This window comes from Pseudorca crassidens, chromosome 1 (assembly GCF_039906515.1).
Source record: "Pseudorca crassidens isolate mPseCra1 chromosome 1, mPseCra1.hap1, whole genome shotgun sequence".
Lineage (NCBI taxonomy): Eukaryota > Metazoa > Chordata > Mammalia > Artiodactyla > Delphinidae > Pseudorca > Pseudorca crassidens.
Genome location: NC_090296.1, coordinates 21,765,946 through 21,910,124, shown reverse-complemented (window position 1 = coordinate 21,910,124; position 144,179 = coordinate 21,765,946).

The following is a 144,179-nucleotide window of genomic DNA, read 5'->3' as shown; positions in this document are numbered from 1 at the left end:
AGGGTAATATTTATTGGTATATAAAGGATTAATGCACATTGACTCCAGCTGCATTGAACTAAATACCTTGGTATTATAGGCAGGGATTGTTGTCTAACTCTGCTTCTTAAAGTGTGGTCCATGAACCACCAGCTTCTGCATCACTTGGGTACTTGTTAGAGATACAGAATCTCAGGTACCATCTGAGGTCTGCTGCATTAGAATCTGTATTTGAAATAGCTCCTCAAGTGATTCGTATGTATCTTAATGTTTGAGAAACACTGGACTAGATGCTCTTGAATTTACCTTTAACCAGTACTACTGTGGTTCGTGCAAAGAGGAGGACTGACTGTATGTCTCCCTTATATACCACACATCTCTTGGGAATAGCATCCCTGTCTTAGACAGCTATGTAGCACCCACAGCATTTAATACTCTGACTTTCCCTAGTTGTTGCATATTAATTCATTCTTGATGAATAAATGAATAAACAAATGACTGTGTTCCTTATGGAAATGTAATGATTATAAAAGTTTTAACATTAAAGAAATCAACAATGGACTTAAGCCTTTTTAAACACTTAATTAAAACCTCAAGATACAGTACCATTCCATTCCATCTCTTCCCCATTTTCAGGTTTTTCAAGGTAGGATAAGTAATTTTATTTAGTATGCAAAGCTAAACATTAAATATAAGTAGCCTGTAATTTGTATCAGTCTCATCACTCAGTCTTTTGACTAGTTTCCACAACTATAAGTAAATAGTTTGTTTCCTGGCCAATTCCTCTTCCCCATATTTACTGTGGAAGGGATCCCTTAACAAAGTAGACCCAGAACTGACAGAGTTCCCACTTGAACACATACTGATACTGCATCTAGAATAGAATTGGGACTTTCAGTGAAGACACAGCAAAAATATTTTTTAAAAACATGAAAAATGCAGGACCCTGGCATCTGGGAAGTTCTCCTGCATGAACATTACTGAAATGTGTGCCCTGAGAGCATTCAGAAGGTACATTGCCGAGAGAGAGCACAAGCACGACTGCAACAGGAGTGGGGTCTTTGCATGGGTTTCCCTGAACCTGGAATGGGTGACTGGCTGCAGTCTTGTTCAGCTATAGCAGGCAGCCTCCGGATAAATACCACTCTATGCTTGAGGTTTGACACTCCTACAGCTTGGGGTTGGCAGCTGGGAACGGGGTTAGAGAAGACAAGAAATAAAATGAAAATGTTTAAGAGGGAAGGACTAGAATGACTAAAGCTGGTCTGATTTTTCTTTTTAACTTTACTTCATCGCCACAGAGTCAAGATTGTTGAAACTGATATGCTATTTTATGTACAATAGATATAAATTCCTATTTGGTGTTAATGAGTGCTATTTTTAATAAGCCTGAAAAGCAAAATTCACAAAAGTGAAAGATTATATATATACACACACACACACACACATATATATATATACACACACACACACATATATATATATATATATATATACACATATACATGTATATATATGTTTTTGTTTTGTTTTGTTTTTGCAGTATGCGGGCCTCTCACTGTTGTGGCCTCTCCTGTTGCGGAGCACAGGCTCCGAACGCGCAGGCCCAGCGTCCATGGCTCACGGGCACAGCCGCTCCGCGGCATGTGGGATCTTCCCGGACCGGGGCACGAACCCGTGTCCCCTGCATCGGCAGGCGGACTCTCAATCACTGCGCCACCAGGGAAGCCCAATATATATATGTTTTTTATTTTTAAACTGCTCATGATTGTGAGTGACTTGAGGGATGAGGTTGGGTGCACTTTATGCTTGGAAAACACATTCCCCAGGCTCAATGCTTTCTTCCCCATTTCATCCTACTTTTGTTTCTGTGCTCAGAAAGCATATAGGGGGAAGTTAGGAAATAACCTTTTACTAAATCACATGAAGAAAATCATTCTGATTCGTCTCTTTGACTTCCCCTTTCCCTTTGTTTTAAAGATCATCAATAAGAAGATTATGCCATCGCATATTCCAGAAGTTGGGCTCAATAATTCCTTGAATTTATCTGACCTCTAAGCCTGCCTCATTAATTCTCTAAACGATGTCCTGGTTGGCAGGAGTTGGTTAAGAGTGTGGACTTAGCGAGCTGACAGCCTAGGTTCATGTCTCACCTCTGCACTTGCTCACTGTGAACCTTAGAAAAGTGATAAAATTTCTCTATGCCTTGGTTTCCTCATTAATAAAATAGGAGTATTAGTAGCACCTTTGTCCTTGGGTTATTAAAGAAGATTAAAGGAAAGTGCTTAGCATAATGACTGGCACGTAGCAAAGAAATATTAGCCATTGTTGTGATATTCATGTCACCTACCATTCAGAGATACACAGAACTAAGGATATCAGAGCATGGAGGCCCTTAGAACTCATCTATCAGCTGTTGTTTGGGGGCACCCTTAAGTAACTGCACAATTTTATATACATAAAGGATGCTGAAAATAAGGGTAAAGAACTAGATCCCAGTGAAAGAAGACTGAAGGCATCTCACTTAAGTCTTATCTCGTTCCCTATCTATGATGGGAGACTCAAGGTGATCCAGTGATAATTTTTCTTTATTTTCTTTTTCTCTTTGTTCTTTCTTGTTAGCTCCAATCATCCAGATTCAGTGCTGACCACACTGACAACATTTCTTCTCTGGCTATATTTATCTGGAGCTCAGAATAAACCAGCCCTGAGACATTGTTTTCCAGAGTGATCGTATTTGAGCTTTAGTGGAAGAAACAAAGCCATGTTCTCATGTTGTTAGCTACACAATAGGTGATAATATTGATTGTTTACTAAGCTGCTCTAGCTTACATATTTTGGAAATTTTTACCTGTAAGCTTTGGATAACTAGGAGGGTGATATTTGTCCCATGTACTGACTATCAAAGACTACAGGATTTAGTAGACATAGAGGAAGTTAGAGTTACATAGGTATAAATCGTCCATGGAAATAACCCTACATGTATTTCTCAGCTATTAGAATTTAATAAAATTACTCTGGGTTAACTGATAAATCTCTTGGTAAGCATCACAGAAAAGGGTGAATTTTCAGCATCTGATTTAAATATTTTGCAAGCATTGTGGGCATACTATGTGTCAGGAGATCTATAATGTAGCTCTTTTTTTCTATCTTAAAAAAAATCATCACAAGTACCTTAAGAGGTAAAATTCTTATTCCTCAGATTAAAAAGCCCTTAAGATCAGAGTTATTCAGTGAACAAGTGATAACCACTGGGATTGGAACTTAGATGGATATGGGAACTTGGCTTTGGTTAACTGAGGGCAGCTTTTTCTAATAAATGATAAAATCATATTTGTCAGTGTTGCTAATAAGTTTTATACCTTGTCGTTTGCTTGGACAAAAAGGTTGTAATCGGGGGCTCAGACATTAGTTTTTGGCTCAGGAAAATTGCCCTGCAGCAACATCAAGTGACATTATGTGAGTTTCTAAAAGAGTTTTGTTGCTAATAACAGAAATAATTTCCTAGAATTAATTTAACAAATATCTAATGAGTTCCTACTATGTGCCATACATTGTTCTAAGCAAAGGAGATACAGTAATAAAATTTATGAGTCCCTGCCTTTAAAATGTTTTTCATGTATTTTTTTTCACCCATCAAATGCTTTTGCTTATAGACTATTTAAAAAACATTTTGACTAGTTACAGCTTCTTGATACTTTTAGTGCCTGTTATAAGGAAATTTTTATTAGGCAACTTTAAATCTCTCTTGTTTACTGCTTACTAATTATTGAATCAGGAACTACCAGACAGTAAAAGCTTTAGGCATTACAGCAAGAATAAACAGAATTTTATCTTGTTAGAAGACATAGATCTTTTGTCCTTCTTTTTTTTAAAAAAATATATGCCACTGTAAAATGAACAGCTCTAATCTTATCTGTGGAGTTTTCTAGAGGCTGCTTATTTTTGTAGTTAAAATTTGTTTCAGCAGTCACTTTGCTAACTTTTCTTCCTGTCACTGGTCTCTATTTTAATCTTCAGAAGATTTTTATTTGTATGAGCTAAAATACTTACTGATCTCATTAGAAGGGTCTTAACATGCTCTCATGCTCAGAGCAGAGACACCCAGGTTTTAGTCTCAGAGTCATTATTTACTAGTCAGATAACATTGGACAAGCCACTTAAATTTCCTGGGGTCAGGTTTCTCATATTTTTAGATTTTTCTTTGAAAATTAAGAGAAAAAAAATAATGAGGATTCTTTTCAGACCCTCACACCTGGCATATTAATACTAATTCAATTATTTTTATTTAGACTTTATTTGGAAGTATGAATTTTGTCCTCCAAACTAGATTATTAGGTCTTTGATGTCATAAATATTGTCACATACTTTTTAAAATCCCCTACTGCATTTCTTATGCTAGCAAAATGTTTGGCAGTATTTGGACTGGCTTAGGACAGGAGTGAGTAGAGATAATGTAAGGAATGAAATCACTCTCTTTAGCTATTTGTGCCTATGTATATACATAAGGCATTTTTCTATCTAAGAGAGGATGGAGGAGTTTTGGGTGGGAGCAGGGTGGGAGGAGTAAAATGGGAAATGGCTCTCACTTGTTACCTTGCGTGGTTTCCAGCTTATGGGGAGTGAAGTGGGTGGAGGCTGGCTGGTGAATAAATGGAATTGTGTTGGGGTCCAAATGTAAAAACAAGGCATAATTAGGAGAGAAGCTGTTCTTACATTTCTAGGGAGCTCAACAGTACTCAGAGATACTAATGATTGAAAGCTTTGGAACATACTGAGGTCACACTCAATGATGGACATTGACCCTCTTGCAACAGGTGGTAGGAGTGGTGAAGACTGTGGCCAGCTCCTAGCAGCAATGCACAAGTGTGAGGATATGGGGTGTCTGTTTGACAATCGGGGGTTCCTCATGGTGGCTGCATCTGATAGAATTGTTTGAGGTCACAATTATATGGCTTTTTAGGACTCCAAGCCATAATATGAAAAAGTCTAATTTTTGGCATTTGGGTATTGAGGAATTATGCTTTCCCCAAAAAGTCACAAAAACAAGTATGAAACTGAACTTCTGCTCAGGGAACATGAAGTAGACATACTTTTCCCTATCCCTCACATTAAGTAAAACTAAAATCTTAGGACAAACATCAAAAAATCTTAGAGGTGGAAAGAAAAAGGCTAGGGACCTCAGGACCCAAGGAACATCATCATGGTAAGGATTCCTTGGGTTTTGACGTGGAACTAAAGAAGCCAGCAACCTAGAAGTGCTAACAAGTGCAGACTTCCCTCTGCGCCCCATCATCCCACCTCTTATCCCTCACCACCACCACCACTTTCTTCCGCCTCCCTCACTGATAATATTCCACTCTCTCTAGCTACCGGGCCATGAAAGTGAAGCCTAGAAAGGTAGACAACCTGTGGATTCTATTCCTGCCAAATATCACAGAGAAATTTGTGTCCCCACTGTCACCCCCCTATCCAGCTACAAAGGCCAAGTTGTAACAGAGAAGAACAAACCTGACTCCATACTGAAGCTCTAACCTTTGGGTGCTCTTGCTTAGTCATGCTGGCTCTGCACCTTGTTTTCATCAGTCAGTTAAAGAATGTTGCCTATAGCCTGAAATATACATAATAGCTCATTCTCAGGGCTCTGCCTCCCAGGCTTGACTCTTAAAGCTATAACACTTTTCATTCACATAGAGATAAAAAGTTCCAGAACAGAAAATAACATTTGTCTTGTTGGGGCTTTATAGGAACATTGTGAACAGAACTACCTGGACAGCTGTAAGAACAAAGGATTATCACATCCTCTCTTGGGTTTGGCTGGCACTAAGAAGTCTGAAACAACTAGCCACACCCCTTCCTTTTTAGTATAAAAGAAGTCTGAATTCTAACCTGGATAAGATGGGTCTTTGATGCACTAGTCTGGCATCTTCTTGGTTTGCTGGCTTTCTGAATAAAAGTTGCTAGTCCTTGCCCCAAAACGTTGTCTCTCGATTTATTGGCTTGTTGTGCAGCAAGCAGTACAAGCCTGGACTCAGTAACAAAGTGGGTATCCTAGACTTCAAAAACTCTCCAAGCTTAAATGAGGAGTGCCCCACACCCACCACTGGGGTAGTGTCAGAGAAGACCAAGTAGAGATCTGGGACTTTCATCACCACTCAACAATCATGAGGCCACCCCTCCCCAATATGGTGTTAGTGGAGAACATATGGGGAGCAGTAAGGTGGTCCTCCAACTCCTCCTAGCCAGTGAGGTACCCGTGAAGGTCTATTGCGAGCCAGAACCCCCACCTCCATTCATCAAGAGTGGTGTCAAAAGAAGCCAGGTAGACCAGAAGAAGGTTCAAGTAAGATCCAGTGGTTTCTGCAGAGCTGGAACTCCCGGCTCGGGGTCTCTTCCCTCTGCCATCACAGAACTGCCCCGGAGCCTGAGGGGAGGGCGGCCTCACTGAGGCTGCCGGCTCTGGAGTGGCCCCGGCAGCTGAAGCTGCGACAGTTGTGGGGACAGCGGCGCGGGTCGCTTCTGGATTCTATTCCAAAGGATCATCTGAGACCACCCTGGAAGATGGCGGAAGAGTAAGAAACAGGGATCACCTTCCTCCCCACAGATACACCAGAAATACATCTACACATGGAACAATTCCTACAGAACACCGACTGAATGCTGGCAGAAGACCTCAGACCTCCCAAAAGGCAAGAAACTCCCCACATACCTGGGTAAGGCAAAAGAGAAAAGAATAAACAGACAAAAGAATAAGACCTCCCAAAAGGCAAGAAACTCCCCACATACCTGGGTAAGGCAAAAGAAAAAAGAATAAACAGACAAAAGAATAGGGGCGGGACCTGCACCAGTGGGAGGGAGCTGTGGAGGAAAGGTTTCCACACACTAGGAAGCCCCTTCGCGGGCGGAGACTGCGGGTGGCGGAGGCGGGAAGCTTCAGAGCCGCGGAGGAGAGCACAGCAACAGGGGTGTGGAGGGCAAAGCAGGGAGATTCCCTCACAGAGGATCAGGGCCGACTGGCACTCACCAGCCTGAGAGGGGCGGGCGGGGCTGGAGCTGAGGCTCGGGCTTCGGTCGGAGCGCAGGGAGAGGACTGTCAGCGTGAACACAACCTGAAGGGGTTAGTGCACCATGGCTAGCCGGGAGGGAGTCTGGGGAAAAGTCTGGACCTTCCTGGTGCTCGAGGAGAGGGGATTAATAGCGCTGCTTAAAGGAGCTCCAGAGAAGGGCGCGAGCTGCAGCTAAAAGTGCGGACCCCGGAGACGGGCATGAGACGCTAAGGCTGCTGCTGCCACCACCAAGAAGCCTGTGTGCGAGCACAGGTCACTAGCCACATCCCCCTTCCGGGGAGCCTGTTCAGCCCGCCACTGCCAGGGTCCCGGGATCCAGGGACAACTTCCCCAGGAGAACGCACGACATGCCTCAGGCTTGTGCAACGTCACGCTGGCCTCTGCCACTGCAGGCTCGCCCCGCACTCCGTACCCCTCCCTCCCCCAGGCCTGATGAGCCAGAGCCCCCGAATCAGCGGCTCCTTTAACCCGGTCCTGTCTGAGCTAAGAACAGACTCCCTCCGGCAACCTACATGCAGAGGCGGCGCCAAATCCAAAGCTGAGCCCCGGGAGCTGTGAGAAAAAAGAAGAGAAAGGGAATTCTCTCCCAGCAGCCTCAGAAGCAGTGGATTAAATCTCCACAATCAACTTGATGTACCCTGCATCTGTGGGATACCTGAATAGACAACGAATCATCCAACTTGAGGAGGGTAGACTTTGAGAGGAAGATTTATTATTTTTTCCCCTTTTCCTCTTTTTCTGAGTGTGTATGTGTATGCTTCTGTGTGAGATTTTGTCTGTATAGCTTTGCTTCCACCATTTGTCCTAGGGTTCTATCCGTCTGTTCTGTTTTTTCTTTTACTTAAAAAAATTTTTTCTTAATAATTATTTTTTATTTTAATAACTTTATTTTTTAACCTTACTTTATTTTATTTTCCTTTATCCTCTTTCTTTCTTTCTACTTTTTCTCGCTTTTATTCTGAGCTGTGTGGATGAAAGGCTCTTTGTGCTGCAGCCAGGAGTCAGTACTTTGCCTCTGAGGTGGGAGAGCCAACTTCAGGACACTGGTCCACAAGAGACTTCCCAGCTCCACGTAATATCAAAGGGCAAAGATCTCACAGAGAACTCCATCTCAACACCAACACCCAGACTCACTCAATGACCAGCAAGCTACACTGCTGGATACCCTATGCCAAACAACTAGCAAGACAGGAAAACAACCCCACCCATTAGCAGAGAGGCTGCTGAAAATCATAATAAGTCCACAGACAGCCGAAAACACACCACCAGCCGTGTACCTGCCCACCAGAAAGACAAGATCCAGTCTTATCCACCAGAACACAGGCACTAGTCCCCTCCACCAGGAAGCCTACACAACCCACTGAACCAATTTTAGCCACTGGGGACAGACACCAAAAACAACGGGAACTACGAACCTGCAGCTTGCAAAAGGGATACCCCAAACACAGTAAGATAAGCATAATGAGAAGACAGAAAATCACACAGCAGATGAAGGAGCAAGATAAAAACCCACCAGACCTAAAAAATGAAGAGGAAATAGGCAGTCTCCCTCAAAAAGAATTCAGAATAATGATAGTAAAGATGATCCAAAATCTTGGAAATAGAATAGAGAAAATGCAAGAAACATTTAACAAGGACTTAGAAGAACTAAAGACGAAACAAGCAACGAAGAACAACACAATAAATGAAATTAAAAGTACTCTAGAAGGTATCAATAGCAGAATAACTGAGGCAGAAGAACAGATAAGTGACCTGGGAGATAAAATAGTGGAAATAACTACTAATAACTAATCAAGTCCAGGAAGCACAGAGAGTCCCATACAGGATAAATCCAAGGAGAAACACGCCAAGACATATGTTAATCAAACTGTCAAAAATTAAATACAGGAAAACAAAAGCAGCAAGGGGAAAACAACAAATAAAACACACAAGGGAATCCCCATAAAGTTAACAGCTGATCTTTCAGCAGAAACTGCAAGCCAGACAGGAGTGGCAGGACATATTTAAAGTGATGAAAGAGAAAAACCTACAACCAAGATTACTCTACCTAGCAAGGATCTCATTCAGATTTGATGGAGAAATTAAAACCTTCACAGACAAGCAAAAGCTGAGAGAGTTCAGAACCACCAAACCAGTTTTACAACAAATGCTAAAGGAACTTCTCTAGGCAAGAAACACAAGAAAAGGACAAGACCTACAATAACAAACGCAAAACAATTAAGAAAATGGTAATAGGAACATACATATCGATAATTACCTTAAATGTGAATGGATTAAATGCTTCCACCAAAAGACACAGACTGGCTGAATGGATACAATAAGAAGACCCATATATATGCTGTCTACAAGGGACCCAGTTCAGACCTAGAGACACATACAGACTGAAAGTGAGGGGATGGAAAAAGATATTCCATGCAAATGGAAACCAAAAGAAGCTGGAGTAGCAATTCTCATATCAGACAAAATAGACTTTAAAATAAAGACTATTAGAGTAGACAAAGAAGGACACTACATAATGATCAAGGGATTGATCCACGAAGAAGATAGAACAATTGTAAATATTTATGCACCCAACATAAGAGCGCACCTCAATACATAAGGCAAATACTAACAGCCATAAAGGGGGAAATCGACAGTAACACATTCATAGTAGGGGACTTTAACACCCCACTTTCACCAATGGACAGATCATCCAAAATGAAAATAAATAAGGAAACACAAGCTTTAGATGATACATTAAACAAGATGGACTTAATTGATATTTATAGAACATTCCATCCAAAAACAACAGAATACACATTTTTCTGAAGTGCTCATGGAACATTCTCCAGGATAGATCGTATCTTGGGTCACAAATGAAGTCTTGGTAAATTTAAGAAAATTGAAATTGTATCAAGTATCTTTTCCAACCACAATGCCATGAGACTAGATGTCAATTACAGGAAAAGATCTGTAAAAAATACAAACACATGGAGGCTAAACAATACACTACTTAATAACGAAGTGATCACTGAAGAAATCAGAGAGGACATCAAAAAATACCTAGAAACAAATGACAATGGAGACAAGACGACCCAGAACCTATGGGATGCAGCAAAAGCAGTTCTAAGAGGGAAGTTTATAGCAATACAATCCTACCTTAAGAAACAGGAAACATCTTGATTAAACAACCTAACCTTGCACCTAAAGCAATTAGAGAAAGAAGAACAAAAATACTCCAAAGTTAGCAGAAGGAAAGAAATAAATATCAGATCAGAAAGAAATGAAAAAGAAATGAAGGAAATGATAGCAAAGATCAATAAAACTAAAAGGTGGTTCTTTGAGAAGATAAACAAAATTGATTAACCATTAGCCAGACTCATCAAGAAAAAAAGGGAGAAGACTCAAATCAATAGAATTAGAAATGAAAAAGGAGAACTAACAACTGACACTGCAGAAATACAAAAGATCATGAGAGATTACTACAAGCAACTCTATGCCAATAAAATGGACAACCTGGAAGAAATGGACAAATTCTTAGAAATGCACAACCTGCCAAGACTGAATCAGGAAGAAATAGAAAATATGAACAGACCAATCACAAGCACTGAAATTGAAACTGTGATTAAAAATCTTCCAACAAAGAAAAGCCCAGGACCAGATGGCTTCACAGGCGAATTGTATCAAACATTTAGAGAAGAGCTAACACCTATCCTTCTCAAAGTCTTCCAAAATATAGCAGAGGGAGGAACACCCCAAACTCATTCTACGAGGCCACCATCACCCTGATACCAAAACCAGACAAGGATGTCACAAATAAAGAAAACTATAGGCCAGTATCACTGATGAACATAGATGCAAAAATCCTCAACAAAATACTAGCAAACAGAATGCAACAGCACATTAAAAGGATCATACACCATTATAAAGTGGGGTTTATTCCAGGAATGCAAGGATTCTTGAGTATGCGCAAATCAATCAATGTGATACACCATATTAACAAATTGAAGGAGAAAAACTATATGGTCATCTTAATAGATGCAGAGAAAGCTTTTGACAAAATTCAACACCCATTTATGATAAAAACTCTCTCGAAAGTAGGGATAGAGGGAACTTTCCTCAACAAAATAAAGGCCGTATATGACAAACCCACAGCAAACATCATCCTCAATGGTGAAAAACTGAAACCATTTCTACTAAGATCAGGAACAAGACAAGGTTGTCCACTCTCACCACTCTTATTCAACATAGTTATGGAAGTTTTAGCCACAGCAATTAGAGAAGAAAAGGAAATAAAAGGAATCCAAATCGGAAAAGAAGAAGTAAAGCTGTCACTGTTTACAGATGATATGATACTATACATAGAGAATCCTAAAGATGCTACCAGAAAACTACTAGAGCTAATCAATGAATTTGGTAAAGTAGCAGGATACAAAATTAATGCACAGAAATCTCTGGCATTCCTATACACCAATGATGAGAAATCTGAAAGTGAAATGAAGAAAACACTCCCATTTACCATTGGAACAAAAAGAATAAAATATCTAGGAATAAACCTACCTAAGAAGACAAAAGACCTGTATGCAGAAAATTATAAGACACTGATGAAAGAAATTAAAGGTGAAACAAATAGATGGAGAGATATACCATGTTCTTGGATTGGAAGAAGCAACATTGTGAAAATGACTCTACTACCCAAAGCAATCTACAAATTCAATGCAATCCCTCTGAAACTACCACTGGCATTTTTCACAGAACTAGAACAAAAAATTTCACAATTTGTATGGAAACACAAATGACCCTGAATAGCCAAAGCAATCTTGAGAATGAAAAACGGAGCTGGAGGAATCAGGCTCCCTGACTTCTGACTATACTACAAAGCTACAATAATCAAGACAGTATGGTACTGGCACAAAAAACAGAAATATAGATCAATGGAACAGGATAGAAAGCCCAGAGATAAACCCACACACATATGGTCACCTTATCTTTGATAAAGGAGGCAGGAATGTACAGTGGAGAAAGCACAGCCTCTTCAATAAGTGGTGCTGTGAAAACTGGACAGGTACATGTAAAAGTATGAGATTAGAACACTCTCTAACACCATACACAAAAATAATCTCCAAATGGATTAGAGACCTCAATGTAAGGCCTCTAAGGCCAAATTCTTAGAGGAAAACATAGGCAGAACACTCTATGACATAAATCAGAGCAAGATCCTTTTTGACCCTCCTCCTAGAGAAATGGAGATAAAAACAAAAATAAACAAATGGGACCTAATGGAACTTAAAAGCTTTTGCACAGCAAAGGAAACCATAAACAAGACCAAAAGAGAACCCTCAGAATGGGAGAAAATACTTGCAAATGAAGCAACTGACAAAGGATTAATCTCCAAAATTTACAAGCAGCTCATGCAGCTCAATAATAAAAAAACAAACAACCCAATCCAAAAATGGGCAGAAGACCTAAATAGACATTTCTCCACAGAAGATATACAGATGCCAACAAACACATGAAAGAATGCTCAACATCATTAATCATTAGAGAAATGCAAATCAAAACTACAATGAGATATCATCTCACACCAGTCAGAATGGCCATCATCAAAAAATCTAGAAACAGTAAATGTTGGAGAGGATGTGGAGAAAAGGGAACACTCTTGCACTGCTGGTGGGAATGTGAATTGGTACAGCCACTATGGAGAACAGTATGGAAGTTCCTTAAAAAACTACAAATAGAACTACCGTATGACCCAGCGGTCCCACTACTGGGCATATACCCTGAGAAAACCATAAATGAAAAAGAGTCATGTACCAAAATGTTCATTGCAGCTCTATTTACAATAGCCAGGAGATGGAAACAACCTGAAAATCCATCAACAGATGAATGGATAAAGAAGATGTGGCACATATATACAATGGAATATTACTCAGCCATAAAAAGAAACGAAATTGAGCTATTTGTAATGAGGTGGATGGACCTAGAGTCTGTCATACAGAGTGAAGTAAGTCAGAAAGAGAAAGACAAATATCGTATGCTAACACATATATATGGAATCTAAGAAAAAAAGAAAAATGTCATGAAGAACCTAGGGGTAAGATGGGAATAAAGAACCAGACCTACTATAGAATGGACTTGAGGATATGGGGAGGGGGAAAGTGTAACCTGTGACAAAGCGAAAGAGTGGCATGGACATATATACACTACCAAATGTAAAACAGATAGCTTGTGGGAAGCAGCTGCATAGCACAGGGAGATCAGCTCGGTGCCTTGTGACCACCTAGAGGGGTGGGATAGGGAGGGTGGGAGGGAGGGAGATGCAAGAGGGTAGAGATATGGGAATATATGTATATGTATAACTGATTCACTTTGTTATAAAGCAGAAACTAACACACCATTGTAAAGCAATTACACTCCAATAAAGATGTAAAAAAAAAAAAAAGATTCAGTGTCATGGCATAACTCCCAAATGTCCAAGTGTTTATTGAAATTCACTCATTATAGCAAGATCAAGGAAGATCTCAAACTGAATGATAAAAGACAATCAATAGATTCCAACACTGAGATATCAGAGGTGTTAGAATTATCTGACAAAGAATTTAAAGCAGTCATAAAAATGCTTCAAGGAGCCATTCTGAACATGCTTGAAACAAATAAATAAAATGTCTCAGCAAAGAAATAGAAGATTTAAAGAAGAGCCAAATGGAAATTTTGGAATTAAAAAATACAATAACCATAATTAAAAACTTACTGGATAGACTCAACAGTGGAAGGGAAGGGAGAGAGAAAAGAGTCATTGAATTAAAAGAACAATAGAAATGACCCAATATGCAAAAACAGAAAATAGACTAAAAAAGAAAAAGTTAAATGGAGCCTTAGGAACCTGTGATTCTATAACAAAATATTTAACATTTATGTCATTGGAGTCTCATAAAGGGAGAAGAAAGAGGGCAGGGCTGAAAAACTGCTCAAAGAAATAATGGCTGAAAACTTCCCCACTTTGGAAAAGTATACATTCAAGAGAGCTAAGTGACAGAAAAAAACACAAATCCAGAGTCCGATTAGAATATAGGCAAAAGTCATGAACAGGCATTTCACCAGAGATGATATATGATGCCAAATAAGCACAAGGAAAGATGTTCGATGTTATTAGCTATTAAGGAGGTACAATTTAAGACCACAACGAGCTATTACTATACATCTATGGAATAGTGGTAGTAATAACACCAAAAGCTGATGATAAGGTTGTGGAGAAACTGGATTTACTCATACATTGCTGATGAGAATATAAAATGGTACAGCTACTTTAGAAAACATTTTAGTAGTTTCTTAAAAAACTAAACATGCAACTAACATACAACCCAGAAATTGCACTCTTGGGCATTTATCCTAGAGAAATGAAGACTTTTATTTACATCAAAACCTGTACATGAATGTCTATAGCAGCATAATAACCAAAAACTGGAAATAGCTCAGGTATCCTATAAGGAGTGAATGATTAAGCAAACTATAGTATATCTTTACCATGGCTTGCTATTCAGCAATGAAAAGGAACTGATACATTACTGATACATGAAAGAACTTCTACTGATACATGAAAACTGATACATGAAACTGACACATGAAAGAACTTCACTACTGATACATGAAAGAACTTCAGTGAATCTCTGTAGGAATTATGCCAAATGAAGAAAAAGACAATCCTTAAATGTTATGTACTATATAATTCCACTTACATGATGTTATTGAAATGACAAAATTATAGATATGCAGAAGAAATTGTTGGTTTCCAGGAGTTAAGGAGGGAATGGGGCAGAAGGAGGTGGGTGTGGCTATGAAAGTGCAATAGGAGAAGTCCTGTGATGATGGAAATATTCTATATCTTAGCTATCAATCTCAATATCCTAGTTGTGATACTGTACTATAGTTTTGCAAGATGTTACGATTAAGGGGAAACAATAAGGGGAAAGCATACCTTTACATGGGATCCCTATGTATTATTTCTTGCAAATGCATGTGAATCTACAATGATCTCAAAATGAAAAGTTTCAATAAAAAAAAGCAAAACAAAACAAGTGTGGCTTAATGTTATAGACCCAAAGTGGAAGTCTAGAACATTTAACTACAGGGCTGAGTCAGGACATCTGGATTCTATGGTCAGATACGTTTCCCTCTCACTGAATGACTCTGTACAAATAATTTCATTTATTCATTTGCTTAATAAGTATTTTCAGCGTTCCTTCTATGAGGCAGGTTCTGGATTACTTACTGGAAATCATTCACTTCTCTGGCCTCAATTTTTTTTACTTTTAAAGGGAGTGTTGGACTCTAAATTCTCTTCTAAATTTATGAGTCAAAAATTCAAAGGTGGGCTTCCCTGGTGGCGCAGTGGTTGAGAGTCCGCCTGCCGATGCAGGGGATACGGGTTCATGCCCCGGTCCGGGAAGATCCCACATGCCGCGGAGCGGCTGGGCCCATGAGCCATGGACGCTGAGCCTGCGCGTCCAGAGCCTGTTGCTCCGCAACGGGAGAGGCCACAACAGTGAGAGGCCCGCATACCGCAAAAAAATAAAATAAAATAAAATAAAATTCAAAGGTCTTCAAGATGATCTAGTAGCTAAGAATCATTATTAAGCATTGATGGTAATTTATATTAATATTTGAATTACAACTTGCTTTATAAAATTTAGAGATTAATTTAGCGATTGACTCCATACCTCTTCATTTACCCAATGCCTAGCAAAATAGCTTTTCATGTAATAGATGTTCACTTAAGTTTTTATTGATGCCTCATTTGATGACTTTATCACTGGGTCAGTAATTTAGGAAAGAGGCTTCATGAAACAATTACCATTCTCAAATGCACACAAAACTTAAATGCCATATTTTAAAGTCTCTTTTTATGCTATAGCCCACCAGCTGTTTTAATGAAATCAGGTAATGTTTAAATGTTGCATATTAAAAGTTTATGCAATTCAGCTCAAATTCGTTTTAAAATTAGTCATTTTTAATTAATCTTATCATAGCTATGCAACTATACAGCAAATACAAGAATCCCTATTATAGAAGATAGGACCCTAGAGAGACCATTAAGCTGCAGTGATAGCTTATTGGTCTGAAAATTGAATATGTGATACCTAAAGAGACCTGGAAATGCTTAGAGAGCTGTCAGTCCCCTAGCTGATTTTTCTCTGATTTTCAAAGTCAAATGTTTTCATAGTTCTAGGTATATTTGTAAAATATAGGCTGTTGTAATTTTTGAAAATGATATAATGGATGTCTTTCATGGCTCTTAGATTCCTGGTGAAATCGTAGAACTAGTATCTTTTTAGGAGGCAAAGAAAGACAAGTTGGTTTAGTTTGGTCTTGGCTTTATTTGCCCTTTTCTTCCAACTCTAAATTTGTCCTGAGTAGTTAAAAACAGATGCCACGTGGTCTCTGAATTAAGATGCTAGGCTATACTCAAAGTAGTCCCTAGTGCTCATACAGTGTCAACAGACTCATTCTAGGTAATGTTATAATGCTTATTTACTTGTTTTTAGAGTTCATTGAAGGTCAGAGGCAGAAAAACACAAGAAGAAATTGTTCTGACAATAGAATGGTCAGAAAGCTTTTTAGCAGTTTGGGGAAAATCATCACAAGAGAGTTGAGTGTATTACTTCAGTCTCACTTAAGTTTTACTTGTTGGTAGACCTTAGGCCTGATATTTTAAGCAGTTTCCTCTAAGTCTGCTCCGTCAATAGCCCCTTGTGTGAAACGGCAGAACCTCAGCCATCCTCCTTCTTTGCTTTCCTCTAGGATGCCTTGGAGGTGGCGCTGGGTGGGAGGGAGGAGTTAGCCACATTTGAAATCAACCGCGTGGACCTCTTGGCTTCTCTGCTCCAAGTGCTTCTCTTGACACTCTGCTTTTAGCCAGTACTTGCTGTTGCTCTATTGACCGTCACTGATGCTGCCTACTCTCACCTTCTGAGATACTAATTACAGTTAGACAATTGGTCTCCCTATCCATGGGCTGCTGACCATGCTGTAGCCCACAGTATTTTATAGTCATGCAATTCTGTAAGTCAAGGGATGTGACCAAATCCACTGTAGTGAGAATTCCCAGGGCTGAGGAAAAGAAGCTACAAAATTTGATTCCGGGGGGCAGGCCTCACTTCAGATATCATAGTCCCCAAACTTTTCCAAACAAAATATTGATTAGCCTCATGAAAATAGGAGAACCGTAAAGTAAACAGATACTGTTGAAGTGTGTCATCTAATTGCATTTGCTACTGTGTATGAGTCACAGGTCTGACCTAGACAGGGCCATTAGACATATTGAGGAAAAAAAAAAAATCTCAAATACTGTAAAAAGCCAGAGACCCTTTAGTGAAGAGGGAAATGGTCCTTTCCATCTCAAATTTTCTTGGAGGTATCGCAATGTTACCACATAATACTGTTAATACTGCAATATAGGTATTACAGTAAAAAATCAATAAATACTTAAATTTTGTTTATCACTCTTTTTTACAGTCACAAAAGGAGATAATATTTTCTAGGATAAATTCCAATTAAAATACATTGTTCCTAAAAGTGTAAGCTTCACATCTCTGGAAATTTGCATGGAAATTTCCCATTCTCTGATGCTGATGCATAGAAATGAGATGCCATTGAAAACCATGCTGTTGAAATAAAGGATATCTAAGTACTTTAAATTACAGTAATTTTAATAATATTTATTGAGAGCCTACTAAGTGTCAGGCTCAGTACTAGGTCTCTAACAGACATTATTCCAAATATAACAATTCAGTAGCATGATGAGTTAACTGAGGTTCAGAAGGGTAGAGTGAGTGACCAAAGTTATCATTGAACAGACAAAATTTGAACCCAGTTTTGTCTGGCCCCCAAACCTTATCTTTGTTCCCCTCACAACACTGTAATACTAGGTTCCTCTTGACTAGCCTACTTGCTAAAGTCTGGGACTTATGAGAGATGATTAGAATGATTATGAGGCTCTCTCTCATCATTTTCTGGGAGAAAGGAACATGTGTGGTGAACAGGTAGAGACCTATTTGCTCATTAAAGGTCTGGAGATGGACAGCTAGACTTCTATGGAATTTCTTGTTCTGCCCCAGAGCAAAATAGTTTTCTGTTGGTAACAAAATTTGTCTTCAAAAAAGTGTCATTGTGTTAACACTATTGCCAGCCACGTACAAGCTAGACCATGGACAAATCAAAGAGCCTCAAGTGTTTGGCCGTTATTGTCCGCCTGTCTTTGTCTGAAGGGAACTGAAGGAGGCAGAAAAGATCTGACAGTCAACCCCACCTCCCTTAACATTGTACATAAAAGAACACAGAGTAGGGTTCAACACACTGAGTGTGCCCAGAGCAGAGTGGTTTGGAAGATGGAAAGTCCTAAAACTCTACCAGGCATTAAGGACCTGGAAATCTCTTGTTGAGGAACAGAGAAAGGATAGAGACATCCCTTGAATCATCTTCCGATAATGAAAAACTGCCGTTTTGAAAGGCTTAGACTTTCTTTCTGTGCTCTAAGAGGACAAAACTAGAGTGGAAATTATAAGAAGGAACATTTCTTCTCTCCGTAAGAATGAATTTCCTAACAACTTAGCTATATAAAATTTGCATGGGCTGACTCATAGGTAGTCAGCTCCTTACCACTGAAGGTGTTTGTGCTTTTATGTGGGACTGTTATTACTTGGGCTTCAGTGACTTCAAAGTAGATTTTAATTTTTTTGTAAGTGTAACTCTTGACACCCCCGCCACCCCACATAAAATATGTCCTGGAAGGAATTCCAGTATATAAATCAGGTCAACAACGTACTTCTCAGGTTGGACTGGGGCTAAAGCACCAGTGAGGAATCCCAGGGTTCCATGGAACACTGCTTGAAAATCATTAAATATTAAGCTTTGGTTGAGGACTAGGTATCTCTGAGACATTTTCCTGTCTGAGAATATATGAATAAATGGAAACTTCACCTATAGTGATAGTGAGTCACCCTCCTGAATTTGAAGAAGACAACCTTAAATATTCAGTCTCTTTCTCTCACCTTTCCCTATTTCTTAATGGAGCTGAAGGAGACCAATGAGAAGATAATCAATCATGAAGATTTTATTTAATTCCACCCTTCTTGCCATTTTCCATCCTCTCACCCCCTTCTTTTTTTTTTTTTTTTTTAACATCTTTATTGGAGTGTAATTGCTTTACAATGCTGTGCTGGTTTCTGCTGTATAACAAAGCGAATCAGCTATACATATACATATATCCCCATATCTCCTCCCTCTTGCGTCTCCCTCCCACCCTCCCTATCCCACCCCTCTAGGTGGTCACAAAGCACTGAGCTGATCTCCCTGTGCTATGCGGCTGTTTCCCACTAGCTATCTATTTTACATTTGGTAGTGTATATGTGTCGATGACACTCTCTCACTTCGTCCCAGCTTACCCTTCCCCCTCCCCGTGTCCTCAAGTCCATTCTCTACGTCTGTGTCTTTATTCCTGTCCTGCCCCTAGGTTCTTCAGTACCATTTTTTTTTTTTAGATTCCATATATATTTGTTAGCATACGGTATTTGTTTTTCTCTTTCTGACTTACTTCACTCTGTATGACAGACTCACTACAAATAATTCAATTTCATTTCTTTTTATGGCTGAGTAATATTCCATTGTATATATGTGCCACATCTTCTTTATCCATTCATCTGTTGATGGACACTTAGGTTGCTTCCATGTCCTGGCTATTGTAAATAGTGCTGTGATGAACATTGTGGTACATGACTCTTTTTGAATTATCTCTCACCCCCTTCTTACTAGGAGAAGAAACAAGGGGAATAAATAGATGAGAAGAAAATAGGGAGCTTTTTGGCCATTAGTGCACTAGAGCCTGGCTTCCATACTTCTTCAGAACTTTATTCCATGCTACAAATTTTATCTTGAAAAAGTTCTGTTTTGCATTACCTTTACTATGGAATTTTGAAAAGTTTCCCATTACCTTTTCTTTTTTTTTTTTTTTGCGGTACGCAGGCCTCTCACTGTTGTGGCCTCTCCTGTTGTGGAGCACAGGCTCCGGACACACAGGCTCAGCGGCCATGACTCACAGGCCTAGCCGCTCCGCGGCATGTGGGATCTTCCCGGACCAGGACATGAACCTGTGTCCCCTGCATCGGCAGGCGGACACTCAACCACTGCGCCACCAGGCAAGCCCCCATTACCTTTTAAAATTGAGGCTGAGTAAGGACTTTTTGTTCAGGGTGGAGGAAACCACGTCTTTTAAAATTTATTTCACCTAAATGACAGTTGTACAACTACTGCATTTCATTAAATCAGCCTCTCAAAGGACTTTATTTACTTCCAGGTGTCATCTCTAAATTATATATCTTCAAGGATTCTCATCAGCTGCCTTCCCTAAAGCTCCATGATGCCCCTTAAGTTGAACTATAATAAAAAAAAAATGACAGATTGGAATTGGAATTTTATTTTCAGCTTGGGTTAACTCAAGAGTTCTTCTGAGAACATGAGAGAGTAGGTGAAATTGAAATCTCAGTACCTGCCAGAACTTAAGTTGCTTTGTCAAGTAATGTTTAATTCTCCACAGTGTGATTGGCTTCCTGCTTTTCCCCAAAGTAAAACCGGTCTACAAGTTAAGTTTTTAAAATCCTGTGTTATTAATTCATATTTTTATGAATACTTAAAGCATTTCTGGATATATAAAACCACACTATGATATTTTACTAGAAGAAACCTTACTCTATGTCTTGGCAAATAACATTTTCCAAGTAGAATTCCAAGTAGGAAATAATACAAACCTGATCTACATTTATTGATTAACAAGTATTTATTTATATTAATTGAGTGTGTTGAAACTAGGCATTGGGACATATCTCCTACCTAATGGAGATTAATAAATGATTGTTTTATTAAAACTGGGATTTTATGCATATATACATACATACATGCATATATATGTCAACCAAAAAAGGAATTGATTCATTCATTAACCAGATAGAAGCTGGATAAACACGATTTCTAGGTCCTTCATTCTAGGAAATACTTTTTCTCCTCCCTACATATCAGGAGTGTTGACTTGTATTTATTTACACACTTAGGATGATCCAGTAGATTATCATCCAGTGGAGATTGTTCCTATAACCTGGGCATAATGTCATAATAGTTATTTGCATGTAATTATTTGTATGCATTATCTAATTTAACTCTCAGAATAATTGTAGTAAATCCTATCATTTGTCCCCATTTTAAGGATGAGTAAACAGAGGATCAGTGGTCATAGTCTTGCCCCAAATTGAAAACCAACAGTGTCAGAGTTAGCTCTGCTTGGTTCCAAAGCCCAAATTATTTTCACTGTGCTACACTGTTGATGCTGCCATTCTCATGCCTTTGTGATCAGACAGGACCTCATAACTGAGCAGTTGTAAATGTTATTCAAATTGTGGCTATGCTACTAGAGGGCAAAATTCAAGAGGGACTATAAAATCGCTCTGTTGAGTAAGAAATCAACCCATGTTCAGAGTATTTCAGAGGGCAATCCTATGTTGCTTAGTAGCCTGTAGAATAATCTGCTTTGAATGTTTTCTGGTGGTGGTAAAAAAAAAAAAAAGGCAGAAACTACTCCATTCCTAGAGTGTTAATGGAAGAATTTGCTTGACATGTTTTGCTAGAGTTTGTTCAATTCCAAGGGAGCTCCCAGAATCTAGGAAGTAACATTCTGTTCTAGCTAACAGACAGCAGTGCTTCCAGATTGCTTGTAGAAGGCTCCTGATTACCTCCAAGCCACACAACTACTTTCGAGGACTAATGTTTAATCTTTTGGAAAGAACATCACAGAGTGGAGTTGTCAGCACCTGCTAGTAAAATTCTACACTTCAAAACATTGGAAAATATCTCCATATTGACATAACAAGGATTTTGTCTCTGAATCCTATATAATTATCAACTTAACTTAGTACAGTTAGTGCAAATTATTCCTTATGGATGGGACTTAATTCATGAATTATTGGTTTGTAATGAGCCTTCTTTGAATGATGAGAGACTGATGTTGTTTTGTGTTAAGTTGCATGTTTGCCAGTCAATATAGCAAATTGTGCAAATCATTCACTATGGCCCCATGCAACTTTCAAGTAGACAAGGAATAGAAGAAAGGAAACTTAGGACTGGAGTAGAAAAATATTTTGAGCAATAGCGTTTTCCAGGTTCTGATTTTGAAAGTTGCCTTTCTGCAAGGACTGAAGCTTTGAAGCCAATTAAAACTATATATAACTCAACCAAATTTTCCCCCTCACCCCTCCTTCAAATTAAAGGGAATTTGCATCTTAACTATAATTAAAATTCCATCTGAAAAACAAAAAAAAAAAACTGGGCTTCCCTGGTGGCGCAGTGGTTGAGAGTCCGCCTGCCGATGCAGGGGACACAGGTTCGTGTCTCTGTTCATGGTGCCACTTACATAAATTCCTCTCCTCCTTAAGTCCTGACACACTACTTTCTCTAAAAGGCCTTCCTTAATAGTCAAAATTAATATGCCCTTCTTTGGATTCTTCCTTCAGTTAAGTGTACCATATGTCACTGTCCCATATTGGAGTAAGTTACATTATATGGTGGTTTTCCTCACCGATTGTAAACTCTTTGAAGGTCAGTCATTTGTCTCATCCAACTGGAGGCTCCCCACAGATTTCTATTGGTTTTAAATGAGACAAAGACAAGGGCAAAATGTGGAATAATTGAATAGAAAGAGAGACCTGACATTTTTTGCTTGGGTGTGAATGGAAGAATCTTGTAGAAGAGAATCCACGTAGTGTCGCTTTCCTCTACTTCCAACATCCTTGAAAATAAAATCCCTTCTCTATTTGCTTTCTGAAAATAAATGTTGGGGGGCTACCCTGGTGGCGCAGTGGTTGGGAGTCTGCCTGCCGGTGCGGGGGACGCGGGTTCGTGCCCCGGTCCAGGAGAGTCCCACATGCCGCGGAGTGGCTGGGCCCGTGGGCCATGGCCGCTGGGCCTGCACGTCCGGAGCCTGTGCTCCGTGTCGGGAGAGGCCACGGCGGTGAGACGCCCGCATACCGCAAAAAAAAAAAAAAATGTTGGGAAGCTTTATCTTTGTGAATGAAATTTAATTAGGTCCTAGTAATTTCTTGGAAGAGGCAAGCATTTACTAGGTCTCCTGATACTGCCTAGTATTTGGGTCCCTCGTGCAGTCATACTCAGGGCCCCAGTGAGAACACCATTGTGCTTCTAGATAATTGGATCCATGTTCAAAGTTCGACATACTTGCCCAGAGAGGACAGGCTTAAAGTGAGAGGCAAAGTTTAAAATAGTAAAAGTGGAAGGAGTAAATTAGGAGGACATTTTTTTTAAGTTGTTAATTGAATCATTAAAAATGCCATTTTGAAACAGGGCAGGTAGCATGTATTAATTGAAAACATTAATAAAGCAATGTTACAGCACCTCTTTTAGCGGTGAGTGTTGAGAGCTGTTAACAGAATTTCACAAGTGGGAGAGTCACCCACAGTGCATTCAGTGATCATTTTAATGCTTGCTATGTGCCCGGCACTGTCTTGAGCTTGAAGAAACCTTATGCTAAAAAAGGTTGAGATCTGTTTTAGGAGACAGACAATAAAAAATCGAGGGGTGTGTATAGAGCTCCAAAAGCACAGGAGAGGGAGCAAATAACTCTCCCTAAAGAAGTCTGAAAAGGCTTTCTCTAGGAGGTGGTATCTAAGTTTTGTTTTGAAGCATAAATTTGTCTGGCAAAAAATGTGGAGCAGAGCATTTCATGCAGAAGGTACAGCCTATGCACAGATACGGAGTTGCCAAAGGGCGTGTGAGCATTCGGTAACATTGAATGATCCAGTGCAGTTAGATGCAGGGTAGGTGGTGGTATTTATGGGGAAGTGAAACTGGGCCTGTAAGGTAGGGAGTGGCGGGTAAAGGGTCTTTTATGCTGTGACAAGAAGTCTGAACATTATTACAAGAGTAATCTAACTATATGTCATCATACATTATAAGGAATTTTCATTATTTTAGTCCTCTGGGACTAAATTCACAAGCACGAAAACAACAGTCTAAATCAAAAGGAATTGTCAATGCTTAAGGCTAGAGTCACCCTCAAACAAATAACTAGCAGAATTGTTGAGGATGAAATCATTCAAGTCCTGTCCCTGAGCAGGTTTGGCATTCTCTTCCACTTTCCCCTGTGAGTACAAATTGTGAACTTTCAGGGAAATTACTTCTGCAGTTAAAATGAGAGAATCAATTAGTGCTAAAATATTTAAACCTGAATAATTGCTTATCACTAGTCATTGTGGACTTTGGGAACTTTTACAGAGCTAAACTAAGGACTCTGAAAGTTCATGAAGATTCCCTGAAGATTTTCCCATGTTTAAGCCTTTTGGGTCTTTACAACTGCAAGTCTTAAGTGGGAGAAGAACAGTGACTGCCTTTAGTGGCTGACTAGAATAACCAAATATATCTCAGATGTAATAAAAAAAAAAAGCTGTGTGAAGCTCTTGATTTCTCCTTTTACTATGGAAACGGGCCACATCTCTTACCACAATGAATTGATATGCTGGGAATGAGCAGCTCAGTTAGCAACTACAGCCTCCAGTGGGAGATCAGTAACTTCTCAAAAAATCTTTGTTCAGTGTCTTTTTTTCTTCCAGCCCTTTGGCTAAACAGACAAATATTACAATCATTTTTCCCCTCCCTCTTTGTCGTTCTTCATGGGTCTTTATGTGTGTGTGTGATCTTTTGATTATAACATGGACTATTTATCTCATGATTCTAGTAGAACAGGAGGATTTGGGGCAGGGTTAGAAGTTGTCTCTCCTGATTTTTCTATTTCAGTTTCACTTAAGGAATCATAGATGTAGGTGCAGATTTGAAAAACAGAATTAAGAGTTTGAAACACAGATTTTGCCAGCCCTTTCCCTTTGGACCTCCTTTCTGTCCCAGAGGAGGTGAGAAAGTATAGATTTTGAGACTTTTTAGCTCAGTCCCTTACCCAATTTGTGCAGAGATGAAATTAGGTTAAAAAAACAACTATGATGATAACAATTCTATATTTTTGAATATGATACTTAATAAATTTTTAAAAAATCCCACCAAGTGCAAAATTGATCAGAGAAGATGCATTCATAATTTGCAGGGAGTATACAAGGAAAGTAACTAATTTCCAAATATTCTCTTTTTTTCACCTTGGTAAGGGCTGGATATAAGTAAGGGGGGATTTAAGCTTTTTCTTTGTAAAAGTCTATTCTTTTGAAGAAGCTGCAAGAACACTTTTTCATTCTCCATATGCTGAGCTGTGGAAGAGGCAAATGCTTAGCCCTGGGGGTGGGCTCTTCAGTTTTCCATAACCTGTGGGAGGGAGTGTACTATTTGTGTTACTTTGTTTCCTGAAGTTCCTGGTTAATAGGGCCTTAGTTGTACTTAAATAGCATTATTCGATCAGTAAATATTAATTTTGGGTGATTACATCTTTTAGTGCATTCATAAAATGTCTAAAAATGATTATCACAGGATTCACTTTACTGCCAAGATTAAATTTACAACCAATGTCCTGATCAATTCAATTCAGCAAATGTTTATTGAGTACCGCTTCTTTACTAGTGCTGGGTTTTAGACCAGTGAATTAAAAAAAGGCATCACCTGCAGGGAGGTCACATTCAAGGAAGAATTTTCCAAAAGAGCCAAACCAAATGCTGCTAACTATATAGATATTTGGGGGAATGGAGATCCTAGAAGGCATTTTTGGTTTTATTTTGAGGCTGGTAATTAATGTTTTCTGGGGCCAAATCTAACTATCAGGTGGCATGTGCTAAGTGACAGCTACAAGCTAATATTAATATTAGGTTAATATTAGGTTTAAAAGAAAACCGTGGCTTGCAGAGGGTAGAGTAATTCCAAATTCACTTGATGAGGTCAGCACTACCCTAATACTAAAACCAGACGAAGACATTAGAAGAATAGAAAACTATATTGACAGAAAGATCATTGTTTGCCAGGGAACTAGGGTTGGAGGAGGGGATTGACCGCTAAATGGCTTGAGGAATGTTTGGGGGCTTATGGAAATGCTCTATACTTTGAATGTAATGGTAGATTCATGGGTGTACATATCTGTCAAAACTCATCAAATTGTATAATTTAAATGTGTGCTGTTTATTATATGTAAATTATACCTCAATAAGGCTGGTTAAAACAAAACAAAAACACATCTGGCAAAAAAAAGAAAGAAAACTATGGCTTCCAAATATAGAAATTGGTGTTAGCCGTGTGTGATAAAACTTTTCCTCTAACTTCCTAAGTTTAGTGACTGGAGCATGCCAATTAAACTGATTAACAACAGGTAAACAGGAGAAAAAATTTATTTGTATGCATATAGGAGCTTGCAAAAGAAGTAGCTCTTTAAATGGTTCAAGTTAGAGGCTTAGTAGGGGAAACTTAGTAGGGGAAAGGGAAGGGCGAGAAAAGGCTTTTAAGGGAAGAATAGATTCCTTTAGGAAAGTGAAATGGGTTCTTAGAAGAACAATTAAGCGCTAAGAAGGTTTATGATGATGTTTGTGCAGATATGAGTGGTCTTTCTGCCTTCTTCAGGGTTATGAAACTCCCCAGAGTGTGGGATTTATGGTAGGTTCTCCTTCCTCTTAGGAGTAGAGCCACCCTAAAAAGATAATTTATGGCAGCCCCATTTCTCAGAAGTTGCTGCTTTTAGTCAGATAAGGGAAGTTCCGGGAAGACTTCTTTCTGCATCTGTTGAATCTCAAATGTCTTCAGCTTAAAATAATCTTTATATTAACTATGGGGTTCCAACTCAGTCTCCATAATAGGAAGAAAAGGTTTTCTTTTGTTGTTGTTACTGTTGTTTGTTTGTTGGCAATTGAGGCTGGGATTCCTCTCAGGCAGAGGCCTGGTTTTATTTTGGGATACAAAGTAATGGGAGTGTTTGATATTGAAAATTCGTCCCTCCAAGCATAATCTAGACTTGCTATGAGTTGGGTAAATGGCTCTTCACCAGAGTTAATGATAATTATGAGTGTTTAGAATGAGCAGTGGCCCCAGGAGGAGTACGAGGAGCTCAACAGGGAGGAGCTGGGGGCCCAACAGTGGGGCAGAAATGAGACGCAAGTGGAGGAAGAGGTGACCGGGAAAACCATTCTGTGAGTGAGGATAGCCGAGGGACCTTGACAACAGTGTTGTCTGGTATTAATGTTGATTATTTAGATTTAAATTGTTGGCCAGGCTATACTTGTGAAAAAGTGACATAAATTTCCCAGCTCAACTTCCCAACTAGCATAAGCCTTCAGGATTATCTTCTACACGTAACATTAACTTGGTACACTACACAACATGTACGTTCTGAGACACTGAGAGACCGAGAAGTTTAATTTTCATTAACACATTCTGAATTTGCCACTATGAAAATTTAATAAGAAGACTTTTTATTTCAGCATACATGTAAATTGTGACATTTCGAAAATAAATTTTGGTTTTATTGATCTATAATATTAGGAGGTTATGGGCAGCCTAATCTTTTCAATGCTCATGTCCTTTAAATGACTTATCAGTGATATGATAGAGAATGACAGGATTGGGGTGGTGACCTACCAGGTCACGAGGACAGAGTAGGAATACATTCAGGAGGTAAGATGAAAGACAGAGATTGTTAACTCAACAGGTGCAGGAATGTGGACCCTGAGATACTAAAGAGAAAAGTAGGTCCTCTAAGACTCCCAAGGACTAGTGCTGGGACTAGTGCTGGAAATGTAAGCCAAATTTTAACTTCCATCCTAAAGGACAAGGAAATTCAGCAAGCTAAAAGATATGGGAAAGTCCAAGGCTGACAGCCAGGTTACGTATGACACTAACGTGTAGTGCATAGTCATGAGACTTTCCTCAGGCAGACCTGGAAGAGAAGAGTGATGTTTGCAAGTAAGATTCTGAAAACAGCCTGTGAGATCTTTATTAATTACCTCTCTTTGGCAGTGTGTTTAAGAAGATAGCTCTGGCTGCTAGGTAGAAGATGGATTATATGAGGTTAGAGTGGAATCAGGGACCCATTAGGAGGCTATTGCAAGTTCTGTGTTGGAAACTGTGACAGATTAGAAGTTCATAGAAAGTCTTCTTTGCACAGCATACTTGAAAATACTGGATATTAAAAAAAATAAGGCTCATTGTCTTTAATGTATGGCTGACCTTGAGGAAAAATAATTGAATTCTTCCCAAGTCAGAAAGTAAATATGAATCTACAGGTTAAGCAGGCTCTGGAGTAGTAGTTGGCCCTGGTATTCTGTGTTGTCTGCCATTTTGACAGCCAGTGGTTTGGATTTTAATCAAGCCAAAGCATGGTAGGGGGTAATATTTGCAAATTGTGCACAAAGCTGGGAGTCTCAAGGAATAATGCCTTCATTGAGTGAACCAGGGAAAACCTACTCCCCCGCCCCCCGCAGAGAAGGGGTGACGGGACACTTATCTATATTGACTTTGGCTGTGGGTACAGCTGAAAATAAAAAAGTCTCCCTCACCCTGAGAATTGCTGATCATAGCCTACACTTGTGCAGGTTTAGTCTCTGAATTCCTAACAGCTTGGATGCCTTGAAACTCTGAAATCTAAAAGTTAGTGTTAGACTCCCAAGGTTCTGGAAAATGCATATACAAACTCTCCCAGGAAGAATGTATTTTAAAATCGAACCTCAAAAATTTCACAATATTGTTATGAGCCCCAAATCCTAAAGATAGGAGAAAAGCTTGTATGAATCAACAGAAATAACAAACTACAGAGTCATATTGCATAAACTACAGATACTAGAAATGATTAAATACAGATTATACAATAAGTATATTTAATTTTTAAAGAAATAGGACAATAGGAAGAAACGATGAACATTGATCTGGTAGGTTTGAAAAAGAACCAGCAAATTATACAGTCGTCCCTAGATATCCACAGGAGATTGGTTCCAGGGCCCCCTGCTGATCCCAAAATCCATGGATACTCATCTCATATATTAAAATGGTGTAGTATTTGCATACAACTTGCACACATCCTTCTGTATGATTTAAATAGTGTCTAGATTACTTATAATAGCTAATACAATGTAAATACTATATAAATAGTTGCTGGCATGCAGAAAATTTCAGTTTTGCTTTTTGGAGCTTTCTGGAATTTATTTTTTTGAGTATTTTCAATCCATCGTTGGTTGACCTGTGGATGCAAAACCTTTGGATACAGGGGGCCTATTTTAAATCAAAGAAGGTAATAATTGACATTAAAATCAAAAGATGATATAAATGGTAGATTAGACATAACTGAAGGGGAAGATTAATGAACTGAAAGATGGAGCCAAAGAAATTGCATAGAGAGTAGCAAAGAGTTGGAAAATATAAAGGAGACTTTAAGAAACATGAAGGAGAATGAGAAGACCCAACATGAATCCAATCAGTGTTCCAGGAGATCATAGAGAAAATAGGATGAAGCATAAATTGAAAATTTCATTGGGATTTGGTTGAAGATACGGTTGTAATTTTCCAAAAATGATGAATGGCTCCAATCTTCTGATTATGGAATGCCAGTGAGTCCCAAGCATAATAAAGGAAAAGAAATCCATATGTAGACATATAGGGAAACTGGAGAACCCCAAAGGCAAAACAAGGTTGTTGTAGAAGTCCAGGTGAGGTGGACTGTGGAGGTAACAGTGGAAGTGCAGACATGTGGGCAGATTCAGGCAATGTTCAAGCATTTAAATTGGTGTAATTTGCTAGTGGGATAGGTTTGGGGCACGAGGGGAAGTGGGAATCAGACGACTGCTGCAACTGGGCTGGTGATTGGTGGTGTGTTAACTAAGAAAGATAAGATGGGTTTTTTTTGCCCCTTTTAGGGACTTGGCCCCTGCCCTGGATATAGAGAAGGGAGAAAAAGCAGCTTGCCTTTCACGTTGGTGTTCCTCAGGCCTAACTGGCCCACTTCTGTCCACAGAGCTCTCATTCCAGTCAGTCGATGTGAAAGGCAGTGAATAAGGCAGCAAAGCACAGCCTCTAGACAGTAGTATGGGGAGCTGTGGGGTTTATAGCTGGGAAAGTTGTTTGTTTTTTTTCAGGAAGCTTAGTCAATGTGACCTGAAGAGAGCCTGAAGCCAATGCCTTGAGTGAAAAGGTGACGTTTCTACCCAGGCTCTTTTCTGAGACAGAAGGCAATTTTTGTCAGATTCCCACCTGGCTTTTTCTGTCACTTTATCCTTAGGCACGATCTTAATCTTGCATTGTTCAAGCCACTCAGTCACTGTCACTTCTCTTTGTTTCAGCGAGGTATTTTTTTCAGGGCTTTCTGGTTTTCCTCAAAATCTTTTCATAGGGCAAAGTTCTGTTATGAGCGTGGCTAAAGGAAGTAAATGCTAGCTCCTGAGGACACGGCTTGTCTTGGGCTTTCTAAGTTGGAAATACAGCTCTCTGGACATTTGGATTGTTCCTTATATTGCAGCTTGAATTAATAAAAGAGCAAATCATTTTGCAAAAACCTATAAGTAATTTTTTTCTGATTTCTAGTGACCGTGCCTTCCCAGCTTCTTCCTTATCCCTAAGTAAATCCTTGGTCCCCTTCAAAGGGTCTGGAGGTTGCTTTCTATAACCGCTCCAGGCCCACCTCCTGTTTTACGTCTGAGATTGCTTTGATCATCTCCAAATTCAGCCCGTTGACTTTGAACCTGAATTTTTAAAAATAAACTTTTAAATTTTAGAATAGTGTTAGATTCACAGAAAAGTTGCAAAAAGAGCTTAGGGAGTCTCCACCTTCCCCCATTCAGTTTCCCCTATTTTTTACATCTTAAGTTACTGTAGTTTACTTGCTGTAACTGAGAAATGAACATTGATACATTACTATGAAGTGAACTCCACATGTTACTTTGGATTTCACCAGTTTTCCAGTAATGCCCTTTATCCATTAAGGATACCATTTAGTCATCTTGTCTCCATGGGCTCCTCTTGGCTCTGACAGTTTCTTAGCTTTCCTTGTTTTTGATGACCATGACAGTTTAGAGGAGCATTGGTCAGGTATTACCTAATGTGTTCCTCAACTTGAAATTTTGTTTTTCTCATCATTAGTCTGGGGTTATAGGTCTTTGGAAGGAAGATTACAGAGGTAAAGGACCATTTTTTGTCACATCATATCAAGTGCATATACTACCAACATGACTTATCACTGTGGATGTTGACCTTGATCACCTGAGCTGGTTGTTTGGTTTAACCACTGTAAAGTTACTTTTCATTCTCTGTTCTTTAGAAGTAAGTGATTCGGTTCACCTACACTCAAAGAAGGGGGGAAGAGATTAAGCTGCACATCTTGGAGGGGAAAGTATCATATAGGATCAAAATATGCCACCCCAAATACAGCACTTTGGTATATGAGTTATTTTGAGCTAAAGGCATTTGAGATTCAACAGGTGCAGAAAGAAGCCTTCCCAGAGCTTCCCTTATATCTGACTAAGAGAAGAAACTTCTGAGAAATGAGAATGGCCATAAATTCTCTCTTCTGGGGAAATTTTACGGCCAAGAGAAAGACAGGAAGCTGGTGTCAACATGGACCTGCAAAAGCAGCCCTCATCTCCCACTGGATTCCCGCACGTATTTACGTTACCATGGTTTGCCACTCTTGGAAGCCTAAACTCCTTTGTCTTGTCACTTCTCTACAAATGTATTGTCCTTTGCCAAGATGCTACATAAGTCCCAATTCTAACTACTTCTTTGAGTTACTCATTACTGAGTTTCTTTCATGTATACGCTTTCTCCATGTGTTAATAAACTTCTTGTTTTTCTTTTGTTAACTTGTCTTTTTTCAGTCTAGTTTGCAGAGTTCCAGTCCAAAAACTTAGGAGGGTAGAGGCAAAAATGCTTTTCTTCCCTTATAGTTTCTACATAAATTATTTGGAAGTCTTCTGTAAGAAAGATTTGTCTCTTCTCCTACATTTATTTATTCAGTTCTTTATATAACTGGACCTGGTTTTCATCCCCCTGCCTAGACTCCCTTGTTAGGCTGGACATTTTGTTCAGCCTACATCCCAGTTCCTCAGCCTGCTTTCCTTTGGGTACTGACTCTGTTTTCAATTCTGTATTTTCTTCAGACCTTACCTTGCCTGTTTTGGGGGTGGAGAGAGATGGATAAAAAAGAAAGGGAAGTGCCACACTGTGGGGTGAAAAGGTGTAGAGGGAAGGAAGTATGGCTGGATCTAAGATGAGGTGACTGAAAATGCAGCGATGCAGGAAATTAGAGCAAGAGGTGACTGTGAGAATATATATTTCCAGAGAACTTGCAGAAAATGTGGAGAGAGCACCAGAATTTCCACACTTTAAGGTAAAAGGGGACTCTGGGAGGATTCTGTGAGCATCCAGGTGGCAGACATCCACCAGGTGGTTACATTTAAGGATAAGAAAATAGAATTATTGAGGCCTTAGAGATCAACTCATCAAGTTCCTAAAGATGAAGAATCTGTGAATCCGAGAGTTTTTGTGGATTGCCTAAGGTCAAAGTTGTTCCCAGCACAGCTAGAATTAGAAGTGAGGCTTCCAGATTCCCCATCTAATTCTTATTCCAGGATGCTGCAGCTGTTTCTGTGCAAGCTGATGCTGATACTAATAGAGTGAGGTTTTCCATCCCCTTGGGAGGTTTGAGGCTATATTGAGAAATAGCCTCAATGGGATAGAAACAACTGAGAGAGGCTACGTTCCCTTTTTAGTGATTTAAATGTTAATACCTTGGCACCTCTCCAGGCAAGTGAGAGATTAGAAGGCAGCTGAGAAGCTGTGCCTATTCTGGGAAACCCCAGTCCCTGTGGTTGGTTAAGTGACTCTTTACAGTCGTTGAAGACAGGATTAGAGGTTTATAAGATATTCCTAATGGAACCCAACCATTCTTTCATCTTGTGTCAATGGCAATATTTCTTCCCTTCTCTCTAGACCAGTAGAGGCATCCTGTAAACTACTGTACTAGACATGCTTCTATTAAAAATCTGGACCTTTCTTTGGCAACAGTTATGCTCTAGCACAGATGCAGTTTAGACAGGTGCTTGGTAAACTTTCGTCTGTGCCAGAGCTTCCTACTCCATTTTCTTCTGTGCCAGAGCTTCCTACTCCATTTTCTCAGACATCTTAGCTGCTATTGTTTCAACACCCAGCTTCTTAAAGCCACAACTTGTAATGGAAAACAAAACTAAGCAGTTAAAGATTGGTGATTTAGTTTACTTTCCAACAAACATCTGGGAATTTGGAACATCTGGATTATTTGGTTTGAAACTTTCAGTTTTCATCTGGTTTGGCGTTACGTATACTAATTGTGCTTTATTTACTTGGGAGCATTTGCCAAGCCCTGTGTCCAGTGTCAGGCTGTGGCTGAAAGGAAGCTGCCAGTAAACCAAATGTGGCAATGACCTTGGGTTTAGCAGCTCATAGACGTTTGTAAAAGAACATTTGGAAAGCATTGAAAAATAAAAAGACGATGAAAATTGCCCATTTTTCTATTTTTAAGTCACTGTTCATTTTAGTAATATTTTCTTGTCATCTTTTCTCTATATGTGGTCTTATTAAAATATGGTTCTTAAAATAAGAAATTATAAATTTCTTATCCATATTTTGTTTCCTTATTAACAAATCAGCACTTTTATGTTAATAAAATACTATTTTAGAAAATATTCATTTATTTATGTATTTGGCTGTGCCAGGTGTTAGTTGCGGCAGGGGATCTAATTCCTTGACCAGGGATCGAACTCGGGCTCCCTGCACTAGGAGCACAGAGTCTTAGCCACTGGACCACCAGGAAAGTCCATAAAATACTATTTTAATTACTGTATCATATGGCTACACTGTAATCTACTTAATTGATTTTCTACCATTGGTTATTATATAGATGGTTTCTAATATTTGGCTGTATAAATAGCTTTTCTGCCTTAAAATTTTTCTGGATTTGGAATTTTTTATTCGTGACTGACTACCCAGAATCGAAATTGGTTGTCCCTTTTTTTTTTTTTAACCGTACGCGGGCCTCTCACAGTTGTGGCCTCTCCCGTCGTGGAGCACAGGCTCCGGATGCGCAGGCTCAGCGGCCATGGCTCACGGGCCCAGCCGCTCTGCGGCATGTGGGATCTTCCCGGACCGGGGCACGAACCTGTGTCCCCTGCATCGGCAGGCGGACTCTCAACCACTGCGCCACCAGGGAAGCCCCTGGCTGTCACTTTTTGAAAGGTTTCAGTTGGCCAGATCTTAAAGACTCATCTCTTCCAAATTTTTCCCATGAGGCCAAAATGAATACCTGAATTATGATAGTGATTCTCAAACTATTTCTTATTAGAAAAATTTAAAATACCTATGTACTTCATCTTTTAAGCTACTTTTGTCTGCCCAAAAGTAAGATTATTATGTAATAAGTGATTTCCACTTATTTGTCATCAAAGTATATTCTTCATCTCCTGTCTTCTCTCAAATTACCAGGATGGGCCAGACAACTCAAAGTCAGAGTTTGGGTCCATCAGCTTGAACTGCATGTTTTCTTGGTGCTGTTAGATTGGAAAGAGATCCAGACAGGGTGCTAAGTGGGGAAGGGGAGTTGGAGCTAAATTCCTTAGGGAGAAGCAAAGTTTAAGGTAGGGAAATTAGGTACATTGTCAGGTCAACAGGGCAGGAGGACAGTGGTAGCTCCAAAATTTCTCCATAGAAGATGAGTAAACCAGAAGGACATTTTGTATTTCAATCAAAAAGAAGTTCAGAAAAATGGTACAGATGAACCGGTTTGCAGGGCAGAAATAGAGACACAGATGTAGAGAACAAATGTATGGACACCGGGGGGGGAAAGGGGGTGTGATGAACTGGGGGATTGGGATTGACATATATACACTAATATGTTTAAAATAGATAACTAATAAGAACCTGCTGTATAAAAAAAAAAAGTTCAGAGACAGGGCAGTTCTAAGATTGTACAACGGATCAGTTGTGTCACGTAGGATCCATGCTGTTTCTAACTTCTTAGTGTACCATACCCAGCATGCTGGCTTTGTCTTTATGCTTGTCTACTCAAGGTCACAAGATGGCATCACATCCTTATCCAAAGGGGTCTCAAAGCTTCCAAAGACATCCACAAGCAGGAAGAAATAAAAAAGGTATCTCTTTTTTTTATCATAGAGAAAAATATTTTCTAGAAGCTCCTAGCTGTGTTGTCTTAATGCCAATGTATAGAACTGGATCTTGAGCCAATCACTGGCATGTAGACTTAGGCCAGTCAGAGTTCAATCTCTGGGGAAGGGGAAGTGGCCCATCTTTTCTGAGCACTTTGCTGTCCATTGCCTGCACAAAAGTGGGGTTCTTTTAGCAAAGATAGAAGGGTAGCTTTGTTAGGGATACCTCAAACAGCATCAGCTACAGCCAGCATCCTGGTTAAAGGAGACCAAGGGATTTATTTATGTTGTTGGGTATAAAAATAAACATATTTCTTTCTTAAATTTTGGATTTCTTCTTTCTTGGGGTAACTTGTGTGTGTGAAAGGGGGAGGGTGATTAAAATTACGAGAAGCTAAAGTTCTTTTGAAGCCACTCCATAGCTCCTCCACAGAAAGACTGAGAAACAAGCCCAACACTCAAAAATAGTTTAAGCAACACAGGAGAGGAGTAGACTTTGAAGTAAAATAAGGGGGTTTGGGGTAATTTCTATGAACAGTATTGGGGATTATTTGACTTATCATAAGGGCTGTCTTCTGAAGTAGGCTACATCTGACTGATATAAAAGTTCAGAGTCAGGGCAGCCAGTAAACAACAAACAAGAGTGAGGAAGAGCAGTTCAGTTTTTCTCAGGTTGTTTGAAGTATTGGAGCTAGTTTATGGAATTGTAGGAATTTGAGACCCCAGGGTAGAAATCATGAAAATCATAGACTTCTAGTTCTCTTGCGTGTTTCACATCCCACTAAATAACTAAAGAGGCTTTCATGCTCACGTGACAGCTTATGAAATTGGGTTTATATAGTGGGATGCTTCTATTAGTTCTCTGAGCGTAGATGTCATCTCTTCTTGCAAGCTTGCCCTGATTTTCAAGGTGGTGATTAGTTCTTTTTCCGCGGAACCTCTTAGCTCCCTGTGCTCAGCACTGATAGCCTGCCATCTGATGCAAGGAGCACATGGTAGTTACTATATGAATAATGGAGATTGAATTAACAAGCGGGTGAAATTAAAGAATGAATTGAATAAACAACAGCATGAAAAATATCTCCCTTTGTTCTTTCAGAGGAGTCATCAGAATAGAGTAGAAGATTTTAAAAATAAACATGTACAATAAAATTTCTTGAATATTCTTCTTTCATTTCTTGTAATCCTATTTAAATAAATCCTTTATTTCTAATGCAGTAGAACTTCACCCAGCCTTGAAATTAACAGCTAAGTATTCAAAAAAATTAAAGGGACAGATTGTGTTATCAGATTTGTGCCCTGAAACCAACTATCCCCTGCCTCTTCTCAATAGTTATAAAGACCTAAATATGTTTGCAAAAAGCCTGTTTACTCAATCTGTATGCTAATAAAGATGGAAGTCTGAAATTTGACCTTTCTTGTTTAAACACATTTTATTGAAATATGTTTGGTTTTTTAATCTCAATAATGAATAAGATAATTTTTGAATCTGAATTGCTAACAAAAAAACCCCCCAAACCTCAAATTAGATTGTATTTGATACATTGAACACTCCCAGAATCTTAGCTACTTTTTTTTTCTTTTTTTGGTAAATTACCTTTTATTAGCTTTTTTTTTTTTAATAGAGGAGTATAATTGCTTCACAATCACAATACTGTGTCAGTTTCTGTTGTACAACAAAGTGAATCAGCCATATGCATACTGTATATCCCCATATCCCCTCCCTCTTAAGCCTCCCTCCCACCCTCCCTATCTCACCCCTCTAGGTCCTGGCAAATCACTGAGTTGATCTCCCTGCGGGCTGCTTCCCACTAGCTATCTATTTTACATTTGGTAGTGTATATATGTCCATGCCACTCTCTCACTTCTTCCCAGCTTCCGCCTCCCCACCGTGTCCTCCAGTCCATTCTCTATGTCTGCATTTTTATTCCTGCCCTGCCACTAGGTTCTTCAGTACCATTTTTTTTTTTTTTTTAGATTCCATATATATGCATTAGCATACTGTGTTTGTTTTTCTCTTTCTGACTTACTTCACTCTGTATGACAGACTCTAAGGTCCATCTACCTCACTACAAATAACTCAGTTTTGTTTCTTTTTATGGCTGAGTAATATTCCATTGTATATATGTGCCACATCTTCTTTATCCATTCCTCTGTCAATGGACACTTAGGTTGCTTCCATGTCCTGGCTATTGTAAATAGTGCTGCAATGAACATTGTAGTACATGTGTCTTTTTGAATTATGGTTTTCTCTGGGTATGTGCACAGTAGTGGGATTGCTGGGTCGTATGGTAGTTCTATTTTTAGTTTTTTAAAGAACCTCCATACTGTTCTCCATAGTGGCTGTATCAGTTTACATTCCCACCAACAGTGCAAGAGGGTTCCCTTTTCACCACACCCTTTCCATCATTTATTGTTTCTAGATTTTTTGATAATGGCCATTCTGACCAGTATGAGGTGATACCTCATTGTAGTTTTGATTTGCATTTCTCTAATAATTAGTGATGTTGAGCATCTTTTCATGTGCCTCTTGGCCATCTGTATGTCTTTGGTGAAATGTTTGTTTAGGTCTTCTGCCCATTTTTTAATTGGGTTGTTTGTTTTTTGACACTGAGCCCCATGAGCTGTTTGTATATTTTGGAGATTAATCCTTTGTCCATTGTTTCATTTGCAGATATTTTCTCCCATTCTGAGGGTTATCTTTTCATCTTGTTTATGGTTTCCTTTGCTGTTCAAAAGCTTTTAAGTTTCATTAGGTCCCATTTGTCTATTTTTGTTTTTATTTTCATTACTCTAGGAGGTGGGTCAAAAAGGATCTTGCTGTGGTTTATGTCAAAGAGTGTTTTTCCTGTGTTTTCCTCTAAGAGTTTTATGATGTCTAGTCTTACATTTAGGTCTTTAACTAGCCACATTTTAATAGTATTATTACAATTTATGTCTTCATAGTCCATATAATAGCATGTTTATACCAAGAACGGAATCAGATGGTTAAAAAAGATATGAATGTAGCCAGTATTGTGGGTTTGATTCTTGGTAAATTTTGCATAAAATAAATAGGTATAGCTACATAGAGAACCTTTTAATACAAGACAGTCATCTTGGGAAAAGTGCTAGCCAAGCAGTCATTAAAGTCAAGATTGAGTCCTGGCTTTACCTCAGATCATTCATTAATTCCTTCTGAGCCTCAGTTTCCTTCTCAGAAGCTAAAGATAATGCTATAAGTCTTACCTATTTCATTAGTGGTTTTGATGATGAGGACTTCATAGGACTTTGAAGTCTGTATAAAATTTCCAAGTACTATAATTATTAGTCACAGGAGCTGTAGAAAGACTATTTATTATCAAGAGGAAAAAAAAAACCCTGATAGGTCAGTGGAATCATATTGATGTATGAAGACAGTGCTTACATTTTTTATTAGGAAAAATCACTGATTAAATGCAGTATATTTGCCATCTTGTCTTAGCTGTTATTTCCTGTGTGACTTGATCAGAGAAGATGTGAAGTTAAGCAGTCATCTAGGAAGAAAGGATCCAAAGTTTGCTATCCACTTAAGAAATAGTGAAGAAAATAATATCTAGAGGTATAAAGAGAAAGTGGAAGGATGGGAAAGAAATCTATTTTCTATTAAATAGTGTACATAATCTCTTTGAAGTTGTGTGTCTTAGGGGAGGGAAGAGGAAGTCAGAGAAAGCAGAAATAAGAGCACACTGGCTTTTTTGATGGCTGGGGATGAAGTAGAGCTATTTAATCTCCAGATTGCCCTCACATTGTGTGCATCTATTGTGCTTTGGTTGAACTCTAATAGGCAGTTCAGTTGTGCCTGTTAATTTCAGCACAGTGTGAATCGACCCCTTACTTAAAGGGAATAGTTAGTTCAATTGGTGCATGTTTCACTGGATCCACAAATCAATAAACCACTTGGAAAGAAGTAAAGTGTGAATCTTCCTGCATGGTCTCCTGATAAGAGAGACAAAGAATGGCAATAAGATCTGAAATCCCCAGCTGGGAGTTAAGCCTGCTTTCACTTGTCTGGCCTAGCAGATGACGTCAATTGGCAAAGGTTTATGAATGTTATCTCTATTACCTTCCTTCTGTGGGCCTCGGGCTCTTCCAGCCGGGAATCTAAGGCTGGTGTACAGTTTCATCTCATATCTTGAGAATAAGTGGAATATGATTTTGAGCTCATAGTGGAGCTGGGCAGTGGGAAAGGAGCTGGTGGAACCAATCCAACAGGAGGTTCTGAAATACGAAGTAGTCTGCTAGGTAAGACACAAGATCGTGGAGTATGGCAATCTTTGGGCATAGTCCAAAACTCAGACAAAAACCTGTCCGCATCAAGTCACGGGGCACAGAACTGGGCTGGGGTTGAGAGGCAGGATTCCAGGAATGGGAGCCAAGGCAGTAGTCCATTTTATCAACCAGAGCTCTTGATTGAAAGCAGGAGAAACTGATGCTGGGTATCTAAAGGAAAAAGAGGATTTATTATAAGGTGACTGGGGACTTGGAAAATTGATTGGAGGTTGGAGAACCTGGCTTTGAAAAGAAAGCAGAATCATTTACCAAAAAATCAATTCCCAGTGGCTTGAATATCAAAATGTGGAAGGTAAAACTGTAAAGCTTTTAAAGAAGGTAGTGCAGGAACATATCTTTATGAAGTCAGAGTTGGGAAGGATTTTGTTATAAGACCCAAAAAACTCTACCCATAAAGGAAAAGATTGCTTTTTTTTTTTACTGAATTAAAATTAAGAACTCTATCCATCAAAAGATGCCTTAAAAAGAGTGAAAAGAGAGACTACAGAGTAGGAGATGATATTTATGATACTTAAGAACCAAATTTCTAGAGCCAAAATATATTCAGAGCTCCTACTAATATGAAATATGAAAATGACATCTAACTCAATATAAATTTGTACATGGAACTTGAATGAGCATTTAACAAAAGAGAAAATTAAAATGGCTGATAAGTACATGAAAAGGTGCTCAGCCTCACTGGAAATAAGGAGAATGCAAAATAAAACCACAATGAGGAATCATTATATACTCACCAGATTGTGAAACATTGAAAAATCAGCCAATACCAAGTGGAGGTGAGGATGTAGAACAAGAGAGCTTCCTTCCACTGCAGGAGCATAAATTGGTGCAAGCACTACGGTAAACTCTTCGCCAGTATCTTCTCAAAATTGAGTGCAAACACACCCAACTACCCAGCAATTCCACTTTGAGATGATCATCTATAATAGATTTATAAATAACTTATAAATAACTTCACGGCAACAAAAATGAATAAATTTTATCTACACACAGCAGTATAGAAAAATCTCATATACTATATAAAGTTCCAGAATAGGAAGAGAGACTAAACTGAGTTGTTTAGAATTTCTTGGTAGTAGAATTATAAAGAAAAGCAAGAAAATAATGATCACAAAAGACAGGACTGTAGTTATTCCCAGGAAAAATGGAGAGGATTATGAAGGGGAAGCGTTCGTGGGAATGGAGATTGGGATGCTGGGAGTGTTTGCGTCATGCAGATGAGGACAAGTCACCAGGCATAACACATACCGTTGCTACTGGAGTTGGATTCATTGGGAGAAACTCATGCTGATACTATCAGTAACACATGTGCAGGACCCTGGGCAACACACGCATATCTGGCAGAGATATGACTCTGAGAGAGAGATTGTAACCCTTGGGCTTTGGGGCTTTTTAATTACAATGACAGAACCTTGGCTCCAGCCCTACCCTGCCAGCTTAGTCTTTGTGTTGGAAGTAGCACCATGCCTTCAAATCCAGGGGCTTGTGTCTGAGTCTGGCAGTTGTAGGTCTATGACATAGCACACAAGTGACAAGACTTGCAAAAGTCAAAATTTACCCTCTCCTGAGATATTCAGAAGACCATGATCCAACTCTTATGTTGACCAAGATTGATTGCCTTTACACCAGGCCATAGCCCATTTCTGTGGTGCTATCTATGCAGGAAACAAAATTTTTTCTGAGGCCAACTTACAGGAGAATTAGTCTTAGGCAAGCTTAACTCCTACATCTGTTATTAATTTCCCTACCTTTTGGTGAGGTTACATGGTTGTCTGTATTATAATTATTTGTCAAATTTTACACATATTTTATATACTTTCCCTTATGTATGTCATTCTTTCATATTAAAAAAAGAGAAAAACATTGGAATCAGGAGGACTCTGGAGACTGAGGCAGGCACCATAGCCAAGATTCCAAGGCACACACAGCCTGGTCCTCAGGCTGCTCCAACACACCTTTGTATCATTCATTCTCAACCCCAAATCCCAGGACAAATGAGCATTACCTTGAGGCAGTGATAGCCTCCAAAGGCACTAGCAGGCAGGCTATCCCAGAGGTCATAGAACAGAAAGGCTCAGAGACTAAATTAAGATGCTCAAATAACATGAGTTACTAAATCAAATTAAGACACAGTGAGAAGCAAGGGGAAAGAGCTGGAGTAAGTTAGGTATAACCTACCTTGTGTGCACAGAATGGAAGGGCTGCCCAATCTAAATCTTAGGATATGCAGTGTTCGTACATCCCATCTCTCTATGCCACATTAGTCTTCCTATGCACCAAAGGCTATGCACCAAAGGTGTGGTTACAAGGACCAAAACTTAGGCTTGAGCAAATGAGCCCACAGACGGGTGATGCTCTGGGTCCACAACACTTGCTCTATTGCAGACACAGAGGGACCAGTACAGCTAGCCACAGCTGGAGCTTGCCGATTAGCCTGAAGGGAAGCCATGGGTTTTATTTGTATTTCATGGGCAGAGAATGCAGAAAGGCAGAATGGGTGTCACCAATGGGCGATGAATTAAAGCCTCATATATATTAAGTGCTTGTGTATAGTTAGGACATCCTGAATATTTACTGCCTCTTGTATTTTTAGTCGCATGTGTTTTTAATACCCAGGTGCTTCATGAATATTAGGCATCTGTTGGTCCTTTCACCCTTCTCTGTTACACACACACACACACACAGACACACACACACACACACAGACACACACACACACACACACACACACACATACCGTACTTGGTAGCTTCTTATGCTTACAACACCTCATCAACTCTACCTATATCCAACAAACTTTTTGCTTACTAGCTGCTTACCTATACTGAAAACACCTTAAAAGATTTTGCCTATGTTTTATAAACTACACATCTGGTAGAATTGAATATTTTCAAAAGCAAATGCATATTACATACCTGGTCGGCTGACACAAAATCATGCAACCATCTCACTGACTACCAAAACAGGGAGAAAGTAATATGGCTTCTTTTGGTTATAAGGTAGGAGATAAGTACTACTTCCCACCAAGAATACTTATAAAGAAGAATTTTGCATAAAGGAGATCAGGATGTGAATAGGAAGGAGGAGATTGGATACTAGATGGTCCTTATGAACAAATGCCCATCACTTATATATAAAAGGGATATTTGCAAGGAAGTGGGAACTGGGAGTAAAGTTAAAGCCTAGCTATTGGAAATGAGACATTGCATCTGTGTTGGTTAAGTAGCAGGACTGGTTTGAGTCTGAATCCAGGCGTAATGGGCTAGTACATTTAGGAACCTCTTTCCTTAGGTCAGAAGAGCTGTGTGACAGCTACTCTGAAGTTTGGGCTGAGCTTCCAGGTAGTGATTAAGTGTCTCCAAGTATGGAGAGTAGAAGGAATGCAGTAGCTATGATTAGTCTTGGTCTGAGAATGTCTCTCAGATTTCCTGAAGTCCTTGCCAGGCATGAATTTCTGCATTTCCACTGGTAATTGTTATAGAAACTCCTTAGCGAGAAGTACAACAGTTTCCACCAATCTGGACTGTTACTTAGATAATAGAGGATCACTCTGTCTCTCTTGCTCTTTATCTTCTCTTCATAGGCACAAGAGTGCACAGATGCTGACACAGACATAAATACGCACACATGCTCATTCTTTCAAAAAAAAAAGACTATACTAGAATTATCTCTCAGTAGTAAGGTAATTTGTTGGCCAGTAACTACCTTTAGATGATGCCTCAGGTTCCAGCAATTTAAATAGTCTAGAGAACCTCTTGGGTCCCTCAGCCAACTAATTTCTCAGAGTTGCTCTCAAATAGTCATCTTGGGAAGTTATTTAGAGCGCTGTACCAAGCTTTGGTGCCACCCAAGATTCGACAGACCTTTGAGGAAGCTGTTCACAGCCCTTGGCTACTCTTGTTAATTATGATATCTCCCCTTTAAACCCCATCCAGGGCACAGAAATACTCTTCAAAGTGTCCCTTCCCCTCATCCCACCCCGTATGACACAAACACAAATGATAGACTGTACACTATGAGTAGAGCTGATACTGTACCTGCTCTGTATGTAGTGTCTGAACTATGATATATAAGACTTAGCAAACATCTAGCTTTGGTCCTCCTGTGTTCCTCACACAGGGCACAATGGAATTAACGCCCTGGGAACAGCTCCTTAGAAAAAGGTAAAGTAAAATAATGACAATTATACAAATTTTAAGAACGAACATGCATTAAAGACTTAATTTTACTCATCTGTGAGGTGAAGAGGATCAGAATATATCATCCCCAAATATGCCACTTTGTCATAAGAATTATTTTGAGCTGAAGGCAATTGGGAGTCGACAGATGCAGGAAGAGTTCTCTGCCTTCCCCTTATGTACCTAAAAGCAGGGCATACATTTTCCTTTTGAGATGTCCATCCCCCTCTACCCTCCTTCCAGTCCCCCACCCCCAGGAAGAGAAGACTGCTTATCACAGGAGACTGAGAACTGACACCGAAATCAGTTTGCACAAACAGGCCTGACTAAAATAAGACCTTACTGTCCATTATTTCCTCATATATTTCCTAGTAACTTCCCCGTGATTCATTATCCCTTGAAGCTCAAACCTCCTTTCCTTTGTTAAAATGGTATATAAGCTCTCAAGTCTGATCACTTCTTTGAGTTTTACTTCATTTCTGTGAACTCCAGTGCACATAAATATTCAAATTGTGTGACTTTTCTCTTGCTAACTTGTCTTTTGTTAATTTAATTCACAGGCTTCTTCCATTCACTGGACTTATGAGGGTAGAGGGAAAGACAGAGGAAACCAGGCAGATGTTAACTGGTTCAAAGGAAAAATCAGATAGCACAAACTTATCTGGCAAGCAAAGGAATGTTGAAATGAATCGCCAATGGTAAAAACCATGTTTCCCCCTAGAGATTAGAAAAATCAATTAAATCTCTACCAGACTGGCCAGAATTTACTTGTTTATCTGTTACCTATAACTCAAAAGGGTTACAAAAGAGCTAAGAAACAACAAAAGGCTAGAATCTGATAACCTGGAAGGATGTGCTGTATGTAGAGAATGAAGGATTTTACACTGAAACCTGTTTTTTTTTTTGGTACAATATACAAAATAGCTAATACTATTGGTTGACTTCTCAACTGGTAGTATTTTCTTGACTCAAGTCTTTCTTTAACAGATTTATTACACATCAGGGTTTTATTCCTAGAGACTTTTAATGTTGTCAAGATTAATGTGCTGAAGGTTTGAGCATTTTTGGAAGGACACTGCAAGAACCCCTTAGGGTTCCTCACACAGGGCACAATGGAATTAAGATTGGATTTTAGGTGCTTAGGTTTTTAGAGAACTGGGAAATCAATTACTATGTCAGCTTTCTGCTTTCTGGATGTCAAGAATGACCACTGTGCACACAATACCTGCCAGGTAATGAAGAAATCAACATTTTCCGCATTCACAAATCTTTCATACCAACTGTTCAACTTGACATTCCCCTTAAAGAATTCACAGTATTTGATACTTGTGCCTGAGGTCTGTAGAATTAAGAAATGTTTATATTATATATTCCGGCAATGCTGATCTGTCTGTGTTATCTCCAAGGTGTTATTTGCTGTTTATGCAGTTTCTGGAGGGAAATAGTTACAGTTAATCCTCATTATTCATGGATTCTGTACTTGCACATTTGTCTACTTGCTAAATTATACGTAACCCCAGAATCAATACTCAAGGTGTTCTTGTAGTTGTTCAAAGACACGTGCATGGGCGGCGTGGCAAAAAATTTGAGTTACCTGACACACGTGTTCCTCGCCGAGGTGGAACAAGGTGGTGCCCTGCCTTCTTGTGTCAGCTCTCATACTGTAAACAAGTGTTCCTTTGCTGGCTTATTTAGTGCTAGTTTTTCCACACTTTTGTGCTTTTTGTTGGCGATTTTATTGTTTAAAATGGCCCCCAAGTGTAATGCCGAAGTGCTGTCTAGTTTTCTTACGTGCAAGAAGGCTGTGACGTGCCTTATGGAGAAAATATGTGTGTTAGTTAAGCTTCATTCAGGCATGAGCTATAGCACTGTTGACCCTGACCAATGTTAATGAATACAAATATATGTTAAATGAGGTGTCTTTAAACAAAAACACACAGAAAACAAGGTGATGTATTGATCATTTGAAAAATACTTGCAGGATCCTGCCCCTCGATTTCCCAAGGAGCAGTCATTTAGTATTTACCAGTTCAGCGTTTGCAGTGGCTATAGAACATAGGTACGGAGAACAAGGAGAATCAGCTTTATCTCTCTCAGAGGATGTTGTCAAGTACAGAGTGATGAGTGTTCTTCCTGGTCACCACGCAGTCCAGTACTCTTCTTAGCTTTCCTCTGTGGATAGAATTCGGTTTGTTGGAAGAGGTTTGCCTGTGTCCTCAAGACTTGGTTGAGGCAAGAGGGTACTGTTCTTTGGCAAAGTTTTTTCTCCTCTTTTTGGAAGGAATGAAAGGAAATTCCAGAAACTATAGCCCTCTTGCTCTAACTTGTGCTGAATTACTAGTGAATTAATTGCTCAAACACTTCACCCTCGGCAGTGAATCCCATTTATATGGTTTTCAGTGCCCTTCTGAATTCTGATTAGCCTTTCCATTGACACCTGGGCCCTTTCACTTCTTTGTGGGTTTTTGAAAAATTATAATTAATCACGAGGGCTGGGCAGACCTCCCTTATTTTACAGTTACGCGCACTTGTTCCTTTGAAGGGAAACCATGTGCCCTGCCCCTGCCACCACACATGCACACACTAATTGGGGTCCTGTGGGAGCAGGGAGCTAGAGATGGGGGAAGGAAGGAGAGAGGGACGACAGTATTCCGAAGGGAAACTTGTTAAGTGCCACTTTACAGAACAGCTTTAGATAAAACAGTTGCTCCCACCATTTTCAACCAGGCTAATAAGAGGTTACTGTTGTAACAATCTTTTACCCCCGCTTTTGACAACAAAATGCAAAACAGATTGGAGGTGGGAAGGGAGAGTAAACCATGGAGGTATATTTGAGTCAGGGGCCTGACTCCCCCTTAGGCAACCTCAATTTTGTTTTATGCCAACCTCTCTTTGACCCGTCACCCCTTTTTTTTCTCTCCAGATGCAAATAAATGACTTGACCTCTTTTCAACTTAGAGAATGGGGTCTGTTCCCAGTCATTACCACCTTCACACAAACCTAACTTAATTGTTTTCTTTTCTGAAGTATTTTTCATTTTTGCCTCATCTATTATTGCAACATGAAAGGATGATTCCTTCCTAAAGAAATTCCAGGCATGAGTATGTAAATGGAGGCAGGAAAGACCTTTCTGTAAAGACACCAAAATTGTGCCATAAAGGAGTTGGTCTGGTTTGGGACAAGTAAAAGCCCAGGAGCACTGACCATTGAGGAAATTTAAAGGGAAGGAGTCTTAAGAGCCTCGGCAGTGCCATTCACCAACAGTGTGGATTTGAGTAATTTTCATAACATTTTAAAGCCTGTTTTCTCATTTATTGCAGAGTTCTACAAACCTTTTCTGTAAAGGGACAGATAAATATTATAGGCTTTGTGGGTCGCATGGTCTCTGGTGCAACTATTTAGCTCTGCTGTTGCGGGGCAAAGACAGTAAAGACAATACATAAACTAATGGGCGTGCTGTGTTCTAACAAAACCTTAGTGACAAAATCAGGCTGCAGGATGAATTCATCAGGCCAGATTTGGCCCACTGGGCTATCATTTGTTGACCCTGATCTATAAAACGAAGATGATAATAGTATCCAAATCCAGTTGTTGGGAAGGTGATATATATGCATGTACTACAGGTAAAAGATGTAGCATAATGTCTGGCTTATGATAAGCACCTTTGTTAAAAATGGAGTTTAAAAAGGTAAAATCATGATTTTCACAGGATATAAATTGAACATATGTTAAAGAGTTTACTTAACTCGTTATTAATGCAGGGTTCAGGCAGATATTATATCTGGTTCAAAAGATTAAAAAAACAGCTATTTATAAGAAATAATGAGACTAATTTGTAAACTGTCAAAAACTGGCTTGGAGAAAAAAGTTGTCCTTTTACCAGTCAATTCATTTTCATATTCATAGTCAAGAGTCATTTTTGTTGCATTGTGCTTTTCCACAACTTACGGAGTTGAAAGATAGCTCAAAGGTGATGAAAATCCGGGAACCACATGGTGCAGAAAGGTGTGCTCTAAACGACGCATCATTTGCCACTGGAGAAATACAGTAATCTTATCTGCTTATTCCATGTTTCATTACACACTCAAATCTTAGCTATAATCATTGTTGCTTAGATGTCCCCTAGGGTTACTCGGTCCTTTGAGACTGAAATGGAATTGACTCATATTCCATTTGGGTGTGCTCTAGGGTTTCTTTCAAACTGAGGCTGACTTGAAGTTTCTGATTCTGTTGTGTGAGTTCGGTGGGTGGATTGCCTCAAAGAAAAAGTGTGGTATTGTTCACTTTTGGCATGATGTCACACTGTGTGACATGTGTTCCCAGTGACTCCATGCCCCTGAGATATCACCAACCTGTGGCTCTATGAATGCAAGAAGCGATAGGAACATATACATCCCAACAATGCAAATCATTTAAATGATCACAGCTCCAACTGGCTTCCTTGTCATTGGGGATTTCCTGTGGGCTGACATTTCTCTGTAGACTCCAGCCACCCTGATTTCTCAGCTCTTTCTCTCCAACTTCCTCCTCACCTACCTTCCTTTCTCTAACAGTCTTAGATTCTTGTTCATTTCTTACGTTAGACAGTTTAACTATCTCTTTGTTTTATAGTCTCCTTAGAAGCTGTGATGTGGTAGTCTCCCTTTAACACCAAAGTAGCCTAACAAGTTATTGAGTTAAAGCAAAGGCCAAGTGCACACAGCAGAGTAATTCGTAGTTCCTGTACAGAGCAGAAACTACTGTGAGCGGTTGTGCTCTTAAATAGTTCTTTCTTTTTTATTACTATTATTATTATCATTAGAAGGAGGTAAATGAGGGGTGCAAATGGGATTGTTCCAGATAAGCAGTTATTTCTGCTGGCTGTTTTTTGGCTTTCCGTTTTTCTTAGTTATATTTTCCCCACCATCTCGCTCATTCTCTCTCCTTTTTTTACTTTCTTTCTCCACAAATTAGATACATGTATTTTTAAACTGTGAAATAACATTTCCTCTCCTTGACAGGGAACACACAAGACATGTTTCCGACCCCTTGGAGTTGGTCCTGAACAAAGGTCCTTCTGCCAGGTGTGTTTGAGTCAATAGGAGATTGAGTTTGGTTCAGAAGCAAAGAAAACAATCTTTGATCAGAGAATGGAGAGGCCCCAGCTCCTGCTCTAGAGCACATGCCTTCCTGACAGGTTGTGGGCAGGGCTGCTTTATAGGGATCTCAGCAGCAGGGGAGGGAAGGGGGCGGAGTTCACACAAGGCAGGCGCAGCGGCACTGCTCAGGCTCTAGGTCGCAGTGCCGGGCCCAGTGTCTCTGCACACGGCCTGCCAACACCGTCTTGAGTTACAGTGCTTCTGCAAACGGTCCCTGAGCTGAAATGTTAGGTGTAGCAGTTTTGCACTGGGAACTCTGGTCTGAAGAGCCGGGTTCAAGGCCTCTGCACGCTGCACCCTATGAGCAAGTGAAACTAGACTAAGCACCAAGGAAAAAAAAAAAGGTTGGACTTTATTTTATTGCCCAGATTCTATTTTTATTTCCTGGGAATTGTTAATGGGCTTTGCTGGTGACAGATACAGAGAGGCTGTATCAAGTTTCGGCAAGGGTACTCAAGTGTTATGCTACCTCCAAGGGTTGCCTGGGCATTCCTACTGCCAGAGGCCAGGTAGGCCTGCCTAAAATGGTACTTAAACAATTATGCAGAGAAAATAAACTGGGGATTGACAAAGCGCTTTTCTTTTAGGAAATTAATGGTAGACTTTTATTAGCCTGAGGAAGTTCAGACTTGGGCTTAAAGGTTGGAAGATAGAAAAATAGTTATCTCAGGTTTAATGGCCTAAACTAGCAAATGGAGTTTGACTATTAGTTACGGTTGGTATAGGGGAAAAATTGTGAATGATTTTTGAATTTTAGTGGGTGTCCTGGCTGAGTCACTCCTCTCTGTCTCTGTTTTTGATTAGACTGTTTGACAACAATGTAAGTTTTGGAAAACTGAAAACAGTGCAAATAGAAATGCATATTAAGACCTAGTCAAGAAGAGGGCTCAGAGAGCCTGGATGAAGTTTGGTCAAGGAGAGAGTCTTTGTCATTGGTCAGGGCAAGTCTCTTAGAAAAGGTAAGATTTGAGCAAAGCCTTGAAGACCACAAGAGAGTCTAGCAGCTTCCTAGGGGAAGTGCATTCCAGGTGGAGGAATCAGCACAGGCTCTAAGGCAGAAGTTTGCCTGGCAGGGTGAAGAAATAGCAAGAAAGCTAGTGTGATGGCCACAACAGTAGATCCAGCTCATGCACACTTCTTACAATGTGATATTGAAATTCTTTCCATTGAGTGGTGAGTCTGCTCTCTTTCTTATTGAACCTATGTATTACAAGAGAATAGAGGTGAAATGATGCTATTTGGCTTCTAAGGCTAGGTCATAAATATGCACTTGAGCTTTATTCTGTTGGGACACTCACCCTTGAAGCCCAGCCACCATGTTGTGAGAAAGTCCAGGCCACATGGAAAGACCACATATGGTTTTCTACCAATAGCCCCAGTTAAGTCCAACCCAGCAGTCTGCATCAACCACTAGACGTGTAAGTGAGTGAGCCTTCAGGTGATTCTAGCCACTGGCCATCAAATCATCCCCTCTCCAGCCCTTACCTGACCCTTGCAGTCTTCCCACCTGAGGCTTCAGACATTGTGTAGCAAAGACAAGTCATTCCTACTGTGCTCTGGACATGTTTCTGACCAGAATTCATGAACATATTACATAGATATTGTTTTATACCACTAAGACTTGGGATGGTTTATTATGCAATAATATAATTATATCTGGAATATCTGAAATGGCTGAAGTTTAGTGAATAAGGGAGAGAGTAGGTAGAAGTGAGCTCAGAATAACATTGGCAAGGGGCCAGAAGATGCAGGACATTATGGGCTAAAGTAAGCACTGGCTTTTACTCTAAGTAAAAAAAGAATGAATGAATAATTAATTACTGGGAAAGATGAACTCTTAGAATAATTATTGTGTCCATAATCAGGCTATATAGTGAAGTGAAAAAAAACATGTAGTTGAATCCTAATCCTACCACTTATGATTTTAGTCATAGAAGAATTATTTAAATTTATGAGCATTATTTTCTTATCTGTAAAACAAAGTTATGCTATGAGGATTAAACGTTACAATACTTACGGTAGGTACACAGTGTTTATTAGTTTTTTTCTCTCTCCCTTTTATTTTTCTGATATATTTGGATGCCTATCACACTGAGAAGGATTTAATTTAATCTATCTTTCCATTCAAAATAATTAGCTCCAGTAGATGGAAGAGACAAAGAGGCATATTTTAGCTCTGTATAAGCGTCAATAGCGTACTGGTTATTGGGTACAGTTACATGAAAGTGAATCAGACTCTGTAATTACTAGCCTTGTGACCTTGGACAAGTTACTTAAACCTTCTAAAGCTCATTTTCTTTATTAGTAAAAATGACGTTAGAGGACCCACCTCATGAGTTTGCATTAGATTTAAATATAATAATCCATATAAAGTGCTTAGCATGGTGTTTGACACTTAATGTTTATCAACAATTTACCCCCAGTTGGAATAAGGAATGCGTTAAGATTAACTTCCCTTACTGGAAATGTTAAGGGAAATCTTGTGTGTCTCTCTAAAGAGGAAATTTCTTCATTGATCAGTTCCAATTCTAAATTCTATCATTCTTTGCCCCTCTCATGAGACATTGGATTTATTTGACCTGTAACTATATCAAGTAGATTTTCTTCTTTCATCTTGTGCAGTTAGTCCTAAATCTATGGTGTTTATATCAGTTGAAATGAGCTAAATTTTGCTGTAATAACAAACAACTCTCAAATCTTAGTGGCTTAACCCAACAAAAATTTCTCATTCAAGTTACATCTCATCAATAGCTGAAGGCAAGGATGGGTAGGACTCATTAGTTGCTCTTGGATCCAAGTTACTAGAATGGCCGATGTCCTGAACATTGTCTTTCATGGTGCCAGAGGAAAATGAAAATTCTAAAGCAGTACTTCTCTATCTGTGGTGGAAGCCCATTTTTTTTAATGTTTTTATTTTTTTAATCATTAAATTATATAATTTAGACAGTAAACATGGTCTATTTTTGATTCTCTCCAATAGAATACGTTTGATCACATTTTCTTTTTATACAGTAGATTGTTATTAGTCATCAATTTTGTATACATCAGTGTATACCTGTCAATCCCAATCGCCCAATTCATCACACCACCCCCCCCAGCCCCCCGCTGCTTTCCCCCATTGGTGTCCATACGTTTGTTCTGTACATGTGTGTCTCAATTTCTGCCCTGCAAACCGGTTCATCTGTACCATTTTTCTAGGTTCCATGTATATGCGTTAATATATGGTGTTTTTCTCTTTCTGACTTACTTCACTCTGTATGACAAGTCTGTAGATCCATCCACGTCTCAACAAATGACCCAATTTCATACCTTTTTATGGCTGAGTAATATTCCATTGTATATACATACCACATCTTCTTTATCCATTTGTCTGTCGATGGGCATTTAGGTTACTTCCATGACCTGGCTATTATAAATAGTGCTGCAATGAACATTGGGGTGCATGTGTCTTTTTGAATTATGTTTTTTTCTGAGTATATGCCCAGTAGTGGGATTGCTGGATCATATGCTAATTCTATTTTTCGTTTTTTAAGGAACCTCCATACTGTTCTCCATAGTGGCTGTATTAGTTTACATTCCCACCAACAGTGCAAGAGGGTTCCCTTTTCTCCACACCCTCTCCAACATTTGTCGTTTGTAGATTTTCTGATCATGCCCATTCTAACTGGTGTGAGGTGATACCTCATTGTACTTTTGATTTGCATTTCTCTAATGATTAGTGATGTTGAGCAGCTTTTCATGTGCTTCTTGGCCATCTGTATGTCTCCTTTGGAGAAATGTCTGTTTAGGTCTTCTGCCCATTTTTGGATTGGGTTGATTGTTCTTATAATATCGAGATGCATGAGCTGTTTATATATTTTGGAGATTAATCCTTTGTCCGTTGATTCGTTTGCAAATATTTTCTCCTATTTTGAGGGTTGTCTTTTTGTCTTGTTTATGGTTTCCTTTGCTGTGCAAAAGCTTTGAAGTTTCATTAGGTCCCATTCGTTTATTTTTGTTTTTATTTCCATTACTCTAGGAGGTGGATCAAAAAAGATCTTGCTGTGATTTATGTCAAAGAGTGTTCTTCCTATGTTTTACTCTAAGAGTTTTATAGTGTCCAGTCTTACATTTAGATCTTGAATCCATTTTGAGTTTATTTTTGTGTATGGTGTTAGGGAGTGTTCTAATTTCATTCTTTTACATGTAGCTCTCCAGTTTTCCCAGCACCACTTACTGAAGAGACTGTCTTTTCTCCATTGTATATCCTTGCCTCCTTTGTCATAGATTAGTTGACCAAAGATTAGTGGGTTTACTCTGGGCTTTCTATCTTGTTCCATTGATCTTTGTTAATGTTTTTGGGCCAGTACCATATTGTCTTGATTACTGTAGCTTTGTAGTATAGTCTGAAGTTAGGAAATCTGATTCCTCCAGCTCTGTTTTTTTTTCCCCTCAAGACTGCTTTGGCTAGTTGGGGTCTTTTGTGTCTCCATACAAATTTTAAGACTACTTCTTCTAGTTCTGGGAAAAATGCCATTGGTAATTTGATAGGGATTGCATTGAATCTGTAGATTACTTTGGGTAGTATAATCATTTTCACAATATTGATTCTTCCAAACCAAGAATATGGTATATCTCTCCATCTGTTGGTATCGTCTTTAATTTCTTTCGTCAGTGTCTTATAGTTTTCTGCATACAGGTCTTTTGTCTCCCTAGGTAGGTTTATTCCTAGGTCCTTTATTCTTTTTGTTGCAATGGTAAATGGGTGTGTTTCCTTAATTTCTTTTTCAAATTTTTCATCATTAGTGTATAGGAATGCAAGAGATTTCTGTGCATTAATATTGTATGCTGCAACTTTACCAAATTCATTGATTAGCTGTAGGAGTTTTCTGGTGGCATCTTTAGGATTCTCTATGTATAGTGTCATGTCATCTGCAAACAGTGACAGTTTTACTTCTTCTTTTCCAATTTATATTCCTTTTATTTCTTTTTCTTCTCTGATTGCTGAGGCTAGGACTTCCAAAACTATGTTGAATAATAGAGATGAGAGTGGATATCCTTGTCTTGTTCCTGATCTTAGAGAAAACGCTTTCAGTTTTTTACCATTGAGAATGATGTTTGCTGTGGGTTTGTCATATATGGCCTTTATTATGTTAACGTAGGTTCGCTCTATGCCCACTTTTTGGAGAGTTTTTATGATAAATGGGTGTTGAATTTTGTGAAAAGCTTTTTCTGCATCTATTGAGATGATCATATGGTTTTTATTCTTCAATTTGTTAATATGGTGTATCACATTGATTGATTTGCATATATTGAAGAATCCTTGCATCCCTGGGATAAATCCCACTTGATCATGGTGTATGATCCTTTTAATGTGTTGTTGGATTCTGTTTGCTAGTATTTTGTTGAGGATTTTGCATCTATATTCATCAGTGATATTGGTCTGTAATTCTCTTTTTTTGTAGTATCTTTGTCTGGTTTTGGTATCAGGATGATGGTGACCTCGTAGAATGAGTTTGGGAGTGTTCCTTCCACCTGAATCTTTTGGAAGAGTTTGAGAAGGATGGGTGTTAGTTCTTCTCTAAATGTTTGATAGAATTCACCTGTGAAGCCATCTGGTCCTGGACTTTTGTTTGTTGGACGGTTTTTAATCACAGTTTCAATTTAATTACTTGTGATTGGTCTGTTCATATTTTCTGTTTCTTTCTGGTTCAGTCTAGGAAGTTTATACCTTTCTAAGAATTTGTCCATTTCTGCCAGATTGTCCATTTTATTGGCATAGAGTTGCCTGTAGTAGTCTCTTAGGATGCTTTGTATTTCTGCGGTGTCTCTTGTAACTTATTTTTCATTTCTAATTTTATTGATTTGAGGCCTCTCCCTCTTTTTCTTGAGTCTGGCTAATGGTTTATCAATTTTGTTTATCTTCGCAAAGAACAAACTTTTAGTTTTATTGATCTTTGCCATTGTTTTCTTTGTTTGTATTTCAGTTATTTCTGCTCTGATCATTATGATTTCTTTCCTTCTGCTAACTTTGGGTTTTGTTTGTTCTTCTTTCTCTAGTTCCTTTAGGTGTAAGGTTAGATTATTTATTTGAGATTTTTCTTCTTTCTTGAGGTAGGCTTGTATAGCTATAAACTTCCCTCTTAGAACTGCTTTTGCTGTATCCCATAGGTTTCGGATTGTCGTGTTTTCATTGTCATTTGTCTCTACGTATTTTTTGATTTCCTCTTTGATTTCTTCAGTGATCTCTTTGTTATTTAGTAATGTAGTGTTTAGACTCCATGTGTTTGTTTTTTTAACTTTTCTTCCCCTGTAATTCATTTCTAATCTCATAGCCTTGTGGTCAGAAAAGATGCTTGATATGATTTCAATTATCTTAAATTTACTGAGGCTTGATTTGTGACCCAAGATGTGATCTGTCCTGGAGAATGTTCCGTGTGCACTTGAGGAAAAAGTGTAATCTGCTGTTTTTGGATGGAATGTCCTATAAATATCAACTAAATCTATCTGGTCTGTTGTGTCATTTAAAACTTCTGTTTCCTTATTTATTTTCATTTTGGATGATCTGTCCATTGGTGTAAGTGAGGTGTTAAAGTCCCCCACTATTATTGTGTTACTGTCGATTTCCTGTGTTATAGCTGTTAGCAGTTGCCTTATGTATTGAGGTTCTCCTTTGTTGGGTGTATATATATTTATAATTGTTATATCTTGTTCTTGGATTGATCCCTTGATCATTATGTAGTGTCCTTCCTTGTCTCTTGTAACATTCTTTATTTTAAAGTCTACTTTATCTGATACGAGTATTGCTACTCCAGCTTTCTCTCAATTTCCATTTTCATGGAATATCTTTTTCCGTCCCCTCACTTTCACTTTGTATGTGTCCCTAGGTCTGAAGTGGGTTTCTTGTAGACAGCATATATATGGGTCTTGTTTTTGTCTCCATTCAGCAAGCCTGTGTCTTTTGGTTGGAGCATTTACTCCATTCACGTTTAAGGTAATTATCGAGATGTATGTTCCTAATACCATTTTCTTAATTGTTTTGGGTTTGTTTTTTAGGTACTTTTTTTCTCTTGTGTTTCCCAGTTAGAGAAGTTAGAGAAGTTTGTTGTCGAGCTGGTTTGGTGTTGCTGAATTCTCTTAGCTTTTGCTTGTCTGTAAAGCTTTTGATTTCTCCATTGAATCTGAATGAGATCCTTGCTAGTACAGTAATCTTGACTGTAGGTTCTTCCCTTTCATCACTTTAAGTATATCATGCCACTCCCTTCTGGCTTGTAGCGTTTCTGCTGAGAAATCAGCTGTTAACCTTATGGGTGTTCCCTTGTATGTTATTTGTCATTCTTCCCTTGCTGCTTTCAGTAATTTTTCTTTTTCTTTAATTTTTGCCTATTTGATTACTACGTGTCTCGTAGTGTTTCTCCTTGGGTTTATCCTGTATAGGACTCACTATGCTTCCTGAACTTGGGTGGGTATTTCCTTTCCCATGTTACGGAATTTTTCGACTATAATCTCTTCAAATATTTTCTCGGGTCCTTTCTCTCTCTCTTCCCCTTCTGGGACCCCTATAATGTGAATGTTGTTGTGTTTAATGTTGTCCCAGAGGTCTCTTAGGCTGTCTTCATTTCTTTTCATTCTTTTTTCTTTATTCCATTCTGCAGCAGTGAATTCCACTATTCTGTCTTCCAGGTCACTTATCCGTTCTTCTGCCTCAGTTATTTTGCTATTGATTCCTTCTAGTGTAGTTTTCATTTCAGTTATTGTATTGTTCATCTCTGTTTGTTTGTTCTTTAATTCTTCTAGGTCTTTGTTAAACATTTCTTGCATCCTCTCGATCTTTGCCTCCATTGTTTTTCTGAGGTCCTGGATCATCTTCACTATCATTATTCTGAATTCTTTTTCTGTAAGGTTGCTTATGTCCACTTCATTTAGATGTTTTTCTGAGGTTTTATCTTGTTCCTTCATCTGGTGCATAGCCCTGTGCCTTTTCATCTTGTTTATCTTTCTGTGAATGTGGTTTTGTTTCAGAGGCTGCAGGATTCTAGTTCTTCTTGCTTCTGCTGTCTGCCCTCTGGTGGATGAGGCTATCTCAGAGGCTTGTGCAGGTTTCCTGATGGGAGGGACTGGTTGTGGGTAGAGCTGGGTGTTGCTCTGGTGGGCAGAGCTCAGTAAAACTTCAATCCGCTTGACTGCTGATGGGTGGGGCTGGGTTCCCTCCCTGTTGGTTGTTTGGCCTGTGGTAGCCCAACAGTGGAGCCTACCTGGGCTCTTTGGTGGGGCTGATGGCAAACTCTGGGAGGGCTTACACCAAGGAGTACTTCCCAGAACTCTGCTGCCAGTGTCCTCATCCCCATGGTGAGCCACACACCCCCCCCCCCCCCCGCCACTGCCTCTGCAGAACACTCTCCAACACTAGCAGGTAGGTCTGGTTCAGTCTCCCCTGGGTTCACTGCTCCTTCCCCTGGATCCCGATGTGCACACTACTTTGTGTGTGCCCTCCAAGAGTGGAGTCTTTGTTTCCCCCAGTCCTGTCGAAGTCCTGCAATCAAATCCCACTAGCCTTCAAAGTCTGATTCTCTAGGAATTCCTCCTCCCGTTGCTAGACCTCCACGTTGGGAAGCCTGACGTGAGGCTCAGACCCTTCACTCCAGTGGGTGGACTTCTGTGGTATAAGTGTTCTCCAGTCTGTGAGTCACCCACCCAGCAGTTATGGGATTTGATTTTGCTGTGACTGCGCACCTCCTACCATCTCATTGTGGCTTCTCATTTGTCTTTGGATGTGGGGTATCTTTTTTGGTGAGTTTCAGTGTCTTCCTGTTGATGATTGTCCAGCAGCTAGTTGTGATTCTGGTGTTCTCACAAGAGGAAGTGAGAGCATGTCCTTCTACTCCGCCATCTTGGTTCACAGTTCCCAATTTTTATTTATCTATTTTATTTCTAATCTGTCATGGACTAATTTTATAAAATATAATAAAGATAAATTATTGATCACACATTTAAATGTTGCAGCAATGTTAAATTACTATTAAAGTTTCTAAATGTTTATTTCCATTATCTTATCATGGACTGGGAAAGAGGACCAGTTTGCAGTCCACACTTGGGGTAGTACTAATCTGGAGGTTCTCAAACTGGTAATTAAATATTGATACTTTGGCCTGGAAATAATATGTCATTTCCTCTCAAAGCTGATTGGCCAACATTAGTCATAAGTTCCCTCCCCTGACAGTGAGAGAGACAAGGAGTTCAGTCCTGTTGAGTGTCCTGAATGGTGGGAGGGCAAGAGGAAATATTGAAGAGCTCTGACTACCACGCTGAGCACAAGACCCTATATTATTATAAAATATAGAATTCTAGGTATAAGCTTGGGAGACTTTATTTCAGCAGGTGTAGGAGGGGTAAATGCAATCAGTACTTAAAAACATTCCCAGTTGATTCAGTCCTTCATGGAAACTATTATCATAGCTGACAAGCATAAAATTGTCTCATAGATCATGAAGGAAACTTGATACCGTTTTGTATTAGTCCAGGTCCTCTGAGAAGCAGGTGTGAAGATAAGACTAAACATGCAAAGATTTTATTAGGGGAAACGCATGGGTAAAAGGAAATAGGGAGGGAGTTAAAAAAAAAAAAACCTGGGAGATCCATCTGACCATAATGCAAGTCTGATCCCAAGTGACCGAGAGAAGGTGAGAACTTTGAATTGAAGCATTGTAGACTGCCATGCAGTCGGAGAAAGATGCAGCGAGGCTGCTGGGGAGACTGAGCCAAGGTTGGATGACAATAGAGAACCATGTCTCCCAGGAATGGGTCTTTCCTGTACAGTCTTCCACCCCACCTCCTTCTCAGTCATTGTCTTGGAGCAGCCTTGGCACAAATCAGGCAATGAATTTTAAAACATAGCAGGTGAGGCCCTAGGTCAAGTGCATGTCCCATGAAGGAAGTCTTTGAGGCTCGTGCTCGTGGCTGCCACATGCCTGCTCTAGTCTCTGCCTTCAGGAATTTAAAATATTTATTGCCATTTTATGAATTCATTACCGAGGTCAAGGTAGCTTAGTGGATTACAGCACTGGCACAAGGTCAGAGCTATTAAATTTGGAAACAGAGACCAGCACTACTTGTAATGCTGCTGTGTCTAGTGAAATACTCATAGCTTTCCTAATTGAAAATATTGTTAGCGAATATTAAATTATTTTTAATTTTTAATCTGCCAAGCACTTCTCCTTTCCATTGGAAGCAGCACTTCCTTTATTCAGTTGTGAAATTTTTACCTGGTGAGGTCCCGTCTGCCTGACCATAAGCAAGTTGTCTAGAAATGAATACCTACTCAAGTTGGGCCAGTTGTGTTCTTCCTTGGGGACTTGCAAAGCTTGGACATCCTCTGAGTGCTAGGGGTATAAGGAAGGGGAATTGCTATCAGTCATGCTTCCCACTGTGGTTTAAGTTAGTTTCTGAGAATGAAATAAAAATGCACAAAGACTCAGAGATGAGAGAATTGATGGTAATTCCGGTTGTCCTTGCGGTTCAGCTGCACTCCCTTTTCTTCTGGCTCTTATATGACATTTCATTCTCATTCCGGTAATTTCCCTGTTTTGCCTAACCTGCAAGTGAGTTTCTGTCATTTGCAATAAAGAGACCTTGACTAATATAGTTCCTCAGAAATTCAGACTTTGAGATGTATTATTGTAGTGCCAACACAATTAGGTCATTATTCTTTATCTATTTCCTATTCTCTCTTCTGTTTTTTTTTTCTTTTTTAATGCCCTTGATCAGCTGTTAGGGACAAGTGATTAACACCTAGATAGGCAGCGGAGGGTTTAACCTAGCATTGGGAAGGCAAGGAGGTATGGTATGCCAGTGAACCGTGGGAAACTCATTACTCCTGTAATAAAGGGATTGATCCCTTTGTTAAAACTCCCACCTAGCTTCACAGTTAACCTTTACACAATTAAATGCTGATAGCATTGAGTATTCAGTGATAAATCAACATTTTATTTCTGAAAGGAAAAAGAAAAAGGAATATTAACAAGTCAAGCATTGAATGAATATAAGTATAAAAAATTTTTTAAAAACTAGTAGGTTGTTGTTGTGACTAAACATAGAACTGATATATTGAATTGCTGTGTCATTGGTACATGCTCCGTGGAGTCCGTATTCTGAATAGCTAAAACCTAAAGATAAATCTTCTTAGCATCCCACACTTAAGTAAGTAGATCATGTTTCAGAGATGAGAATGGCCTGGGTCAGGAGAGATGGATGGGTGCCCAGCTTGGCCTCAAATATTAGTATGATCCTGCATCTGCCATTTAGGTTCTTTGGGTCTCAGTTTTCCTTATCTTTAAAATAGAACTAGTAGAATAAATGATCTCTAAGGTCTCCTATAATTCTGTAATTCTTTTATCTAGAAGAAAGTTCTGTGTTTAAGGAGGACATAATTTCTTTCTCTCATCTCTTGGCCCTATTTCATGTACAGGAATTGGAGGCCTGGATAAGCCAATTGATACATGTGAGTGGGACTTTTTACCTTCATGGAAGAATGGATGCAGCCCTTCCTGGGACAGTAGGTAATACAGCTGGGTTTTTCTAACAGTGACCTATAAAGTGGTCTGAATAGCTGTATACATTTGTCTTATCTCTCTGATTCCTTGTGTTACTACCTAATCTGCTGCATATTTCTGGAACAGGACTTGATTTAATGGCAGGAAAAAGAGAAATTCAAAATGGTAACTCTGAAGTGGCAATAACAATTCCACTAGCAATCATGTAATAAATGAGTGTTATTCTATGTATGCATACTTCATAACATCTCACTTAGTATACAACTTTAACTTTTAAAAAGTTTTCACAATAGTTTTCCATTTTATTCTTGTGAGTTTTCTAATACTTGAAAATTTGGAGATAAATTTCTACTCTCAAAAGCTGCATGTAGTTTGAGTTGGTTAGCCAAGGAAGAAACCAGAATGAATTCTTCGAGAGAGAATTGACCTCTTTTTTTTTTGTTTGTTTTGTTTTAAATGCCTGAATAGACCTATTTCCATATGAAATATAGCCATATCACCACCCCAGGACATTTTCTATTTTGGATACATTTAGTCAAAAATGATTAAATATGATCTATACAATAAAGAAAACAATTTTGCACTTGTCAATTGGATTAAGAAAGGATTTAACAAACTTAAAGGTTCTTGAGAGAATAACGTCAGCAAGAGGAAGCTTGGGGCTTACGGCCTTAGGTGAAATATTTTCTGGGAAAGACGTGTTTGATGAATTTTGAGGCAGAGTGTGATGTGTGATGTTTATTCCAAATGATATTTTATTGAGCTCTGTGCTGTAATCTCCCTCCATTACCAAAATATTTAGTAAAATCCTGCTGCATAAAATATCCCTATCTAAGTGTTTTTTAAATGAATGAAGTAAGACAGGAGTGGGGAGGAGAGAGGACTCCAGGTGCAGGGAGTGACATGTAAGTGGGACAGTCAAGAACACAGTGCAGTAGAAATTTGGAGGGATAGAGGCCCATGAGGTGGAGGGCTCTCTGGGAAGGCTCAGTAAGTGCGGTGAAGGTGGGAATGAGATTGAGCCATTTTGTATAGATAGTAAGGAAGAGTTTGCCCAGAGGGCAACCTATTTTCAGCATGAAGAAAATAAGGCACAGAGAAATCATCTGACTTCTTTCTAGTTAGAAGACGTTATGGACAAAGATAGAACTAGAAAGCAGTTTTGTGAAGTCCAGTGTTAATAGCTCCTTGCTAGATGACAGTGAACACTAGATGACCTACTTTTTTTTTTAACTCTAAGATTTTTAAAATTTATTATTTTTTATTGAGGCATAGTTGATATATAATATATTAGTTATAGGTGTACAATATAGTGAGTCAAAATTTTTATAGATTATACTCCATTTATAGTTATAAAATATTGACTATATTCCCTGTGCTTCATGATGTATACTTGTAGCTTATTTCTTTTATACATAATAGTTTGTACCTCTTAATCCCCTATCCCTATGTTGCCCCTCCTCCCTTCCCTACCCCACTGGTAACTACTAGTTTGTTCTCTATATCTGTGAATCTGTTTCTTTTATGTTATATATAGATTCCACATATGAGCAATAACATACAGTATTTGCTATTCTCTGACTTACTTCACTAAGCATAATACTTTCCAAGTCCATCCACATTTTGCAAATGGAAAAATTTAATTCTTTTTTATGGCTGAGTAGTATTCCATTTGTATATACCACTTCTTTTATATCCAGTCATCTGTTGATGGACACTTAGGTTGCTTCCATATCTTGGCAATTATAAATAATGATGCTATGAACTTGGGGTGCATGTATCTTTTCAAATTAGTGTTTTTATTTTTTTCTGATGTATACTCAAGAGTGGAATCGCTGGATCATATGGTAGTTCTGTTTATAGTTTTTAAAGAAACCTTCATAATATTTTCCACAGTGGCTATACCAGTTTACATTCCCACCAACAGTGTACAAGGGTTCCCTTTTCTCCACATCTTTGCCATCATTTGTTATTTGTGGTCTTTTTCATAATAATCATTCTGGTAGGTATGAGGTGATAGCTTCTTGTTGTTTTGATTTGCATTTTTCTGATGATTAGTAATGTTGAACATCTTTTCATGTGCCTGTTGGCCATCTGTATGTCTTCTTTGGAAAAATATCTATTCAGGTCTTCTGCCCATTTTTTGGTTGGGTTGTTTGTTTTTTTTGACTTGAGTTTATATATTTTGGATATTAGCCCCTAATTTGTCACATCATTTGCAAATATTTTCTCCCATCCCATAAGTTGTCTTTTCATTTTGTCAATTGTTTCCTTTGCTGTGCAAAAGCTTTTAAGTTTAATTAGGTCTCATTTATTTTTGCTTTTGTTTCCTTTGCCTTAGGAGACAGATCCAAAAAAATATTGCTACAATTTATGGCAAAGAGTGTTCTGCCTAATTTTTTTCTAGGTGTGTTATGGTTTCTGGTCTTATATTTAGGACTTTAATCTATTTTGAATTTATTTCTGTATGTGGTGTGAGAAAATGTTCTAATTTCATTCTTTGACATGAGGCTGTCCAGTTTTCCCAGCACCATTTATTGAAGAGACTGTCTTTTCTCCATTGTATATTCTTGCCTCTTTTTTCATAGATTAATTGATTATGAGCATGTGGTTTTATTTCTGGGCTCTCTGTTCTGATCTATTGATCTATGTGTCTGTTTTTGTGTCAGTACCATACTTTTTTATTACTGTAGCATTGTAGCGTAGTCTGAAGTTAGGGAGCATGATTTCTCCAGCTCTGTTCTTTCTTAAGTTTGTTTTGGCTATTTAGGGTCATTTGTGTTTCCATACAAATTTTGAAATTATTTGTTCTAGTTCTGTGAAAAATGCTGTTGCTAATTTGATAGTGCTTGCATCAAATCTGTAAATTGCCTTGGGTACTATGGTCATTTTAACAATATTAATTCTTCCAGTCCATGAGCCCAGTATATCTTTTCATCTGTTTGTGTTCTTTTCAATTTCTTTCATCAGTATCTTATAGTTTTCCGAGTAGAGGTATTTTACCTCCTTAAGTAAGTTTATTCCTATGTATTTTATTCTTTTTGATGCAGTTATAAGTGGGATTGTTTCCTTAATTTTCTTTCTGATAGTTCATTGTTAATGTATAGAAATGCAACAGATTTCTGTATATTATTTTGTGTGCTGCAACTTAACTGAATTCGTTAATGAGTTCTAGTAATTTTTTTGTGGTGTCTTTAGGGTTTTCTATGTATAGTATCATGTCATCTACAAACAGTAGCTGTTTTACTTCCTTTACAATTTGAATTACTTTTATTTCTTTTTCTTGTCTGATTGCTGTGGCTAGGACTTATTCAATACTATATTGAATAAAAGTGGCGAGAATGGGCATCCATGTCTTATTCATGATCTTAGAGGAACTGTCTTCAGCATTTAACTGTTGAGTTTGATGTTAGTTGTGAGCTTATATATGGCCTTTATTACACTGAGGTATATTCCCTCTTTACCCACTTTCTGGAGAGTTTTCATCATAAATGGATGTTGAGTTTGGCAAAAGCTTTTACTGCATTTATTGAGATGATCATGTGGTTTTTATTACTCAATTTGTTAATGTGGTATACCACATTGATTGATTTGCAGATATTGAACCATCCTTCATCCCTGGGATAAATCCCACTTGATCATGGTGTTTGATCCTTTTAATGTACTGTTGGATTCAGTTTGCTAATATTTTGTTGATGATTTTCTCATCTATGTTCATCAGTGATATTGGCCTGAAATTTTCCTTTTTTGTTATATCTTTGTCTGGTTTTGGTATCAGGGTGATGGTGGTCTCATAAAATGAGTTCAAAAGTGTTCCTTCCTCGGAAATTTTTTGGAATAGTTTCAGAAGGCTACATGTTAAGTCTTCTCTAAATGTTTGGTAGAATTCATCTGTGAAGGCACCAGGTCCAGGACTTTTGTTTGTTGGAAGTTTTTTTGTTTTTTGTTTTTTTAATTACTGATTCAGTTTCATTAGTGGTAATTGGTGTATTTATATTTTCTATTTCTTCCTGATTCAGTCTTGGGATATTGTACATTTCTAAGAATTTGTCTATTTCCTATGTGTTGTCTATTTTATTGGTATATAGTTGTTCATAGTAGACTCTTATGATCCTTTGTATTTGCATGGTGTTGGTTGTAACTTCTTTTTTTTTTTTCATTTCTGACTTTATTGATTTGAGCCTGCTCCCTGCCCCCCTTATTTTTCCTTGGTGAATCTGGCTAAAGGTTTATCAATTTTGTTTATCTTTTCAAAGAACCAGCTTTTAGTTTTATGGATCTTTTCTATTGTTTTCTCAGTCTCTATTTCATTTATTTCTTCTCTGATCTTTATGATTTCTTTCCTTCTACTAACTTTGGGTTTTGTTTGTTCTTCTTTCTTTAGTTGCTTTAGGTGTAAGTTTAGGTTGTTTATCTGAGATTTTTTTTGTTCCCTGAGGTGACATGTATTGCTGTAAATTTCCCTGTTAGAACTGCTTTTGCTGTGTCCCATAGATTTTTACATTGGTGTGTTTCCATTTTCATTTGTCTCCAGGTAATTTTTTGATTTCCTGTTTGATTTCTTCAATGATCCATTGGTTGTTTAGTGGTGTATTGTTTAGCCTCTATGTGTTTGTGTTTTTTGCATTTTAACTTGTAACTGATTTCTAGTCTCAAAATATTATGATTGGAAAAGATTCTTGATATGATTTCAATTTTCTTAAATTTTATGAGCCTTGTCTAGTGACCTAGGATGTGGAGAGTGTTCCAAGTGCACTTGAGAAGAATGTGTATACCGTAGCTTTTGCATGGAATGTTCTCTATGTATTTAATAAGTGCATCCGATCTAATGTGTCATTTAAGGCCAGTGTTTCTTTATTGATTTTCTGTCTGGATTATCTGTTCATTGATGTAAATGGAGTGTTAAGGTCCCCTACTATTATTGTGTTACTGTTAATTTCCCCCTTCATGTATGTTAATATTTGCTTATATTAATATGATGTTAATAATATGTATTTAGGTGGTCCTATGTTGTGTGTATATATATTTAAAATTGTTACATCTTCTTGGATTGATCCCTTTATTATTATGTAATGTCCTTCTTTGTCTCTTGTAACAGTCTGTTTTAAAATCTATTTTGTCTGATATAAATATTGCTATCCTGGTTTTCTTTTGATTTCCATTTGCATGGTATTCCTTTTTCCATCCCCTCAGTTTCAGTCTGTGGGCCTTTAAATCTGAAGTGAACCTCTTTCAGGCAGCATATATATGGATCTTATTTTTGTATCCATTCAGCCACTCTGTGTTTTTTGATTAGAGCATTTAATTCATTTACATTTAAAGTAATTATTGATATGGATGTACTTATTGCCATTTAAAAAATTGTTTGGTGGTTGTTTTTGTAGTTCTTTTTGTTCCTTTCTTCTTCCATTGTTCTCTTCCTTTGTGATTTGGTAACTGTCTTTAATGTTATGTTTGGATCCCTTTCTCTTTTTAATGTGTGTAGCTATTATAGAGTTTTGTTTTGTGGTTACCATGAGGTTTGTATATAACAATCTATATACATATACATGATTATTTTAAGTTGCTGATTACTTAATTTCAAACGCATTTTGAGAACCCTGCATTTTTACTCTCCTCCCCTCATAATCACTGCTTTTGACATCATATTTTACATCTATTTGTGTGTGTGTGTGTGTGTGTGTGTGTGTGTGTATGTATGTATCTGTTTACTGCTTTTTGGGTATAGACGATTTTACTACTTTTGTCTTTTATCTTTCCTACTAGCTTTGTATGTGGTTGATTCACAAAAATGATTTTTCCTTTCATAATTTTCATTTCTAGTTGTGGCCTTTTCTTTTTTGCTTAGAGAAGTCCTTTTTACATTTCTTGTTAACCTGGTTTGGTGGTGCCAAACTCTTTTAGCTTTTGCTTGAATGTAAAACTTGATCTTGCCATCAAAACTGAATGAGAGGGCTTCCCTGGTGGTGCAGTGGTTGAGAGTCTGCCTGCCGATGCAGGGGACATGAGTTTGTGCCCTGGTCCGGTAGGATCCCGCATGCCGCGGAGCGGCTGGGCCCGTGAGCCATGGCCGCTGAGCCTGCACATCCGGAGCCTGTGCTCCGCAACGGGAGAGGCCACAGCAGTGAGAGGCCCGCGTACCGCAAAAAAAAAAAACAAAAAAGAACTGAATGAGAGCCTTGTCAAGTAGAGTATTCTTAGTTGTAGGTTTTTCTCTTTCATCACTTTAAATATATTGTGTTGCTCCTTCCTGGCCTGCAGAGTTTCTGCTGAAAAGTCAGATAATAGCCTTTTGGGAGTTCCCTTGTATGTAACTTGTTTTCCCTTGCTGCTTTTAATATTCTCTCTTTATCCTTAATTTTTGCCGTTTTTAATTACAGTGTGTCTTGGTGTGGCCCTCTTTGAGTTATTTTTTTTTCTTTTATTCTTTTTTATTTTTTTGGCTGCCCTGTGTGGCATGTGGGATCTTAGTTTCCCAACCATGTATGGAACCTGTGCCCACTGCAGTGGAAGCATGGAGTCCTAACCACTGGACCGCCATCATCTTGTTTGGCACTCTCTGTGCTTCCTGAACTTGGATGTCTGTTTCCTTTCCCAGGTTAGAGAAGTTTTCAGCTATTATGTGTTCAAATATGTTCTCTGTCTCTTTTTCTCTGTCTTCTCCTTCTGGGACCCCTACATAATGCAACCATTAGTATGATTGATTTTGTCCTAGATGTCTCTTAAACTATCCTCATTTCTTTTCTTTCTTTTTTCTGTTCATCTACAGTGATTTACACTACTCTGTCTTCCACCTTGTTGATCTGTTCCTCTATATCATTTAGACCATTATTGATCCCTTCTAGTGTACTTTTCATTTCTGTTACTATATTCTTTATGTCTGTTTGGTTGTTCTTTATATTTTCTAACTTGTTGTAAAAACTTCTGTTTATCCATTCTTCTCCCAGGTTCTTTGATAATCTTTAAATTCATTACCTTGAACTTTTTCTCAGGTAGATTACCTACCTCTAGTTCACTTAGTTCTTCTTTTGGGGTTTTATTGTATTCCTTCATTTGGACATCTTCCTCTGCTGACTTTTTTCCTAACTTGCTGTTTTTATTTCTATGTTATCTTGTAGGGTGGTTGCATTTCCCGATCTTGGAGGAGTAGTCTTTTGTAGGAGATGTCCTATGTGTCCCAGCAATGCACTCCCCTCTGGTCACCAAAGCTCTATGCTCTAGGGGTACCCTCTGTGTGGGTCCTCCTCTTGTGGCAGGTTGACTCCTATAGGCAGTCTGAGTTGGCCTCTGGTTTTGTTGGTTGCCAGGCTTGGCCTTGTGTGGAGTCTGCCCACCACTGGTTGGCAGGGCCTGGTCATGAGGTGGCTGGTTGTATAACCCCAGGGGGGCCCGGGTTTAATGCTGGCTTACTGGTGGGTGGAATTAGGGTCCAGGGGATCCCAGGACTGGGACTTGCCCACTTGTGGGTGAAGTCAGGTGTTGGGGCTAGTGCCAGCCCACTGGTGGACAGAGTTGGGTCCTGCGGTTGGGCTGTAGGGCTTAAGGGTCCAAGAGCTGGTGCTGAACAACTGGTGGGTGGGTCCAGTTCCTGACACAGCTGGCTGTGGGGTGCCAGGTGTCCTGAAGCTTGTATTGGCCTGCTGGTATTTGGGGCTTAGGCTGTGGCCCCGCCTGTCTCAGAGCTATTGGGTAGGCTGGGTCCTGCCATGGCAGGCTATGAGGTTGCAGTTGTCCTGGTACTGCTGTCTTCCTGCTGGTGGGTGAGGCTGGTCCTGAGGCTAGAGCAGTCTTGCTGGTAGGCAGAGCTAGGTCCTGGGTTCTCTGGCTGCAGTGCTCTGGGGGGTCCCAGGTCTAATGCCTGTATTAGACTGGTATATAGGCCTGCATTCTGGGCCCTCTGGTAGGCAGGGCTTTGTTCAGGGGTGGCTGTGGGCTAAGCCAGTCTTAAGGCAGCTTGTCTCCTGGTTGGTGGGGCCGTGTCCTTGACAGGTTAGTTGATTGGCCTGACACATCCCAGTACTGGTGCCTGTAGGCTGGTGGGTGACAGTGGAGCTGGGTTCTGAGGGTGGTAAGCTAAGGGAGGATTCTAGAATGGCTTTTGCCAGTACCAGTGTCCACATGGTAGAAGGAGCTCCCCAAAATGGCTCTTCCAGTTTTTATGGCCCCATTGTGAGCTCCAGTTGCCTCCTGCCTCTCCGGGAAACTCTCCAAGATCAGCAGGTAGGTCTAACCCAGGATCCTTTCAAATTGCTGCTTTTTCCCTGGGTCCTGGAGTGTGTGAGGTTTTGTGTGCATCCTTTAAGAGTGGAGTCTCGTTTCCCACAGCCCTCTGGGACTCACAAAAGTAAGTCCTGCTGGCCTTCCAAGCCAAGTGTTCTGGGGGCTCATCGTTCTGGTGCAGGACCTCCAGGCTGGGGAGACTGATGTGGAGCTCAGACCCCTCACTCCTTGGGGAGAACCATTATAATTGTAATTATTCTCCTGTTCATGGGTTACACAACTTGGGGTATGGGTCTTGACTATACCGTGACTCCACCCCTCCTATCCTTCTTGTTGTGGCTCCTTCTTTATATCTTTAGTAGTAGATTTCTTCTGGTAGATTCTGGTCTTCTTCATTGATAGTTGTTCTGTAAATAGTTGTAATTTTGGTGTGCCCATGAGAGGAAGTGAACTCAGGGTCTTTCTACTCTACCATCTCTAGAAGACCTTCTCAAGGCAATTGATTAAGTTGCATTCCTGGGCAGATGGAAACCATCATGCTATCTGTGATATGTATTCTTTCTAACATCGAGACTTCCCCTTATGTTTCATCCTAGGTAGTATCTGCTTTTGTGTATAGTAGGCCATGGGTTCTGCATTCATAGATTCAACCAACCTTAGATTGAAAACATTTGAGAAAAAATAAATTCCAGAAAGTTCCAAAAAGCAAATTTGCAATGTGCCAACAACTATTTAAATGGCATTTAAATTGTATTTATAATTATTTACATAATATTTACATTTATTGGATATTATAAATAATTAGTATGTGCATAGGTTGTATGCAAATACTATACTATTTTATATAAGGGACTTGAGCATCTGTGGAGTTTGGTATCTGCAGGGGGGTCCTGGAATCAATACCCTGTGAATACCAAGGGACAACTGTATATGGAGTTAGACAACACTTGAGCCTGGAATGTGTACATTACTGCATTTGAGGCCAAGTGGCAGGGAAGTCCAGGTTTCATGGTCTTGAAATTTCTACAGTTTATACAGGGGCCTCTGTAAGAAAAATAATCAAAATTCATGAATCTGCAATTAGATGTAGAAGTGAATATTTATCTGGACAAAGAAATCGTAGCCATTTTAAAAGAGGTGATGAATATCACAAAAAATACAGAAAAATAATGATTTTTACATTATTTAGCAGCCTGCCATTTGCTTTCCATAACTTTTTTTCCTGCATGCCATTTTGATGGCTTCTTCACATAATAGCATTTTGTAATATCATTTTCTATTGAGAGAGTAGAAAGATAATTCAGTCTTTTCTCTAAAGAGATTGATTGACACTTGTTTATATTTTTGATAATAATACAAATACAGATATACTTCTCTGTAGAATGGCTACAGATTTGTACCCTTTTAAGCTTAGAAATTCTGTTCAATTTTTATTTTACATGATTCCAATCAAAAAAGAAAAGACATGTATGGTGTTCATAATTGTGTCTTGTGTATTACTGAGTCTTTTCTTGATGGGAGAAAAGTTCTGTTTTAATTATGCATCTTTGAGAACTGAATCTACTTATAATCTTACATGTCTGATGTGTAAAATTATTCACATTTTTGCACATACTAACTTCCAGCTCCAGACCTTTCAAACTTTGTTTTTCCTCTAATCCCCTCATGTTACCAATCTTGGGCACCATGTTCACATGATGGTAACACTTTGGCCTGGCACCTTTGTGTCCAGCACGTGTCCTGCAATGTACCCCTTTAGTGTAGCAATAACAAGCCAGCATGTGTTGACACAGTGGACAGTGGGGATATTCCTGGAGGCCATTCCTACTAGGGGAGGACTTGCAATAACTATATGCAAAAGTTACTCAGAACCATATATCACATAAAGCAAAACTAATGTATCTCCAACTGAACTGCTGCTTAGGCCCTAGCTACCCCAATGTCACCCAACACAGTTGGAGGTCCAATGCTGGGGACAGCAGAGTAGAAAAAGATAACAGTCTCAATAAATTGTAATTAAAATTCTCATTTTGGCAAATTGTACAAACGTACTGATGATGTGAACATATGGTTAGGGTTCCTCTCAGAGCCTTGGAAGGAGTTTGTGTAAGTGAGGGACCCTGAAGCTTTAGCTCATTAGCTTCGTGGTCAATCCAGCTCAGCTAACTGGTCAAGTAATTGCTTACCAGGCAAGTTTCACTTTGGGCCAAATTCTTTGGGCAAAGGTGTGTATTTCCAAAATATGCTATTGCTTATGTGGGCTTTTTTCTCCCTGAGAGAATTCTGCCTTTGGCACGTAGTGGTGCATAATGAAGACTTGCTTACTTTTCTCCCTGGTGAGACTGTTATGATTAGATGTGATAAACCTAATCAGAACTTTAGTAAGAAACTGCTTTCACCTTATTATTTGCCCAAGCTGTGTGTGGGGTTTTATTGGCCATAAACTGTGTTTACTAATTCCTCAGGCTCATGAACAAGAGGCTCTGGCCTCTTGGAAAGCTTCCTGGCTAAGTGCTTTCTGGGCATATCAATTACTGTTTTTAAATCCTCCAAAGAATCAAAAGAGGGTGTTAACTGAGGCACACAATTGAAAGGAGCTTCCCTGGCAATGTCAAGACTCATTGCTTCTCATCAATGTCAACCTTATTAATTGTGCCCTAAGAATTTTTTCTCCTATTTCCACCCCCCCCCCATTTGTTATAGTTGATCTCTTTATTACTTTTGAGGGGTATACATGGAGAGACTTCAAATTACAGTGAATTAGCCAAGGTCTTAATAGGAAGAGTTGGTGTAATTGAGGACAGCCTAGTAAAGGGAATTATTGGATAGGCATAGGTAAGGCTAAAGGAAGGCAATATGGAATGGTGAGGTACCTCCCTAGTGTAGAAATAACAAGCCATCACATCTGTAAACTGAAGGGTTAGGCAGAAAGAGCCATTACTGATACCTGGAGGGAGATCTGTAGCTGTAAGGAAGGGTCAACAGTAGAAGTGGTGACGTCTGTTGGGGGAATATTGCCAACCTACTGCCTGGCAGCATTGAGTCAGGGGAATAAATACTCTGACCTTCCTCTCATCTTGCCCTTTGATCTTCTGCAGGTGATTCTTATTGACTGAACCTGACAGCAAACCAAAGGGTGGGAAAGCCCATTGATACAGTCAGTAAAAGTCAGATTTTGAGGGCACAGGTGAAGGTGCTGAGGGTAGATAGTGGGTTTGGAGGGACAAAGAGAAAAATACTCAGCACAGAGGACTATTTAAATTGGAATCTTACCCCTACAAGATTGGCCCAAGAGGAAAAGATCTGCCTATCCCTGCCTTTAGAGTTAGGCTTGCATTTCTGCCTGATGTTCTGAATTTCTCTTTTTTCAAGAAAGGACTGGCTGCCCAGCTAGAGGGAGTTCAGTCATCAGATAGCCTCAAGGCATTAGCTACAACTGGATTTGTCTCAGCTGCCAAGAGCTGTCTTGCCTGAGCTCAAGTCATTCTTTCTGGGGTAGGCTGAAGTTGAATAAAATGAAATAGTTCAAAATCCTTCTTTTCATACTGTTATGAAGTGTGTCCTATTAAATATTTGTCTTAACCTTCACCACTTTTCATTACAGGAAAACTTGTTTCAGGAATATGGCATTAAACCTTTCTTTTGAATATTTTTACTGGAGCAACTCTTTCCCTGTTTCAATGGTTCTAGTAAAATGAATCTTTCATATGCTAGAATTATCTTTTTCCCTATTTCAGTCAGTAATATTTTTCAATGTCCATATACTATAGACATTACTTCTTTAGTTTCCTTGAGTTGCAAGAAGTATGTCAGTGTTTACCTTGGTGAGAAATTGCAGTGAACAAATTTGTGCATTTTCAAGATTGAAATGGACTGAAATGTTTCCCTACTCATTTTATAATGCTTCATGTCAACTATTCAGAGAAAAGTCAATCTGATCACGGTTCAATCTGGTCACTGAATACTTCTTATGATCACTTACAATCTGCAATGGACACCATCATCTTGTGGCATGGGATCTATAAGCTAATGGTTATTGTTTTGTGTTATCTACTCTGCCACTGGTTTTCAGCCATACTAACGCCTTTTTCAACTCCCTAAGGAAATTTATGAGTTTTCTAATTGATGATTTTTTTTTTTTTGCGGTACGCGGGCCTCTCACTGTTGTGGCCCCTCCCGTTGCGGAGCACAGGCTCCGGACGCACAGGCTCAGTGGCCATGGCTCACGGGCCCAGCCTCTCCACAGCATGTGGGATCTTCCTGGACCGGGGCACGAACCCGTGTCCCCTGCATCGGCAGGCGGACTGAACCACTGCGCCACCAGGGAAGCCCTAATTGGTGATTTTTAAAAAGAGCTTTCTGAATGCTTTAGTGCTACATGTTTCTCCAGGTCCTCTCATGTACTGATAACAAATCTAAATTTCTTTCATAGTGTGTTTTACTTTCTTTAAATGCATTCTTTGACTTTCAATTTTTTTTTTCTAGCCTAGGTTTTTGTTTTATACCTGAAGTTGGGAAATATAAAACTGCTTTGAAAGCTGGTAGAATCACTAATAATATAAAACAATATTTTGGTGCAAAAGATGCATTATTGTGTTAGAGAACATTTTGCCTTATTTGAAATAAGAGAAGTCAGTGAAAATGATTTAGTAAAAAGCTTTTTATAGGAGTCAAATATTAAGAAAAAAGCAAGCACATTATAATATCATTTATATAAAGTTTTTAAAAGTAGAAGCAATGCTCTATGTTGTTTGGTATACATACAAACATATACATACATATATATACCTGTAGTAATTGTATAAGTACATACATGGGTATGAGAAACATTGAATCTAAAAAAGAGTTACTTTTAGGTTAGAAAGAGTAATAGAATTATGAATGGATACACAGAAAACTTCAGTTGTTTTTGTATTTTTTATCTCTTTTTCTGTCAAGCTTCAAGCCAGCCATTTTCTTATTTATCTTCTAGTTTACTAATTCTCTCTTTAGCTGTATCTAATTTGCTCTTGAACTTGTTTATTGAGTTCTGTTTCCGTTACTTTATTTCTAGTTCCAAGATTTCCATTTTATAATAGTTTCCAACTTTCTGCTGAAATTCTTCATCTAATTGTTTAATTTCTGTCACGAACTTGGAAAGGTCTAAGGTTTTACCCCATTTGCAAGCCAACAAGGTAGCATGCCATAGGTGTATGGATCTTGACAGAAGACAAAAGACTCCTGGTCACAGAAGTATGACACTGTTGAACACAGCATAGCAAGATGCATGTCTTTCATGGTTGCATTGTTCCCCTTGCTCTTCATGTCCCACAGAGGTGATGAGGAGCAGTTTATCTGGATACTGCACATGCAGTGAGTTTATGTCATAGCCAAGGATCTCCAACTTAGGAAACCCAAATCTTTTACAGTGGGCTGCAAGCAAATCTTCCCCTTCTCCCTGGAGGGAGATACTGTTTTTATTATACTGTATAGTAAGCAAACCTTCCTGCTGCTTCAGAGAAGGGAACTTTTACTCTCTTCTAAGGCTGTTTGCTACATAAATATCTTTTAAAAGATAGTTCAGAACAAAAGCTTTTAGTACTTTCCTTGCAAGATGGTGGAAATTCAAGAGACCCATAAAGAACTGTATTCTAATATTTTTGAACTAAATCACATATTTAAAAAATACTTTGAATATCTGCATTTTTCATGCCTGTCTTCTTGTATTTTTTGTTTTAATGCACTTGGGTTTTAGTTCATAACCAATTTGCTGTGGTCATAAAAGGTGATTAAGAAGTAAAATTTTTGATGTTTTATGTCATTGATTTTTAGGGTTGTTTATTATTATAGCATAGCCTGGCCTGTTCTGACTGATTCAGAATATTATTTTTATTGCTATTCCTGCTATTATTATTAGCACATGCTCAATGAGTTCTTCCAGAAACAAAACGGAAGTGTGGAATACTTTTGAATTCAGATAGCAAAGTTTCCATATGCTTCAATACATGATACTTCTAGCCCTACTTTCTACCTTTTACTTACTTATTCCTTTTCCAGGAAGTAGAGGCATATTTGATTGATGACATCAGGTAAAAGGTTTATAAACTTTCATCCTAGCCTCCTTCTCTCTTTTCAAGCATCCTGATTTCAGGACAAGAGTGTTTTCCTTCTCTTAACAGCCACAGTTTCCGAGAGCAAAGCCCTATTGTCTAGTTGCTATGACAGGTAGGCATGCTTAATTCTAGGAAGAAAACAGTGGGAAGCCTAAATGTGGTAACAGATCAGATTCTCTAATCCAGTTTATTGGCACCCGAAGATATTTTGATACTTCATCTGTGTATGTCTTCTGTGTTTTAATTGGTTACACATGGCAGTGGAAGGGGTGAAATTGTCCAGCCTCAGTCCCAACATATAGGTCCATGAAAGCCCAGATCTGTGAATCCAACATTTGCTTATAGTTCTTCTCCATTTGGGGGGCCATTTTGCATATTGCTTCATGGAAATTAATGCAGACAAAAAGAGGAGTAGAGAATAGAGTCGCATGGAGAAGTGGTTATTGAGTACAATCATTAACTGACTCATATCTGTAACCACCCTCACCTCCTGTAGCCTTATTCATACTGGGGTTTCAGCAAAATGACAACCACAAATCGAAGACCTTTAGAAGTTCCTTGTGAATGATCAACAACACAAATGTTGAATCCACAAATGCCAAGGGTCAACTATGTGTGTGTGCTAGTATGTGAGTTAGACCAGCGCAGAAATAACATGAGCGTTGTAATCCCCTTAACCTGCTAATTGAAAGTTGGAGGAATTCAGGCCAGTGCATGGGGTTTACTCTTTTTGCCAGAGGGCCTTTCTCTTCAGTTTTCCTTTTTTTTTCCGAGAACCACAGACATTTATTTTATTGCCACTCTATTCTGCTGCAGTTTTGCCCTGGGCTAAGAATGGAATCACTAACATTTCTTGTTCCATACTCTGAAAATCGCTGTCAGGTGTGAATTAAATGTTTTATTTGAAGGTTTGAGCTCCTTCTCATCAGCCACAATGGGACTTTTTATGGAATAATGCTCGTTGGCACTAATATAATTCTTTTCATCTTAGACTTTCTGAGTGCTTTGTGAACGTTCTTTCTCTGCTATCTACATTTCAATGACTCCTATCACCCCTCCATCTAGGATCACCGACAGAAGCTTTATACTGACTCCCTCAACACTTCCAGAGCTGCTTGCTGTGCGGTGCAAGTGGCACACATTTGAGTAGCTGTTTCTGGGGACCCAAAGAAAGGAATAAGACAACTTTGATGATCTTCTGGCATAATATTATGAATTCAGAATTGAGAAAGGGTGCTAAGGGTAAAATGTGTCCCCTGAGCTGACAGGGTGAAGAGAAAAAATAATGTTAATAGCAGGTTCAAAACACGCAAGCAACCAATTATCTTCTGCCCCCAAACCCACCAAAACTTTTCTTGATCTTCAAAAAGATTACAATTTGGGACTTTAAATTATTCCACATTCCCACTGGGTAGTCACATCATAACTATTTTCTAGTCACTTAAGAGTTATCACATGTTTGAGTTGGAAGAAATGGTAAACACCATTCATAATCATTAATAATCTAGCCAAATAATTCTATGGATGAAGCACTGAGGTTCAGAGAGATCTACTGTCTTATTTAAGATCAAGCACAAAGCTAATTAGTGCAAAGCTAGGTCACTGGACTTTTCACTTCTCTTTATTCCCACGATCTCATACCAATTCTTTCTCCTTTTTCTCCTCTTCCACCTTCCACTCTCTTCCTCCTCCTCCTTTTTCTTCCTCGAATGTTGTAGCTAAATCTTTACCACATGGACAAGAGTTGTTTTAAAGAATGAGGAAAATATATATACTAATTATAATGCAGCCAATAACTAGAAGAAGAACAGACTAGAATCATTCTTGTCATTGATGGTGGCTTTAAGTTGCACATTGTGTCATTTAAACTTTACGTTATGTCATGGGGCTTCACTTCACCAACTGAGGATTCTGCAAAACATAGGTTTTCATGTGAAGATAAAACCTAGAGTGGGCCGTATCTTGAAATAGGAACTTTAGGAAAGATGGTTTCAGATTATAATACAAAATAATCATGGAGAACATATTCTTCAATGACTGGTTATCTTCACCTTTTATTCACCAGCAGTTTTTACCTTCTTAGCTTCAATCCATCCTTTAGAGTTTGGATTATGTAAAAATTTTTTTTTTTTTTTTTTTTTTTTGCGGTACGCGGGCCTCTCACTGTTGTGGCCTCTCCCGTTGCGGAGCACAGGCTCCGGACGCGCAGGCTCAGCGGCCATGGCTCACGGGCCCAGCCGCTCCGCGGCATGTGGGATCTTCCCGGACCAGGGCATGAACCCGTGTCCCCTGCATCGGCAGGCGGACTCTCAACCACTGCGCCACCAGGGAAGCCCCAAAATATTTTTATTTTTAAAATCTTGGGGAAGAAGTAGTAGTATATGTTGACAGCTAAGAAGGCAAAAAGCCAAGGAAAATAAACCTGTTGGCTAACATTTTGAAGGAGATCTGAGATGTATGTTTCTAACTGCCTTTCTCTAGTGGTTCCTTCTTACTTCTGTGTGATTTATATAACCTTCAATTACTGGGTAGCACCTGTACAACAGCATCATACAGTGTTAGTGCTGGCAAAGTACTAAGAGATCCCCAAACCTTCATCTCATTGCTGAGATTCAGAAGGGTAAAATGACATAGGCAAGGTCACCTTGTAATTCTTCTCTTCAAATTGATTTACTTTGGGTATAAAGATTGTTCTTTACCTTCTGGAGAGATGGAATTTCAATATAAGAAAGATTTTATGGCAGTTTGGCCCTAGAGAATTTAAATGGAGCAGAAAATTCTGAATTACGATTCCCACAACAGTTTTAACTTGGCCACAGTCAGCATGCTCATTAAGGTAGAGTCTCTCTGGGATTTTACTACGTCAGCGTGTTTTCTTTTATTTTTTAGCTTTAGAAAATTTTAACTTGAATTTTAGGATATGTGTTTGCCTGGTAGCTGCCTTCATTTGCAGAAATTTTTTTCTGTCAACCAAACACACTGCCTTAGGAGAAAACAGAAAGGGCAGAAGTAACGCCAGAGAGCTGGGCCTGTGTAAACAAAGGACCATCTCCGTACGCGGGATGCACAGAGCTGAGTCCAGGCAGAGTGCCACTAAGCTGCTTTGCGAAACCCGTTAAATTCTCTCTTGCCTGCCACAGTCGCCAGCAAGTTAAGAGCCTGTTTTGTAGTCCTCATCTCTCTTGGGCATCAGGATTTAGGATTTTTCCTCCCCTAAAATGACAGTAGTGTTTTCCATGCTTAGTTTGGCTTTCTTTTGATGGCTGTGTAGCGCTTCTCAGACAGTATTGTATCTAATTCTGTAAGTTTGGCAGGAAGTTAGAGTTTAAAAAGTCTTTATGAAATGAATTTGAATGTGGTTAAATTAAAATACACTGACTCCCACAACAAAATAAAAGTTTAGATAGATTTTAAACTTCCACTCTTTTCCTAAAATCATGAAAGAGTTCCCTTTGTAATCACTTCTTCCCACCCCCTCAATTTGTACTTGGGGAAACAGAGGTGTGGAGGTGGTAGGGGTCTTGGCCAAGATCAAGAAAGGCAGGAAAAACTGGAAGCCTAAAAGCCAACACCTACCACAGTACTTGAAAATAAAATTGATTTGTTGAAGAATGAAGAAATTTTCAATTATTACTTCTTTTTTTTCATTCCACCGTGGTTACTCACCCATCAGGTCTATCGTCCCAAACCCGTATCTCCTCACTTCCAGATGACCCTATGGAAGTTGATTCTGGGTGACCTGCATTCAAGTGGGAACACTTGAGTCTCATTCACCAAGGCAGTCCCAAGGTCTGTGTCTTTCCACATGGCTTGACCAGGGGCTTCAAGCAGTGTGTTAATTTGGGATTGCTGAGAGCACAACTCCCTGTCTACTTGTTTCTTTTAAGATGGACATTTTTAATCGGGCTCCTAATTTGGTCCTGGGGGATCTCACTCTGCTTTAATAATACATGTGACAAAATTTACCTCTTTGCTTTCAAAGTTGTTAATTATGGAGTGCATTTGAAATGAGTGATCACAGCCAAGAAAGAAATCATCCCTTTTGGATGCTTACATGCTTTCATGCTGAGAAGAAGTAATAAGCAAGGAAGGGTTATGAAACACCTCTCCATATGGACAGTGGGCTTTGCGGGGGACCAAACAGGGTCGTAATGAGGACTTTTTGGTAATGGGCTTATATCAAATTGTGATCAGGTTATGCTACAGATTCTACATAACCCAGAGGGCTTAACCTGCTTTCAAAGCAGATGGAAAAAGAACAGATGTAGGCAAGGAGGCCTTCAGACAGATGAGTGGAATAGGTTATTGAGCTCTTTTAGGAAGTAGAATCAGTTACTTTGGGGGAGGACAGGTTTATTGTGCCTCCTGCAGTGAGGATAGCCAATTGCAGATTACTCCAGACTTCTGGTGATGTTTGTGGTGTGTTCTCAAACTCACATGTGTTGTAAGTTCTTATGGTCACTAAAGCGATTCCTTCTTACTTAATAAATTAGCAGTAGTTTCCTGTGAGATTTGTTACCGGTCTTCTGGCCTTCAGGCATACAAATGCAGTTTAAATACTGATGTAGTTAAAAAGATTTAAACAATCATCTAAATCACTATGCCTTAAAAGCAGCAGAACCCAGCCAACCCATTTGCACGTGTTAACCTCAAAAGGTGAATTTAGTGGCTTAGTTCCAGGGCTTCCTCCATTATTTTCCCATTACCTGAACAGATTACTGGGCTCTGCAAATGACTTTGGGTGCCATACAAAATATTTACTTTAACCCTGTATGGAACTATGTCCTAGAAAATGTGACTGCTCAGGAGTTGAAGTATGGAGTAGGTGTTCATGAGGTGGACATTTCATGTTACCTGCTCAAAGGCGTGCTTAATTTTTTTTTTACCAAGAACAAGGTATAACAGAGCTAAGAAAAGTTTTCCACTTCGTTTTATGACAAAAGCCAGGGATTTTGTTTTTTATAAATCACAGACTGAGCCCAGATTTACCAGGCATTACAATGACAAGGGCCTTTGGGAAACAGTCTGAGTGGACCAGTGCAACGCAATCATGTCTTTGTACTTAACAGCAACCAAAAATGTAGGTTAATTTTTCGAATACCTGGGTGTGGTTAATTTTCCTTCTGGGAACTGACCTAATAAGAGAAACGTTGCCAGTAGAAACCAGTAATCTTTCCAGAGTAATAAGGCTGCGATAGAAAAAGGGTGACATTGATTACCATTGGGCCAGACGTGAAGATTGAGAACCATCACTCCTGTGCTCTGTAGGGAGAAACTGTGGTGACTGTGAATGGCTGTACATGTGGGTGATTCACTTAACATCTTTGTCATCAGTTTTCTATTTATGAAGTGACACGTTGGGAAAGATGGTGATAAAGAGCCCTTCCACTTGGGATATCTTTATGGTCCAGATGGGAGGATGCAGCATAGAATAAGGAAGAGGCCTCTACTCAGGAGGCCTGGTGATAGTTGTTGCTCTGCCACTAAATTATTGCCACTGCTTTTGGACATTTAAAGGATTTCCACTTTTTTTTACAATGCTATACTAAATATTCTTGCACATGAATCATTTTCTTTGGAATAAATTCTCAAAGGTAGTTCAAAAGTACTCACTTATAAGACTTTTATTATCTCACCAGAACAAAACCACCAAATTAAGTTCTTAAGAGATATATATTTTCCTCATTTCATTACAAATTCCCCCAAAATGGCTATTATAATAAAAATAAATCAAGATGAGTACATGAGTTTTGAAAATGAATTAACAACAACAAAAGATATGAATTTACATACATATACGTAAAATTTCCCCATTTTTTTCTCTTTCTGAAACTCAATTCCCTAGAAAAATTTAAATTATCTCACCCTATTTACAAGAGCTTTCAGATTGTGATAGCCCCTTTGTAATACATCAATGACAGACTTCAATCAAGTTTGAGTGCAACAGGAATGTCTGTCCTGTTCCCAAAACTCTGGCATCTCAACTAGTCCTATTATAGGGGAAAAAAAAAGTCTCCCCAGCAACGTCTAAGCCTTCTGAGTTATCTTTATACTAAAGATACAAATTTGTATATATCTTTATATATATATCTTAAATCCTATTTCTATAACAGGTATTCCCAAATCCCAATCTAATCTCTTTATTGCCCAAATTGTATTTAGAAGTTTTCTTGAAAATCATATAAGCCAAATCCCTTATTAGAATTGAAACAAGAGAGGTCAAATGGCTAAGCTATCATTACATAGCTCTTCATAAATAACAGTAGAGAGTTCGTTCTGGATTGAGGGATGTTTGTGGAGAGTTTTCGGGGTGGCAAATAAAAGGAAGGGATATATGTGGCATGCAAAGAAGGAAGATCCTGAGTAATTTTCCTTTAACTTTTAAAAAAATAAATACATACTAGCCTTGATGTATGTTCTGGGCCTATCATTTATGAGACTCATAGTAACCTGTGCAAGTAACTTTACCTCTCAGGATCTCAGTTTTCTCAAACTATAAAATTAAAATAACCTTAGATCAAATGTAACCTTAATTCTCTGCATTCAAGCATTTTCTTTAGGTCATACTAATGGCCTGTTGAAAAGGCTGTTGTATCGAGAGAGTTATTGCAGATCCAAGAAGCATCAAGGTTTTTATCTTTGTGCGTTTGTATTAATTGTCAACAACCCAAAGATAGCGGGTTAAAGGCCTGAGTTTTATTTTCAGAGTTGTGTAACCAGGCCAGGATTTAAATGCTGTGTTGAAGAATAAAATATCAGCCTACCCTATTGAATTTGGACTCGGGCCCTATAGTAGAACTTATTATACTTCACTAGGCAGAAAGTGAGGTTTGTTCTCAGGCAAATGTTGGGATGTCCTCAGTCAACATAAACTTAACAGATTTTCCCCAATTTCAGAGGAGTCTATAGTAGAGTTGTGGGTATTTTAGACTAATCATTCAAAAAGTCTTATTTTCTTTCCTAGATTTATTCTACAAAAATGCATAATACATTGATTCTGGTCTCAAGGAGCTCAGTAATGCTAGAGGCAAATATATCCATGATAATTGTAAAACAATGTATAAGAAAAGGCAAGGCAATAGAGATAGGATTAAGATATAAAGGAATCAAGGGGCCCCATCTATCCGAACCTTGCGAGGGGAAATGCAATCAGAGAAACTTTCTAGGGAAGGCAACATCTAGAAATACTAGTTGATTTGCCAAGTCCACACCGCTAATTAGTAGCAAAGCAAAGCAAGCATGAGAATTCTACAGTCAGTCTCTTTCCTGAGTGTCTAAATTCTTAATCCACTTTAAGGAAGTTGAAATGGAAGACTCTTAGATGATGCAGTATTCTTTCTGCTATATACTTATATAGTTACCCTATATAACCTTCCTAAATATACTTAACATTTATCTGCTGGTAGTAAGAGAAATATAAATATCTCTAGGACAGTAATTGCCTTGTTCTTTTATTGTCAAAGCTTTTCTCTCTTTTGTTAAATGGCTGTTTATTGATTTGGTGTTGTCCATGTGTCTTCCTCTGATGAGCACTGCAGTGTCCTAGTCTTAGGGAATGTATCACATTTCTTTGCTTTCTCACACTTAACATATCAGATGTGACAATCTAAAGGGATGGGGATAAAAGGCAATGTGTAATTATTTGCTGCTAACAACAATCAGAACATGTTAGCTGATTTTATTACTAGTTCTTACAGAACCATACTTAGCAAGGTAAGTCCATTGTTTTATAAAGGCATTCAAAGTCAAAGAACCAAATTTTTCTTTTTCACTGTCTAGTTTAATATATTCTTTATATCTTAGCATAGAAATTCCATCAGGTCCTTAAGGGCAAAGGTAATTCTTTACCCTTTTTTTTCCCCATCTCTCCAGAGTATCTGGCACACAGAAGAAACAATATATTTGTGTTGATTGTATGGACTGGTGAATGAATGAATTGAGAAACACATATAGAGTTTACTGTATTCATTGCTTCATTTGGAGCTAAGTGTAATAGAATCTCTCTTGACTTCTACTTAGTAGATTCCTTGGATTAAGCATTCTTTTTCATTCTGTTGAACATTGCAGTTATTGGCCCTAATTCTTTGCCTGCTGTAGAATTATGCAGCGACTCTCTTGACATGGCCTCATGACTTTGAACTTAGACATTAACTTATTTCAGCCAGTGAGATGTTAGTAGTTCTAACATAACAAGAGGCTTGAAATGCATTTGTATGGAGTAGCTTAACCCTCTTGTTCTTCTCCTATCACCACAAAAAGGACAGATCCCAGATAGTTACTATCCTTTCAGTCTGGGACACAGAGTGAGATACAAAGAGCATGCCTTGATCCTATCTTACACCCTGGAGTCCAGTTCAGCTGAACCCCAAAGGACCCAGAAACTTGTGAGTGAGAAATGTAAATATTTGTTATTGTGAGACAAATGGTTATGTGTTTGTTATTGAAGCATTATTATAGCAGTAGCTAATAGATAACATATGATTGATGCCTCAGTATACTGAATATTCCTGAAAGTTGAACTCACCATTGGCTCACACCAGTTGGGTTATATACTTACAAAGAATCCGTTTTCTTTGTTTCCATACTTTTGTGTCAGTTTTGTCCCTTATTCTGATTATGTAATTTACTTTATGTGATATTAGCTAATGAACAATGTTAGAGAACAAACTTGTTTCTATAAAGCTGAGATGAATGCTTTTCAAAGACTTGATAAAGGCAAATTGTTAAAAAAAATTAGATGTTGGTGAGAGCTTTTTTAAAAGACTGGGAAAAATAAGTATCTAGAAGGATCTTGAACTCAAATTTCTCTTGACTTGCTTAAGTTCTCATTTTCTTTTTAGTGAAATTAGAACTGGGAATTTTGGGTGATGTAATTAATACATGTGGATTTACATGAGAAGGGTGAGCTAAAATTTTAATTATTGGAGACAGTCTCAAGAAAAGGGTCTTGACCTTTAACAAAAGATGAATGAATATTTATGTGTTTAAGGTAAAGTAAAATGCTCAATCTGTGTTTGTATAAATTTTTATGATTTCCTTTTTTATCTAATTTTTCTGATTATCTGAGCAAAAATCATCTCAATCTCTTTTTTATTAAGAATGTCATAAATTTCATACCACACTAAAAATTCTCTTCCTTCCTTTCTTTGTAAATCATCTAAAGTTTTAGTATAAATGACAAGTAGCAATATTAGAATAGCCTTCTTCACAATGACTATGTGAAGAGTAAACTTTCCTTTTCAGCTGGTGTCCCTCTTTTCATACTTATATCCTCTTCTGGTTTACAGATTTGCAGTTTGGTTAATAACTTTATTCTACAGGAGGACACTCCTTAGTTCAGATCACAGTTTCCATTTTTTCTTTCTTCATAGCAATTGACTGAGTTTCAGGAATGCTGGGTTCTTCTGGTTTTTTGAACATTTTTTTTGTTCCCACAAAATCACACCCCAGAATCATCTGGATTTGAACAAATCTGTGAATGGAAAAGAAAAGTCATCCACAGTTCTCTTCTTTTCAAACTGGCTTTTTGGTTGCCACCAAATGGAACCACCACATATATTATTTACCTGAAAACCTAAATCTTTGCAAAGTATGCATGAAACAGAGCCAATTATGGGGAAAAATCACTAACATTTTCCATGCATCTGAACTTGGCTTAAGGTTTGAGAGAATTTGGATTCATTTCAGGTTTTTAAAGAAAATATTTCATATACTGATTGATGAAATATGCTGCTGGTAGTGGTTTTTGAGATGGTGATGTTCACCGCTTTGGAACCATTCTGAGATGAATATTTTGTGGCATTGTAGGATCAAAAATCAATCTATAGGTAATGACACTCAATCATCACTGACTAAGTTTGGAATTGAAAAGAGAGCTCTGATTGGAGAGCAAGCTTCACACCACATTACCCATAAGTCAATTGCTTGGAGTACAGGGACTATAACTACATGAAGAAATCCAAGAGCCACTCAACACCAGCTCACTGACAGTTTAGGACACGTGTGAATAATTTTTAAAGAAAGGGGATTCTGGCTCAGACCTTTGAGTTATTCCAGTTTCAAGAGTGTCAGTTCTTACCTGGACAGAAAAGGTAGACAAGAGGGGCTTGGCTTTAATAAAGTACATAGACTCTAGATAGTTTCTAATACAATGAGATTAAAATAGGCCCATAAACCAACATATTCAAAGATCCTGGGCCATAGCTAAAGAAAGTTAGGCAACTGTTTTTATGCCCAGAGAAATCAAAATGAATAATATATAGCTATTTGTAACGGAAAAACACAAACTTCAGCCTTTTTCTGTTTTCATTGGACCCTCAAGCAGGGAAACAGGAAGAGAGTGTTAGCTACAACACCCAGCTTCAGATGCCTGACGCTTTGTCTTCTGCATATGGAGACAGAGTCCTCGTGGTGATTCTTCACACAGGAAGGGATGGGGGCAGCTGATACAGATAGACTTTATCCTTGTCTGATTTCATCACATCTCCGTTATTCCTTTTCTTTCACATTAATTCTCCCCTTAGTGTTTGTACCTTAAAAATATTTGTAGATGATTTTTATTAATAAAGTCTTTTAACTGATAATGAGCCAAACTCTACATGTTTACAGGCATACCTTGCACTTTGCTTTATTGAACTTCTCAGATTTTTTTTTTTTTTTTAAACAAATTGAGGTGTTGTGGCAGCCCTGCAACAAGCAAGTCTTTAGGCGCCATTTTTCCAACATCATTTGCTCACTTCGTGTCTCTTTGTCACATTTTGGTAATTCTTGAACTATTTCAAACTTTTTCATTATTATGAAATTTGTTATGGTGACCTGTGACCATCTTTGATGTTACGGCTGTGACTCGCTAAAGGTTCAAATGATGGTTAATATTTTTTAGCAATAAAGTATTTTTAAATTAAAGTTTGTACATTGTTTATTTAGACATAATGCTATACCACACTTAATAGACTATAGTGTAAACATAACTTTTATATGCACAGGAAAACCAAAAAGTTTGTGTGACTCACTTTATTGCTATATTTGTTTTATTGTGGTGGTCTGGAACAAAATTTGCAGTATCTCCAAGGTATGCCTGTAATTATTTTTATTTTTCTCCTTTCAACAAACTTAGCTTAGTGGTTAAGCAAATGGGCTTTAGAATCAAACCTGATTACAGCTTTCCTTATTTATTTTTGGGACATTCTACTTAACATTGAGACATACCTCCCAAGACTCAAATGCCTCAATTGAGAAAATGGGGAAAAATCATAGGGCCCTTATCAGAGGATCGTGGGCTCATTAAATGAGAAAATTACTCAGTCCCAGATAATATCCTAGAAGCTCAGGAAATGTTTTATGAAAACATTTCAATTTTTTATAACAGAAACACTTAAAATTTTCCAGTTTCAGGTAGAATTGTGGCTTCAGTAATTTGTACACAGCAGTATATAGAAGGAGACTTTGACTTTCATGGTGGTTGATTTCATCAAAGTGGATGGTCACTCACAGTCCAAGAGATCGAGAGAGCAGCTTTTAATTTTATTTATTTAGTTTTTGCTAGGGAAAAATAACACCTTCTAAATTATAAGGCCTAAATACCACACAAGAGAAAAGAGCTAACTGAATGTGGAATTTTCTTTTAAAGCCATCTTAAAAAAAAAAGCGAACTCTCCAGCTCTTCATTAATTCCACAGCTTGAGAAAGTTATGTGAATGTGCGTTAGATGATAGTAATGTTTTAGGATAATCTATCTCCTAAAACATTTTCGTGTCATCCATTAAACTTGTTACTGTGTGGGTTATCTATACAATTGATGAAAGAGCCAGCAATCTCGCTGATTTTCATTTGAAGTGAAATACATTTTCTTGGTAAAGTTCAGCACTAAGATTTTATTTTCTTTAAAAAGTTGGATTGAAGCAGAGAAGGGAAAGGGTGATGCAAGAAACAGTCTAAACAAATAGTGCTATTTTGTGTTCACTGTGGTCTGCTCTCTGTGACTAATTATAATTGTAAATTTTTGACATGAAGAAAGTTTCCCTTTGCCTTCCCTCTCCCCTTTTTATTTTATGCTCCACCTGCCAGGATGAACCTGGCCAGAACCCATATGGTTATGGGAGAATGAGCTGTATTCATTTCTGAGTTTTTGGCATCTCCTGTTCTACAACCCAAATTGGTCTCTAAATCTAGCAGAGTACCTAGTGGACCTTAGTGTTTGTGGTTGGAGAGTGAGTGGGTTGGAAGCATATGTGGTTTACCTTCATTTAATTAAAGGCCAGTGTGACTTTCGAAGTTAGTAATTTCATCAGTCACACAGCCCTGATTGAGGATAATTGAGGAAGTAGCTGGGAGTGAGGAGGAGAGTGGGGTCATTTCACTGATGGGGCAAAGCCAAAGTCACACTGGCTCTTTTCCCCTTCTGTTCTGGGGTGGAACTTCATACATGATGGAGGAACAGAGTTGCCCACCCCAAGGATTTTTTTCATGTACTGTGATTTAAAAAAAAAAAAAAAGAAGAAGAAGAAAGATGGCCGTTTCAGCATTTTTATAAGCTAAGGCTATGAAAGCTATAATTTGAAAAACTATGTGGGTGGCATTGTTGTTCAAGAGAAAACGAAATTATGGAAAAAAAAAATCCCATAAAAAAAACCCAGACACACAAACTAGGAGATGCTAATTACATAAGGTGGTTAATTTAGGAAATATATAGCTGAATTGGAGTCAAATCTTATATGGCTCAGATCTGAAAGTAACAGCAGAATAACTGCAGGCCCTGGGACAGTCTGGCACAGATTTTGTAGGGATAAAAAAAAATAACATTAGCAATAGAAAATATTTGCTGAGTGCTTACTGTGTGCCAAGTTTTGTGGTTTTTAATGTTTTATCCTATTTATTCTTTAAAACTAGCCTTTAAGATAAGAATGATCATTTTCTCCCCCCATTTGTCAGATAAGACAGCTGAGACATGGAATGGTTACAGTGTACAAGAGGCAGGGCTAGGACCCAGGTCCTTCTGACCACAAAACCTCTTTTGTTTACTAAAAGCTCCTTCTCAGAGAATTTTACTATAATTCTGTAAATAAGAGAACTTCACCAGCGAGCCAAATCCAAGAAACTGGATTCAAAAGAACAAGGAAGCTGAAAGGAACCTGCATTGTCACTTGCCTCTGTATAATATCCTTAATTTTTGTTCTTACCATTCTGGGGCTCATTATTAATGTTAACCAACTTAGAAACACCAAAAGGTATTTTTTAAAGCATTATTTAAAGCAATTTAACTTTAAAATAGTATTCTTTAAATTATTATTTAAAGCAATGAAGATTTATTCCTTAATAAGCATTTAATGCAATACCCTTTATGGGTAGACTAAATCAAAATTAAATCTGTTTTTGAGATGTTTAACTTAAAGCAGTGTCCAAATGATTAACATGGAAGAAATTTGCCCCAGGGAGAGGGTAAAGACATCCATGTCTTATGTCTCTTTTAGATTCTTACCTCAGTCACATTGTTATCTATTTTCCTTCACCCCCTCCTCCAAAGGAATTTGGAATCACAGTGAGAGACATGGAAACCCCCATCTCAGTAGGAAACCCCCTATTGAGAATCTCTTTCCTCATGTTAAGACCAACCCCATTTCATCTCTTCCGAAATGTATTCACTGGTTTCATCATAATGACTCCAATTTTTTTTTTTGCATCTCAGATATTTACACCAATTTGTCAGCAGCAAGTATATCCAATTTTTACTTGTTTGACTGCTTTCCTGAAAGGAGATGCTTTGGAAAATAAAATGCAACATTTATCATTGTTTGGTTGACCATGGGAGGTGGAGTTTGCTCTCTTCCCTATGACGCAGTTAGTTCACATAGCTGAGACTTCACAGCTCCCTGAGCCTAGGGTTGGATAACCCCAGTCCAGGAGAGACATTATTAGCAAACAGATTTTTGAAAGCAGGGCAATGCTAGGAAAAACTTTAAAAAATACAGATAAAAGTATATTGGAGAATCTACACTTTACAAGTTGCAACCTGTTTCAAAGCCAGTGGATACTGACCATTGCAGTTTTGGATTTGCATGAGGACTGCAACATCACGTATTACTGAATATTGGGGAATGGAAAGAGGAGAGAAAAAGTGTGAATGTCTGCTGGAAAGGCACAAGATGACTGATGGAGTTTCAAAGGGAGGGTATGAATATTGTTGATATATATTTGACTATTTTTTATGGAGTATTTTAAAAATTAGTTTATTCAACAAATATTTGTTGAGCACCTTCCACTGGACCCTTTCACACTCCCCAGTTCTTGAGTCAAGATGTGATAGACTATTGTGAGCAAATAATTTGAAAAAATTATCAGAATAATTCTTTTGCTCAGTTAAATTTTTTTTTTTTTTTTTTTTTTTTTTTGCAGTACACGGGCCTCTCACTGTTGTGGCCTCTCCCTTTGCAGAGCACAGGCTCCGGACGCACAGGCTCAGCGGCCATGGCTCACGGGCCCAGCCGCTCCGCGGCACGTGGGATCTTCCCGGACCGGGGCACAAACCCGCATCCCCTGCATTGGCAGGCGGACTCTCAACCACTGCGCCACCAGGGAAGCCCTAAGTTAATTTTTTTTAAGCTTTGTAGTCTGGGGTTTCTCCTTTTCTTGTTTTGCAAGATGCTGTGGTCATTGATTATCTCCTGCTTTCAGAACTTTCCTGCTAGTGACTTGTAGGTGACATAATATGAGTGTTTTCATTCTCAGATTTCAGCCTCAGAACGAAGGGCCTGAAATATCCTCATGAATGACATGAGAAGGAGAGAACAGAGAATTGTTTTCCTCTTGTTGTCTTTGACAAATTATTAAAACAATTGACCAGTTTTGATTTAGTGCACATTATACATAGGTGACATTGTGCTAATTGCCGTTGGGTATTTAAAAAAAGGAAGATTAAGTTCTAATAGCTAAGGAGCTAGGTGTTGTTGGCTAAGTAAAACTAAATCAATTTGAAAAATTCTGGTGGGTATATAAGTAAATGCTAACCCCTGTGGTTCAAAGGTCTTGAGGAATTAATTCATAGTTCTTGGTGGTAAGCAAGGGAGACTGAATCTAGTAGACTAAGCAAAATGGAATTTAAGTTTATCGTGTGGCTCACAGAACTAACTGGGAGAGCAGAAGAATAGACCTAGAAAGCTAGAATAAGCTTTCTGAACAAGGCATGGCTTAGAACATATCTGCTGAGTAAAATGCTACCCTTTCTACCAAACACCAGATTCTGGCATCCGTGTGACTGCTAATATTGGGCCTGACACTCAGCCTTGCATCCATTACAACCCTCCTGCCACGAGCAGAGACAGAGCTCCTTACTCCCCTCTCTTGTATCTCTAGTCACTGGGTCAAAGTCCAGCTGCGTGAGTTTGATTGGAAGAGTCCTACTCCATATCTGAGTCTTAGGAGGAAGGGATGCTAGAAAAGCAGTCAGCTAGCACTTTTGTTTCTAAATGTGGTCTTTGCTGTCCACCAAAACTAATAAACTTGGAATGCTCAAAACCCCATGAAATGGGGTTCGGATGCTGAGTAGCCGAAATAAGTGATGGATTGTCGTTATGAGAATCAAAGTAAATATTTAACTCCCAGGCTTGTTGATCCATATCTACATATGTTGGATATAGTGGAGGATTTCAGACTTCGTATTACTTGGTCTTTTCTTTATAAGGTCACATTTATCCAGTCAACCATCCAAATTTTATCTTTCTACCTCATCTTCTTTTGTGAGGCGTTCTCAGATTACTTCATATGCCATTTCCCTTTTTAGACAGCAAACAGAAACCTATTGGATTGATGTGTCATCACTGGAAAAATAACAATTTTTAGAGGGGTTTCATAGTTATTATGGAAAACATTCTGGCTGACAACAGAAAAGTTTCTTGCCCTAAAAAACGCAATATATTCTAACCAAAATAGCATTAAAAGCTTTCAACCTTTAGGATAATATTATAAAGGAAGAGTAATTAGAAAATTTCTAGTGAAGTGTCACCAATGTCAAGTAGTATAATAGAACACATAGAACTGGAAAAACTTACTGATGCCCCAATGAAAACAAATAAAATGGGATATATTCTAAAACTTCCACGTAGTCCCTATATTGAACAAACTATAAAAATGAACACCTGAGGTTGGGAGTGATCTTCTACAGATATTATAAAAAATGACTTTTGACCATTACAAACTTAAGGAATAAGACATACATGACAAACCATTTAACGTGTTACTGGAACCCTCAAAGGGAGCTCCTATCTCCATGCTGAAGCTAAAATAATTCTTTGCCAAATGCTGAAATCACTTCATTTAGAAGAAATGAATGTGTTGTCCTCAGACATATTATTGGCTGGTTTATTATTGGTTGACTTACCTGGGGTTGTGGCATCTAAGGGCCATCGAACACCAAGACTTAATGGAATGTGCCCCAGCCACAATAGCACCTGTGCTGAATTGGATAGTTTTGCCCCATTTTCCCATTTTACAACATTCGATAACCTTCCATATGTCTCATCTCCCTCTGGTGGTGTGTAGATGCATGAGATGAACAGCAAACAACTAAACACAGCACTGGAGCTGATGAACCCAGCGTTAAAACTTCCTTGGGTGCTCACAAATGCAGTCTCTGTGTTTACTTTGTTCATCACTTGTGATCTAAGAACAGATTCCTAACCCTGTGAGATGCCTGCCTGGGCATGAGAAGAGGTTACAGGTCTTTCTCCAAGGGTGTTTCTGGTTCCATTTGCTCAGATCGAGTTTGAGCTGCGAGACGCAAATGGCAAAAATCAATGGTTTTCTCGCTGTTGTTTTCTGGGGGTCCCCTTGGTTCATCTGTGGTGCAGCAGGAGCCACTCAGGGGATCTCAGGGTGGCTTGGTGGCCACTCAACTGTCAGTGAATTCCGTTCTGCTTTTATCCTTTATATACTGGGACTTGGGTATGATTTTATTTAATTAAAAAAAAATTCTACTGTTAAACACAGAAAACAACAGCAAACAATAACAACTTTGGAAATAACCAGCATAAAGAAAAATTCTAAAGGACCAGCTTTTATTTTAGTAAAACTTTTCATTCCAAATATTCTTTGCTTCTATAATAATAACTAATACATGGTGCTTAACTACATACCAGGCACTGTTCTAAGTGATTGACATATATTAAATTCATTTCATCCTCAAACCAACTCTGTAAGCAAAATACTGTTTTACTCCCACTTTACAGGGGAGAGAAATACAGGGACTGGGAAGTTTTGTAGCCTGCCCAAGGTCTTACATCCATTTCATGGCAGAGCTGGAATTTGAACTCCAGCAGCCTAGTTTTAGAATTCATCCTTTAATCTACTTTGTTATATGGTTCTCTGCTAAATGCCATTCTATGTTATACTGTTTCTCTATCCATCCCTTAGCGTGTATTTTTTAAGCCATGATGTGGTCTTTGATTTAAATGAAGTGCTTAAGAGAGGTAAGGGCTTGCTACAGAGTTAGGATTAAATTTTGTGACCATTCAACATGGCATCTTGCACAATTGTTACCTTTTTCAAGAGATTCCTGAAGCTTATTACACATTTATAGTGAACATGTTGGAAGACTTACGGATATGGCATGATTATTTCCCCAAATCCTCTGAATAGTGATGATTATAAGGCTAAGAAAGTTAAGTGCTTAAAAATATCACATACTTAACGTGTATCATCTGTTGACATTCAGTAGGAAGTGGTCCTTTTTCTATTTCTGTTTTGCCTCTCACTTCCAAGAACATAACTTTCAATTTTCCCTGCATCTGCGTATCTGTCAAAATCACAAGTATTGTTCGTAAAACAAATATGTGACCAAATGATCTGAGCCTAATCATTCAAAATCTCCACATACATTCATTCTTTCAAACTTCTCGGCCTTAGAGAATCATTTCATCATCTTTCAGACTGTTGTGATTACTGGACTGCAACTGGGATATTTTCTACTGTTCATCTAGAACAAAGCAACGCAGAGATTCTCTGATCTGTATAGCTGTCTTTCTCTTTTGGCCTTGCCATTTTTCCTTGTTGTCATGGTCTTCCTTGAGGCACAAAAACTGGATTTCTAATTTCTCAGAGAAGTTTATGACCCAGTGAGATTGTTCTGGGTAGTTTTCTCCCATCAGTACCACAATTTGGAATTATTAACCATTGCAATGTGAAGTGAAGTAAGCGATGATAATGTTCAGAAGGGATAACAGCTGGCCTTTCTTGAGAGTTTACCTGTGTCAGGTATTTTGCAAGGAACTTTATGCATATTATCACATTGAATCCTCAGGCCAACCTCCCAGTACGTGCACCTTGAATAAAAGACGCACAATGACACTATGAAGTGAGAATGATTGTTTCCCATTTTCTATATAAGAAAAATCATGTTTGAAGGGGTTAGTAACTTGCCTGAAGTTCCAGGCAGCTAATAATTGTTAGGAGTTTGTTCTGACAACAAAAGCCCATGTTGAGTAACCAAACTATTATGCTATTCCTCCTCAGTTTTAAGCTTCAAAGGATGAATGTGAATTTGGATATATTCAGACATACTGTGGTTGAAAAAAAGAGGGGAGAGTGGCATCTCTTAGGAGTAGAATCCCTAGCAAGGATTGCTATTAAATATATATATTTTTAATTTAATTTAATTAAACATTCTTTAACACAAGTTACATATGGATGATTCTGTGACTGGCTATAGAAATTCCTCTCCACAGGGATTTTCTTACCTAATAAAAAGAATGTTTCCCCCCATCTCCCAACTTTCAATTCTCTCAGCTTCATTTGAAGAAATGCAGAAGCATATGTTGCTCTCCCATCATACACCAGTAGATGGCAGCAAACGTCCACCTTAGATGCCTGGAATTTTTGCCTCCGAGCTCCTTCGTGGTGTGAAGCTGGAGGCCGCTTTTAAAAATATCATCCACGCTCCTTACCTGACACGTTGGAAGGGCTAGTTTTCCAGGTCGCACATGTCTTATTACTTTCGAAAATAATCATGTGGAAAGGCTTTCCACTGTTTGCTGCTACATTTCTATGCAGTGGTGACCGTCAAGCCCGAATCAAACTAAATAGCAGGGGGAGAAAAGACAACCACCCAGAAGAGGTGAAAATAATTTCCGTTAAGAATGTTCCTCATGGGTTTTCAAATAAGGTTTCATCACCCAATCTTATCAGTGAAGTATTCTTGTTCATAAATTATTTATCAGTCTCTTCTATCACATCTTTTGTACCATTGAAACAAGCAAAATCTAACTTTGGGTGAATTTTCTTTTAAGGATATCGAGAGAGAAACATTTCTCACCACCCTTCACTGTCAGAAATGAAGCACAACCATTATGTAAACCATATACACCAAAAGGGTTTTCTTTTTGGTTGTTTTCCTTTTAATTAGAATTTTCTTTTCAAACAATATTACCCTTGGCATTTAGCATTTTGTCTTAGTATTAATTTAGTTTCAGCCTGTTATTGATTCATGATTCTGGGCAACGTGCTGTGGGTTTTATGGACGATGTACTGTGATTGATCTGCATTTGAAACAAATTGGTTCCCTGACCTGGGAGAGAAGGGCCTTCAGTACAGACACAGTGTTGTTACTGCTAGCTATTTGACAAGCAGTTAGCATCTCCAAGTTCTATTTCCTTTTCTCTATAATGGGGATGAAACTATCTCACAGGATTTTGGTGAGGATTATATAAAATTAAATGAGGTAATGCAATGAAACCCCTAGCTTAGTACATGTCAAAAATTCACTGTTAGCTGAATGTGAGTTGAGAGGATAAGGGCTGTTGATAGCTAAGACTCCTTCCAGTTTTTAGTGTCTGTAACTCTGATTAGTTTCTTCCCATTCAACCTCAACCTTCTTATCCACCCTAAGAAGGGAAGAGGCACTTGAAAGATGCTGAGATGAAAATGTTCTAGAGGATGAGACGCTTATTCACCACGGAGAAGAGTGGTCTTATTTTTACTACTGAGAGGTGGCTATAGTTTATCTTTGACAAAAGGTCATCAACCAGCAATGAGAACTCATGGAAAAAAGAAGAAAAATGATACCATTAGGAAGAGGGGAAAATGAAAAGCAAAGGCTCTGATGGAATACAAAGAGTACTGTCATCATTACCTGCACTTGATCACCATGGAGAATATTTTCCAGGATCTGGAAACAAAGGAAATGATGTTTAAAGAGCACTTCAAGAACTAGGTCAATTATAATACAGAGACTCTCACCTAAGAGTCTCTTATTTTAATTTTGCCACTTATTTTGGAATTAAATCCTGCATCGGGAGATAACACCATCCCTCACCAATGTCCATTCGGCAGCCCATCTTATCAGGTTTGGTATTTCCCTGGCATTTTGGGACAATCCATCGTTGCTCTGCCGTAGCAATTCACAAACATCACCACAGTGTGTTTTGTTACTTTCAAGGGAGCTGGTGTTTTAAAGTCCCATTTTGCTGATGAGCAAGCAGAGGCAGGGAAATTGATTTGCTGAAGACTGCCCCAGTCCAGAGTTAGGATTGCATATCAGAGATCTGTGAGTTTCTCTTATTATCACTGTTGCTATGGCTACTAATTAGACTGAGAAATAGTGGTCGTGTATAGTAGGCATGAGGTAGGCATGAGGTCTTTGAAAGCAGAGTGACTGCATGGGTTCCAATCTCCGTTGCTATTTCCAGGCTGCGTTACTGTGGCCATGCTGCTTGTTGGGGAGGGTGGACTTATAGTCACTGTGGACAAGGGTGGTGGTGTTTTTACTCCTTATAGGTGGTGATAGCTCATCTTTGCTCATCCAACAATGAGCATAATAAAAAATAGAATAAATGATACCTTGAAGAAGAGGAAACAAAATGCTTTCAATAAACAAAGATTTGGGTGGAAACAGGAAGGGCACTGTCATAATTCACTGCACTTTAGAAATATGGAGAAAATTACCCAGGATCTGAACAAAAAGGAAATCAAGACCAGCTCTGAGTCAATTCCTGGTTGAAATCCTGGCTTCTAATTAGCCATGTAAGTTGGCCACTTCTCAGAGCCTTCTCATCTTAAAATGGAAATGGTAACAGGACATCCTTCATAGAGTTAAGTATAAATGAGCTTGGGCTTCCCTGGTGGCGCAGTGGTTAAGAATCCGCCTGCCAATGCAAGGGACACAGGATCGTGCCCTGGCCTGGGAAGGTCCCATATGCCGTGGAGCAGCTAAGCCCGTATGCCACAACTACTGAGCCCACGTGCCACAACTACTGAAGCCTGCGCACCCAGAGCCCGTGCTCCGCAACAAGAGAAGCCACCACAATGAGAAGCCCGTGCACCGCGGCGACGAAGAGTAGCCCCCACTCGCCGCAGCTAGAGAAAGCCCGCGCGCAGCAACGAAGACCCAATGCAGCCAAAAATAAATAAATAAATAAAAGTAAAAAATAAAATAAAATGAGCTTATGCGTGGTGGAATGCTTGCCACAGTGCTGCCACATGGCAGGTGCTTGATAATACAAGTTAGCTATTACTACTGCCACCATATACCGCTACGTACCATTACTATTTTTTTAACTGTACCTGTGAGAATATGCAGTTCTTGCCAAGGGCTGAAGACTGATTCAGCCTTGAATGTTCAGCTTGTTCATACTTGGTGTAATCAACAGTAAAACTTCCAAAATTTCAACAGAAGTACTAAAAAAAAAAAAATCCTTCTTAAGCAAGTACAGTGTTGTGGCTTTATCTTGGCATTAACCTTGAAACACATTCATGGGATGTGTATAATATAATTGCCTCTCTTTGCCAGTTATTGGTTATGAATTGGATTTCCTGCCCCTAGGGATGATCCTGATGGGGAAAATAAAATGATTATGAGACAGGCCTCTGACAACGAATACTCTGTTTAAACCTGAAAAATATAATGAATGCTTTTTATATTGGTTGTTATTTTTTGATGACCCACTGAAACTGTTGACTCAGTATTTCCTTATCTGAAGATGTGGGGCTCAACTGGCTCCAGCTCTCATATTTTGAGCATTTATCACATGCCAGGTCCTGTGGTAAATGGATTACATACGCATCCTCAGGCACCTGGCAGCAGCCGTGTGGAGCAGGCGTTGCTTCTGTTTTATGAAGGCGGGAGAGGATGTTCAGCATCTCGGCAAGCAGTGGAAGGCCCTGTGGCCAGCACGCAGCACAGCCAGGATGTGCACCCTGGTCTGTCCGATGCTGAAGCTCGTGTTTATAACAACTGCATAAGTCTAACATTACTACGAAGATCTCTTCCATATCTAACATCCTGAGATTGCACTTAAAGTACTCTTTCCTGTAGTCGGTAAAAGTGTTTTGACATATTGCCTTCAGCTCGAGGGGGAACAAGAGTTTAATGAAAATAAACATAGTAGATCAGGTATAAATTTACACATTACCACTCAGGGGTGCAGAACTGTAACTTTGTAGTTTTCTACAGCTCAGCTCCACTTTGTTCTCAAGTTCTGCCAAGCTGCCTAGAGCAGACAACTTATTTTATGGCATTCTGGTATATTCAGTCCAATCTAATTGAATTTGCAGTCCAGTGTCAGCATTATTATTTCAGCCACTGCCCGATTTGAAGCTTCTTCACTCCTAAGGGGTAACTCAGAATTTCAGGCTTCTGCTACCTCACTTTTATTCTTCTCTCTCTTTTTTTTTTTTCCTCTTTGTGCCATTGGGTGCTGGGAAAAGCTATAGCCCGTCATCCTGGTGGGGAGAGGCATCTCCAGTTAGTGCAGTGGCTTCTGGATCCTTGCTGACCACTGCTGGTAATGAATCTGCTCCTTCTTGGCTTCTGTTGTGTTCTGATAGCTGCTACAGATGATCATTTCATGAACTCAGCATCTTCTTTGTTCTGACATCCAATAGATTTTTAGTCCTTATTTATCCCTCATTGGGGTGTGTGGGAGCTATGAATCTGCTGCAGGTCACACACAGTTGGCTGACAGAGAAATAGGGAGAAACTTTTCAGTCCCTCTGTCTTGTCATTCCATACTTTTTAAATTATTTCCTCTATGAGTATCTCAGGTTGGCATACCTCCCCACTCTAGGCCAAAAACAAGGGGGTTCAGAGTCCACTTGAATACAGAAGCAGCATTTAACTGTCTTGTTCTTTCTGAAGCTCTCTTGGTTCCTCCAGCCCATATCCACCCCCATCACCCAAGCTGGGAAGGGCTTTCACTTTACTTATGGGGAAAAAGCATTCTTTATGTCTAAGCCTCTGTCCTTCCTGCTGTTCATCTGTTCTGCAGTTACATCTTCATGCTTTGCATTGTATGATGTGAAAATCCAGCTTTCAGAATTTTTAGGAAATTATTTTCTCTTATTTGAAGGCTTGCTTTCAGGAATGTTGTTTAATTATAGATCCATGGAAGTCTACTTGGATTAGACAAAAATTAAGCAATGGCTTTCTTATTCTTGGCCTGTCTGTGTACCCTTGGAAGCACTTGCAAATGCTTTGGCTATAATTTGTTGAAGGGCAGAGATCCTTGGGGAAGTTGGAAACAACTAGGAGTCCCAGTTGGGGCAGAGAACTCTGTCTCCACCAAGGTTTGCAACTACCTGAGTTTTTGCTGGAAAGCGGATGCCGGATCCACATCCGTATTTCTTGCTTATCCTTGTATCTGTGTGTGGCCATGTGACTGGTTCTAACCAACGAAATGTGAAAGGAATTTTGTATGTCAATTCTAGATTGCCGTTGTTTATTATGGATGATCTTTCTCTGTGCTCTCTCCCTTGTCTCCTGCCCACCAGCTGGAATTCAGTATCAGTGGTGACCTTGAGAGTCTCGTGTTAATACTGGCTGATCCTCTGTCAGCTTGGATTCCTGCATGACTCTGTGGAGTAGATGATCCCTGCCCATTCTCTTGCTGGTTTAAAAATAAACTTGTCTTGTGAGTAGCTACATGAAATTTTTTGGTTTACTTCTTTTATCAGCTAGTGCTACTTCAACCAATAAAGCAGGAGTGAAAAGACATAATATATTTCTAAAAATTATCCTTGCTACAATAGCAAGTAAAGTTTCCTTAAAGGGAACAAGACATCTTCAAAGTGAAAGACAAGTCATTCCTTTCATGCTTTGTTTAGACTATACATACATGTTATACTTTGATGTTAGGTGTAAGTCAGGGATTGGCAAACTCTGGCCCATGGTGTTTTTATATGGCTGATGGACTGATAACTTGTAAATTTTTAGACAGTTGTAAAAACCAAACCAAAGAAACAAAAAAGAAGAGTATGTGGCAGACATCATATGTGACCCTCAAGTCTAAAATATTTACTCTCTGGTCCTTTACAGAAAATTTGCCATCTCCTGGCACAAATAGTGGGGAAACCAATGAGCTTAAACTACATTGTGTAGAGAAGACTGCTTTGAACATAAAGAATTGAATAGTCTATCTTGGGCTGACCTGTGGCGTTATGATTTAGGCCTTTGAAATTGATAGGAACTCTATGGAAAGTGTATACTTGACCCAACCCTGATGGAAAAGTACAAAGGTTTGCTCAGTCTTCATTTCTTGTTTCGGTAGGACTAGAAGCAGCTTGACTTGTTCATATAATTGGCTGATTAGTTTTGAAGCTGATAGTTTGTTATTAGACAGACACAGTCAGAGAGGAGAAACTATTCTTTTTCGTTTATTTTGGATTGGTAACTCCCTAAAACAAGGCCAATGCCCCTTGGATTTATAGGGTGGATGAAACATTTTCAATACTTCAATAAGGAAAAGAAATTCCCTTGAGACTTGAGTAACTGAAACACAGTAATGTTTTTCTCCTTCTCCATTTATAGCCTCAGAAAAGTCAAGCACATTTGTCCAGAATAACCTAGATTAACCATCAGTTTCTAAATTTATTATAAATATATAATATTCAGTAGGTTTGCAGCCAAACCTACCCATTTGATCCCCTGGGTCACTGATAATAATTAAGAAGGCTGTGCTTGTGGTTTCCAAGGGGGAGCAAAATCAAGACTATATTATGATTAAGCCTCTGCTTATGATATGTGCCAATGAGCAGGATTTGTTTAAATTGGCAGATTTTAATGCTTGTGTGAAATATTTTTTATTTTCCTGCCACTAATTATGTTATGATTAAGTTACATCCACTGGAGTGTAATTATCTGTTGCATAATACTTTTTATACACGGGTCCCTAGAAATTTGCTACTTCAATAGCGCTGACTGAGGGTTTGCTGCACCTTCTTGGTGATAAAACTTTCACACAGTTTGGTTTATCTTCTCCCTAGGAACTCCTTAGTAATCATTTTCAGAAGAATAAAATCCTAGTCTAGGTTGTTTATCTTGCAGATAGGTTTTCTCATCTGGCCCTTGTGAATTCTGGGGCAATCATGATGGCAGTGAGTCCATAAGTAGAAAGGGTCCTGCTCAACCATGGTAGTAGGAAGCTTCTCCAAGAGATGGCACTGAGGGTTCATTTTTATTTTAGTATCCATTTCGATAGCTTTGTGTTTTTCCGAGTCACAGAACAATGGAACTCTGATAGATGTTTTATAATTGACACTGCCTATTTCCTTCATTTTTATATTCTTCTGTGTTTCAGATAGCTATATCATTTTCTTTACCTCTGAGACTCTGAAGCTTTATATTCATTCACTGTGTGGGTGCGGAGAATAAAGTTCCTCCTAGCTACTCCAGTCTTGGTTCCTACTCTCCCTTTTCCCTGCATTCTAGCCTGAGTGCCATCATGGCAAACACCGCATCTGTCTTTCCCACCATTCGATTCCTAAGAATCTTGGATGGTGCCTGGCACCTGACAGAAGTTTGCTGAAAGACTTAGTGAATGACATCTCTGCCCTGCAGTGGCTTCTGAGAGCCTTCTCAACAATGCTTTTTGCTTTCTGAAGTTCATTTTATTCTTCTGGAGATTAGATGGTTAGATTCTATTGACTTTTAATTCTTTCCTTACGATTCTATGATTTCAGATATGTACCTTATGATTGATTTATTTTATTTGTTCATTCAGTCATTCAGCAAGCATTTATTTTGCACCTTCTATGTGCCAAGTAATGTTCAGAGTGCAGTGATGATCACAGTTGAAAAGGTCCCTGATCTCATAGAGCTTATATTTTTATTCTGACAGACAGAAAACTAAATGAATCACAGAAGTGTTAGATAGTGATGCATGCTCTGTAGAGATGAAAGCAGAGCACTGTGAATGAGAGTGGCTGGGGGTGACTTTAGATTAGTTTAAAGAAGCTTCTCTAAGGAGGTAGTATCAGCCAGTGATGCAGGGGGAGTGTGGAAGGGAAGAGCATCACAGGCAGAAGGAGCAATGAAGGAAACTCCTCCTGCCAGGAACATGACTGACACATTCAAAGAAGGCCAATAGGGCTGGAGCGCATGGAACAAATGAGAAGCTGAAGCTTTGATTAGGCATTGGAGGTGGCTTGGTTGTGTGTCAGAATGGGGTGGGGACAGCCTAAAGATAACACTAATGATTCAACATCAAAACATTAGCAAAAGTAGTATTTGAAAAGCATTCTTGGGATGGAGGGCAAAAGGCTGAAAATTAATCTTTGATTTTAGTCCATCTTCTGCATTAACACACCTGAAACCTGGACAAACCTTATACGTAAGTGTAGGCTGTTGCACCAAATATCCTTAAAGAAGGGTCAGAAAATAAAAAGAGAAAGAAAAAAAAATTCTACGCAGTTTAATCCAAAATGGATTCGCAGGGGAAGGTCTTTCTTCTCGAAAGCAATTATATTTTACAGCGTATTCTTTTCCCTGTTGTCTCAGCTTCCCATGATGCCTGACTTCATTAAAGCCTGCAGGATACAGTATTTTCTGTGATGTGCTAGTAGAATTATATCTTCTGAGCTGCGACTAATTGTTTTGATGAAAACAAGAAAACTGCAGTATCACACTATATGAGAAGAAGAAGATCAATGCTTGCACACTGGGCAAACTCGGAAAGAAAGGAAACAAAGAGAAAAATAACAAAACCACAGCACATTGTTTTATCTGTCACATTTTGTTTATATAAAACATAAAACTAGGAGAGAGCTTGGCTTAATGACAGATCAGAGTGCTGTTTGAGAAAAACTCGGAGCTTTGTACAGGCATTTCTGTGTGTGTCTGTGTGATGTGTGTGTCTTCTCAAACATATTTTTTTGCTTATTTTGTTACAGTCTTGATTCCTCAGTTTTTAAAATGGGGATAAGTGTGTTTATTGTAGCCCTGTCTCAAGAAATGCTGACAAGATATAGTTGTAGTGAAAAGAGATAAGATAGCTGAAATACCTGAATTGTTATTGTGCCCTGTCTACTTTAATAATATGATAATAATAATACTATGAACTCAAAGTAAACCAACCACTTCTTTGTAGCTGTGAGGAGAATTGGGCTCTATTTTTACCTTTGCCTCCAGAAGAGTGAGGCCCTGAGTCACTCTCCTCTACTCTGGGAACCCCACCTGGGTTACTTGGATTTGATCAGATCAACGGTGAAGTCCTTCCCTGTTCTGAGGTCTGTGATCGTAAATATATATCAACCCTTAACATTTCCTCCATGTATTTTGACTGTATAGCCACAGGGACTCATGGTTTATCTCCCAGTAATGTTCTGGTAATTGTAACAAATGAGAATAGAAAAGAGATAGAAGAAATACTTTATTTGAAGTCTATTTTCAGAAAGCAAAAAGCCTTTATATATCTACCAAATCCTTCCTACTTCTTATCACTATAAAAAGGAAACAAAATCATTGCTGAACCAGAGGGATGATTGATCTGTTTGAGATCTGTGCTACTCACGTGTGGTCTGAGAAGCAGCAGCAATGTCACTTGGGAGCTTGTTGACAGTACAGAATCTCAGGCCCTACCCCAGACCTAGAGTCAGAATCTTCATTAGAACCAGCGTTCTAGGTGAATCATTTGCCTGTTAAAATTTAAGACGCTCTATTTCAGATGAGGTATCCATTCTAACCTGAAACAGAGTAAACACACTGTTACTGCAAGGGACCCACCTGCAGCACACTGGTTGCTCTTGCCCTATACCTTGAAGTTTGTCTGCAGAATCACTTACAAAGTAGTGTACAATGTAAGAAGTGGTATTCCTCGTTCAACTTCAGAGCTGAATCAGTGACCCGTTTCACTGTTGGTGGTTACTGTTCAATATTTAAAAGTGTAATTCACATTTCTGCTTGCTGAGATGAGCATATTTTGAAGAAATGCCCATGCTGGAAAAAAAATACTCACCTCAGTTTCTCATCTGAAGGCTATAGAATTGATAAGCAACCTCTCTATCTACTTGTTTTTAAAGTAATATTCAAAATAATGTTCTTCCTTTTGTGTGTGCATTGAATACAAAATTGTGTGTGTGTGTGTGTGTGTGTGTGTGTGCAGGAAAGGTGGCAGATGGATATTGGCCTCTGTTAAAATATACTTACTCTTGGTGTATGCATAGGGTCATAGTACAGTGGGCTCAAAGATGATTGTCTTGGATGGATATTTCTTTTCCTATTATTAGGGCCTGAAATTGAATAGGTGATTTTTGTACCACAGAGATGGTGACTTTACCATAGAAGGTAAAAATGAGCTACCTTGAACGCTGTTGAGTTGCTCATGTCACCTGAGGCCTGTTATGTGGCTCTGGGAGATTAGTTGTACTTTCGGTGTATCACTTGGATCCTTTACTTAGAGAAAAATGATTAGAGAATCTCAAAAGAACGCACACAGGCCATACCTTTGACTTAAACAGGAGCAGACCAGAAACCACACAGTGCAAAAGGGAATCTTATTGGCAAGAAGTGGGAAATCTTCTGGAGTCATCAGGGCAATATTTGAATTGGACGACAGCAGAAGTCAACAGACCTCAGGTTTCAGCTTTAAGAGCTGAGTGTGTCTTAGCTGACACTGTATACACTATGAGTTTGGAGACCTCGTTTATAATACAATAAGCTGCTTTGGTCAGTCTGTATGGGAAGGGGGTTCTTCAAGAAATGGGAAAGCACATCAAAAAATCTTTTGAGTTCAGGTCTCCAATAATAACTCCAGACATACAGTTCTTTGCCTCTGAATAGCTGATCCTGTGGAGAAGAAGTAAGAAGCGGGGAGTGATCCAAAAGAGTTGTTTAATTTTATTCATATGGTTGTGGGCTTGACCTGTGTCACAGCTTCATAACATGTTAGGTTTCCTGGAAGAAGCATTGGAGTTATGCTAGTTAATCCTTTTATTCTATAGATTGGTGAACTAAGTCCCAGTGAGCCTGAATGACATGCCAAGCTCACAGAGTTCGGTAGCAGAATTAGGACTGGAACTCAGTATTCTTGAATTATAGGACAGTGTACTTCCTGCACCATGAGAAGATAGAATGTTATAGGAGCATAGAGAATACAGGAGAAAGTTAACCCATGAAAGTTTAAAGCAGACCCCCAGATTACAAGAACTTGTATCCAGTTGTCCCAGACTGCAAATGCCCCTTTGCCTAGCCATCAGTGCCATGACACACAGGTCCTGAACTTTTCCAACCTGGTATATGTGTGTGTAAAAGGCTTCCATACAAAGGAAGCTCAATGGACACCTTCATAACAAACTGGCAGGAGGGAAATCTGCTCAACCAGAAGATGGGAGGTGGAGTGTGGGTAGGGTGCTGCCAGCCCTTTACTGTGCATTCATTTGTTCAACAAGGGTATCTTGGCTATATGCCAGCATCTGAGTTAAGCAGCAGTAATGTAAAAATGAGCAAAGTACATACTCTGTCTTCAAAAAGTTTATAATCCAGTGGAGGAGACAGGTAGGTAAATAGGCAATTTCTTTATTCACTGCATTTTTTGAATTCTGTGTCAGACACTGTGTTTGTCATGGGGAACACAATAAAAACAATCCAGACACAGTCCCTGCACTCAAGGAGCTCACTATACAGCCAGGATAACAACATTAAAGAAATTTGTGAAGAATTAGTTTGGTGATAAAGGTTTATATCTGGATTTTGGAAGCATAAATTAAGGTCCTTTGATACAAATGAGGATGGGGGGTGGGGTTAAGGGAATGATTGACTTGAAATCAATCATGAAGAGCAGTGATGAATTAAGCAAGAGATACCCCTCAGAGCTCATGGTGTCCCTAGATTTTTCTGGCCCTTTTTCGTAAGTCATGGAATGTCCTTGAGAACATGCAAAGATGAAGATAGACTTACTTCCCTAACTTGAAACAACACCTTCTCACTAGGGCCCTGAGAGTTGAATGAGGCAATCACTTCTTTTGATTTCTTTGTCTAAGAAGAGAGTTTTGGCCCTTTCCCCAGCAGGCTGTTTTCCGCATGCATCACTTTGTGTGACAGCTCAGCTATACGATTAGTAGGTACTGACTTAAGCAAGAAACATCCTGCTGGATGTAACTGGACTATGGGGGCTTATTGTTTGGGGCTATTTCCATTGGGATACTGGAGACCTCAGATGGTTTGTTTTTGTTCCCTTTCCCAAAATGTTCCTCTCTGAGGCTTTGAGAATCCAAGTCAGGCTCTCAAGGAGTGTTAAGCTTTCTAGAGAGTCTGTAGATGCTAAATAGAGAAATTTAACTCAGAAGGTTGTTTACAGGTGCCGAATTGAAGTGCACCCTAGACCCACGATTATTGCTTCTTGTACCCGTGTTAGACTGTTCGCTTTGCAGAGACTGTATATTTAAGTTTACAGTCATTTCCCAAGCAACCTACCTGCCAGCCTTGCCCCTGGAGGTTTAGATGAGACAATTCTGGGCGTGGGAGTTTAAAGCTCTTGTCTTAAAGTACAAAATCGTGTTGATAGCAGGAATTGGATATTTTTCATCTTTGTATTGTCAACTCCTAACACAGTCTTGGAATGTAACAGAGTTTTAATACATATTAATTTATTTTTTTAATTGAAAAAATTGGATATAATTTTGGTTAATTGGAAATCTTGTCCCATCAATGCCACTGTCTAGCTGTATGATATTAGCTTTTCTGAACTTCTGCTTCCTTAGCAGTAAAATGGCAGCATTCATTCATTCAACATATGTTTATGGATCACTTACTGTATTCCAGGAAATGTAATATGTTCTAGAGAGTCTATGAAAGGTAATAGAAGAAATAGTCCCCACCCATTGTGGCTGCTTGTCTGCTGGAGATGAAAGACAGTTAAAAAGCTGATGTAATAGAAGTCTATTCATCAATAATGATGGAAACCAATAGTTACTTGATTAATTTTTAGGTTAGTTAAAGTGAGGAGTTATAAAACTACCCACATGCATTAAACATTATTTTTTAATTGTAGAATATACATAAAACTTACCATTTTGACCATTTTAAACTATATAGTTCAGTAGCATTAAGTATGTTCACATTGTTGTGTATCACCACCATCCTTCTGCAGAATTTTTTCATCTTCTCAAACTGAAGCTCTGTATCTATTAAGCTGTAACTCCCCATTTTCCTCTCTTCTCGGCCCCTTGCAATCATCATTCCATTTTCTGTCTCTGTGTGGTTAACTTCTTCGGGTACCTAATATAAGTGGAATCATATAGTATTTGTTCTTTTGTGACTGGCTTATTTCATTTAGAGTGTCTTCAGGCGTTCATCCATGTTGTAGCCTCTGTCGGAATCTCCTTTCTTAAGGCTCAGTCGTAGTCCATTGTGTGTATCTACCGCATGTTTCTCCATTCATCCACTGGTGGACATTTGGATTGCTTCCAGTGTATTATTTTAGTTTAGACATTTTTATGTGGACTGCTGATTGGAGTTTTCTCTCATTGTTCTCACATAAACCATACCCATAATACGTCATCTAGCATTTCCAGTTTTGGTTTCTTTAATGTGGAGAGAGAACCTAGATACTTGTGAAGTAATGTGAGTACAGAATTCCAGATTTTTGTGATTTTTTTTCCACAGTCTTTTAAATTAGTGTTGACTATACTAAATTTGATTGACTCATTTTTAGCAACTTATCTGTTCTTTTCAAAATATTTAACTTCTAGAAAAAATGCTCTTGCATACCCACATTTTATCAGTTACATACAGTTTAATTAAATCGTACAATTAGAATAAGAAGTGCAGCTGACATAACATGGTGTGGAAACAAACAATTAGCTCTTGGTGAACATTTTTTTTAGAGCTCTATTTTATTTTATTTTATTTATTTATTTTTGGCCATGCCATGTGGCTTGTGGGATCTTAGCTCCCTGACCAGGGATTGAACCCATGCCCCCTGCAGTGGAAGTGTGGAGTCCTAACCACTGGACTGCTAGAGAATTCCTGGCTCTTGGTGAACATTGATGATGATGGCTGAAAGCCTGCAGGACTGTTAGAGAGCAGGCAACTAGTCAAGAGTGTGTTTTCAGAAGAGTTGAAAGGGTTAGTTAATCCAGTCGATTGCTTCATTGGATGTTATTTTAAAGGACTTATACTGTTAAAAAAAAAAATATCTGTGCTATTAGATGGGAATGCACGGAGGATTTGGGAACACAGGACTTCTAGTTACTAATCCCTATTAGTCTAGGGATAAGAAAGTACCTCCGAAGAAGGCATTCAAATTCATCTTGAGGGAGACTTCCCTGGTGGTCCAGTTGGTAAGACTCTGAGCTCCCAATGCAGGGGGCCCAGGTTTGACCCCTGGTCAGGGAACTAGATCCTGCATGCTGCAACTAAAAAAGATCCCGCAGACTGCATCAGATACCTGGCACAGCCAAAATAAATAAATCTTTTTTAAAAAAAAATCATCTTGAGGGATGGGGAGAAATTATCCAGAGAAATCTAGGGAAGATGTTTGAGGTAGAAGGAATAATATGTACAGTTGTATAAAACAGCAAAAGCATCTGGGACATTTAAATATTTTGTTATGTTGGGTGTAAAGGTTGCATCCCTTATTTTTTAATTTTTCCGGTACGCGGGCCTCTTGCTGCGGTGGCCTCTCCCATTGCGGAGCACAGGCTCTGGACGTGCAGGCTCAGCGGCCATGGCTCACGGGCCCAGCCGCTCCGCGGCATGTGGGATCCTCCCGGACCGGGGCACGAACCCGCGTCCCCTGCATCGGCAGGCGGACTCTCAACCACTGCACCACCAGGGAAGCCCGCATCCCTTAATTTTAAAAGGCTTACTGTGTGTCAGGCACTGGGAGATACAATCTAAACAAAATAGACACGACTGCTATCCACATGAAGATTACCATCTAGAGGTGAAGACAGGTACTTCAAACACAAATAAATATGACACTATGACATGTGTTAGAAAGGAGAAATAGGTACAAACAAGATCCTGTAATAGGGCAGGCAGTGTGGCACAGATATTGGGGGAAGTGTTAAGAGAAAGGCTTTGGCAAAAAATGTAAAAGTTTGGAGGTGAATATTGAAATAAAGACTATTCCAGAAAGAAGAAACACATGTGCAAATGCCAAGGTGGCAGGAGACATTAGAACAAGTAAGAGAGTTAAGCGTGGGGAGTTGGACTAGTACAGACAAGGTTCTGGTGTCATATTGAAAGACTGTAAGATTTGGGCTGGATGATTTCTAAGCCTCCTAGTTATCTCCATGTGTCATTCTCTAAATGTCATGTATGTCAGTTATACTCCTTGCTGCCTTCCTCCATTCTGCAATTATATTTGTTTCAAGCTTTTAGGGAGTTGATGAATGCATCTGGATTGCATGGTAAATCTTATCTTCTGTGAAATTCCAATGGCTTCTCAAAAAATTGTATCTCTGGTGACTTAAAAGAGAAATGAGCTATTTGTTGTTGTTAAGGCTTTTCTCTTGTTTTGCATCAAGTATGAGGAGATACTGAATACAGTTTCCAGAGTCCAGATTAGATAATTTCTACTGTCTGCTAAGCACTGATGAATCCTAATTGGGTGGATTACTTCAAATGCAGGATATTCGTTATCCAAAGCAAATGAAGTCCACTTTTCCCCTTATTCCCTTTGTGGGTAGCTTGTATATCATACTTGATTAAGTGATGGCAGCTGAGATGGTGGTCTACCTTTAGTCTACTGGTTTAGTTTCTCTGGTAGAATAGTTATGCTTTGCTTATAAAAGTTCTTTCACTTAATGTATTCTTTGTGTCCAAAACTTCCCCTTTGTTATATAGACAAAGAGCTAGTAGAAGTATTCCAATGCCCACCCAAGATGGTCAAACCTTATGTTGGATTTTGTTTCTTTTTAAAGGCAAAGTAAATACTGATTCTAAACATTTTCATGTCTACTTTGTGTATTCTTCTAGGGGCCAAAAGGGTGGGCATGAGTGGTTTCATAAATCATTAATATTAATATTGTTTGACAGTGTAATTATAAAAATATATAATGATAATGAAAGCAGAGGAAATAACATTTGGTTTGATCCCAAGGTCAAATTATTTTCCTTAATTTTATATATGAAATGTATTTTAAAACCTCTGATCCTTCCTAAGATTTTGCTGCTTAATTTATGGATTTAATTGTGAAATGACACTTCCTTGGATACCACTGTGCACTAATTCAACTGGGTCTCATTTGAACCTTCCAGTTGCATTTCAGAATTTCACATGTTTGATGTAAAGCAAGGGGATGCTAATGTTTGAATAATGACGTATTCTTTTGCATCCTCTAGCCCTGTGAAACCACTTCCAGTTCCCCCAACATGACCCAAGACTTTTTATGGCTCTGGCTTTGAGTCTGCTGTTTCCTCTCCCTATAATGCTCCTTCCCTTGCCTGTTAAGCAGCCACACATCCTTTAAGCCTGAGCTCAGGTGTCATCTGCACTGTGAAACCTCTCTACACTCCCCTGGTCATAGGTACGTGTCCCTCTTTCCTGTTCTCATAGGATTACACACACACTTTATCATCACACTTATCAAAACTACTCATTCATTAGTTATTGTGCTAAATTTACTGTATTCGGCATAGGGATACTACAGAATTGCCTCAATAATTTTCTCCCCAGGTCTCTGAAGTCCTCAAGGGCAAGGAGTTCTTCCCTGGCACTGAGTAGGAACTCAGCAAATGTTCGTTGAATGCATAGAGTGGTGATAATGTGTGGCTAACCTGTATCGAATTGTTATTTTCACTGAGAGTAAACTCCTTACTTTGATCAGTTTATTTAACGCTCACAGCAATCCTTTGACGTAATTATCATCATACCCATTTTACCTTTAAAGATATACCGAGGTTAATTAGTTTGCCCAAGTTCATCCAGCTACCAAGAGAGGAAGCTAAGATTTAACCCCCAGTTCTGTGTTACTCCCAAGGCCATATGATCTGCCTCCCACTGGTGTGATTTATGTTGAAATCACGGAAGCAGTTGTGTAGAAAAAATTAGAATGGTGATGAATAATAACTCACATCTGAGTGGTACTTTACCATTTCCATAGGATCTTACTGTGCATTATATCATCCAATTAAAAATTACAAGTTTTTACACACAATACTTTTCCGATTTGAAGGAATTACGAGTACATTATGTATAAACTAAAGGAAACGACCTCCAAATTTCACCACCCAGAGATAACTTTCATCAGTGTTTTCCATCAATATTTTGTTGTATATTTTCTCTCCCCCCCCCATATGTGTGTATTTATGTGATGATGTTGTTTACAATGTCCCTTTAATAATTTATCAATAAATATCACTAACTTTTCTTCATGTCTAACATGATATTTTATGTTATTCCATTTTGGGGTTGTTTCATAAATTATTTTGTTGGTATTTATGTTGACTCATCCACTCTGATCCCTGGGATTTTTGCTTCCTTGCAGCACTGACCCGTTTTATCTCCAGAGGGCAGAAACTGGACCACTTGTCCCACGTCTAATTACTCTTTGGCTCATTTGCATGTTCCTTTTCTCACTCTAATATTATTAATATAGTGGTCTGTGCTCACTCAGACCACAGTTTAGTCTTTGTCGGACTCTCTGCTCAATTAGGTCAAACTGCAACTGGCTTCCTGACTCTCTTTTTGTGGGAACCACGAGTGTGAATATTCCATGATTTTCTTTCTTTGCTTCTGCATAAGGTACTTGCCGATGTGCACATATTTCTTTGACTTCAAAGACTTAACCCATTTTATTTTTTTTTAAATTAGACTCAACTAATTCTTTAATCCATCAAAGAAATTCTCCTTTTGATGAACTGAGTCCCTTAAAATTTAGGCAGTTTGCAAATTATCGTTATTAACAACACTATGAAGTCTGTAGGCAGATACTGCTATCATCACTCACTGACAGATAAGATTATGCAGTCTCAAGAAGATTAAGGGATTTAATCAGTGACACTAGGTAGCAAATGGTAGTTTCAGAACTTGGGTCTCCTAACTCTGAATGTGAATGTCTTAGCTTTAGCCATACTAGCTCTAATGGTGAACAATTGTTATGACAGATTTATGGACTGTAAGAAGTAAGCATGGCTGTCATTATTGCCTACTGAGCATCATGTTCCCAGTTTCAAATTTTAACTGACTTGAGAAGTGGTTAACTGGTTGTGACTAAGTACAAAAACCGATATGGGATTTTTTACTCTAACTCTTCTGTTAATCAGGTTTTAATTACATTTCATTGCCTGTCTTCAGGATAAAGTTCAAGGTTGTTAACTTGGCATTTAAGATATTCCACTATCTGAGCCCAATCTACCCTTTCCCACTCTATCCTTTATTACTTCTTTACAGAAATGCTTTGTCTCATTTAAACTTTCTCTGCACTGTCGTCCAGGTGTTTCATGTGTTCCACATTGATCTTCAATCTACTTTCCTCCATTTACCTGCAGATAAATACATAAAATGACTCACCTCCTCCGTGAAGCCTTCCTTTACCAGGCAGGTAAAAGAGATCACTTATTTCCCTAGAGTCAGAGAGGATTTGGCATCTCTTGAATTATATCTTTATGACATATGCCTTTAAATAGGTTATATAAATGTTTGCTATCTCATGATTTCTATAGGTTGGAATTATAAGCCTGGCGTAGCTAAGTTTCCTACAAGGCTGCAAGCAGTTGTCAGCCAGGGCTGGGTTCTTATCTGGATATAGAGATCATGGGGCCATCTTAAAGTTTATCTGTCATGGATGGTTTAAAGAACTATATGTGAAATGAATAAACAAATAAATAAGTAATTAGACCATTAAGAAAAACTAGGCAAAATATAGGTGCATATTTTTCTGACCTTGCATAGCGAATGACATTTTAAATATAAGGCAATAAAAAAAGTTAAAAGAAAACAAAATAGATTTTAAAAAATTTCTGATTGTAAAAATTATGAAAAATTAGATAGAAATTTTGAGACGTGATTTCAACAACCATGATTAACAAAATGTTAATGTCATGAACATATATAAAGCTTACACAGATTGATAAGGAAAACAGTAGATATTCAATAAACAAATGGGAGGGAACATGTAGGAAATCACAAAAAAGAAAATACAAGTGACTAGTAAATGTGTATAAATGTTTATCTTCATTTGTAATTTAAAAATAAAGCAATAGTAATACTTTCAAGTATCAAATTAATAAAATAAGATGTAAAATGCTCAATACTGATAAAGATATGGCAAGTGAGCTCTCTCTTATCACTGCTAAGAGTGGAAAATTAGTATAACCATTGCAAATGCAAGCTATTACTCTGTTTCAAAAGCCTCAAAGTTGTACATATTATTTTACCTAGTAATTCCTCTTCTAGAAATTTAGCACAATGAAATAATCAGCAATGCAGACAAAGCTTTATGCACAATGATTTTCTTTGAAACACTTCGTAATGAGGCATTGAAAATAAACTAAACATCCATCAAGAGGGGAAATGTTGAGTAAATTCTGGTGTATCTATAGTATGGAATATTGTGGAGCCATTAAAGTGATATTTAAGATGAATATTTAATGATTTGGAGAAATGCTTAGATGGGTAAGAAAAAGCAGGATACAAAATTGCTTATAACATGGAACTAAAGTGTAAAATAATTTATTACTAGGAGGAAGTACGTAAGATATTAACAGTGGTTTTTTTGGGATTCGGAATTGTCCCTGTCAGAAAATTGTCCTCAATACAGAGTTAATTGCCTTATTTTGGAGTCTTTGTAAAGTTTATCATATTACACATGTTCTTTCACTTTCCTTTTTTTTTTTAAATAAAGAATTAATGTTGGGGAAGCACATTACCCTGAAATGACCTCAATCAAAGTTAGTTTTGGACACTTGTAGAAGTCACTTGACAAAATTGGTAGAAATGGAGGCAAAGAAATTGACTTCAGATTTAGAAATTATTCTTGGTCAACCTGACAATGGCCAGGGTAGAATGACACTGTATACAGTACACAGTTAAAGAACACTTTAAAAAATAGTAGAGTAATTAAGGTTTGGTTTTATTGACATTGTGAATATATTACCTATGGGAGGAATAAGAAAATAAAATATCCTGATTTATGTGAATGGATAGCTTTAGCTTAGGATAAAATATCTAGTGAGCATCACAAACATTTCAAAATATTTTACCTGAAGCTACTTAGCGGAAGTGAAAATGGCATGTACCAGGACATTGAGTTAGATGATTATGTGAAGGGTGTAGTTAATATTACTTCAAAGAATGTGAGATAGAAAAAAATAGATTTTTCTGTGTTCTATGTGTAACTTAAGTATGCATTCATAATTAAATTAAGATATTAAATATTATAGGTATACATTTGACCATTTGATTTATATTACTAGTAAGTAAATGTCTAGCTTAGCTAAAAATAATAACAGCATCAAAAGTTTGATCTTCTAATTGTGAAAATGGAGAATTGCCTAATATTCATGCTCACTTTATATCTGACACATACTGTTTTATATTTTGTATTTTTCTGCAGTAAAAAATGTATCTTTTCTGACAAAAAAGTCAACACAAGTTTTTAGTTTATAATTTGAAAGGGAACTTAAAATTACAAATACCCTTAGGGGAGGGAAAATATCCTTCATTCCTTTTAAGATAAACAGATCTCAAATCCTTCTTACATTGGTAGTTTGGAAGTGTGTGTAAGAGGCATAGAAATTCCAGGAAACCTAAAGTGCTGGAGGAAAGGATCTTCTATGAATGCTGGAGATAAACTTCCCATTTTTCATGGTTCTTTTTATGCCTTGTCTCACTGAACACAGGTGTAACTTTTTTTTTGGTCTTCAACTGCAACCTATCACTCAGAACTTTTTTTGTTCCTTATGCTAAGCTTCACAAAGAAATGGAAAGAACTCCTTTCTCCAGAGGGGTGACAGAAACTTGCTGGGCACGTCCAGTCCTTGACCTTGAGATGAAAGTCAGCCTGTGGATGAACGGAGATGGTGTTAGTAGCCTCTGTGTTGTGACCTGCTGCTTTCTCGGTAAATGAAGATGAGGAAACAGAGGATTCCATGCATCTAGCCCCAGTTTAGCCCCAGGCCTGGCCTTATTTAAAATAAAATAGCTACAGTTGGAAGCAGAAAGGATGTTTTTAAATCTTTGAGCCCCAAATCCATATGATAAAGAACAACACATAGTTGGAGAAACAGAAAGTTATATAATATATTCTTTGGTCCACTTCTTATTTTTATTTTCTCCAGGTATTTCTCTCTGCTTTAAAATAAATGAAGAATGAGAAATTCTTACCTTCAGAAACTGTCCTAAAATTGAGTATTTCAGAAAAACATTGTCAGCCTAAATGATTAAAACTTCTACTACTCTCCGCAGCCTTTTTCCTCCCTTCCTCCCTGCAGAGAGAGGGGCACAGCACGCTGTGATTCTCATTTGCTGTCAACTTTTGGTTAAAAAACAGATGAAGACTTCTATTAGACTGATAATTTCTTATCCTTGAGTTATTCGTATCTTGAGCAAACTCCACGTTAATGTATTATCCACCATTCGTTCACTGGGGGCTTGAACTTGAGTATTCTTATTAAGATGTCATTTCCAGAACCTCTGTATTCATTTATATTTTTCAAAAGATTGCATAAGAAAGCCTAGGTCTTGCTAACCAATTATAGAAATTTCTTTCGAAATTATTTTGAAAATAATGGCATTAATAGCTACTATTTACCAAATATTACTTATGTGAAAGCAGGTGTAGTTAAGAGCAGATACTTTCAAAGTCTGGGGTGTCTCTTCAAAGTGAGTCAGTTTGTCTGTTAACCTTTTGATGATCATTCCATACTGTCTATTAAATATTATATTTTAACATATTAATTTAATTGTTAAGAAAGATCTAGCAGCAGGTCTGTTTTTTCCCTTTACGGAGTGATGCCTCCAGGAAGAAAGAATGATTATTTGGTCAAATGATTGTTTGGTTTGTAAACAGGCAAACATAATTGGTATTCACAAGCAGGAGGTTCCTCATCTATAGAGTCCTTTTAGAATGATGTACCCAACCCAACTATGATAAACAAACCTAGAATCTGTTGATTCATGGAGGATGGCTTGCTGGAAAATGTCACGTGAGCTAATTAGAATGTAGAATGGGAATGCATTATGATCAAACAAGCTCCTTTTTTTGTATGTTATGGTCTTGCAAGCATCACTTGGAGACCACATGTTACATATAAGCTACAGAGTGTCTTTATGTGCTTACGGTCTTAGATTGTTCTCTTCTTGTCTGTGCCTTCTGATTACTCGAACTATTAGTACAGCTCGATATTGGGGAATACCTTTGATTCTTGTGAGCCTGATTTGACAGACATTTCAATCCTTTGTGCTATCTCGAATGCAGACCTTATTCAATACAGGTTTAGGGAGAACCCAGCTTGATTAAATAAGTGGCACGGTGTAATCAGGACCAGGGTCACCTTTAATAGTTATACAGATTATTCATTTCACTTAAGAGTCTTTAATGGTGGGAAAGTATAGTCCATTGCTAAAAATTCTTACTATTAAATGATCAGGCACTGACTAGGAGTTTCAAGGTTGGTACAAAACAATCCTTTATGTTTCGCTTGTTTAAGTTTGGGTTCACCCAGAAGCAGGCCCTGAGACACAGAGTAGAGTGTCAGTAGCTTATTTGTGGGGTGGAAGGAACACCTGTAGAAATTGGGGAAGCCATACAGTAAGGGGAAGCAGCCAGTCAGTGATGTGCTACTAAGCCAACTATGATGGCGGGTGCGTTTTCATCCTAACATAGACTCTACCCCTTTGTCCTTAGCCTACTTTCTATTGTCCCTGTCAGAGCCCCAGAAGGGACATGAGTATGAGTCCTGTCCCCAGATATGGGTGAGTGAGGCCATGGATGAAAGCGTAGGGATTAAACAAAGAAAGAAAATAAATAGCCACAACTGCATCCCTTATTTAACCCTTGGCACAAGCTGTGTCTGTGACTATATGTCTTTTCTTAAGGATGTGTGATGTCTTAACTTCAAAAATGGCCAAGAACCATATCTCTGAGCATGATATATTCCTCACAGGACATATTGTATTGCCTTATATAGATTAAATGTTAAATACAGATTTGTTAAATAATTTTTTGTTGGTCAGAGTGTGGTGATTAGAGAGAGAAAAAGAATTGAGCTATGGAGTGAAATGAATAAAACCTATGCTTCCTGCTTTCTCTTATCTGATCCTTGTCACAAACTCAAATTGTAAGAGTTGACTACCTACTGGACCTCAGAGTTGTTGAAACTGAACACCCACCTTCCTCTTTTGCACATATATTCTCAGGAGAGAGTTCTGTGGGTGCATTTCAGAGGCAGCTGCAGGGGCGGCCTTTTTAGTTTGAGTACCAGAGCTGAGTCATTAACACTGGAAAACCTTAGTATTAGTCCACCTCCTCCCCTCTACCCACTGCTTCCCACCCAACATCTTTAAAGAGAAGAACATTTAAATCTAGATTATTTGGGGGTATATACTTTATGTTATAAACACTAAAGTCATTATCCCACTGGCTGGTTGATTTTAATTTGCTTGTCTGTTATCTGCTCAATTCCACAAAGGTTTGGAAGCAGTTATATATGCGTCTGTATAAAGTATAGAAAAAGCTAGAGGAAAAATACAATTGCTAGATTGTTTGATACAGATTAGAATGTAATAAGTGGACAAAGAATTGAAGGATCATAGTGGGAAGTACTAATCAGGAGAACCTTCTCGGAGTCAATTAATATATTATGACACACTTCTATTCAATCAGGTCCCTGGAGTGACTTTTTCTTTGGTTTTCTGCTGAGTTGCTCTTAGACTGTTGGTATAATATGAAGGCTTACCCTTAACTAATATTCAAATTTTTCATCATGTTTATTTCAAAAGAAAAAAAATGAGAACATCCTCTAAAGAATGGGACTGTTATAGCTTATATTGATAAGAAGCCTAGATATTTCATAAAGCACAACGTTGTAGGACATTATCATAGAAATAGAGAATAACCTTTAGGAGGAGAATCAGAGTTATCCAGAAGGAAAAGAAAATCAGAAAAATGAAAGAAAATTCAAGCAAAAGGCAAACTTTTTAAAGGTTCCCACTGTGAAAATAAGTGACTGTGGTCAAACCCGCTTAAAGCTTTGCTTTTCATTTTGAAGTCTTGGAGCAGGGAGAGATCTTAGAGTTCATTTAGTTCAATCCCTTCGTTTTACAGATGACAAAGCTGGAACCCAGAGAGGTTAAGTGATTTGCCCATGGTCACACAGACAGTGTGGGGCAGAACAATAACCGTATTTCAGATTGTCTGACTCCTGGTCCTGGGCAATTTGTACTACTTTTTATTGCTGCTTCCAGCTGATGTCATTTTGGGGAGGAGGCATCCAGGGGCCTGAGCAACATGGGCCAGCAGGGAAAAGGAGAGATGCAGGAGGCACAGCAGAGCTGGACACAGTAATCTAGTGGGTAGGCTGGAACAAGCAAGGGCCAATGAACCAAACTCTACAAAGGGTATGGCAACCAATATGACTTTTTCCTTGCAGAACTGAATCTTTTTATAGGATTGCCTAACTCTTCCAGAATTAAACATAGAGATAATTCTACCAAATCAAGCAAACTCTTAATTCTCATCAGTCCTGAATCTCAGAAGCAAGCTATGTAATGATGACAATTTGTGGCAAACAGTGGTTCCATGGGAAGTGCTAGCAACATGTCCAGAGTAAGTAACTTCATTCCTCAGATCAGTGACAGTTCTGAGAGCACACATGTCTCTAGGTTCAGGAAGTTAGGGTGTTGTTGTGATGTTCCTGAATACTGGAAGGTCAGTGCAGGAAATGGTGGTGGGGTGGGATGGGGCCAGGAGACACTTCAGGGCTTGCTTTCTTCCCCTTTATGTCAGTAAAGGCATTTTTCCTGAAGGTTGTGAAGAGGGGGGAAAGTTTTTGAATGTTTTATATTATGATTGATGCTGATAAATATTTTCCTAAAAAAATTTTTCTTACCTTTGATTGTGTACAACAGTAGTGATTATGATTTATAATCTTCAAAGTAATACATGTTCTTTTATCTTTTTCTTAGTGTATGAGCAGCATGTGTGATGGTTGCTTGAGGCTCTAAGTGGGCAATCTGGAAAACGTTTTCCGCTCCACACCCCTTCTCTATGCCTTATGTTCAGAATCTGTCCAGTCGACAGGCTGACGAGGAATGTTTCTCCTTTGAGACTGATTGGAAGAGTGAACAGTCAGAAAAACCTTCTATTGTTCTTTGAGCTTTCCCATATGATAGAGCCCAACCATTAACCAAGTCTCTCTTCATTGTTTTGTCTCTTAGAGGAGAGAAACGTTTAGAGGCACATTTGAAGATGTGCCAAATGGATTTCAGAGAGCTTTACATTCCTTAACATCCCATTAATTGGGAACAACAGTTGCATATTCACGTTTTACCATTTGCCAGATACAAAACTGCACATAGCAAAATGGAATGACTCTTCTTCTTTATTCCTTATTGTCTTGTGAAATAATAGGATACCATTCTATTAGAATGTGTTTTATTTATGTTAAATAATTGGCGATGGAAAAAATAATTGGCAGTGGGATTCTCTCTTTAAGGCAGTGTTAACATAAATATTTTGGGAAAGAATTTACTAAATCTGAAAGTTTATTGTTAGCATTCCACTCTTGTTAAGCAATGCCCCTGTCAGTGTGAATGTACCCTTTTCTTCTCACTTCGCTAAATTTAGCATAGATCATTAAAGATTAGACACTTCTAAATTCCCAAGAACTGCTGGGCCCCATTTCTAAAAGACAGGTCTTATGTTTCCAAATTTCCATTATCAAAGAATTTTGTAGAAACACCCTGGTTAGACTGATCAATCTTGGCTACGTTTGATTCTTTGTCTGAAATAAAACAGTCTTTCAATGCCCAAATCCTTTCAACACTGCATCTCTCTCATCCCAGTTGTTGACCCTCAAAACTTGCTAGAGGTAGAACAGTTTGGGGATATAAGGAGGTGGCATTTTGAGTTACATCTGCATGCCATCTGGAGTGTTTCTCCTTAGGAGGGTTGAAACCAACAGCAAAAAGTGAGATCAGTTTTGGTTATGATGATGTTAATAATAACAGTTACAAAACTATTGAGGGCCTGTTGTGTAGTAGAAACCTTCTAGAGCTGTCTCCTTTAAACCTCAAAAATGACCCTACAAGGTAAATACTATGAAGGAAAAATGTACGTTGTTCTTCATGAGTATAATGGGGAGAAACTATTCTAAAAGTTTTATTGAGGAATAAACATATAAAGCAAAAATCGGATGAGTATCCACTAGAAGAATAGAGAAAGGGATGCTCCTGGTAGATGGTGAGGTTATGCAAAAGCCCAGAGGTAGCAAATGGTTCAAGCTGTTCAAAAAGGAGAGAGTGGGCTAGTGTAACTGAAAGCTTGTGAGGGACAGGAGCATGAAGACAGATAAATAAGCAGGGATCAAAACACGAAAGGGTCTTTTTCTCTGACCTGGTTCTAAGAGTTGGTTATTTATATTGGTGCTATCTATGTTCTCTACCGTATCAAGTCAGATAGGGCATTCAGCTACTTCTCTGAAAGCAAAACTGACCCAAGGCTTTGTGTCTGCTGTAGACTTTGTTAGAATTGAAGATACTGACAAAGTTATATGGTAGCCATGTAAACAAATTCAAATTTAAATATTAAGAGTCAATTTTTTAAAAATATCTTACAGCCGTATCTACCATTGTGGACTCCAGCCTCCCAGAAGTTTGCTTCTCTCTCTTTTTCCTCTCCTCCCTTAGTCTTCTCCTCCCTTCTCTTAACATTTGTTCTCTCTTATGCTTTCTAATTAGCGCACACCTAGTTCCGGCTCATTTTGAGTGCAGATCAGTTTAATAATCTTTTCTTTCTGTTAACTAACATTCTCAGGGTCTCATCTTCCACCTCAAATGACTTGACTAGAAAAATAACTTTATAAAACAATGATAGGTCCTTTTCCATGAGGAATTCTGCTGACATATGTTAAGGTAATATTTTTTTAATCCCTGTACCTGTGAATTGCAAACTCTCACTCTTACTAGTTCATCCACACAAAGAAGCACACAAAATAGTACACATTTCATTCATTTTTTGGTGACAAACTTACCACCAAGGGCTGATTTGGATAAGAAAATGAGCTAGATAGTATTTTAGTTGTGGTTGCATTAAAATGCTATCAGAATATTCCACTTTCCTGGGTCCATTACGTATAAGGAAATATGAGTTCTCTTTGTCTATGGACATGACCTATTGTGACAACTTCTTATCTAACCATCCCTTTACACCAAACCTGGCCTTCTTCCTTTTTTTATCTTGGTATGGAATTCAGGATTCTTTTTTTTTTTTGCAGTACGCGGGCCTCTCACCGCTGTGGCCTCTCCCGCTGCGGAGCACAGGCTCCGGATGCGCAGGCCCAGCGGCCATGGCCCACGAGCCCAGCCACTCCGCGGCATGTGGGATCTTCCCGGACCGGGGCATGAACCCACGCCCCCTACATCTGCAGGCGGACTCCCAACCACTGTGCCACCAGGGAAGCCCTGGAATTCAGGATTCTTGGTTGTAAACAATAGAATCTTCTCAGACTGGTTTAAGAAAAGGATATTAGTTAAAGGAGTTTAGTTAGCGCACAGACTGTCAGAATTGCAAGAGATCCAGTCTCATAAGTTATGCAGCAAAGAATAATATCCAGATATATTGGAAAAGGGGGATGGAGGAGACAAAAAATCTTCTTAGATACTTTGTTTGTAAAGTCAACATAATTTGAAGATTAATTGGATATGGAGATAAGAGAAGGAAGAAATTAAATATGAATCTCAGATTTGTGGTTTAAGAGCTGGTGGTTTGATGATTCCATTTGCCAGACGTTGTAGACATTTGCCATGTGTGGCTATTCAACATCTTTCGAATTCCCTTATTGGGCCTGAACAATTTTTGCATTACAATACTGTCACACCAAAGTGGAAGCTAGAATTTATTTTTACAACTCTCTTTATTGCTAAGTTGCATCATAGGAGATACTTATTTTTCCCCAAAAGGAGCAGCGTGAAGAAATAGCATGTACAGACTCAGTCTTTGAGATAGCATGGTGGCAAGTCCCAGAGCTTTTGCCTTCCAGTTTGGAGCATCTTCATCTGAGCCTCAGTATTGCTGCCAAGCAGTGGAAGCCATAGTGTTTTTTGTTAGAACAGCTCTAATGGGATATAATGGGTCTGAATCCTGGCTGCGTAACTTCCAGTTTTACTGGTATACCCTCCAGCTTCTTTTCAACTAGTCTTCCTCTCCTGCCAGTCTGTATTTTCCAGTGTAGTCAGAGTCATCCTTTTAAACTGAAAATCTGATAATATTGCTCCCCTAATCATATCTCACCAGTGGCATTTTCTTGGCCTGAAGAATAGCGTCAAAACTCCTAAGATATTTCCTAGGGATGCCATAACAAATTATCACAAACTCGGGTGGCTTAAAACAAAATAAAAGTATTCTCTTACAGTTCTGGAGGCTAGAAGTCTGAAGTCGTGGTGTCAAGGAAGCTAGGCCATGCGTCCTCCAAAGCCTCTAGGAGAGGATCCTTCCTTCCTTCTTCCAGCTTCTGAGAGCCCCAGGCTTTCCTTGGCTTTTGGCAGCATAACTGCTGTCTCTATACCTCTGTCTTTGCATGGCTTTCTCCTCTTCTTATAAGGAAACCAATCACATTAGATTAGGACCTACCCCAATTCAGTATGACTTTGTCTTAAATGGATCACAACTGCAAGATCCTATTTCCAAATAAGGTCACCTTCACAGGTATTGGTGATTAGAACTTCAACATGCCTTTTGGGGTGGGGGACATAATCCAACACATAACAGTGGCCTGTGAGGTAAGCTACAGTGTGACCTGTGACCCCTGTGTACTTTTCCAACCTTACCTTGTTCATGAGCCTCTCCCCTCATTCTACTCTCCAGCCACTCCTGAGTTCTTTCACGTTTCTGAAATCATCATGCCCTCTCTAATCCCACACATGCTTACAAGTAGATCCCCTCTCCCTGGAATACTCTCTTTGCTTCATCCCTCTCTCTGCTTCCACCATCTTCCCTCCAATTCTCACATGTCCTTTATATCCCCTGGACACCCTATACTAGGTTAAGTATCTCTTCATTGTGCTCCCACAACTAATTGGACTTTCTCCATCATAATTAACACATCACAATTTACAGTGATTCTCACGCAATACCTTAGCTCCAAGAAGTCTGGGATGGTGTCCAATTGCTCAACAGTCAAACCCCAGAATTAGCACAGTGCTTGTCACATAGCAGACTTTCAATAAGAAAAATAAATTTGGCAGCTCTTTCGTGGTTTTGAATACCTGTGAACCACTTAGTTATGTAGCTTTGGATCTTGTTGGAAGGGCCTAGTATTTTGTCAGTCAATACTCTTTTTTTTTTTTTTTTTTGGTATGCGGGCCTCTCACTGCTGTGGCCTCTCCCGTTGCAGAGCACAGGCTCTGGATGCGCAGGCTCAGCGGCCATGGCTCATGGGCCCAGCCGCTCTGCAGCATGTGGGATCCTCCCGGACCGGGGCACGAACCCGTGTCCCCTGCATCGGCAGGCAGACTCTCAACCACTGTGCCACCAGGGAAGCCCCAGTCAATACTCTTTAATACAGGGTCCTGTTAGTGGAAATAAATTGCAGTTTATTGGAAGGTTGTATGTCACAGAAACTTTCTACAACTTCCTCTGCATAGGAATGACCTTGGATAATAGTCCTGTGATAATTTCTTACTGGCAGGCTGGGTCCTCAGGTAACTTAATGAAAACACAATTTCACAATACTTTTTAGACTTTGCCCATTTCTATTGATTTATTAAAGTCTTTTATAACAATTTTATGCTAGTCATTACAATGATAATTAGTCTATTACTTTCTAATTATTATAATCATTATCAATTTCTAGCAATGTCAAGGCTTCAAACACCAAATATAAAATCAGTGTTTTGTGCAACCACCATAGATTACTGGTTGTTTAGATGAACTGCTTAGCATTCAGGACTGAGATTTCTGATTCCCACTCTATATTCTGTGTCAACTCCTCTCTTCAGTTACTCATACCTCAAGAGGAAGGCTTGGTATTCCTCAAGTGGCAGCTAATACAAACGTATTTCAGTTTCATCCTTGGATCCTGTTTCTGTATTTATGAGTGATTAGGAGTATGTCTGTTTTAACTGTTCAAAATTACTTTTGAAATGCACTAATTTAACATTAGTATCTTATTCTCTGAACACGCATGCCCTTTCTGCTATCTTTTTGGTTCTTGGAAGAAGAGCATCTTAATGTTTTTATTTTTTAAACTTCTCTTATTTTACTATAAGTTGCATGAAAGATTAAAAAGAAAGAAGAAATAAAAATTCATTTGAGGGCTTCCCTGGTGGCGCAGTGGTTGAGAGTCCACCTGCCGATGCAGGGGACACGGGTTCATGCCCCGGTCCGGGAAGATCCCACATGACGCGGAGCGGCTGGGCCCGTGAGCCATGGCCGCTGAGCCTGCGCGTCCGGAGCCTGTGCTCTGCAACGGGAGAGGCCACAGCAGTGAGAGGCCCTCGTACTGCAAACAAAACAAAACAAAACAAAACATAACAAAAAATTCATCTGAGGAAACCCTTTATCAAATTTTCTGCTAAGTTAATTTAGGGAGTTCTTAACTACCAGCATTATTTATATAATAGTATATATAGTAACAAACAGATGCTCATCAGTGGCATATATTGTCATAAGAAATTGCTGAATTTCAAAGTCCAACATAACACTTAAGTAATCTGTTTTTAATCTCCGTCTGTTCTCTACCCAATGCACACAAACACACAGACACACACCGATATACACAAACATTTAACTGGAATTACATGAGTGCAGGAACCACTGTCTGTTCACCACTGTTTACCCAGCAGGGTATCCAGCAGGCTAATGAAGAATCATAGGGCCATGGGGTGTTTTAAGAAGTGAAACCCCTCCCCCTTTGTTCCTCCACTGGATGTTTCCATCTTCCTGCTCCTCTCCAGGGATTCCATGATTCTGCAAAGTGTATATCAAAGGATTCAGGGGTTGATTAATTTGAATTGGAAAATTACATCTCTGTTTTCACTAACTTCCCAGTGACACTTAGCATTTTCTTCAGCTGAGTGTAAGCCACAAACCTTAGTAATTTTAGCAGTCTTTGTGACTTTTTCACCAAGAGAAACCATAAATATTTCTTATAATGATTGTTGCATATATCACAAAGATATTTTTGAAATTGTGGTAGTATTCCAGCAAGATCTTAATACTGAATGCATAATATAGGAGACACATGTATTATACCACAAATTTGTTTCTTTTTAAAAATTTTGTTAACTTGTCCACTTTTCTTTGTAATCAGTTGAATTTTATGTATTTAAAAATATTCTGTCACCAGAATGACAAAGGATCCATGGCACAAAATGGTTAAGAACTCCTTGCTCTTGGCATTGTGAGCTGTAGTTTTTGATTCTTTCATTTTATTTGGGAGGCATTTACCTGGTGATTTAACAGGTCCCAACACATCAAGGGCGATAGTAACATGGGCCAATCACTTCCAGGTGATTGGCCCCGTGAGTCCTGGGATAACATCTCCCATGTCCCTCCTCACCTCCAGGACTCTCCTCTGCCCACAGACAAGTTCAGGCTTCTAGTTGCCTGCATATGTATCCTTTCTCTGACTTTAAGGTTATTGCAGAACCATTTACCTTATAGGCAACGTGAAAATTTGGGTCCAAGTCCTGGCTCTTTCACTCACTAGTATTGTGTCCTTAGATACTTTACACAACTACTCTGTGCCTTAGTTTCCTTATGTACCTGATTATCTTCACTTATAGGTTGGTGGTGAAGATAAATGACTTACTATATGTAAGGCCCTTAGATGGATATGTGACAAACAGAAAGCGCTATGTAAATATTTGCTATTTTTCTTAATGACTATCTTCATGAGTCCAATAACTGTGTCATAGGTAACTGTAATTTTAAAACTTAAAGCACTGGACCTTATATTATGTGAGATCATCTTGGCCTCACCCTTGTCTTATTCCAGCTGCTGCTGAGGCAACCAGCAATTTATGGGCTCTCACCAACACATGCAGATCCAACACGGCAGTGCTTCATGTAGATCGTGCTGCAAACCTCTCTTCTCCTGCTCTGGGGTTTCCTGCTGAGGTAGAGGTTTGGTAACCCTGTACATGTACGTGTACAGCTCAGTGCCCAATCCAGAAGCACAGAGGAGTTAATGTCCCTGGAGAGAGAGGTCAGTGGATATATTTGCCATGTTTCGATGTTTTTATGTTTCTTGGAGATGGCAGAAATCCTTCCTCTACAAAGGTGTATTCTTCTAGATTTGTGTTTGCCTTCATTACCCTTATTCCATCTTGTTCCATTCCAGAAGGAACACAGAATGCCTGATCTAATGACAACATTGCCTCAGATCAAAGAATCCAAAGAGGAGAAGACTAGACAGTCATCCCTTGGTGTCTGCAAGGGGCTGGTTTCAGGACCCTCACAGATACCAAAATTCACAGATGCTCATGTCCCTTACATAAAATGGCATAGTATTTGCACATAACCTTTGCACATCCTCCTGCGTACTTTATAAATCAACTCTAGGTTACTTAAAATACTTAACACAATGTAAATGCTATGTAAATAATTATAAATACAATGTAGATGCTATGTAAATAGTTGCCTGTGCACAGCAAATTCAAGTTTTGCTTTTGGGAAATTTCTGGAATTTTTTTTTTTTTTTAATATTTTGGATCTGTGGTTGGTTGAATCTGTGGGTTCAGAGGGCTGACTGTATTAGCTATCGTGTATTCCATCACCCAGAATTGGCTTAATAGAATAACGATGGATTGCCTGTTAAAATCTTGGCTGCAGTACCAGGTCAAGAAAAGCACTCCGTGGTTTTGATGCTGACCTCCAAAATGCAGTACATGAGCCGAATCAATGACCAGTGTATAGAACTGTGTCTCCAGTAGCTAGAATATATGGATCCAGGAACCAAGGGATGGAAGCAGAATTGGTCCATTTCACCATAACTCCCAGGGACCTATTTGGTATGTGAAATATGTGCTTACTATCCCACAACTCTGTTCCAGTAGAGTTGCCAGGTCCCAGGAAGGAACACTTCAATCAGGATACAGTAAAGAATTTATCGACTGATCTTGAAGCTGTGATTAAGACATAATTTCTTCAGGTTCATCATGCTAATTACCAGTAGCAAAGAAAGAAGCTACTGAACTAATGGGGGTAATCACCTTTATTACTAATGAGGAGTTAGAATTGCTGCTACACAGTAGGAGGGTGGAAGAGTTATGTCTAGAACTTGGGGACTAACTTGGGCATCCCTTGATTCTTCCATGCCCAGTGGTAATGGCAACAAGGGCAAGGCAACTAAAGCCTCAACTCTCCATGCAAACTCTTATTTTAACAAAATGTAGTTCATAAAGAATTTACAACAGTGAACAAAGGGTAGGTGTTGAGTAAAGGCAAAAATAAAACAGGTCAATTATATTTTAAAAAGAAACAAACAAACTCATAGAAAAAGAGATCAGATTTGTGGTTACCAGAGGTGGGGGGTGAGAGGAGGAGGAATTGGATGAAGGTGGTCAAAAGGTACATACTTCCAGTTATAAGATAAATAAACACTAGGGATGTAATGTACAACATGATAAATATAACTAACACTGCTATATGTTACATATGAAAGTTAAGAGAGAAACTCCAAAGAGTTCTCATCACAAGGAAAAAGTATATTTTTTTCTGTCTCTTTAATTTCTGTCTGCATGAGATTATGGATGTTCACTAACCTTATTGTTGTAGTCATTTCACGATGTATGTAAGTCAAATCATTGCTCTGTATGACTTAAACGTATACAGTGGTGTATGTCGGTTATATCTCAATAAAACTAGAAGGAAGAAAACCAAATCGGAAAGGGTTAGAGCCTCTCTGAGGTTGCTGTGAGAAGCTTTACCAGTTGATTTTGAGGATTGGCTTAGTGGCACACTCTATTTAGTAACTATATATTCTCATTATATTTGCAGAATGAATATGGATTTCATGTTAGAAGTAGGTTGATACTAGATCAATATTGGTGTTTTTGTAACATTTGCATTTCTGTGCTGGTATCCTGTAGTGATTTGTGTGGGAGTGAGCCCAGAACAATTGTTTCATTGATGCCTGTTCGTTCTTTCTTGACTGTTTTATTTTAATCTATCCCAAGTGGGTTGGTAGCATGAGAGGAAAAAAAAAAAAAAAGTTGGGCAATTGCCCATAACATAAATTCATGTTAAGAAACACCAATAAACAACTGAATTATTTAGTTACTCCACAGACTCTGATGTTTAATAGCTTCTTTAGGGGTATATTTGAGGGTTCCATATTAGCTAGACTATTTTCTCAAAGTCATTTTGTGAAAGGCTTTTATTTTTAAAAATCTATTTCATGAAAGCCCTATTATATTAACATTTCAATAAATGCTAGTGCAAAAGTGCAGAGTTCTTGTATACCCTGTAACATCTTCACATAGTTCACATTATTCTATGATTTCTTTTGTTCATCACATGAATAGGGTAAAGAAGATGAATATAGCTTCCAACGTCACCGTTTTCTAATGGAATAATGTGGGCACATTATTTTTACAAGCTTTGTTTCTTTATCTGTAAACAAGGGAATAGTTTTAATAAGAAGAAAAAAGAACAAAGATCTAACACTCTGAGAGAATACATGCCCTTGGGCAAGTTATGAACCTCGCTGTACCATGGTTTTCTGATATATAAAACATAGATGGTTATATCTACTCCATTGTGAGGGCTAAATTAATTGGTATACATAGAACACTTAGAATTATGCCTGGCATGGAATAAGGTGTTTATTATGTGCCAGGTGTTTCATTTGTATTATCTCATCTGTTTATCCCCCAAACACTAAAAGTAGGTACTATTTTTGACATCCCATTTTATAGCTGAAGAAACTAAGTCCCATGGAGATTGTTACTTGGCCGAGGTTGTACAGACAATAAGTGGTAAAATCATGTTTTCAACCCAGACATTCTGGCTCCATGCCATTATATTGCCTCTCTAACAATCACCTGCCTAACCTCCTGCAAATATTCTAGGAATCATATGAGACAGTTGAGGCAAAACCACACGATATACTGTAAACAGATACCTAAATGTTAAGATATTAAAAATCATATATAAAGCTGAAAATAGGTGTAGTCATGTTATACTTACTACTTAAAATTCCCCAAGTCACCTCTTTTAGTGTCCATCCAATGTTTCAAAAAATTGACTTAGCATAAGCTTTTTCCTTACTTTGAGTATTTGGCTTCTTTTTATTCTTTATATAATTTTATTCTTCATATAATTCTAGGAGAGGGTTCAGACCTCAGCCAGACAATGCTGAATCAGGTGGAATTTTAGCATCAGTAGGGAAGTAGTGTGATGGACAGGGAAACTGAGGCAGCTCAGTACTAGGCCAGGAAGTAGGCAGGTACATGGAGGACAGTTGTGAAGGTGTTCAGGGCTCTTCCCAGACAAAAGGGATGCCACAGAAACAAGAACCCATTCTAGTGCTGGACAGTTGAGTTTATTCACCTGTCTTGCACATGAATTTGTACTAGGAAAATGCCAAGTTAATATACTCATAAATATTCCAGTATGTTGAAGACACCAGTTTTGGAATCCTTGCTTGTTAAAAGTTTATCACATTTTTGTCTTCTTAGGCCATAAAAGCCTGAAGGTAGAAGTGGGGTTATAGTTGCTGAGACTAAGTGTATTCCCACGTGGAATGCTGGTACTCATAGGACCTACCTTATGGAGTTATTGTGGGGATTGAGTGAATGCAAGGAAAGCAACTCGCACAGTGTCTGATACATAGTCATTGCTCAAAAATGATTAATTATCATCAAAATCTATTTCAGTGAGGCTTCAGCTCCCTGAGAAATCACCCCATTATTTCTGGAAGTCACTAGGGCACATCACTTGTGGGATCATAAAGAAGTCTTCTCAGGGATGATGTGATGGTCTTCAGCTTCCTCCGTTTCTGGCTGAGCTTTTAATCCCTGCTGGGTTGTGGGAGACCCCTCTTCATCTCAGCTGGTGGTGGCCAGTGCTGGTTCTGAAGCATGCCATGATTCCACGGTGGCTTTGGGAGTCATCTGCTGTTTTGATGTGACAGCACGTCTCTCCTGCAAGGCTGCACCCCATTCTGGAGTCCCAGTGTGCAAGCTTTCAGATTATAGTGCTCACAACTTTCTCTCTTTAGGTTTGGAAGGATCAGTACATGGGGACTGCTCTATCAGACAAATTCGGGTGAAGGATAACATTCTGTCCTCGATTTTGCTTCTCAGCTTACCTGCCAGTTTTGTCTTTTCTTAAAATGAATGTTTTCCTGGACAGCCTGTCCATTTCTCCTACAAAAATAAGGACAACGGTTGTGCTCCTCCCACACAGCCTCTAGACGTTTCTTAATGTCATCAATAAACAATGTTTAGTATTGGACTGAACCATACCTCAGACATACACATGGTCTATTTATACTAGCAAATAGAAAAAGAGTACTAAGTTTGCCAGGAGGCATTGTTATTTTGTTCCATTTGAGTGAGTATGCATAATCACTTGAATCTTTTTCAGTTCTGCTGGATGTTAGCTGCTATGACTTAGGATGACATTGTTCAGCGTATTTTTTTTTCAGTAATAATGTTTTGTTGAAGGTCGTTCTTTCTTTAAGTTTACTACTAAGCAACACAATAGTACATTACGCTACTTACTCTCCTCTGAGTCATAGTCGAGCTTCCTATCCTCTTTTCAGGGTTCAAATAATTGATGGCTGTTAGTGTTTGTATAGAAAAAATTTAGTAAATTCTTTAGCATCTATTGTAAAAACAGTTTCAACTGATGAGTTTGGAGGCTCAGCATTTGAAGGAGAAAGAGAAGAGACCATTGATGTATCTCATACTTTGCCAAACCTGCTGCAGCAAGAATTAGGTTCAATCTGTAAAGAATTTTGTTATTTATAAGCCATGCAGAGCAAAGAAAACCTGAAAGCACTAAGCCAAAAATAAATCAGCAGGTAATAAGTATTCACTTGTGGCTGACTTTGTACCATTGTTGTTGATAGCACAACAGCGCTGAGACACTTTCATTCTTGACTGTCTAGTCAGAAAATGACAGCTCTGTTTTCCTGTCCTAACCCTGAGTAACTTCTATCATATCAACAGCTTTTGTAATACTAACTTTGATGTCTATGTTTACCTTACATGAAGTATAAAAATATAAATAAGTAATGGTATGACCTTGAATTTTTATAACTTTTTGTTCTTTAAAGTGTTTATGCAGCAAGTGATACAAAATTGAGCCTATTTTTAATAATACACAAAAAAGCCAGCCTAATTTGCTTATCAGACTGTCTTTTAATTAGCATTTCTCTGAGAATAAGCTAGATATAAAGCTACTGTTGTTTTTAATTTTTTCTAGATGAGGTGTGGTTGGAAAACTTTATGTATATAAGTCTCTTAAACCCAAGATAGTTGAATTTATACTCCAAACCTCAAACTTTATATTTCAATAAGCTATGAATCTTCTGTTACAAAGATTTAGTACTATCTCCCACACCAGTAAGACCTGCACAGAGGCATTTTATTATTATTTTTAAAATCTGAAATATTCTTTCTAACTCCAGGCCTTTGTTGGCTTAGCTAATTTCTACATACCTTTCCAGTTCTTGCTTAGCTAATGCTCCTCACAGGAGGCCTTTCTGTACCTTCTAATATATATAATGTATATTAACCTCCTATGTATTCCTCTTACTTCTTACACTTTCCCTTTCCACAACAAAACATATATCAACTGTATATGCAAATTTCAGGTTTACATTTTGTCTCTAGGATTTCTTCTCATTCCAACTCTCCTGTAGGTAAAAACTTAAACTTCAGACAAGATATAAGAGAACAATGACCTGAAGGCACTGGAGAATGAAAAAAGCAGGCATATTCTGGTGGGAGAGTTGAAACTTGTAAGAATGTACCAGAGCCAGTTAAGTTTCTTGTCTTTAAAATGGCTTTTATCCTGTGGATAGACTAATGTTACTACAGTACAGGGTGGTCAAAACTCAAATAGAAATCTAAAGCCTTTATGGTCTGTAGAATAGAGTATAGATTTGGAGGACACTAACCGTGAAAAAGAGAGGGGCAACTCCTGGGATGGAGAGAACCAGAGAGAGGGAGCCCCAGATTCTATTGAGTTGGCCAAAAAGTTTGTTCAGGTTGTTCTGTAAGATGTTTTGGAAAACTTTTCAGCCAACTCAATATTTAAAAATAATAAAATACTGTTTGCATCTCTGGCTGGCCTCCTGATCCAGGCAAGGGCAAAGAATTCTCAAATCTTCACAGCTAATCATAAAGACTGAACTGAAATTGAGCTGCTGCTCAAAAGAGAGTTTGCCTACTAGGTGCAACCAAGTTAACTGCATATAAAAACAAAAACATTAATACTCTTTTGAGGAGTGTGACAGGATCTAGAGTCTCTATGACACTGTATTTACAGTGTTTGGGATACAGTATTACTTGGTATATGGAGACCCAGTCTCAAAAGTAAAGGAATTCAACTGAGATGAACCATGAGATGATTCAGATGTTGGAATGAGCTAAGGTTTTAAAAAAGCTATTATAATGATACTCAGTGAAGTAAAAAAAAAAAAAAAAAAAAAAGCTGATAATAACATGGAAACATAGGAAATCTCAGTAGAGAAATAGAAATAAATGGAAATTCTAGAGCTGAAAAAATAACCAAAATTAAAATTCCCCAGATAGACTTATCAGCAAAATAGAAATGAGAGGGAATGTCATCTGTGAATTTAAGGATAACTCAATAGAAGACTAATCTGAAGACAGAGAAAATAAGATTGTGGAAAAAAATGAGCAGAGCCTTGGGGACCTGTGGACAATAACAAAATAGCAAAAGCATAGCATAATCAAACTGCTGAAAGCCAAGGATAAAGAGGAAATTTTGAAACATCTAGAGAATAATGACATTTTACATGAGGGGTATAAGGAAAATCAATCTATGATGAAAAATATCAGAACACTGGGGAGAAAGGGACAGGAACTGCCTGGGAATTGACATGAGAAAACTTTTTGGATTGATATTGTGATAGAGATTTGGGTTACATAGGTGTGTGCTTTTATTTTAACAGCAAATATACACTTCAGATTAGTGTATCTCATCTCATTATGTGTATATTTAAATTTTACATTAAAAGAAAAAAAAACTAAACCAAAAATTACAGTTTATCCCCACTAGCTTTAAATACTCTGAGGAAAGAGACTCACTTTATTCCCATCACTGTGTCCCTTGTGCTGAATACAATGCATGACATAGGATACATGCTCAGTAAATTTTTGTTGAATTAAATTTAATTCCATGTATTCCCTTTTCATTTCTGCTGATCTAATGCAGATGAGTAGATCATGATCAAAGTTTTAGGAGATAAATAGACAAAGTAAAGAATCTATAATCATGAGCATGATAGGCTAATGAGAATTTAAATATAACATACAGGGGAGGTCATGTAATAACATGTTAGGGTTTGCATTTTTAGATCTTCATTGCCCTATATCACTTGCCTAATGTAAGCCAAGAACTCAACATACATGACCTCAAAGAGCATATAGCATATATTATCTACAAGAACACTGCAAAGTAAATATCATTATCTCCTTTTTTTTAGTTGATCAAATAGAAACTAAAGAAACATAAAGGACTGGGATTATGTGGCTGACAAGTGAGTAGCTGTGTCAGTTAGAATACTAGCAGGAAACAGTTATTTCCTGCTGGTTAAATAAAGAGAATTTAATGACAACCTACGTATAGAGGTATGGGTAAAGTGAATAAAAAGGGGATGATGAGGTACTCAGAGACAAGCAACTTAAGGAAGCCATTACAATCCCTTAGGTCAGGAGGGACCAAGGGAGGAAATTATATTTTTAGAGCCCAGTGAGAACTGGAAATATAGAGGAGGGAAAACCTGGTGGGAACTGTGGTAGTGGAGTCTTGCAGCTACTGCCAGAGCTGTGGGGTGAAAGAAGGAAAAGATACTCAACTCCTATTACTTCCTGCCATCATATCTCCTGCAGGGGCCTTCCATTGGTTGAACCCAACTGGATGCTAACAGTCAAGGTAGCTGCCAGAGCCAGACTCTCAGGGCACAGAGTAGGTCAGAGAAGAATGGAGAATAGAATGGGTTAGGGGTAATTGGAAATTAGTACTTGTAGCCACATCCAGATTTGATCCCATGTTTTTGTGTCTTCCAGGCCTATGTTCTTTCTTACACATCATATTGACTGTCATTTTAGACACAGGAATTGTAGTAGCAACCATGGATTTTCTTATGGCTAGATACCTGTTGAACTAGGCCCTCTCAGTTTTTCTTCCAGCCGTCAGAAGGTCATCACATAGTTCCTGAGTTTAGACGTGAATCGGAGAATGGGAACAAACTGCGATTTAGTTCTTGGATTATTAGCTCAGACAGCCCACCATCTTTCAAGTTCAACATACAGTTGTCCCCAGGTTAGTAGACTCTTTCAGGACTTTCACATGAATGAAACTGAGTTACTAATTAAATGCCATAAGGCTGAAGGCTAACTGATGGATGGTTACTCTTTAATGTGACATTTTAGAGCACAGAAAAGTCAGGGATTAAGATAATTGTTCTCTAGCTAGCTAAGTGAAATGCAGCTAAGAAAAAGGACTAGGGTGCAGGGTCTGGCTTCAATTATTTCCAGCCCAGCAGGTCTTTTAGAAATGTCTTTTAGAACTGCCAGCCCTATCCAGTTGTCTTGGCAGCATGAAACACAGACTCCTTCTCATGAAATGTGGCTGAAAATACAGATCAAATGAAATATTCTTTTCTAAGTGTTAATTAAACTAGTTAATTAATGTCACTGAGCCTCAGCTTCTTGTATGCAAAAAGGGGATAATAATAGTGTGTACCTCATATGATGGTTGTGAAATTTAATGAGGCAACAAACACAAAGCACTTATAACAATGCTTGGAAAATAATAAGCATTCAATAAATGTTAGCTATCATCATCATTGTTATTATTTTACTTTGTGCTGAGCGATGACCTTTGCTCTCTTTTGGTTCCAATTCCCTTTTCAGGTTGTTTCAAAAGCCCTCTGAGATTTCTCTTCCTATTTTTTTTCCCCATTTTCTTTAAAATTTCAAGTTTGTGGTTTTGGTAGGGACATTTGCACACTGGTATTTCTAATTTTGGTAACTATAACGTGTGCTGAATATGAGTCCCTACATGGCACTGCCATGGGAAATAAGCCATATATTCACGGGTTCATTCTGGAATGAAACCCTGCAGACAGTAGACTGTGACCCATATTTCACTTACATGTGCTTAGTAGAAGCAGGATCAGGGGTTTATATCAAAAGAGAATTATTGATCAAAATCTTTAAATTTCTACATTCTCCTGTTCAAGTTGACCCCTAACCTTTAATTTAAGCTTCTTCTCTGTTCTTTTTAATAAGAGATTTTGGGTTCAAATTCTGATAATGCCATTTATCAATAAATGACCTTAAGGAAATCACATGCCTTTTCCATGTCTCAGTTTCCACGTCTGTAAAATAAAGATGACTCGGTGCCTTCTCCGTGTGTGTATTTGCTGGCAGAGTGGAGTGTCTAGCACATATAACGGGGTCAAGGTAAATCTTGAAACTCTATCTTCTTTGGTCTGGGATGGAATTCGAAAGAGTAATTCCTATACAGCTTTTCAAATACTTTTTCCCAGGTGCTTAGATGAAGAGAGTTTAATGACAACCCACATATAGGAGTGTGGGTAGGGTAAAGGGCATAAAAAAGGGATGATGAGTTATTTAAAGTCAGCAGCTTAAGGAAGCCATTATAATCCCTTAGGTCTGGAGGGACCGAGGGAGGAAATGGCATTTCTAGAGCCCATGAGAACTGGAAATATAGAGGAGGGGTAGCTTGGTGCGAACTCTGCTAAATCTAATGCTTCTCTGACTTATTTGACTGCAAATCTTTTCCGAAAATAATGAATTAAAATATTGCCAAATGCTGATGTTCTGCGCATAAAGGAGGGGATTGGATTCTGGAGTAGAAGATATCAAATCCCCTCTTCACACTGGAGTTCAATGAGTTAATAATTATTTCATGGTATGATATATTGGTGTCCCTATTATGCTTTCCTTCTGTACACTTAGGATATGAGTGTTTTAAGCTCTCTTCTCTTTTTTTTCAAGGGAAAGGGTGTTAATATGGTTGATTATATAATTTGTATGGGTCGACAATTTACTAAGGGGAAGTGTTACATATTATAAAGGCATAAACCCAGGCTTTCTTTGTCCTTGGAATTATTTTTTTTCTTTAACCGGTTCCAAAATTTATATTTAGAAGTATAGAACTTCAGTATAGCCTTTTACCAGTAAGCCTTACATTTGGCGTATGTGCTGGGTTGATAGCTATAAATAATGTAGCACTTGAATTTTGATTCTGTTATTGTTTTTGTGTGCTAGTTGCCCTTCAGAATTGAGCGGGACCAAGGGGAGCATGGTTGGCAAACAGAGCTTCAAAAATTCTGGGTTTCTGGCCATATTATAAAAACCATGGACACCCCACCTTCCAAAGGAGAATAGCCATTCCATTGGCTGTTTCCTAATTGATGAAGCTAAGAAAATCCATTTTGACTTTATAGTTGCTTCTGATCTGGTAGATCCGGAATTTAAATAACTGTACTATAAGAGTAATCTTTTCACTGTAGAATTTAATTGTGAAGAGTGAATAATGAGAGGACATTTCCCGTGGAGTGCTGTCTTAGGGTCCTGGAAGAAATAGATGGCACACTCAAACTGGATAAATGAAGAGGGATTTATAAATAGACTGTTTACAAGGTGTGGTCAGGGAAACCAATAAAAGATGGTAAAGTATCCTAGGACTAGGGTTCATGATGAGCCATTATTAGCTTTAGGCCTGAAAAAAAAAAAGTGTATTTATCACATTTGAAAAGAGTAGCTGTGGTCAGGGCATCTCAGATCTATGTCCTTTGGGATTCAGTCAACCCAAGGGAAAATGCAAGCCAGGAGACAAAAACCTGATCATACTCTCCTCCTGCTTTATAATCCCCTTAAGATGGTTCAACCAAACCAGAAGCCAGAGGTCAAGGGAGCCTGTTAACTCAATCCAGATCCCTTTTAGGGTAGAGAGTACATCTGATGGGGGAATGGAAAATATCTTGCACAGGTGCCAGGAGATAAAGTCACATTCTTTGATAACTTTCACAAGAAAGGAAAGGTCATAACTGAATCTATTCAACCCAATTCATCCTAAGCGTTGAAACTTTACCTTGGCTTAATTCTCTTTAGTCATTTTTAAGCTATCATTACTGTTTTCCACTGTGATAGGAAGAACCATCCCTATTTTGAAATGAATATGCGTTAATTTAATTTTATTTTACAAGCATGTATAGCAACTACCATGTGTCAGGCACAGTTCTAAATACTTTAAATATGCTAATCCTTTAATTCTCGTAACAGTTTTCCAATTGTTACTATTATTCTCCTCATTTTGCAAATGAGAAACTGAACGTAGGAGGCTAAATAACTTGCCTAGCATCATAAACCTAAGAAGTGGTCAGCATCTGCATTTAGGCAGTCTGATTCCATGGCCTTACTTACTTTATTTTTTTACCATTTTTCATCTTGCTTTTTTATTTTTAAAATTTTACAGTATTCTGTGGACATACTTCCATATCAGTTCATATAATGTCATCTCATCCTCTGAGGGAAGCATAGTATTCCACTGTGTGAGGGTTCACTAATTTATTAACTTATCCACTGTGGAAGGATATTTAGGATTTTTTTCCCTTCCAAATTTTTGTTATTACAGACAATGCTACTATTAAATACTTTTATTATGTTTTGTTGATTCTCAGAGGCACATTTTTTCACATTTTAGCATCTATGAATTTTTGCAGTTGTTACACATTCAGCTGGCTGCCATGAACATAATCATCATTACCCATGTATGCATCAAATTGGTCATAGCTACTTATAGTGTTGATATTTTTATTTAGTTATGGACATTAGTGGTATATTAACATTTTGCTCACTAAAATTTCTTCAAAACTTTTCCAATGATTTGACATTGAAAACAGAAAGTTGTTTATGTAGAAAACCATGGAAATAGATCAGCAATGTATAAAAGCAAGTGTCAGCATCAGAATGGCTTGCAGGAAAGAGAAAATAGGACATTTAAAAGAGACACTGAAATTCTGAAATCTTTTTTTTTTTATTTTTTAAATTTTTTTATTTATTTATTTATTTTTGTGGTACGCGGGCCTCTCACTGTTGTGGCCTCTACCGTTGTGAGCACAGGCTCCAGACGCGTAGGCTCAGCGGCCATGGCTCATGGGCCCAGCTACTCCGCGGCATGTGGGATCCTCCCAGACTGGGGCACGAACCTGTGTCCCCTGCAACGGCAGGCGGACTCTCAACTACTGCACCACCAGGGAGGCCCGAAATCTTTTATTTTTAAAAAATTTCATTTATTTATTTTTGGTCATGCCACATGGCTTGCAGGATCTTAGTTCCCCAATCAGGGATTGAACTCACTCCCTCAGCAGTGAAAGTTCAGAGTCTTAACCACTGGACCACTAGGGAATTCCCTCCATGGCCTTCTTTTAAGTCATAGACTATGCTGCTTGCCTATATGGTATGCTGTCTTGCTAAGTAATTAGCCTGTACATTCTCAACTGCCTCTATTAAACAGTTAAAGTAGTGTCCTTTCTTTCACATGTGGTGGTAGGATGTTGTAAAAAGAGCATGCACTTTGGAATCCAAGGCTGCTCCTGGTAGCGTGCTGGGCCCCAGGCAACTTACCCAGAACCTGATCAAAATAAAAGTCCTTGAGAAATGACTGTGATCTTAATTTAACATCCTTCCTGGGCACCTTGGGATATCACTAAGGGAGATATTGCTGAATTGAATTCAAGTAATTGTATTAAAAGCAGGTTGTTTATCCTGAACATTGCTCCCTGCCAAGAGCATGGAAGCTCACAGGAGCTGACTGTTGTCCTACCAAAGAGTCAAGACAGTCAGATACACCTAGGTTCAAATCCTAGAAATGCTTATTTGTTGTATGACTAACTTGAGGGGTGAGAATGGCAGAGAACATTTAATATAGTTGTCAAAACATGTGTTTCAAAAGAAAAGACAGAGTCCAGGTTTTAGTTCCACTGTTAATTCAGTATTTGTCTAGTTATTTAACCTCTGATTTGTAGCTTACTCATCTATAAAATAGGGCTGAAAATAGCTACTTCCCAGGTTGTTCTGTAAATCAAGTGCAGTAATGCATATATATATAGCAGTGTCTGAAATACAGTAAGCATCACTAAGTGAGAGTTAGCTTTATTTTATCACTCTCCTCTTCCTCATCATCAGTGTCTTTGGGAAATGCCCCAAACCATTGTGGTTCTGCTGAGGCTGTCAATAATAGTTTCTTCTATGCCCTCTGCTTGAAGGGTTGGGCAAGAGACCGAGACCTGGTTGACCAGAAGTCCTCAGGAATTGGTCCAAAGGATGCTGTATTAGTTTCCTCAGGCTGCCATAAAAATATCAACAGAAAGAGAAATTAATCCTTAAACAACAGAACTTTATTCTGTCACATTGTTGAAGGCCAGAAATCTAAAATCAAGGTGTTAGCGAGGTTAGTTCCTTCTGGAGACTCTGAAGGAGAATCTCTTTTATGCCTTTCTCCTAGCTTCTGGTGGTTGCTGGCAATCCTTGGTGTTCCTTGGCTTATGGACACATCACTCTAATTTCTGCCTCCATCTTCACATCAACTTCTCCTCTGTGTCTTCTTCCTTTTTGTGTCTCACAAGGACACATGTCATTGGAATTAAAACCCACCCAGTTAATCCAAGATGATCTCAGGTAGAGGTCATTAACTTAATTACATCTGCAAAGATTCTTTTCCAAATAAAGTCACACTCACAGGTTCTGGGTAGCCATATTGTCTGGGGGCCACCTTTCAGTCCATTCCAGATGGGCACCTGATTCAATCAGGGTTCTTCCATGACTATCAAACTCATCTCGTAGAGAGAGCCTCTATAAAAACCAAGACATTCATGATGTAGCAATGGGGAAGGAATGGGAAAAGGAGAAAGAGAGGGAAGAGAGAGTAAAGAGGGGGGCAGGGGGAGAGAGAGAGAGAGAGCTCAGTATCTCAAGGGAACACCTGGATCCCATAGAGCCCTAAATAATTTCCACCTCTGGACTTCTCAGTTCCATAAGCTGATGTTTTTTATTCTTTATATAAGCTTGTGTAAGTCGAGTTTTATCACACGTATCTAAAAGAATCCTAAATAATTCAACTACTAATACTAACAGATGCTAATTCCTTTTATCTGCCCTTGGTAGGGAGGGGCAAAGGGATTGTTGGAAAGAGCTTCCTGATGGGTGGTTACTTCAGCTGGAGATGGAGTAGACACTAGCCCTTCTCACACTGGATTATAGCTGCTTGCTTCCTTCTAAGGACGCTTAGCTCTTAAGAGCTCTTACCATATACTGAAAGCTTTCTACTCAGTATACCATATACTGAGAGCTTCCTACTTTGTAAGTACTGAGAAAAAATCTTTGCATATATTATATTTTATCTAACCCTGTAGAAAATCTATGAGATAAATGATATTATCCTCATTTATAGATAAGAAAAGTGAAGCTCAAAAAGTTGAAGTATTGTCACATTTCTTACAATTAACAAGGAGTTCTGTCAGGCAGCAACTATGTTGTCTTCACTGTGGTATCTCCAGGATTTATCCCAGGGCCTGGCACATAGTAGAGCAATGGTTCTGAAAGTGTGTTTCCTGAATAAGCATTACCTGCTTTACCTGGGGTCAAATGTAAATTATCAGGCTCCACTCCATACATACTGAATCAGAAACTCTGGGGCGGGATCCAGCTCCCAGGTGATTCTGGTGCACTAAAACTTGAGAGCCACTAAGCGGGTATTCATTAAGTGTAGAAAAACAGTGAAATACTGAAGCTAAAACTGGAAGTCTTAGTTAAGGGAAAAGGTTTAGTCTAGGGTCTATGGTTTCCCACAAAATAATCTGACTTCTACTATTAGAGTGACAAGTGCCTGTAGGTACCCTAAATTTACCCTTATCCTTATGTGATCTCAGCTGACTGCTAAGTTATTCCTTTGGCATATAGAGTTTGGAACCCATTGCAGTACACTTGACATAATCATAAACACATTGAAAGCAAGTACTTCTCGCCTTCCAGACAATGGAGGGCTTCAGTCTCTCTTCACCTACAGTCCTGAGCTCTGTTTCTGGTGTCTTTCAGCCTTTCCTTACAGCACAAAATTGCAGAGGAAAAAAATCATCTGTTCACACCGTTTAGGCCATTGCTTACCTAATGGGACATATAATGTGATGAAATTGCCACCTGGTGGTTGAGATACGGGACAGTTCCCAAGGGGATAATTAGGCAGGCTATTATTTACTATTTTAACTGTACCTACTCCAGAGGCGTGCCTGTGGAGTTAGTTCATGTTATGACAAGCTTTAGATTGAAACTGAGATTTTCAACACTTTTAAAGTGGCAGAACAACAGTGTCTAGATTTAGGGGTAAAAAAATCCCAGCCACTTGATTTTAAAGAAAAAATTATCATAGATGCAGGCATTTAACACATAGAATGAAACATGACTGAAGGACAAAAATGAAGAGTCGTACATAAAAGCCCAGAGTTTAAAAATTGGTACATTCCTTCATTTTGAAAACAATGTTCCATGTTATGAATGTAATATCATATGTGGAAATAATATTGATAGAAAGTTAAATATCTCTTAAAAATGTAACTCTATAGTATATATTTCTGGGAAATTCCAGGACAATTTGAGTCTTTTAGATGCAGTCTCTCTCTGGGGAGTATTGAAGTACTGTATTAGTTGGGATGGAATAGGTTTTGCTGCAAAAACAAATTAATCTTGAAATACCAATGACCTAGCAACACCACCAAAGGTTAATTTCTCACTCATTCTCCACGTCCAACACAGTTTGATAGGGAACAGTTTTCTACATAGCTGCTCAAAGACTCAGGCTAATGAGAAGCTCTGACAATTGGTAGTTTTATCATCTGGACATGAGAACGCAGCATTACCAGAGCTTAGGAAGAAAACGCAGTGGCTTCTCTATGTTCTGGCCTAGAAGTGATATACATCACTTCCCCTCATGGCCCATAGGCCAGAACTTATCACCTGGCTTCACTCAACTGTGAGAAACTTGGAAATATGGGGGTAGTACACATATTTTTGGAGAGTAGTGAATATCTGTGTCCAAAGCACCTATTTGTTGTAACTAATTTGATTTCCTTCTAGGTCACCCTGAGGCTCAAATCTGGATTCTGATAGCCTATTGGGACATCACATCAAAGTCCTCAACTCTTATAGTAGACTCTGAATATTGTCTCTGTCTCCTTGGATAGCCATAGCATGAGAATCTTCTTTCTACAGCTGATATCCAGCTTTTATCAAAACATTAAGAGAAAAAATATTGCCTCAAGGGCTTATAAGAGATTTTCTTTTCAACTATTTCTTCAGGACTAAGTAAATTTTTAGAATTGAACTAGATCACCAGAAAGTACCATTCCTGGGCCTCCTTAATTTAACCTTGTATAGAAATACCTTCAGTGAGTTAAATTTTAATATAATATAGAAGCAGCAAAAAGTTAGTCATTTGTGAAGATATTGGCTCTTTTATCATTAAATAATGACTGGGTAAACCTCTGTGTTCTTTTCCCCATTGCTTTGGCTACTAGGAAGCTCAGACCTAGATTTAATGTTTATCAAGAGTCAACACAAGAATACTGCATTGCGCAGCTCTAAATTCTTGAATACCCTTTGTATAAAGACCCATGGGATACCATCTTTTTATGGATCAGAGTGGAGTAGATGTAGACTTTGGAACTGTAGGCTTTAGTATTAGATTTGAACCCCGAGTCTAGCAATTCTTGTCTTTAGTGACCGTGGTTCAATAACTTCATCTTCTTCCTTCTTAGTATGCTACTATAGAGGATTAACTGAGGTCCCGCATAGTCTTGTGGTTAAGAGTTTGAATCCTGGAACCAGGCTTAGGTTTGAGTCCCATTACTAATACTTACTAGTTATGTGGCCTTGGGCAAATCACTTAACCCTCTGTACTTTGATTTACTCATCTGTATAATAGGGATAATAATAGTATCTATATCCAAAGTTATTGTGAAAATTAAATTGGTTAATATATGTAAAGCCCTTAAAATAGTGCCTGGCACAGAAGAAATAGTATATTAGTTAGTGCCAGCTATTATTCCGATGAAGACATAGACATTGTAGACAGTGTTTACAGAGAATCTTTCACCTAGTAAGTGCCTTATTATATAGAAGCAGCAAAAAGTTAGCCATTCATGAAGATATTGACTCTTATTATTAAATAATGGCAGTGTAAAACTTGTACTCTTTTTTTCCCCTTTCCTTTGGCTACTAGGAAACTCAGAGTTAGGTTTCATGCATAGTCATTATATCTACACATCTTTACACTGTTGGATTTACATGTATGTAATATAAAATGCTGAAATCCTCTTTTGAAAGAAGGCAGGGTAAAAACAGGTTTTTAATAGTAGAAACGTACTAAGATCAATTTTTGTTATTATAACATTTTTTTCTTCCTTTCTTCCTTCCCTTTTTCCTTCCTTCCTTCATTTCTTCATTCATTCCTTTCTTTTTTCCTTTCTTCCTTTCTTTCTAAGGCAGGTAGGACTGGAGAGATTTCCATCCTACTCTGTAACTCCTGTGTTACAGGGCTAACCTGTGTAGGAGCTAGATATTCTTCTAGGAGGAAGCAAGCAGCTAAGTGAAGTAATACTTTTTTTTTTTTTTTTTTTTTTTTAAGGTACGCGGGCCTCTCACTGTTGTGGCCTCTCCCGTTGCGGAGCACAGGCTCCGGACGTGCAGGCTCAGCGGCCATGGCTCATGGGCCCAGCCGCTCCACAGCATGTGGGATCCTCCCGGACCGGGGCACGAACCCGCGTCCCCTGCATCGGCAGGTGGACTCTCAACCACTGCGCCACCAGGAAAGCCCTGAAGTAATACTTTTGAAAATACCCATGATTTAAATAAGGAAGGGTTTCCTAAATTCTCTACAGTTTATTTTCAAGTTTCAGTGACTCCTTCTCTTACTAAAGCTATTTCCCTCCTACCATGCCTTGTATCTCTGTCACTGACTGGCAAGTAGCTTGTACCCTCTGAGCTCTGCTCTCCCTGAAAAATATCTATGATTAAATACCCCACTCATTATGGACAGAAGGAAGAAGTAGAACTCGGGGGATTTGTTTCAGACGACTCCTGGTTTCATTTGAACTGGTGTGCTTCTTTTGCTTGGTAAAGAGGCACAGTTCCAGAAAGATATGACTGTTGGAAAGAGTTCAGTGAAATGAATGAAAATATGGTCTGTGGCAGGTTGGAAGTATTGAGTTCTTAGGAACTGTCAGAGGCCAAGTACATAATAAACTTCAATAAATGACAAGATGATGTGGGAAAATAATTGCCCAGAGGTTTATGGTGGATATGAACACCTAGGAAGAAGAGGAAATGCGGAAGAGGATTTCAGACAGCATGGCTGTGAGCAATAGAAAGAAAGAAAGGTATCTCTCTGCTGAATTCCAAGTACCTATTGTTTATGCAATTCTTTTTGGAATTAGTCATTTTTATCACCCAGAACATTTCATATGTGGTTTTGTATTGTCACCTGACCTCTTACCTGTGGATGTCTTATTTCCACAATATAATTATAAATTACTGGATGGCAGGGACCACAGCTATCCTTCTTTGTGTCCCTGTCAATGAACAAATCAAATGGTTCTAATCCTAGCTCTGCTATTCACTAATGGTGCAAAGTAGGACAAGTTCCTTGACTAAGTTTTAATTTCTTCTGCAGATTGGGGCAAAATTCACACTGTAGAATTTTAGGGAAGTTTAATGGTATATAAAATTCTTGGATATATTATGTAAGATGCAAATGCCAGCTATTAGCTTTCCCTCTCACAGTGGCTGATCACGGTGCCTGACATAATATGTATAATATTGCACTGTTATAGTATAGATTGGTACAATATATAGTATAGTATAGTATAGTACATAAATGTACAATATGTA